Raw genomic sequence first — 142,576 nt, 5'->3', positions numbered from 1 at the left:
ATATGACAATGGTGGTGCAGATGGATCACCATCAATTGTGTTTTCCTATGACGGGGAGGAGTATGCAGTTACTCCAGCAACAGTTCGTCAGGCACTCAACTTGCCGGAACATCCTGCATACATTACAAATGGAGATGCAAATCTCAGAACGATGATGCTTGATTTGGGGTACTACGAATCTCTGGATAAACTGGGTCAGTTGAAGCGTCCATGGCTCAATAAGGAATGGAGCTTTTTCTTTGATTGCATTACCAGAGCTTTCCAGAAGAAATCTACCAACTGGGATGCTATTCCTATGGACATGCTACAGATCGGGTATTCTCTGATCTATTCTACTGCTTTTGATTTTGGTAGATTAGTTCTTAGAAATATTGGTGAAAGAATGCTTGAGAATAGGAAAGTCATATATTTCTCAAGATTTTGTCAATTGTTGTTTAATGCCACTGTTGGAGAAGTGGATTTTGATGCTGCAGATGAGATCAAGCCTTTTAAACTTCATAAAAGGGCTTTTAAGGATCTCATATCTAAAGACGAGAAGAGACCAGTTCTCAGGCCTCTGCAAATTCCAGCTCCATTCAGAGCAAGGCTGAATCTTCCCCAGGAACCACAACCACAGCCTCAACAACCTCAACCACAACATCCAACCTCTCCCACAGTCACCAGAAAACCCAGATCATCAACTACAAAACCATCCAAATCAACAAAGTCTGATGACCAACCCTCTACAACAAAACCCAGAACCTCTGTTGATACACAAGTTCTACAGACAAAGTCTGATACACCAACAAACTCTGAAGCTCCAAACTCTGATGTCCCAGTAAACTCTGAAGCTGCTTCTACTCTAAAGCAGAAAAGGAGGAGGAGGCTTGTTGCAGCATATGACTTTGATGATCTTGAACCTGCACAAGATGTAAACTCTGAACCTACACCTACAACAACCAATGAACCTGCTCAGCCTAGTCCTCAACAAAAACCAGCTAGATTCAAAAGAAGGGCACACAAGCCAAAGAGAACCAAGATTCCAGAATCTGAAATTACTGATTTCACTATCCAAGAAGAGCAAACACCATCAAGCCCAATTCCTGTTGATCCTTCTCAAGCTCTGATGGTGAAACCTCTTCAAGCTGTTCCTATCACTGATGCCACACCATTATCTCCTACAACATCTCCTAAAGCATCTCCTACAGCATCTGCAGTAGATGAAGAGATCAGGTGTGATGAACCAGTTACTGCTGAAGCTGGAGCAACTCAGTCTGATTGTCAAACTCCATTATCTGATCATGGTCAAATTCCTCAATCTCCAATGAAAATTCCAGAGGATGCCATTGTTCATGATACAGCTCCAGAGAACTACAGGTCTGATGCAGTTGAGGAAACTGACAAAGTAGCTGTGGAAGCTTTACAATCTCTTGCTCAGACTGGTGAAGAGCCCATCAAGTCACAGTCTGAAGATAAAGGAAAATCTGCTCAGGATAATGTGGAGAAAGTTGCTGATCCTGTTCCTGAAGATGAAAAAGCAAACTCTGATACTGAGGATGATACCAGTTCAGATACTGACAAGGATGACAATGCTGAAGTCCCTTTGACACAACAGAAATGGGAGTCTACTAGCCAGTTCAATGCAAGGCTACAAACTCTGAATACAGCCTCTGAGCCACTCCCAAGGGATCTTCAGGTTGATCCACCAAATGAAGTCTGGGATAAACTCTGGTTGAGTCACCAGCACTCCTTGGAAACACCTAAAGCTGAAGAGTTCTTAGCTATGGCAGAGAAGAAAATTACAAACTCTGATGTTATGTCAAGCCTCAAGGGCACAATTCTATATCTGAAGACATTTCATCCTGCTCATGCCCAGACATCTAAATCCATTGATAGTCTAAGAACTGAGGTGGCAAAGGTCAAGGAGACAAATGAACTGGAAAAGAAGAGGACCATCAATCCTATGAAAGAAAGTGTACAGAAGCTGGTCACTGCAAATGAATCTCTTAACCAAAGGATGACCTTGATTGAATCAAATCAAGAAAAGATGTCCAAACAGCTTGAAGCTATCCAAACTTCACTTTCTCTGATCACATCCATTCTGATTCCTGATGAGGATGATGTCAAAAAGGGGGAGAGAGTAGCTCAAGTCAAATGCAAGTCTACTACTCAACCTCTGAAAAGGAAGAAAAAGGATGATGATGATGATGCTGATGATTTTACAAAGCACAAAAGATTTCAAGCAGGGACTAGTGGAAGAGTTTCAAATTCTGACAGTCAGAAACAATCTAAGCAAAGCACAAAGTCTGGTCCAACTCACAACATCACATCTGGATCTAAGCAAAGACCAGTGACTGGATCAGACAAACCTATGACTGATGAAGAGCTTGCTAGATTGATTTTTGAACAAGAAAATCCAGAAGCAAATTTGGATTTGGAGTTGATTGCTGCAGAAGAAGAAGAACTAAAGAAAGAACATGCTGAAGCAATAAAGTCAGGAAAAATCCAAAAGCCTGCAAAGTCAACTACCAAGCCAAAAGAAAAGGGAATACTGATCAAAGAAGCTACTGTTGCTGATCAGAGTTTACCAATCAAGAAGGTATACTCTGAAGATGAATACACCTCCAAGGGTAAAAGCAAAGTAGATGAACATCTGGAGAAAGGATGGGAAAAGAAGAAGTCTACAACCTCTGACAAGGATCAAGTTGTGAAGGAAAAGAAAACAGAAGCTGCAATCTCTGACAAAGCTCATGTTGCAGAACCTCAAAAAGAAAGATTGACCTCTGACACAGCTCAAGTCAATAAAGAAGCAAAGAAAGACACAGTCTCTGACAAAGCTCAAGCTGTGTTCAAACCAACAACTACACCACTGGCTGGATTTGCAAAGCCTACTCTGATGACTGAGATAAGTTTTGAAAAAGGCTCAATTCAACCATTTTCTCATCAAAAGGCAGGAAGAGATAAAGGAGGGCTGGGATCAAAATATGAAAAATTTGATCAGAGTATAGGATCAAGACCAGATGACCCCTCATCTCTCTGTGCTCCCAAGACTGGAGTATTGCAAGACAAAATGGACAAACTTGATTCAGTCCAGTTGGTGAAGAATGACAGGGGAGATAATATTCTTATCTACTTCATGTCTGATGGAACAGTGTTTAGAGTACTTGAAGCAGATCTCTATGCTAAACACTGGGAGGAATTGAGATATGTATCTCACATATTTCAAGTGAAGAACAAGTCAGGACAACACATCTCCAACCTGCTAAAAGATCAAATCAGAAGGAAGATGGGGATTACAGGAAACAAAAATGCTGGACCTTTCATTCCCAAATATCTCAATCATAAAGGACAGTTGGTGGAGATGAAGAAAAATTCAGCAAAGATAGTGACAATAGCTGGAATCAGAACTCTTGCATTCAATGAAGAGTCTGATAAAGCTTACAATATAAGGCTGGATAGAGACTTGAAGAAGAACAAGATCTATGATCTCAGAGCTGCAATTTATCAAACTGGAGTTTCAGATCCAGAATTGAGGGAGATCAAGAGACAAATGATTACAGTGCTTGAAGAAGCTGAAAAAGAACTTCTCAGAGAGTATCTAAAGACAGCAAATGGTGTCTATGCAGCTAAGGAGTAAAGTATCTGTAAGTGTTAAAAGTTTTCTGTTATAATTAGTTAAACTCTGTTGCATTTGACTTAAATGTTTTGACATCATCAATTATCTGTTAACTTGCACATAATTAATGTATGCACAAGTTGGGGGAGATTGTTAGATATAATTGATGATTACTAATGTTCTTAAAGTTTGTTTTAGAACAGGAATCATCAGAGTTTAAGCTAGAAGCTGATCAGAGTTTAGTAAAGTCTGACAGAGTTTGATAAAGTCTGATCAGAGTTTACATAGTCAAGACTCGACAGAGTTTACACGTGGAAAGAGCTCAGAAGCGGATATACTTCAAGGAAGGATAGAAGCTGAGGAGTGATTTGCTGACTATGGAAACTAAACAGAAAACTGGAGCAATCTTTGATTGATAGATTTATTAGCTGATTTATAGGATATCAAATCAGAGATTGATTTTGTAACTGTGTCTATATAAACACAGATTAGGGTTACTCTATATGAGTTGAGTTATCGAGTACATTGTTAAGAACCCTAGCAGCTCTTTGTGATACAATATAAATCACTGAGAGAGTTTTTGTAACTATAAAAGCTTTGTGAATATAAGAGTTTATTGCTTTCGATCTCTTATATTTTCTTACTGTGTTACAGATTGTGATCACTATATCATTCTATATAGTGAAAATATAGGACCTAACATAATGATACTGTCAAAGACTTGGAAACGTGTGCCAAAAAGTCAAACGACATATATTTCAAAACAGAGGAAGTAAAATAAGGTGAAAAGTATACCTGTAAAATGGTTTCCGCTCAGATTAATGAAAGTAAGATTCAGATTAGCATCAAATCCCTGAATGCTTCCTGACAAATTGTTGTTCCTGGAGTCGATGTATAATAACGATTTATATTTTTTCCAGAAGTCACTAGGAATACTTCCAGAAAATCTGTTATTAGGTAGACCAAGAAACTCTAGATTACTGAGATTAGAAATGGAGTCTGCAACCGATCCAGTCAAATGATTAGACCCGAGGAGAAGCCGAGTCAGTAGCTTCAGGTTTCCGATTTCAGATGGAATATCTCCGGTCAAATTATTGGAAAAAAGAATTATATAGTTGAGCTTAGTCAAGAGGCCGAGCTCAGAAGGAATTTTGCCAGTAAGACTATTGACATTGAGATATAATTCGCTGAGATTAGTCAAAAGCCCGATTTCACGAGGAATACTGGAATTTAAATAATTATATCCGATATCTAGTAATTGAAGCTTCCTAAGTAGACCAATAGATGAAGGTATACTGCCCTCGAATGAATTAAAAAACAAGCTGAGATATTCAAGATGACGAAGCAATCCTATATTCCGGGGAATAGAACCTGAAAAGTTATTTCTTGATAGGTCAAGAAATCGTAATTTGGAAAGAGAAAATATACTTGGTGGAAACGGCCCCTCAATAGAATTATTACGAATAGAGAAGGACTCAAGATTTATCAATTTGTTGAAAACTGATTCTTGCGCGAGATCGCCTGTTATAAAGTTATGTGAAAGATCAAGATAAGTCAGGCTCTGACAACTGGATATAAATCCTGGAAATTTGGAGGCAAGATTATTTGATCTGAGATAAAGTTTAGTCAAGGAAGGGATGGGCGAAAACTCGGACCAATTTGGAGCTTCCAGGAGATTATATGACAGGTCTAAGACGCGCAACCTCTGAAGATGACTAACCTGATATGGTATAGAACCATTGAGAAAATTAAAGCTAAAATCGAGGTCTTGAAGCTTTGTTAAATTTCCAATATCTGATGGAATTGGACCAGTGAAGTTGTTACTACTGATCGTAAAAGTTTTTAGACTTGGTAGCAAATTGAAACGGAACTCAGCAAGCGTTCCTTGGAGTTGTTTTTGTGAAAGGTTGATTTCAGATACTGAGGCCTCGGAGTTGCAGGTAATGCCAGTCCAGTTACAAAGATTGTTGAGATTGGTTGAGGACCAAGATTCGAGGAACGAGGACGGGGACAGGCTGTTCTTCCAGGTCACTAGAGCTTCTCCTTCTTCTCTTGTTGCAAGGCTGGATGGAAGTAAGAGTAGAGAAAATACTACAAATAAAAGGTGATAAGAAGGCTTTTCAAAGTGTACCATGCTTGCACTTAACATGAAACTTGATGCTAGATACTGCATTTAAACTACAATGCACACTTCTATTTATAGGAGAATTATTTAAGAATATTAAAAAGTTTAAGAATATGACGTAAATGAAAATCTTGGGTCAGCATGGCCAGAATTCTTGTAGGAACTCCAGAGTCTATCTATACAAACTCAAAGCCAGATTTGGTCTTAAGGATTAGACAAGTTATTGACAGGAAATGATGTTTAATCATTTGGATTAGTTGACCTTAATCATACAGCTCCCCTTTGATCTTCTTTCCTAGCAAATCTGGATATTAAATCAACCGACTGTATGAAACAACTTAACATAAGATTATAAGTAGGTTGACTGAATTATATAGTTATTCCAGTTAGTTGGTCAATTGACAATCAAATATTTTAGAATTTAGATGGGGATTTGTACAACATGTCCTAGAATAATAAATTTGTTTGATTGTTGTATTCTATTTTTTGTGTAATTTAGAACTGTGACCATTGACTTACTGTTACATTCAAAATCTAAAATTTAAAAATGTAATCTTAATCCATTTTTTTATTTGTTTATAAATAATTTGTTCAATACCGATTATATTATAATAATGAATATTTAAATATATATTGTTATTATGTATTTTGATGATATTATATTACAATATTTAAATATATATATTTAAATATTTTAACACTCCACCATGATAAAAGTTCAAAGTCACATGGGTGTGAGTGAATATCATATTACAAAAAACAAGTTAAGAGCCGTGTAGTGGCTCTTAAAAGAAAGGAGAGAGAAGGGGCTCCTAGTGTTTTTACTGCAGTGTTCTAGCGATTAATCGGGAAATCGGGGATTAATCGGAGCATTAATCGGACATATATTATTTTTAAATTATTATAATTAATGTAATTTAATAATTTTATCTATTTTTCACTACTAGTAGAGTCAAACTGGTAAATAATATAATATCATATATAAAATAAATACTTGATACATGTAATACAAAATCGTTAATTAAATAAATACATACCAATCAGTCTCTTACAAATAATGTAAGAAATATTAAATAAAAATATTAGTCATTTTACTTTTTTTATAAGATATTAAGTTAAGTACAAGTGAATACTTAATTTCTTATAATATAATCATAATTTTAAATTTTATTTATTAAAAATATTATTTTTTTTGTTATTGGCCGCCTAGACCGCCTAGGCGGGATGTTGACCGCCTAGGACCGATTTTTGTAAAAAAACGCCTAATTCACCGCCTAGGACCGAATCAGGGCGTTTCGGGGCCGCCTAGGCGGCTGCCTAGACCAATTTTTAGAACACTCGTTTTTAGGAGCCACTAGGAGTCTATTGGAGCTCTATTTTTTCTTATCCTCTTTATTTTTGGTTTTAAGAGCCACTTTAAGAGACTATTGAAGATGCTCTAAGAGCATCTCCAAGAGACTCTTAAATGAGCTCTTAAATTTTAATTTGATGAAAGAGAAAGAAATTTTTGCTCCAAGAGACTCTTAGTAGCTCTTCATTTGAGCTTCTTGTTTCTCTATCCTCTCTCCTCAAAGTTAAGAGTCAACTACATAGCTCTTAACTTATTTTTTATAATAAAATATCCATTCCCTCCAATTACATTTGAGTTTGTGTCATACACAAATCCAAACAAGAATAAAATATTAACTTAAGAGCAAGTATAAAAAATATTGTTGGAGTTGAGACTCTTAAATCTGTATCAACTTACTAGGAGTCTAATATTTTATATTATATTTAAAAATCAAGTAAGAGGCTGTTGGAGATGCTCCAAGGGATTAAACTTTAAATAAGGTTATTCACGGGCATAGTCAAGCAATTAAAATCAATTATTATATAATTATGATGTTCTTTGAAGAAAAATTGAAACAAATATTCTTGTTGGAAAGTTATTGTCATCATCGAGTAAGCGGGTCGGGAATTGGGATTATTTTTCATCTTCGTCCATATTTACTTGTAACTTTTACTTTAAAAAAATTTATTTGGTCTATTATATATTTGATTCGACTTTTTTACACGTATTTTGGAGATAATATTTAAAATTGATTCTTTTAAACAATATATGTGATATTTTTATTTAAAAAATTAAAAAATATATATATTAATATTTTGATATATGATCAATATATATATATTTGATTTTATGACCTATTATAATTATAATATTTTTTATTAGTCTATTAGATTACCTTTTTTTTATACTTATTCATTATTATTATTTAAATTTTAATGTTCAATTTATGTGATATTTGTAATCTATTTGTATAGTGTTTAGTTAAAATGTTTTAAAAATCTAATATATTAATATTTTAGAATAATTTGTTTTATTCTTTAATAAAACAAATACTTCGAAACCCGCCTAAGTATTTTACTACGAAGAACATAAAGGTATTACAACTGGGCTTCGTTAAGGCCTGGTTACGGTTATTGCGTTGGGCCTTTAAAATGACAAGATTCCTCCCACTTATAGCATCACCCAAACTATTATAATATTATAATAGGAAATATTACGCACAAACAGAGTCTTAATACTTTTTTAAAAATTAGAATTAGAATGCCAACTTCATTTCTATCTCTAAAAATTATGGAACCATTCCTCATACTATTTTCAACATTAAAATAATCACTTCTTTTTTTTTTATTCCCACTCTTTCCCTACTTTCTCTCTCCTATTACAAGTTGAATATAATGTTATAAATAAGGAATGTTGTTGGAGTTCCCATTCAATAAAAATATTAATAATCCCTTAAAAAACACATATCCTATTATATATTTAGAGAACCACTTTAGAACTCCGGAGATTGGAGATGCTGTTATAAGTCTTTTTCTCAATAGTTAAACTTTGTGTTTAAGATTCAATAAATAAATCTATTTTCTTGTAAATTATTATATGTTCTAATAAATTTTAGATTAAGTGAAATGAAATTCAAAGGGGCCGTTTGGGTGAGTTAAAATAAGTGTTTTTACTTAAAGTAAAAAAGTGAAGTAGACTTCAGAAGCAACTTAAGACTTATAAGTGATTAAACTGTTTGGGAAATAAGTAGATTTCTTGAAACAAAAACTAGTAATCCTAACTTCGTTTAAGTATTTCTTGACTTTTTATACAAACGGTACAAATAAATATTTCTAAATTATAAACTCAGAAACCGGGCTTAAAAGTTATTGCCAAACACCCCAAAATATCGAGATATATTCGGGTTGTAACCGTACTTTTGAGCGGAGCTTTTAATCCAAGATTTTACCAAATATCTTGAGAATGAAAATAAATAATCTTGATACATTAGCTTTAAAAATTATTATATATTAAAATTGAATCAATAGGTATCGAAATTTATAAATTTTATTTATTTTTAAAGTTTTATTTTATTAAGTGACTAAACCATTTTGGCCCCATAATTTTAACATATTTACGATTTAAACAAACAAACTTTTTATCTTAAATTTCTTTAAATATGCACTTATTCCATGAAAAACATGTAATAATAAATTTTCAAAAAATCAAATTTGGACCACTTTGCAGTACGGTTGTCCTGGCGCTAATAAGTAGGTGCGCATTTGTTTTTATATTTATTTGTGAAAAATAAATTAAATTATTTGCAGACCCATCAGGACCAGAAGAATGCCGACAAGTGATTCGAAATGAAATTGCCTTTAATTCTTTTCTTCTTTTGATGCGACTTGTACCAATATACTGTGTTATTCCTGTCAAATACAAACAATTAAATTTTTGTCTATTTCCGAATAATTTTACTGAATATATGATAAGAATTATGGTCACCAGAAGTTTGGCAAGTAGGGCTGTAAATGAGTTGATACGCTCGATAACCGCTCGGTGTTCGGTTCGAAAAAAGCTTGATTCGAGCTCGGTTCGATTCATAAACGAGTCGATCTTGAGCACAATTTTAAGATTCGTTTTATAAACGAGCTGAACTTGAGCACAACAGAGTTCGACTCGATAGTTCACAAACAAGTTCGAATTATGAGTCTGTGAACATGGTTTGTGAACTTGGCTCGTGAGCGTAGTTCTTGTACTAACTCGTGAAATAGTTTATTATGAATTTATGATTCCTTAGAGCATAAATTAAAATATTATTAATATTTTAATATAATTTTTTAATTAAATTAAATAACAAACAAGCTCGTAAATAAATTTATGAGCATAAACTAGCTCGTGAACAAAATTAATGAGCGGTTGGTGAGAAAAAATTCGTGAGACATGTTCGTGAGCGTAAGTTAATGAGCGGTTTGTGAGCAAAAGCTCGTGAGACATGTTCGTGAGCGGTTCGCGAGCTGTTCGTGAACAGAGTTATTACTTAATGAGTCGATCCTCAAACAATGTTTTTGGCTCGATCCAAGCTCGAGCTCGAGTTCGAGTTCGCTAATTTTTTAACAAACGATACACGAGCCCTCTAGAATTCGGCTCGGCTCGACTCATTTACACCCCTATTGGCAAGTGCCTGTCTGATTAGTCGTTTTCATAAAAAAAATTTCTAAAAACAGGAGTACAATAAAACATAACTGATAAAAAAATTATCAAAAATGTCAACAAAATTTAAGGGTTAATTATTAAGTTGATCACTGAAGTGGGTTTAATGTATCAAGTTGGTCACTGAACTGAAAACGGTATGAAATCACTGTAAATATCAAACAGGTCGAAATACGAGTTCAAGTATTAAAAATATGATTTATAGAGTTTTACAGATTATTTTTAAATGTTACCACAACCAACTAAAAAATTATGAATTCTAGTATTTATGATAATATATTCATATTTTATCAAGTATATTTATTATTTATTTTTATTATATTGTTATTTTCTTTGTTTTAATTAAAAATAAATTTGATAAAATTTAAATATATTATCATAAATACTAGAAGTCAATATCAAATAACCACGTGTATTTACTTAGAAAAGGGAATATTCAGCAGAAATGATGTTCTGTGTGTTTCATCATATATGTAACTATGTTTGACTATTTTTGTGTAAAGATGAATTTATACGGACTTTGGGATGAGGAAAAGACTAGTGCCGGACGTTTTGGTGGACCGAACTTTACTCCATGCTTTGCAAAATGGGATAAAGGGACTTTACGAGTCAAAAAGATGGTGGAGCATGTATTTTTGTCGAGTTGGTCGTTCTTCTGATATTTTAACTTATCAGAAATATCTTAAATTATCGGGAAAAGTTCGTTAAAATTTTAGTATATTGATTATTCTCATATATAAAACGTAATTTCTGATAATAAAACAATTAGGTTCTATAAATTTCATTCACAATAATGAAATAAATTTCATTTGGTGTGACTCTTTGTTTGGTGGGTGTCAACTTAAATTCCATGACATAAAAATAAAAAAAATATATCTAGAATATAGGTAGTTAAAAAATTATATTAATATGAGGTCTTTTGGAAGGAGTCCAAAATAAATACATACAGGTTTAACCACAGTCGATAGAGGACAATGGTGGTGTTTGGCCGGGCTTAGAAGCCCGGCTTCTGAATTTATAAGTTAAAAACACTTATTTGTACTGTTTGTGTAAAAAGTCAAGAAGCACTTATAAAAAGTTAGGAATGCTGGCTTTTGTTTCACGTTTCCACTTATCTCTCAAACACTTTGATCACTTATAAGTCTTAACTTGCTTCTCACTTCTACTTAACTTCTTTACTTTAAACAAAAAGCATTTATTTTAACCACATGCAAACGGTCCCATTATCATACAAATGTAGATTTGATGATATCAGAGCTGATGGTCAAGAAATTGATCTTGGAATTGTGGTTGGCTCTTCAGAATTACGATGGACGTGTTAAACGGATTATTGTCGAAAGTTATACAGTTTTAGGTGGTCTTGGAACTGTGGTTGGCTCTCCAGAATTATGATGGACGTGTTAAACGGATTATTGTCGAAAGTTATAGCAGTTTTAGGTAGTTTTAGGTGGTCAAGCGACTCTACATGATCATAGGTGTTGGATGTCTTAGGTCGAAAGTCACGACACGTCTCGCAGATAGATTGTTCAGTGAGTGTCAATACAAGTCTCTTATTTTTAAAGATTAAAAAATTTTGTTTTTAATATGAATATTCAAATAATTTGTAAATGAGTTAATGTGGAGTTAACGAGTATAACACGAGCCAAACAAGTGATATCCTTGCAACCAAAGCACAATGCTCAGTTATCAAATTAAATTATTATTATTTTAAAACTTGTATTTATTTGTAATTTGAAGATACAGATTTAGTATTATATCATAACTAACAAAATTTGTTTATTTCTAAAAAAATCAGTTGCCTTTGAATATTACAATCACTGTAATTAGTATTTTTACTAACTTCAGTTAGTTGTTTACATACAAGTATCAGATTTTAAACTAAATATTTATTTTATATATGAGTATGAAAGTTAAAATACAATATAAATTTAATATTTTAATATAAATTATAAATGTCGACACACTCTTGTTCAGAGTCATCTTTGAAAATCTATATTATACTATAATAAACCAACATGGGTATATATTTTTTGGTTTGGTACTCTCCTTTTGGTACTACAAGTCTACAAATGTGGAGTCTATTAGTATTATATTGTTAAACAGTTTCAAATCACTAAAAACACTCATAACAATTCATTATCATATAATATTTCATTAAAAAATTATAATAATGTTATAAATAAAATTATAAATATACAATTTTGAATATCTTTTTTTAACAAGACCGTTCATATAACTCTTTTTTAACTTTAACGTGTTATATTTCAATATAAACACGAATCATTACATAACTCTTTCGAATTCTAATCTAAAAGTTATTGTTGTCAAACAAACCAAGATTACAAAAGTACGTTGAAATTCGATTGATTAGATCACCGAATCTTTCAAAGGTATTACACAATCGGCTATGTTTGGAAAAGATTTAATTTTTTTGATTTTTTTTATTTTTAAATCTACTTGTTCTAAATTCGGATTAAATGTACTAAAATCCTGACACACACACACATATTTATTAGGGTTTGTCCATTTTCAAATAATCGGGAGAAAATATAGTCAGTTGAATAATATGATTTAATTAAAATTTAATCCATTAATACTAAAATACTAATAAAATGATGTTAAAATTTAAATTATAAATAATAAATTACGAACTATATACCCGCCCGTGCTTCGAACGGGTTAAAGACTAGTAATAATTTAAAGTATTTTGAGTTATGAAAACGACACCAAGTAATATACAATATCTTGTCATAGTTGTAAAGTGTCAAAAATCGATACATAACGCACACTACAACATATAATATGCAATATGCTTTTTGCAATCCACGCAAGTGTGTTCTTCCTTAACACCTTAATTAACGTCTAATTACTAAGCATAATTAATAGATTAACTAAGTTTGTTATTGATAATTAAGTACACGGAGACATTTACACTTGCGTTACATACTCGTGTGTCTTTCCTAACCTCATATTATTGTATGTGTTGTCGAAAGTGAAAGTACAATCAGATCTAACAAAATAGTGACGTTCATTTTGCTTTTTGTTTTTTATTTCAAGCTAATAGGAACAAAATAAGCAGGTGGCACGCACATGTAAAGGTCCAAATTTATCCTCAGATGATATGATAAATTATAATAATTTATTTTAACTCAATAATTGTATTCAGATTGTTCTCGATAGAAATCAGACTCGACTAAAACCCGTTTTTTGATTTATGTTCATGTAAGATTTTTGTCGGGATTAGTCCATCTGAAATTATAAAGTTTTTAGGGAAAAGATTTTAAATAATCTAATTTCAGAAAATTAAAAAAATAAAATGAAGCTATCTGAGAAGCGCCACCTACACGCTCTCGCTTCTCTTTTATATAAGTAAATTGATTGATTAGACAAAAACTTGTTTCAAATATAGGTGTTGCATAGAGTAAAATTGAGAAAAAACAGATTGCATAAGAAATATTTTAATCTCAACTAATCGATTATGATAAATTGGATCAGATTTTGCAGTTTTTTTTATCCATTACCTCGACGGAGTCTAAATTATTAAATTTTATGATTTCAGTTAGATCCGAATCCTGAAATGAAGTATTCACTCATTTCAAAACATAGGTTATTTCAATTTTTAACATACATTCATAAATTTCTTGATCCTCTAGTTTAAATCATTATGTTATTAAAAATCTTGAATTATAATATTAATCATATATTTTATTTATTTCTTTTATAAAAATTTAAAATAATTTTAACTATACGGTTAAAAACTTAAAATATCCGTGTAAAACACTCAAACGACATATATTTGAATACGGATGAATAATAATTATCCAAAGTGACCACCTGCCATGTCAAATGGACCACCACTGGTAACCTACATGCACTGTGCAGGTATAATGAGCACAGCTGGTATGATCTTGATTCTTGAATGTGCATTACACTCATCAATGCATGAAATTTCAGAATCCCCCTCCACTGAAAAAGAACATAAACAATCATACAATCAAACCATTATGTTCTTTCTCTGTAAAGAACATGGACAATGTGCACATCCCACAGCCACATGAAATCACACTGTACTACATATGTTTAGTCCTGTCCAAGATATCCTTTCCTTATTCTTTGCAAGTTATGATAATGTTGCAATAAAAGTAGAAATAGTCTCTCCTCATTGGTCACTGCCTCACATTTAGCATGTTTGGTAGTGATATACTCTCATCAAGGATGTTCAATGTATCATAATGTAGACATGTACAATCTAGATCTAAGAGAGATCATAGTAATCTAATAAAATAAAGTACAAGAGGGTGAATTGATTTTCCTACTATTTTATATAAGATTTTAAAAATAAATTATCAGATTTCTAAAATTATATAAAACATAATCAAAAGTATTACAATGTTCCGGGGTGTTCTTGATTTGTATCATCTTAACTTGATTTTGCTTTCCAATATTTTAATAATACAGGGGTCTAACCTATAAAATATGCGGTTTAAGTTGAGGGAAACCCGATAATTTTATGAAATGATCGGATTCATGTTCAATTTATGTTAGAAGAATCATGTATTTTAATAAAATTATGTGCTATAACTCGAATTCGTAATCAATTAATTGATAAAATATACTCTAATCTATCACATTTTACAACTCAAATTTGTAATCAATCCCATTCTAATTGGTATCAACTTAATTCAGATTTTATCATAATTTGATCTCTCATAATTTTTTGTTATACATATATCATATATGTGCATTCAATATCTTAAAGGACAAAAATTTATTGAGGGACAAATATAGGAGTACTATCATATCTTATACATACGATAGTATTTGTGATATTCTTCTTTGTAGTGCGAGAATGAGTATGAATCTCATGAACCCAAAAAAGAACCCATATGGAAAATTTGTCCATTTACAGCTGCAATCAACCAGTACCATCTGAAAAAGCCCCCCTTTCTGGATAAAATTTTTTGAGGTACAATATTAGGGCAATCCCATTATAATCAAACACTCCTAATTTTCCTGACAAAAAAAAACACTCCTAATTTTCTTTCGAATTATTATAGTAAGATAATTTTTAATCACTTTCATTCGATAAATAATAATCACCCAGTTAAAATCAGTAACTCTTTATCTAAAATATATCTTATAATTATTTTGAAAATATTACTCAAATTTTAATGTCAAAAAATAATTATAACTAACAAATAATTTTGAAAAATATACACATAATTGTGTTTTAACTCATTTCCGACTTATATCAAGCAAGTAATGTATATATTTACGTATATATTATCACATGTATCATACATGAACCTCTTAGATTCATATCGACACTTGAAAAATTCTGCAGGTTCATTTCCACTTTCTCCCACTTGTATGGTAGTACTAGTGCAGCAGTTTCTACACTGTATACACACGTATAGTTTTTCTCTTTTGGCTATTCTATTTACACTCTATTATTTCTATCTAAATCTTTATCTCATACTCTGCCTCGGCATTCTACACCGGCTCTCCAATCGATTTTCCAGCAAAAGTGAGATAAACCCAGGTCAGGTTTTTGGATTCTCTCTCATGGGTTTCTCTTAGATTTCAATTTCATGCCATCATTTTTTGTCTCTTTGTGTTGCAGAGATAAGAGAGAGAGAGAGAGGAGAGAGATTGGGTTGGAGTATTTCAATTTGGTTTTGTATTCTCTGTGAGGTTGTTGATAAAGTTTTGTTTTTGTTTTCTTATGTTTTTTGCAGATTGTTATCTTTACACTACTGTGCCTTTCTGTTTGTTAAGCTTATAAATAAGGGTATACAGATGTTGAAATGTTCTAACAAGAGTAGATCTTTATTGCCTATACAAAAGACTATATATTTAGTGAGCCAAGTTACCAGTTCTGTTCAATTAAAGATTGATATCTATAATGGGTATCAGTCTTTTGTTGGAAATTAATCAAGCAATCTCTGATTTATCAGCCAAAAGAAGGAGATTTTCGGCGACAAATAGTCCCTCTGAGGCTCTTCATGGCTTGCCTATATTGGAATTGTCATCAATTTGCATCAACTTGACATTGTTGCTCGTGTTTCTGTTCATTGTGTCGGCGAAACAGGTATATTTGTGCCTTGGTCGAATTCGAGTTGATAAAGAGGGTTCTAATGGGAATTCAGTCCCGATTAGGCGTCGTGATAGTGAGATTCAGAGTATTGTGATTGGTAATTGGTATAAAGCTACAGCCTTTTGTTGCTTTTATGTGCTGTTTGTGCAAGTATTGGTATTAGGTTATGATGGTATTGGTTTGATAAGGGAGTCCACAGAAAAGAGGAGTAGAAATTGGACGTTGGTGCTTTCTCCTGCAGCTCAGAGTTTAGCTTGGCTCGCTTTGAGTTTTTCAACACTTTATTGTAAATTTAGGCCCTCGGAGAAATTTCCGTTGCTGTTAAGGGTTTGGTGGGGTGCATCATTTGTGATCTGTCTGTGTACTTTGTATGCTGATGGAAACAAATTTTTGACCAAAGGCTCAAAACTTTTCAACTCTCATGTCCTGGCAAATTTTGCGTTAACCCCTGCCCTTGCTTTTTTAAGTTTAGCCGCATCCAGGGGTGACACTGGTATTCAGGTATGCAGAAACTCTGATCTTCAGGAGCCTTTGCTAGTCGAAGAAGAAGCAGGGTGCCTTAGGGTTACTCCTTACAATGAAGCTGGTATCTTTAGTTTGGCCACACTTTCGTGGCTAAACCCAGTTCTTTCTTTAGGTGCAAAGAGACCACTTGAACTGAAAGACATTCCGCTTCTTGCCCCAAAAGACCGTTCTAAGACAAATTATAAAGTTTTAAATTCCAACTGGGAGAAGTTGAAGGCTGAAGATCCTACCGGGCAACCTTATTTAGCTTGGGCAATCCTCAAATCATTCTGGAAAGAGGCAGCAGTTAATGCCATTTTTGCAGGCTTGAATACTCTTGTTTCATATGTAGGTCCATACTTGATTAGTTACTTTGTGGATTACTTGGGAGGAATTGAGACTTTCCCCCACGAAGGGTATATCCTTGCCGGAGTCTTTTTTGCAGCTAAGCTAGTGGAGACCTTAACAACACGTCAATGGTATCTTGGAGTAGACATATTAGGGATGCATGTCAGATCGGCTCTCACAGCAATGGTGTACAAAAAGGGGCTCAGGCTCTCAAGTGCTGCAAAGCAAGGTCATTCCAGTGGAGAGATCGTCAATTACATGGCCGTTGATGTTCAAAGAGTAGGGGACTATTCCTGGTATCTCCATGACATATGGATGCTTCCTATGCAGATAGTACTTGCCCTTGCCATCCTTTACAAAAATGTTGGTATTGCTACAGTTGCAACATTGATTGCCACCATAATCTCCATTGTGGCCACTATTCCCTTGGCAAGGTTTCAGGAAAATTACCAAGACAACTTAATGTCTGCAAAAGATGAAAGAATGAGGAAGACTTCGGAGTGTCTTAGAAACATGAGGATTCTCAAGCTACAAGCCTGGGAGGAGAGATACCGTCTGAAACTGGAGGAGATGCGGGGCGTGGAATTCAAATGGTTACGTAAAGCTCTTTACTCACAGGCATTTATTACTTTTATATTCTGGAGCTCCCCTATATTTGTTTCAGCTGTCACTTTTGGAACTGCAATATTGTTAGGGGACAAGCTTACAGCAGGGGCCGTCCTTTCTGCCCTGGCCACTTTCAGAATTCTACAAGAGCCTTTGAGGAATTTTCCAGACTTAGTTGCGATGATGGCTCAGACAAAAGTTTCTCTTGATCGAATCACTGGATTCCTACAGGATGAAGAGTTGCAGGATGATGCAATCACAGTGTTACCCCGAGGAAGCACAAATGTGGCAATAGAAATAAAAGATGGTGAATTTTGCTGGGATGGTTCTTCTTCAAGCATCACATTATCAGGCATACAAATGAAGGTGGAAAAGGGTATGTGTGTAGCTGTATGCGGCATGGTTGGCTCTGGGAAATCAAGCTTTCTTTCCTGCATTCTTGGTGAGATTCCCAAAATCTCTGGCGAAGTAAGTAAAATATTTGAACTAGAGTTTCATGCCTCTAGTTTGCTGTCTTGTTGCTATTGTGTTGCTTGTGGTTCTCTTTTTTAAATTTTTTCAAATTATTAGTTATTTGTTCTTTTTTGCATTTATAGTACATTTATTGTGGGTTTTTAATGATCAGGTTAGAGTATGCGGATCCTCTGCTTATGTCTCACAGTCAGCTTGGATACAATCAGGAAATATAGAAGAAAATATACTTTTTGGTAGCCCAATGGACAAGGCAAAATATAAGAGTGTAATTCATGCTTGTTCGCTAGAAAAAGATTTGGAGCTTTTTTCACATGGTGATCAGACAATTATTGGTGACAGAGGCATAAATCTGAGTGGTGGCCAGAAGCAACGTGTGCAGCTTGCCAGAGCACTCTATCAAGATGCGGACATCTATTTACTTGATGATCCCTTCAGTGCTGTTGACGCACACACAGGTTCTGAACTATTCAAGGTTAGGGTTGCTTATTTTTAACTATTTTTTCTGTTCAGCTAGATAGTTTTGAGTTGTTTATTTTCAACTAGTTTGTTCAGTGAAATTGTTTTGGCCTAATATCTGAGGTGGGCTTGCAGGAATACATCATGACAGCATTAGCTACTAAGACTGTAGTTTATGTGACCCATCAAGTTGAATTTCTGCCAGCAGCTGATTTAATACTGGTACAGAATTTTCTTGTTGCTCTATTCTTGATATTGACAAAAATGAATGCCTAAAAACTCTATTGAGGTGTCTGTCTCTAGTCAACTCTTAAATGTAGTGATGAAAAAATTTCTATGACAGAACCGCTGCTTTTGTTAATTGATGCTGTTTATTTTTCTTTGTGGAATTTATCACGAGTTATTGACTTAAGGTATGCAGTTTCAGTCAGCATGGTGAGAAGAAGCCACGGAGTATATAGATAAAAGATATGTCATGCACTTTCTTATAATGTATATGTCATGCACTTTCTTATATGTAAATTTAAGTTAGGGACTGTCATACATGGAAATTTGTTTAACATTGCTAGTCCAAATTTGTTAGAGAGAAAAGTTGGACCCTCAAGATGAATTAGGAAACAAGTAGAAGTATCTAGAAGGAAAACAGTTTACAAAAGAAGAGAGAATGAACTGTTATTCAGATTCACTTAGATTCCTGGAGTGCTTTGTTAAACTATAAAGTGTGTCCTTCGTTGCTACTTATAACATTTCTTTTCTTTCTGTACATTAGTTTTGATTAAATGCTCAATGTAGCCACCATCCATATCACATTTAAAGTTATGATATTTTACAAAGAGGAATGCATTCCGAAATAGATGGTCATTTTTTATATTCACATTCCAAACTGCAGGTTATTAAAGAAGGTCGTATTATTCAAGCTGGGAAATATGATGAACTTCTGCAAGCAGGCACTGATTTTGATGCTCTGGTGTCTGCTCATCATGAAGCTATAGAAGCTATGGATATTCCCAATCAATCCTCTGAAGACTCAGATGACCATCATCCACTTGAAGGTTCTATTCTTCTGAGTAAAAAATGCGAATCGATAGGAGGTAACTTGGAGAGTTTGGGAAAGGAAGTGCAAGAGGTTGGATCTACTTCAGATCTGAAACCGATTAAAGAGAAAAAGAAAGCGAAACGGTCAAGGAAAAAACAGCTTGTTCAGGAAGAGGAGAGAGAACGCGGGAAAATTAGCATGAAGGTGTACTTATCATATATGGCTGCGGCATATAAGGGCCTATTGATTCCTCTTATTATCCTAGCCCAGACATTATTCCAAGTTCTTCAGATAGCTAGTAATTGGTGGATGGCTTGGGCAAACCCCCAAACCAAAGGGGACCAAGCAAAAGCAAGTAATATGGTTCTTATTGTTGTTTATATGGCCCTTGCTTTTGGGAGTTCCTGGTTTATCTTTGTCAGGGCTGTACTAGTAGCAACATTTGGTCTTGCAGCTGCGCAGAAATTGTTCTTGAAAATGCTCAGAAATGTGTTTAGAGCACCGATGTCTTTCTTTGACTCTACTCCAGCTGGTCGGATCTTGAATCGTGTAAGTATTAAGCAGTTACTATAATCAACTAATGCTATGTTTTTTTCAGAGTGAATCTCATATTTGTTTAATAATTGTTTATGTTTCACTCTCTCACTTTTCCAAAACATTAATACAATTATTACTGTTTTATAGCATTTAGATTAATTCTTTGTTTTTTTAAATTGTCAGGTGTCAGTTGATCAAAGTGTAGTTGACCTAGACATACCCTTTAGACTTGGCGGGTTTGCATCAACCACAATTCAACTTATTGGTATAGTTGGTGTTATGACTCAAGTTACCTGGCAAATTCTGCTTCTTGTTATACCCATGGCCATTGCTTGTTTGTGGATGCAGGTAAAATATGGTCTTTGTGAAGTTTAATTATCAGGCTTCTGATCCTCTCCATTCCTGTTCATCTTTTCTTACATATATATAATTTAATGCAGTGTCCAAGCCTATATATTCTTTTAATTTTTTAAAAGCTTTTGTTTATTAATATAGGACAGGATATTAATTAAGATAACTATGCCATAGCCTACTTTTTCATATTTTTTCTGTTTGTATAGTCAAGCTCAAGCATTAAAAATCGTCATAAATATGATCAATTCATTGCCTTTTTTTAGCACCTTAAGGTTTTGCGAGAGTTGGTCATCTGACAAAAAAGAATAACGAAAAGTCATGAATATATGTTTGACAGTCATATGCTTTACGCTGTAATAAATATTGATTTCCAGTTCCAAATGCACTTCTTTTTTTTATTTCCGACGTTTCAAGAGTTTGACTTACAACAGCAATCCAAGATATTTTGAGGTGAAGTAGGTGTGCAACTGTGCATACGTTTACCCACCACTGTTCTGGTGTACCCTGCACACTATAGAAACAAAGATCTGCTATGTACAAGTCCTCTTTATTTAGCATATGCTTGTATCTGTTATGGATCATTTGCAGTACCTCCTCCTTAAAAGAATTTTTCGCAGTCATCTCTACATATATTTGTGAATATTTTACTCATTTGATAGACCAACTGATATTATATATATTGCATCTATGCAGAAATACTATATGGCGTCATCTAGAGAACTGGTCCGTATTGTCAGCATCCAAAAATCGCCAGTAATCCATCTCTTTTCTGAGTCAATTGCTGGAGCAGCAACAATAAGAGGATTTGGGCAAGAAAAGAGATTTATGAAGAGGAACATCTATCTTCTTGATTGTTTTGCCCGTCCGTTCTTCTGCAGTCTATCAGCTATTGAGTGGCTCTGCCTACGTATGGAGTTATTGTCAACATTCGTATTTGCGTTTTGTATGTTTTTGCTAGTGACTATTCCACATGGGAGTATTGATCCAAGTACGTTCATCATTTTTAGCTAATTTTTTACTTTTCATCAAAATCCTACTTGTCTTATAGTGATACGAAGGCTAGAGGTTGTATAGATGCACAATACGTACACTTGATGGTAATTCTAATAGTAGTTGTTTGCTATATAGGTATGGCAGGCCTTGCAGTGACATATGGCCTCAATCTGAATGCCCGTTTATCTCGATGGATACTTAGCTTCTGTAAACTTGAAAATAAAATTATTTCCATCGAAAGGATTCATCAATATTGCAATATTCCTAGTGAGGCTCCACCAGTTATTGAGGATAATCGTCCCCCAACCTTGTGGCCAGAAGAAGGAACTATAGAATTGATAGATTTAAAGGTATTTATTTTTTACTGATTTTATATAGAACAAACTTCAAAGTGTAAGATATGTTCACTCAGGCTTCTGCCACCATTATAATGCGCTCATTATTTTTCTAGATTTAGGAGTCATGATCTGCTTCATTTTGATTATTCCCTACCTAAAAGACATCTGTTCCTGTCTTGAGATACCCTATAGGGTAGTCTAGAAACAATTCTATGGCCGAGTCGATATATACTGTTGCTATTAAATTTACGAGTAGGAGAAGAGTCACAGAGCTTAATAAATATCAGTCCAGCTAGATGATTCTTAAATTTCGTGTATACCAAGAATTTGCAAAACTTACGTGCATGCAAAAGAATCTGCATCGACTTCAAGTTGTCTTGTACCATGTGCTTCATAGTACACGGTTTTGGACAGAGAGACGCGTGATTAAAGTAAATTTATTATCAGTTGGTCTGATCAATACATGTAAATGTAGGTTCGTTACAAGGAGAATCTTCCTGTGGTGCTTCATGGTGTGAGTTGCAGATTTCCTGGTGGGATGAAGATTGGAATTGTTGGGCGTACTGGAAGTGGTAAATCAACTTTGATTCAGGCACTGTTCCGCATGATTGAACCCGAAGGCGGCAGTATAGTTATAGACAATATTGACATTTCAACAATTGGTCTCCATGATCTTCGTAGTCGACTAAGCATAATACCCCAGGATCCAACACTATTTGAAGGGACCATTAGGGCAAATCTCGATCCTCTGAGTGAGCACTCAGATGCTGAAATTTGGGAGGTAGTATCATTATCCATTTATTTTGTTTCATATTTCAGTTTTGTCATGTGTTGTCATTGGATATCGGAGTAATAGGATCAGATCACATATTTGATATTACCTGATCAAAACAATCATCTTCAGTCTAAACATGTGTCTTATTAATCAGAATGACCCATTTAATATGAAGGAACTAGGGTAGAGGATAAAGGGCGGTGTATCATTAACTATTCCTTCACATATTAAAGTTATCTATTATATTTTCTTTTGGCTTCTCAGCAAGTACAATATGAACCCCTGAAAATTTACAAGTGCACCCCCCCCCCCCCCCCCCCCCCCCCACCCCCACAACAAACTTGAAATTTACAAGTGTATTTAACTCACTCTAAAAGTCTAAATAAAATATAATCGGGATAGGCCGGTGTATATGGAGGTACTGTACTTCTGTGGTGTTTATACCTACTAAGCCTGTAGCTGGTTGTGACAGCCCCTATTAAGCATCTTAATTTATTTTCGTATAGGCACTTGATAAGTCCCAGCTTGGTGAGATAGTTAGGCACAAGGAGCAGAAGCTTGATGCACCAGGTATCCGAGCTGCATACACAGTGCTATTTTTAGCCTAGAGTAGAACTCTTAATGATCCATGTTGGACTTTCCAATCTTCTTGGACTAACATGTCTTCTATTCCAATTTAAAATCGACAGTCCTCGAAAACGGAGATAATTGGAGCGTAGGGCAGCGCCAGCTGGTTTCTCTTGGCCGAGCCTTACTGAAGCAGGCAAGAATTCTGGTGCTTGATGAAGCAACTGCCTCCGTTGATTCAGCCACAGATAATCTTATCCAGAAGATTATTAGGACTGAATTTAAGGACTGTACAGTGTGTACTATTGCTCACCGTATCCCAACCGTTATCGATAGTGATTTGGTTCTGGTGCTCAGTGACGGTACGCTTTGTAATTTTTTTCTATCTGGTAGATGTAAGACAATATACATGATATGCTTGCAAAAATTACTTGAGGATTTTGACTCGTAAATGCGTTTTGAAATTGCAGTTCTATTTCTTTCAGTATTATTTCAATGAACCTTACCAAATTTTCCATTTCATATATTTTGCAGGACGTGTCGCAGAATTTGATGCTCCAGCTCGACTATTAGAGGATAAATCTTCCATGTTTCTTAAGTTGGTCTCTGAATATTCGACAAGATCTTCTGGAATCCCCGATTTATGATCGAAACAGCATGCAACCATCGATATGAATATACACCAAGAGCTGCTTCTGATACCGGAAACTACAGCTCGGGAAGCTGCTTCATTCGGTTTACTGAGAAACATGGAAGGGCAAGAGGTAAAAGGCGTATCGACATTGTGCATCAAAACCCTTAAAAGCGGAATGTAGTTTCAGTCTCACATTACAACAAGATTTCCCTATATCAACTTCACTGCTGGGGAATTCTTGCAATGCTGCATGAAATGTAACATAAATAAGTAGGAGGTTGATATAGGGTTGGTAATAAATACAGAATAGAAGATCTAGGAAAATGAAATTCTGTATGCGGAACTGTGCAGCATCATGTATTTATACTAGGATAAACCATCAGTTCTCGTAAATTTTGTGATAGTTTTAGACATGTTAATTTGTTTGTATCAAGTGTTTCCGTTTGCAATGTTCTTCCCCTCTGTCATATTAATAGGAATTTTTTTGTCATATTAATAGGATTTTTTTGGTCTTCGTAAATAGTTATCTGAAGTTGCTAGAAGAATTTGGTTTTTAGTTTCCCATATATGTTCTATATCAGTACATCTCCCGTGTTCTGTTGATTCGAGAGTCTTGTGCAATCTTAAACCGTTTTACTTTTTTGATGTATAGAGATACTCACACACTGCCTTGTAATGGACAATGATCGAATCTTCGACATCCTGTAACGGGAGCGAGGAAGATATCGTTGGACCAAGAGGCCAGTTTTGACGTTTCTTGTGGTTGCAGTATGGAACTAATTTTCTTGTTTTTCAAGCAAAGAAACATCAAACAGATTCAACACAAAGTATTCCATCTGCAATCAATTGAAAAGAAGCTTGTCTTTCATTAGTACCGAATCATCATCGAACAAACTTCATCTAACAGACTAATCATGACCCTGGAAACAAGCCATGGCGAGCTCGCGGGCATAGGCATGGAATCAAGAAACAGCGGAGCTACAATGGTCGCTCGACGCAGCTCCTCTTCCGACGACTCTGGTGATTATCAATGTATCAACATCAATGTGAACAACAATGTTCAAGGGATCAACAATTCGATATTTGTTGGTAGTAAGGTGAACATCGGAGACTCTGGAGTCTGGTTGGCTCTGAAAGATGTCAAAGTTGGTACCAGAGAAACTTCTGAACTCGGATATTTCTGTATCGCGATCATCGTGGTTGCAATGATCGCGTTTTTATGGTCTTTCTAGCATTCGAAACATGGAGATGAATGCGAGTAATTGCATTATATCGTTTCCTGATTCTTTGTTCATGTAACAGATCATGAGTTTGAGATATTAACACAATACGATAAGATTTCATGCTCAATTTTATTTTTCATGATATATCGAGTGTCCGGGCCAACTTCCACGCAAAGCATAAACGTGGACAAATGTAGTATCACTTGTGTTGTCATACATAAACACTTATAATTCATGAATACTCCATTTTTCATCGAAATCAGTTTCTCTTGAAAATAACCCCTCTACATTTATGAAGAACAATACTCCCCTTGTTTTACAATATAAGTTGTTTGACTTTTTGGCATGCACTTCTAAGTCTTTTGACCGCTTAGTTAAAATTATTATTTTCAAAATTTTCGTTTTTTGAATAAAAATATAATATTAATATTATAATTCAGAAAAAGAAAATTTTTAAAAATAACAATTTTAAGTAAGCGGTTAAAGAACTTAGAAGGGTGTGCCAAAAAATCAAGCGACCTATATTTCAAAATAGAGGAAGTATAATAATCGTGTCCGTCTCGATATACCATTTAATAATTGATTTTTCATTTTTGACTAAAAAAACAAAATATGTGCAGTTTCTCTCGAAAACAACCTCTCAAGTCTGTGTCCGTCTCGATCGACTAATTAATAATTGACATCTGACATAACAAAACAGAACATGACAACTGACCCATCATCTAATTAAGCCGGCCATGTTTGTATCTGAGAAAATAAATGAATCTTTTAAGTTTGTGGTAAGGGGAGGCAAGAGCCATAGCTGGGACATGAACAACACTTGGTGCCTTGGTGGCTAGTCACTTATTTTTCTGTACTTAACTTCTCAAGAAACATGATCCCCAACTCCTGGACACTTCTTTTATTGAAGTACTTAAACTGATCTAGACACATTCCGCATCCATAGCAAGATTTCATTCGTTTCCAAATAAATCGATTGAATGGTTAACTAACTTTCTCGTACAATTATTGTTTATATTTTTTTAAAATAAACATAAATACTCAAAAATTCAATTCATAAAAGTTAGATAAAAAAAACACGTAAAGATGTGCTAGTCGGTAGAAGATGAAACAAATAAATGCTGATCAGTCATGCTGCAAGTCTGCAAACCTTAATCTAATTAGTAGAATGAGTTCGCAATTAAAATAGTGGATTAAAATAAATAAATTGAAAAAGGTCCTGTTTGTGGACGGCTGTAACATAATTAAATAATAATAAATTCTATTAAAGCCCAGTTTACTTTAACTTTATTCGTAAGCTTGTCTGTGATCCACATTATGAGGCTTAATGTTTGTGCACTGTACTTACAGCATCTCCACCTTCACAAACCCTGAGCTAAAAGTACACGTGTTTTTTCAAAATTAAATTTTATAACCAATGTTCACAAAAAATAGAACTCCAACCACAACAACCCCTTATGTATAATTATAGCGATCTCCTATGAATGGCTATGTTTATCGATCCGTTACAGATATGTAGCGAATTCCACGTCATCTCCCGCAATTTATTTTCCACCATCCTACTGATTACATACTCCTTCCGTTTCTTTTTTCTTTTCCTGTTTGTGATGTCGGTATTGTTCATAACATGAGACAAATTACTAATTTACATCTAATCTATAAAACTAAATATAGTCATGAGTGATCTTGTTAGATTCGTATTCACGAGTACTTTAATACGGTGAAATTTTTATATTTAATGCTATTACGAAATGAAATATATTAACGATCAAAAGTGTGTGTTGGCAAACGTGAAAAGTACAAACTGATATTATTTATTACCATATTAAACTGATATATTCTATTTATAGCAATCTAAATATTAATAACATATTATTTTTAAATTATAGCCAACCAATATAGCCAATACCATTGAAGCACAATGTCTTACGGATTTGGCAAATTTGACAAGTTAGCCAACGATTATAATCAACGCCATTGGAGATGCTCTTATATGCTTCGGATATTTTGTTTTGATAAGCAAATTTACGGTAGAACATGTTTGGTTCATTATTAATGAGTTTGGTTGATGAGAATTGAAATACTACTCCCTCTGTTTTTTAATATATGACGTTTGACTTTTTGGCACACATTTTTAAGTGCTTTGACCGGGTAGTTAAAAGTATTATTTTTGAAATTTTCTTTTTCTGAATAAAAATATGTAATCAAAATTTTAATTTACAAAAAAAACCAGTTAAAAATAATAAGTTTTACTACCCGGTCAATCCACCCAAAGATACGTGCACAAGTCAAAAGTGTCATATAAAAAAAAACAGAGGGAGTATCAATTTTAACTAAGCGGTCAAAAAACTTAGAATTGTGTTAAAAATCAAGCGATTTATATTTTAAAAAGGAGAAAGTATTTAGATTCTACTCTTATTTTTTTAAGGGTTTGTCTAGCATGTGCTCATGGTCACATACTAAGCACTAAAATTTACAGAATTAGAAAGTTTTAATTGGTGTGGTTGTTATAAATGCATGGATCTATCATTATTAAGGAGGCTAAGCCAATAGAAACCATCTAAATTGCAAATTAGTTTTTGATCGATAAACGAAATTGCAAACATATTTCCACCCAAACATAAAAAACAAAAAGCTCATAGATTTTAGAACTTGCACACATGATTAGCAGAAAAAGGCTTAAATACATTTTTACCATCGAAGTTTCACTCGATATACACACGAACCATCAAAGTTTCAAAATGTACGGTTCAGCCACTGATGTTTCTAGTTATGTATACTTCGACCATAACCAAGTTGCAGAACTGAAAACCGGAGGGAGTGCAAGTCACTTGCGGTCGAGCGCACGTGTGGAAATACAGATATTGTGCCATCATGCGGTGGACCCAGGCTTGGCTAGGGTGAACCTGCCTGGTTTGTTCTCCTTATCTTTCTCAATTTTGAATTTCCTGCGAGTATAACCCGGGATAAAAACTTCTTTTGATTCTCATTTCTCTATATCCGCGCATGACCTTCTGCATTGTGGACGAGGATGTGTATTTTTATTTATTTTTGTCATATTTTTCATTTATCTAATTTTTCTATTTATAAAAAGCATATAACTTTCACTTTAACGGTTATTGGTAGCTCGTTTTTGTGCAAAAAAAAATTTATAATTAAAAAAATAATAAATAGTTTAATACAAAATACATAATAAATATTTTTATGTACTTTTATCTAGTTAATTTGAATGATTAATCGGTTTATAATTGAAATATATTTAAATAATATGATAATATTCGTATAATAGTATTTAATTTATTATACTAGTATTTAATAATATGATAATATATATATAGTTGGGAATTAATTAGAATGATTAATCGGGTATTAAACGAAATATATCAATATATTATAATGATATTTAATTTATTATACTAGTCTTTACAAAAATATGTGATTAATCGAAATAAATAAATGATTTAGAATCTATCCAAGAATTAGGCTAAATAATAAATCGGGTTACCAATCGTAATATATTAAAATAATATAATAATATTTAATTTATTATAATACTCTATATAAAAGTATGTGATTAATCAAAATAAATAAATGATACAAAATATATTTAGGAATTAGGTGGAATGATTAATTGAGTTACCAATTGGAATATATTAAAATAATATAATAGTATTTAATTTATTATACTAGTCTTTGAAAAAAATATGTTGTGATTAATCAAAATAAATAAATAACATAAAATATATTCACAAACTAGTCAAATGATTAACCGGTAGTAATCGGAATATATTAAAATAATATAATAATATTTAATTCATTACAATATTCTTAAAAAAATATATTGTTATTAATCAAAATAAATAAATAATATAAAAATATATTCAAAAATTAGAGGTTCGGATAATAATATAAAAGTTAGTTACAGTTCAAATCTTCTAACTGGAAAGGAAAAAAGTGAGCGCTTGTACAGTAAACACCCACCACTCGCATATCAAATGTTTGGTATGCAACGTCAACCGGTTTTTCTGATTTTGCTCGATTGTGGCGAGGATATACAAAAGAGTAAAGTTGGATGGTTGGACCGGATTTTTTCAAACATGCATGGTTGGTGTGTACAACGAGCCAAATTTCAATGGCTAGAAGGTATTTAAGCCGCAGAAAAATTGCAGAACACAAACCTACGTGGCACGATTACATATGCTACCGACACCTAAATAAAAGTCAAAATATTGACCATTTCTAACATACGCCTCCTTATAATACGCCGTTCCATTACACGCATCCGGCATCCCTCTGCCTCTCCTCCTTCATCACTGCCTGCTCATACACAGCTTTACAGCAAAATCTCTCTCTCTCTCTCTCTCTCTCTCTCTCTCTCTCTCTCCCCCGCGTAAGTATATACATTGATTAAGTATATACATCGATTATTTACGCCCACTAATTATCATCAATATTATAAGTAGGAAAAAAATAATTTCTTATTATTTTTTTTGTATGATCTGTTTGATTTTCTTTCCGAAAAATCAGCAGCAGATTGATTTCAGTTTGTTTATTCAGATTCTTGCAAAGTTGAGTTTTTTATACATGCCCTTTTCATAAAAATCTCATCTTTGCCCTAAAACAATGGGGTTTTAGTTCATTCATGAGTAGATACACACAATATGCTTAATTCTGTATCTATCCATATGGGTTTTGTTCATACTTAATTGATGAATTTGTGCTGATTTATGATCTGGGCTAGTGTTAGATTTCGGGTTTGTGATAAAGTTAGGATCTTTACTTCATTTTAGTGTTTTCTTGATTGTGTTATTGAATTGATTCAATTAGGTTGAATCGTGTTGTGTATGGTTTGGTGATTATGAATTGATTGATTAGAGTTTGATGAGGAGGAGGTTGGCGGGTAATTTTTCTTTAGAAAGTATGGAGAAGGGTAGTGGAAAGAATCAACCTTCTCGAATTTTTTTATTAGCTGCATTGGCTGTGTGTTTCTGGATTTTGCTATTGTACTTTCATTTTGTGTTTTTAGGAGGTAGTACTGTTAACCAGTCTGCAGAAATGATTCCTGCGTCTTCTGTTAAAGAATCTCGACAAATTGTTGTTGGTCGTCCAATGACTACTAGTCGGTCCTCTATTGATATTAGGAATAAACCAAAGGATATTGGCGGTACTGATTCAGATGTTAATTGGTCTGTGCCTATAAGTCAGTCTGTTGATACTCGTAGTGAACCTAAGATTTCTGATGAGTCTGGTTCGGTTACACGATCAGATAGTGAAACTAATTATTCTGATGAGTTTAGTTCAGTTGTTACTCAATCAGATACCGAAATTAAGAATTCTGCTCAGTCTAGTCCGGTTGGTACTAAATCGGCTAGTGAACCTAAGATTTCTGATAAGTCTAGCTCAGTTGTCACTCAATCAACTGATTCACAAGAATTGCCTGTTAGGAACCCACCAACTAATGTTAATGGAAAACCAAAAGATTTCCTGTTTATGAAGGCATTGAGGACTGCAGAGAATAAGAGTGATCCATGTGGTGGGAGATATATCTATGTCCACGACCTTCCTCCAAGGTTTAATGAGGATATGCTCAAGGAATGTAGAAGTCTTAGCCTTTGGACCAACATGTGTAAATTTACCACAAATGCCGGCCTTGGCCCTCCACTTGAAAATAAGGAAGGAGTGTTCTCAAATACAGGATGGTATGCCACAAATCAGTTTGCTGTTGATGTGATCTTCAGTAATCGGATGAAGCAATATGAATGTTTGACCAAGGATTCTTCACTTGCAGCAGCTGTTTTCGTTCCCTTTTATGCAGGGTTTGATATTGCACGTTACCTCTGGGGGTACAATATATCGACAAGAGATGCGGCTTCTCTTGATTTGGTTAATTGGCTTGCAAAGAGACCAGAGTGGAAAGTAATGGGCGGGAAAGATCATTTCCTTGTTGCTGGTAGGATAACTTGGGATTTTAGGAGGCTGAGTGATACAGAAACTGACTGGGGTAACAAGCTCCTGTTTTTACCTGCTGCGAAAAATATGTCCATGCTTGTGGTGGAGTCAAGCCCGTGGAATGCAAATGATTTTGCTATCCCTTATCCGACTTACTTTCATCCAGCAAACGATGCTGAAGTGTTCATGTGGCAAGACCGTGTGAGGAAAATAGAACGAAACTGGCTCTTTTGTTTTGCTGGTGCACCTCGTCCAGATAACCCCAAATCAATAAGGGGTAAGATCATTGAAGAGTGCAAACAATCAAAGGTAGGAAAATTGTTAGAATGTGATTTTGGGGAGAGCAAGTGTCATTCTCCAAGTAGCATAATGCAGATGTTTCACAATTCTGTATTTTGCCTACAACCACAAGGTGATTCATATACAAGGAGATCAGCTTTTGATGCCATGTTAGCCGGTTGCATTCCAGTATTCTTTCATCCCGGCTCTGCATATATACAATACACCTGGCATCTTCCGAAGAATTACTCTACATACTCTGTGTTTATTCCGGAGGATGATATACGCACAAAAAATATCAGCATAATGGATAGACTTGGTGCTATTCCTCCAGAGCAGGTTATAAAGATGAGGGAGGAGGTTATAAATCTTATTCCGAGACTGGTATATGCAGATCCTCGCTCAAAATTGGAGACTTTCAAGGATGCCTTTGACGTAGCTGTGCAGGCAGTTATCAACAAAGTAACCAAGTTGAGGAAAGACATTACTGAAGGCCGTACTAATGATAATTTTATTGAGGAGATCAGCTGGAAATATGACTTGTTAGAAGAAGGGCAAGAGATTGGATATCATGAATGGGATCCCTTTTTCTCAAAACCAAAAAACAATGGTAATGCTGACTCTGATGCTTCATCAACCGAAGCATCTAAAAATTCGTGGAAAAATGAGCAAAGGCAACATTCATAAGCTGGATTACTTTTATCATAAAGTTGTTAATTGTCGAATTGGATTCATAGACTTGGTCACTGGAGTGCCAAGGCTACAGTGGAAAAGAAGCCGACAACATTTGAACCTGGCTAAAGATATCAGATGAAAGTTGCTGCTTTCTCCTTGTCCACTAAGAAGTTTTGAATGCACAAATACAGAAAGTACGTATTCCCTCTATAGTTTATCTAATATTCATAAATGATGTGATTTTTGTTAAGGTTTTTGAGTAGAATAGGTATACAGAATGTTCTATAGCTAAAGTTGGTACTGAATTTATAAATTTATCATTTTGTGTTCCTTATATAAAAGATTACAGAAATATTTACGTTCTTGTGCTTTTCTAGTAGCGAGTATATTTGGATATTTGAACATTCTTGCCCTGTGTTTTTATAATTTTTGGGACTGATGGGTTAAAGGCTCATATGTAGTGTGATATTGCTGCTTCTCTCTATGATCTAGATGAGAGATTCGAGTTTTCACTCATAACATACTTGAAAAAGTACTGTAATGAAGAATATAAAAGGAAAATTTGAAAAAACTATATCCAGTTATCAGAATCATCGAAAAAATAAAGAGAAATTCTCCAGGCACTGAGCAACACCATTCACTATCCATCACTATGATATCTATTGCGTTTGATGTGTGAAATGCATGTTAAAGATGGAGTGGTTCTGTTTACAAGTCATGTTCTATAGGCCAGAGTTCAAATTCAGTTGTTTCTATATGGATTCCCAGTAGGCAGTAGAATGCTCAGTTGCTTTCCAATGTATCAGAATTAAACTGTTGTTTCACATATCACCTCTAATCAAGTTCGCATTGCTGAGAAAAGGACCTGAATATCACAAATTGGAGTTGAAATGTCCTGAATATCGCATTCTGAAACTATGGCCCCGGACACTATGCTAAAACACTACATCATGTGACGTAGAGTTAGGTATTACACGATATAACATTTAACAGATATGTTAAATGAGTTGAGCTCCATATGTTAGATAAAGTAACATCTGGTGTTAGAGGTTCCAGGGTATATAAGTGTTTTCCTATAGTCTTGAGCTAAAGAAAAGGGTAAATGCACATAATGCAGTGTTTATGTGTTTTCGAAAAAATTACAAACGCTGAATAATGTAACATTATAAAATGATATTTGGGGTCATATTTTTCGGATAATATATTTGAGACATTGATTGAAATTATGATAAAAGGGACACGTCTCCTGGGAGGATTTAGTAAGACACTGAGGGGTTCATTTTCTCTCTAAAATAAATTTTTAAATTTATCTTAGATTCGCTTATACTCATTTTGCAACTGATTCTCAACGAACCAAAACTATATACTTCTAATCAACATACTGTGTCCCAAACTGCTGCGAACAACGTTACAACAGTAGAGCAAATCTGAAAATAACAGCATGTGAACTTACTGTAAAAATAAGGAGGTTGTTTTGTAAAATCTTGCTATTTTCCGACTTAAAATTTGCTATTTATCGTTGTAAAAATATTCGACATAAGTTATTATTATTCTGCTATTTATCAAAAAAAAAAAAGGTATTATTATTCTGCTGTAACGATATTATCAAGGATTGGATAATTTTATTTGATATGAAAGTAATATGATTTTAGCAGTGTTTTGGGAATCTCTGGTTTATTAAAATTTTCCGATCAATTTTTAAAAAATATTTCACCGATATTATATACTGATTTAATTAAAAAAAAATTATCTGAAAAATCTCTCGTTATACTTGATAAATTCTGAATCATAGATTAATTTATTAATTATTAATTATTAATTATGTCCCACAAACTGATGCATGTGCTAAATACATCTACATGTGCAATCAATCACCACAACTATTCTTGCATAATCTCCATGTGAGCACGTCCTCGTTTATGCCCTATGCCTCCCACCAATTCTCCCATTTCGATTTACTTCGCATCGCCGAATAAATTTCAAAAATCGAATTCAAATTAATCAATTTTATAGCACCGACTATTTCATGATAAATTTTGTTCTATTTTAAATTTTCGGCTTCTGATTTGTTAATAAAATAGGAATTACGAAAAATTATTTATCTACAAATCATCGATCACAACACTACAAAATCTCGATGACATAGCAAGAAAGAGAGGGGATCTTCCCTTCCCTATGATTCTATGAAGCTGCAGAGACTAACATGGTCTCCATCTATCACACAGCACACAAACAATTTTTTTATTTGTATTCACATGTTTCCATGTGATAAAAGTGCAGCCTATTATCTGTATTCACAGAGACTCTCTTGCGACTATAGTTCTTCGAAATTGGAAAAATATTAGCATCTTCAATTCATTCTCTTAATCACTCGTTGAAAGAAAAAGGGAGAGAAATTGTTTTGGAATCATGAGTAGAGCTGTTATTCGGTCCGGGCGAGTCGAGTTTCGAGCTGGGTATAATTTGAGCCGAGTTTTATTTAGTCGAGCCGGCTCGTTTAAGAAAACGAGTCTAAATATTTGCCTGAACTCGACTAGTTTATTTTCACAAGTCGAGTCTAGCTGGCTCGTTTAGCTAAACAAGCCGATTTTAACGAGTCGAGCGAGCCGACTCGTTTAATTTAACACTAAATCGAGCCTAAAACGCTATCCAAATTCGACTCGTTAATTTTCACGAGTCGAGTCGAGCCAGCTCGTTTAACAAAACGAGCCAAAACCTCTGCCCGGACTCGAGCTCGTTTATCTAAACGAGTCGAGCCCATCAAAACGAATTCGAGTCGGGTGAGCTCACGAGCTGTCCGGATCGAATTACATCACTAATCATATGCCTCGAAAGAACATGCAATCCTCTTCTAAATTCTTACGATGAAAAGAGATTTTGTCTCGCAAAATGAGAAATCAATCTCGATCCTTATCAACTGTCCTTAAACATTGGAGGAACCGATTTTTCTTAATATTTTCCTGAACCTCATGTACTAAAATCTTGAAGGTGTACCTAAAAAAATGGAGTAGTCTTAACTCATAAAACCGATATTTTGAAGTTTATCGATTTATTTAAAAATCTCTAATTAACTCGATTAATCTATATAAAAATATTTTATCGATTATACTCTGATCTGACTAAAAAATTTTAATTTATTCAAAAAATATTAATCGAATCTCCAATATATCATGAGTCGGTAGGTAAACTAAATTATTTCGATTCTCGATAACAATGCTTAAAACATACGGAGTAATCTTTGTCATATCTTGGAAGTTACTCCAGAAGTAAAAAGAAATCTAGGAATGTTTTAACATTAAAGTTCAGATCATGCAGCTTTTCGAAACCACAAAAAGTGTACTATACTGGACCTTTTAGGAATAGATTTACAAATCAGTAATGTTTCAAACTTATTCTTTCCGAAATAGAGAATCTTCGAGTTGAAGTCGATATAAGTTCTGCGTACATCTTATTCTCGAAATCCCGCACCAGAACTGGTATTTGTTTCAAAACTATAAGCTGCATCAGATGCATTGACACAACTGAAGTAAACTAATGACAGTTATTCTCACAAACACAGATAAGAAACTGTAACTAACAGCTCAATGGCCAAGATCCAGAATTAAATAAACAAGAATAAACTGCATTTTAATCATTATTGCCTAATCAAGTTGACTATTACAGTAAAGAAGAAGTAGAAGAAACAATGTACCAGGATGTAAGAACATATTCTCCCCATGTTTCATGTCGGAAGTCATCGCAGTAAGTCCAAACCTTCCTGCATTATCTGCACATTAACAGCTAATCCGAAAGCCAAGAACTCAGAGAGCTTCTATCCGATAAAATAATCTCAATTAGTACTAGTTAAATCAGAGATACTCACTTATATTAACAGCAACTTTGTTATCATTATTCTCTGCAGTACTTCTTTTTCGACTGAGTACCACACACAAACACACCCTCCTAGCCCTTCCGCGAAATGGTGGATAGCTGATAAGTGTAAATAAGGTGAGAATTGAGGGAATTGCAGATATGAAGTGGCAGGTGTACTGTTTCTTGATGTTCTTCTGTTACATTGGGAAGGCTGAGGTTGATAATGAAGTGTCGATTTTGTTGGCAATAAAAGAGAAGCTGATTGATCCACTGGATCAGCTCAAAGATTGGGAAGCACCAAACAGAAGCAGAGAGAATGGTTCAGTTCACTGTAAATGGACTGGAGTGAGCTGCAATTCTGATGGTTTTGTCGAAAAGCTTGATCTTTCCTACAAGAATCTCAGTGGCATTGTATCAACTGAGATTCAGAATCTAAAAAGTCTCAGTTCTCTGAACTTATGCTGCAATGGTTTCTCATCACCATTGCCTAAATCTCTATCCAACTTCAATGCACTCAAGAGCATTGATCTCAGCCAGAACAGTTTTGTCGACAGCTTTCCAATGGGGTTTGGAAATGTTGTTGGCCTAACTGCTCTCAATGCTTCTGGCAATAATTTCTCAGGTTACCTTCCTGAGGATCTTGGAAATGCAACTTTACTCGAGAGCCTTGATCTGAGAGGAAACTTTTTTGAAGGTTCCATACCGAAGTCTTTCAAGAACTTGGGTAAATTGAAGTTTCTTGGTCTTTCAGGTAATAATATCTCTGGGATTATACCACCTGAGCTTGGCCAACTTTCTTCACTAGAGAGTATTGTTATTGGATATAATGATCTTGAAGGCGAAATCCCAGCAGAGTTTGGCAATCTTGCGAACCTCAAGTACCTTGACTTGGCTGTTGGAAATCTTAAAGGTCCAATTCCACCAGAATTGGGGAGGCTAAAGTTACTTGATACAGTTTACTTGTACAACAATAATCTTGAAGGAAAGATTCCACCTGAAATAGGCAACATGTCAGCGCTGGCGTTCTTGGATCTGTCTGACAACCTGTTGTCCGGAGAAATTCCAGCAGAGATAGGTGCTTTGAAGAAGCTGCAGCTCTTAAATCTGATGTGCAACCACTTATCTGGCTCAGTCCCTTCTGGACTAGGAGGCTTGCCTGCATTGGAGGTTCTCGAGTTATGGAACAACTCCCTTTCAGGTCCGTTGCCAAGCAATCTTGGCTGGAATTCGCCACTGCAGTGGTTAGACATATCGTCTAATTCATTTTCTGGTCCAATTCCAGCAAGTTTGTGCAATAAAGGTAATCTTACAAAGCTAATTCTTTTCAACAACGCTTTCTCAGGTCCAATTCCTGCAGGCTTATCAAATTGTATGTCCTTGGTTCGTGTTCGGATGCAAAACAATAATCTCTCTGGGACAATACCAGTGGGATTTGGGAAACTGCCTAAGTTTCAAAGGCTAGATTTAGCAAATAATAGTCTCACTGGACAAATCCCAAATGACATTGCTTCTTCAACATCAATCTCTTCCATTGACTTGTCACATAACCATCTTCAAAGCTCTCTTCCTTCCTCCATTCTCTCACTACCCAATCTTCAAAATTTACTAGTCTCTCACAATGACTTAGTTGGTGATATCCCAGATCAGTTTCAGGACTGCCCTTCACTGACCATACTTGATCTTTCATCAAATCACTTCACTGGAAACATTCCAGCTAGTATTGCGTCGTGTGAGAAACTTGTCAATCTGGATCTTGGAAACAATCAATTTACTGGTCCAATTCCAAAAGCACTTGCAATGATGCACACACTGGCCATTCTTGATCTATCCAACAATTCACTGACTGGTGGAATACCCGAAAATTTTGGGAATTCTCCAGCTTTGGAAGTGCTGAATGTGTCCTACAATAAGCTAGAGGGTCCAGTTCCAGTAAATGGAATGCTCAGAACTGTCAATCCAAATGATCTTGTGGGCAATGCTGGCCTCTGTGGCGGCATACTACCTCCATGCTCGCAGAACATGGCCTTTACATCCGGGCAAGGAAGATTGCACGCGAGGCACATAATTGCAGGATGGGTCATTGGAATTACTGCGTTACTAGCTCTGGCCTTAGCAGCTTTTGGGGCAAAAATTCTATACCAAAAATGGTACACAAATGGAATTTTCTTTGAAAAGAGATATGAAATGGGTAAAGGAGCATGGCCCTGGAGATTAATGGCATTCCAGAGGCTTGGTTTCACAAGCAATGACATTTTAGCATCCATAAAGGAGTCGAATGTGGTTGGAATGGGGGCGACAGGGATAGTATATAAGGCCGAAATACAGAGGCTTAACACTGTTGTGGCAGTCAAGAAACTTTGGAGAACTACAGAAGATATTGAAATGGGGAGCAGTAATGATCTTGTGGGAGAGGTGAATTTGCTAGGCAGGCTAAGGCATCGAAACATTGTCAGGTTATTAGGATTCCTTCATAACGACGCCAGTGCCATGATTATTTACGAGTACATGCAGAATGGAAGCCTTGGAGAAGCTTTACATGGTAAGGAAGCAGGGAGAATGCTGGTGGACTGGGTTCTGCGCTACAATATAGCTGTCGGGGTGGCTCAAGGACTTGCTTACCTTCACCATGACTGTCACCCCTTGGTGATCCACCGCGATGTCAAGTCAAATAACATATTACTGGATGCCAATCTGGAAGCAAGAATTGCTGATTTTGGATTGGCAAAGATGATGCCTAAGAAGAATGAGACAGTGTCAATGGTTGCAGGATCTTATGGATACATAGCCCCTGGTGAGTTCACTTAAAGCACTTTACTATCTAAAATAACTTCATTTCTTTACAGAAACATAGTATCTTAGAACAGATTTAGGTATAATTATGTTACAGAACAAACAATAACGCGTTCTTTGTATGATCTGATAAACTGCAGAATATGGATACACACTGAAGGTGGATGAGAAGAGCGATATCTACAGCTATGGGGTGGTCTTGATGGAACTTCTAACAGGAAAGCGGCCACTAGATCCAGCATTTGGAGAATCTGTTGACATTGTTGAATGGATACGGAGAAAAAGGCTAGACAACAAAGCTCTAGAGGAAGCCCTGGATCCCGACGTTGGAAGCTGCCAACTAGTTCAAGAAGAAATGCTTCTGGTGCTCAGAATAGCTATCCTCTGTACAGCAAAGCTTCCCAGGGACAGGCCTTCCATGCGAGATGTTATAACAATGCTTGAAGAGGCGAAACCTCGAAGGAAAAGTAGCAGCAGTAGTGCTGGAAATGTAGCTAACAAAGATAAACCAGTCTTTAGCACCTCACCTGTAAATGGCCTTCTGTAAAACCAAAGACAGTGCCACAAGATGTTATGTTAATACTTAATAGTCATTCATTTGTTTGTATGTAGATCTTTTTCCTTTCTCTTTGTTTAAATGCTGAAGTTGGGGAGTATATGAATAGTGAATACTTTCCGCATATAAATGTTGTATATTTTCTTGGTTCCGAGTTCCTGACAAGTGACTGATACAACTCTCTGAACAGTTTCTTTCCGCATGAAACTCGAAACTAATTTTTTTGTGAACAATTTTGAAGTAATTCATCTTCTGATACGAATCAGTTGATGGTGATGAGAAAACACAGCTCATATGCTCATGTTACACAGATCACATATGCAAGCCCTGCTGATATTACAAAGACACATAAATTTACGCAAAATCTGCAGTATCTAAGGATGCAAATTGCAAAATGCCGATATTATCATGGAAAAGTTGAAGACATCTCAGAAATTTTACTTGCAACACAAACCATATATGCTGTTCAACATACAGAAACCAGACATGTTTCTTTTTCCTTAGCTAATATAGATGGAACCGATCCAGCTTACGAGGGCAGCAAACACAAAACCACATTTTCGTCTAGCACTTCTATAATTACAATATTAGATATTTAGCTTTCGACTTGCATACGTGTATGACACAGTAAGTAGGATGCTTGTGGCCTCCGAACAAAAGAGCTCTTTCCCGAGAGCTAGTTAATGACAAGACTCTGGTAAATATAACAAACCAATTGCGAAAATCATCTCTTCGATGAAGATCAGTGACCATAATCAGTATCTGTATTAAGATTTCTGCAACTCTCGATCCAAGCACGACTTCATTTCATTCAGTAAAAACAAGGGTGAAAACATGCTAGATGGCTCTAGCTCTCTGTCTCCCATGCCTCTCTTGAATCTTGGGAGCTGTGATAAATTGAAGTACATTTTACAAGTAAGATCTACATGAAAGGAAAGTTTTAAGAGTTCAATTCATTCTAAACCGCGTACCAAGTCCATTTGCGTCAGATGTCCTCATAATTCTAAGCCTCTTGACAGATGAAACAAACATCCTGAAAAAAATAAAATAAATAAGCATAAGTCTACAGAGACCGACACTCTTTGGATTAAAATTGCGTCTTGTAGTCTCTTGTAAGGACATCTTTTTCATCCTACATTAATTATCGATTTATTTTATTGGTCCTTCATACTTGTATAGTTGTATGCAACTAGTTATATAATCAAGAGTTATAAAATAAGTTTTTGTCATGTTTTGGCATAATGATGTCCACAAGTTTCGAAAAGCTTCAAAAGGAGATGACATTATCCACTCTTCTCTAGTTAAAGGGCCTCTCAAGGGAAAAGATAGATATAGAAGATATTCATTATGCTCAGCTGATAAAGAGAAGACTCTGTTTTAAGCAAATGGGCAAGTAAATGTTAGAGCAGAGTACTTTCACAAGACAAATATATACACCAAAACCATACACATTATCATTTATCATGTATATCAAAACTATTTGCCAGCGGCTAATAATTTTCCTAGAATGATGTGTTATTACACTAGATAAAAGAAATGTTTGACGTTCCAACAAACAGTATCCATGCAGCTTACATTCATCTCTTTATTCAGGAAAATAGAAGGGAAAAGGGCTTATTAAACACTTTCTGAAAAAATAAAATGTACCTCCAAGGAACATCTCCAACAAGCATCCAGTCGCCTTCTTTGTCTTCATAGGTAAGTACATATTCTGAAGATCCAACCAAGAGTTTAGAGGACCCCCCTGCTTCTACCAGTATGTTGTGCCCCTCCATGCTTGATTCTGATAAAGATAATTTCAGCATTGATCACCAAATAGATAAGAAAGAAATGAAGAACCTTACATGAGCTCAAGTATTTGAATGTATGTTTTCACAAAACACCATGCAGCCACGTAAATTCTGGCTCAAGTTAGGAGAAAATCCTGAACCATGTTATTTATCTTTGTATGATATGAATGGATTACACTCAAGACAGAAGGCATAAAGTTTATTTTGGCCCTCCTACATGTTTTTCATTGTTCAGATGAAGATGTTACACCCCTTGTTGTGCTGCTTGCTGAATGAACTCCGGTCCCCTCAATGACCCAAATATTGCAGACATTACTACTACAACATTCATTAAGCTCGTTCTAGGGGTACATGACAAGACATTTGGCATGTTATACTTACTGCAGGTACAAAAAATAGGGTCCAGCTGTAGAAGCTGCTAACCTACAAAATATCGGCTGCAAGTGGAACCCGTGAACTTAGAATTGAACTTTAGATCAGGATCATTCATTTGAGATATTTAATAGTGAACTTAGCATTGAACTTTAGATCAGGATCATTCATTTGAGATATTTAATATGTTACAGAGTCAAACATGAACGAAAGATAATTAACTGAATTTCTTACTCTTTTTTGTAACAAGAAACAAAACCTTATACATTCCAGTCAAAAAGAAGATACATGGGGCATCAACTACAAGTTTAAACAAGACACATATTTTTATAGCGAAGTTGGTGCCCACAAAAATGATATTATTCACAGGCAGAAAACAAGTATTAACTGCTACGAATTAGTAAAAGAAAGAGCAACTCACTTGTGTTAGCAGTCTTAGATCGACAAAACATATCCTCTAAAGTCCGTGCCAATGTCTCATAGCAGTTATGAGCGCTCAGATCCACCTTTCGTCCAATTGCAGTTCCATCCATGTTGACCTTAACAAATAGAGAAGTCTTGGAAGGTCCTTTATCCATCGTGTCATTTCCCTGCTTGTTGCAGCTATTTTTATCCTTGTTTACCACAGCATTCTCACTCTTGTCCACAATAGAGCTGAAATCTTCAGTTATTGACAATTTAGCTTGGTTAAGGCTGTTCATTCGGTAAGCTCTGACAGGAGGCCATCCCACAACTTGGCTGCTTCAAATAGATCATAATGAAAAACAATTACAGGGTGGAAACATTAATAATAACAACATATTACATCAAGTATAAAGGAATCTTTAAATTCCTTGGACGATTTTATCTTGAATCAGATATAAAAACATAAGCTTTATGCAATATATTATATGCAATCAGAAGTGCATTTTTGTGTTGTTGACCATATTTGCACATCAATTTCAGTACCATGAATTTAGTTTGCATTGTCCTGGCTTTTGATAATACAGTAGCGCAAGGCAAGACGAAAAAACAAGAATCTTGCCTCGGTCTATATTGAAGATACTTGTGTGACACAGCTTAGCATATGCTATCAATGTGTAGCACGACACTAAAGAAGATGTGTACATTACTTGTATTATTGAAGATGTGGCCTCATCACATACAATTATACCTGCTTTACAAAAGAATTTTCTTGTATATCTCTTATTGCTGATTCACTAGTAGAGAGCCAAAAGAAGATTATTTAGAATCAGCATATATAAAAAGCAAAGCAAAAACAAAAAAGGCGAGGCAAAACAGAAAAAAATAAAATGGGAATCAGATCCTAAAAAACCCAACCACACAAAATCAAAAGACCAAATAAAGGTATACACCAGAAAAACAGATCATCTAAATACTTGAAAAAACACACATAAAGAAATAGTAGTACTACATAACACTATAAGAGCAAGTCCAATAGGTTACTTATATGAGCTCCTAAACTCACATTTAGGTAACGAAACAAAAAAACCCACTCCAACACTCTCCTAGTGAGCTCCTAAATCACTAGCACATGCTCCAATATGCTAGCCATTACCTATTTATAAGTAACCCCTAGCCATTACCTATATATTATTTATGAATAAAAAAATCATCTATCTCATTCTTTCTTTGTCTTTTCCCTTCCTTTCTCATTCTCTCTCCCAAATTTATTATTAAAATAATCTTAGGAGAACAAATATAAGGATTGCTATTGGAGTTGACACTAAAAGTAGATTACCTATATCACTAAGACTCACTAGAATTCATTATTTTATATTATTAATAAGTAATGAGATAGGTAACCTATTGGACTTGCTCTAACAGGTCCAGAAATTAGCACACATAACCTAGAAATTTCTTCTAAAGAACAAGGACATAAGTAGTACATAGCAAGAAGATGATTTCATCACAAAAAGTAAGGCAAAATATATGCCAAGCATCTATCAAATTCACATATTTGTATGTAGATATGTATGTATATACCTAGAAGCAGCACCATTAGGAGGTGAGACAGAATCAGCAGCAATTCTCTTATGATTAGCCTTAGGAATAGTACTAGGAGAAGATGAAGAAGAGGACTTTGACACCAAACAAGGAAGATCTTTAGCAGTCAAGATTCTAGCATATTGACCATTACCACACCAAGAAGGAGCCTTTAAAGACTTGTTCAAAGGGGCAGCAGCTCCCCCACCACCAAGACTCAACCCAAGACCCAACTCAAGCTCATCAGAATCATTATTCTCATCTGGGTAACAAGAAGAAACCTCAGATGAAAACACCAGATTATCCACAGTTGACATTGACCCAGTTGTTGAACCCCCAGAAGGCACTTCTCTACCTATCCCACCACCACTATTATCAAGCAAACCAAGTATATTTTCCATCAAGACTCAAACTTTACTCCACAAACACCACCAAAAACAAAAATCTTGAAGAGGGTATGCAAAAGATTCAAACTTTCCTTCAACAAACACAAATTCACACAAAATCTTGAAGTGGGTATGCAAAAGATACAAACTTTACTCCACCAAACACAAATTCACACTAAATCTTGAAGAGGGTTGTGAAAAAGATTCAAACTTTACACCAAGAAACTGAAATTTAGAGCACAATCAGTAATGAGGATAGAGAGAAATATGAATGAATGAAGGGGTGACAATAATAAAAGAAAGGTAGGTGTGGTGGTAGTAGTGGAGGCTAAGGAAGTGGGGCCTACATGTCGGCTTTGTGCGGCACAATCTCATCATCGATTTCTCCTACCTTTGTCCCCACTACAACATCTAACATTACTTCTACTCTTTGCTTAGAACTTTGTGTTTGAGAAGAGTAAAGTCTTTTACTAACAGTCAAATTTCACTTCCTTTCGTTTGTCTTTTCATGTGACTAGTTTTTTAACCTTTTGTTTTCTTACATTTCTTGAGTCTCATCACTCATGCAATTCTTTTTTTTCCCAGGGCCACAACAACAAAAAAATAGTTTAATTTGATAACCAAAACAAAATAATGTTAATATTTCATTATTTTTATATATCCAAACCTTCTTTTTCTAAAATCATTATGATTTAAAAAATTAACATGTAAAAATATATTCACTCCTGCTCTCTCAATTGTTTACATTGGACGATGGAGGCGACACGCATTCTAATGCTATCATGAAAAATGGTTTAATAAATTATTTTATTTTATTTTCTTAATAAATATTTATTATCTAAATTTTTATAAAAGAAAATGTTTAAAAAAATTATGAAAATATGTTTTATATGCATTTGAAAATACGTGTCGAATAATGAAAAAAAATGTAAGGAAGAGGGGTTTAAAGATTGATAAATGTTAATCGGTGCTGGACACAATATTTTGTTTACATGGCATTCGTTGAAATTTTAATTTTGGTCTATACATTGTGTTAAGAATTTTAATTTCATTTCCTCAAAAAGAAAAATTAATTTCACTAACAAAATCTTGATCTAATATTATACTTCTTTCTGTCGATAATTTTAAAAATGTTAAAATCTGACACCGGTCAAAATAAATGAATGCTACTTTCATTATATAAATAATTAATTGTAATTTCAAAATTAAACATTTTCCCTCAAAAAAATTAAATTCTTTATTTATGTTGAAAATATTACTGGGAATCCTATGTCACATTTTCCAAAGTGCATGTTGAATACTCCCTCCGTCCCTCCCATTTCTTATCGAATGGGTTGGGCACGGAGGTTAAGAAATATGTATAAAATAATAGAAAAGAGAAGAAAAAGTGGGTGAAGTGGTGGGACCCATTGATTTTTAATGTATAAAGAGAAGAGAGTGGAGTAAAAATAGTGTGAAAAGGAAAGAAAAGTGGAGAAGTGATGGGACCATTGACTATTTCCGGTAAGTTTTGAAATGTAAAAAATTGGGTGGAACACCCAAAAAAGAAAATGTAAAGAAATGAGTGGGACGGAGGGAATAGAAAATAAAACTAAATAAAATTGAAATAAAAATAGAAAAACCTCTCTCTCATGAAACAGCTAAGCATACCCTAGGTTATGAGCAAAGGAGGTGGAGCGTACACCTACATAGGAGAAGAGGACCACAAAAGTTGGGTTAGCCTGTGTTTTTGACTATTTCAAGTCAAATAGTTGTAACTGTAGTATCATCCACGATTTACGTGCTCAATAATACACAAATTGCATTTAACTGGTGTGTGTGCTGTGTACAATTGCTCACAATAAAATTTTGATAAAATTGTTTCATATAAAATTATGAACTGTTTGAATAAGATTAAAAAGTGATTTCTTGTTTAAAATAAATAAATGAAGTTGGAGTGGAAAGTATGTTAAAATTTATAGCACAAGTCATGAAATAAAAAATTATTATTCTCCATTATAAATTTCTTATAGATGCTTTTAGCTTTTTTACATAAACGGTACAATAAACAGTTTCTGACTTATAGTTGAAAAACTCGGCTTTTAAACCGAAACAAACACCCCATATATATCATATTTTGATTTTTAATGTAAATTGCTCAAAGTTTAACTATAATTTATATATTATATAATTAGTATTATTAGAAAATATGCATAATTTACTTTTAAAGGTAAATATCAAATTTCAAAGTTATTAAAAGTAATTGTAAAATTCAATTAAAATTGTAAATGTGAGACGGCGAGAATATTTTCGTTCGAATGTTGCTAATAACATCATTTATGTTATTCATTTAACTTTTAAGATATTGTTATTATATTACAAGTTTAAATAATTTTAATTTAGAGTTTTTTTACTCATCAAAGTTTTATTATTATTATATAGAAGTACGACATGTGGAGTGCCACTCGAATTATACCCAATTGTGATCTCAAATTCCGATTTGTAACAAACATTTTATTGTTAAATAATAATATTAACTAAATATCGGCCAGATATAAAAGGGAATGAAGTAAATACTAAAAAACGAGAAATGAAGGTGAGACAGAGTGGGAATGGGGACAACATTAGACTCGTCTCCAAACGACAACCCGACAAGAAGTGGGACCCACGACACCCCCTCTCCCTTTCACAGAATACACTAAATGTCCGTTGAAAGCAGGTGACACGTGGGATGCGAGAAACTTGTGATATTACCTAAAATATGTGGGTCCCACTTTAGGTCCCCTTGTCCCCACTAACATTTATAAGCACTACCACTCTCCGTGAACAAGTATTGAAACCACTTGCATGTCATCTGGTTGGAGTTTCGGTTCCGACAATTAATTCAAGTCCCTCACGTCCGGCAAGGATCCCGTACTCGAATCGACTTCAACACTAAAAATCTTCGATTTTTAACTTTTATATTTAGGTGTTGGTTGGCTACTTGGCTGGCTTAAATATCCTATTTTTGTTCTTAATACTGTAATTCATAAGTAACTTGTTCATAGCAAGTAGCAATGTTTATGTTGTGTCCATGTAGACATGCTAAACGCTAAAATTTATGAATCCGATATATTTTGATCGGGTTTTCTAGTGTGCGGTTTTTCTAACGTGTGCTCATGGTACCACTAAGCACTAAAATTCATAAGTTTGGATGATTTTGATTGGCTCCTCTTTATAATGGCGGACCCTCTGCAAATTCACTAATCACACCAATTAAATTTCACCAAATTTATAAAATTTGGTGCTTAGCATGTGCCCATAGGCACACACTAGACAAACCTTATTTTGATTGATGGTATATTCTGATTGTTGTGAATGCAGGGGTCTATCGTTATTAAAGAGTGTTTAGTCAATCAAAATAAAATAATTTTATCAAATTTTGTGTTTATTGTGTGTCATGGACACATCATAAAAAAACCGTTCACACTATTATTTATTTATTTATGTAAAGAATTTCAGTAACTTCCAACTCAAAAATCCGAATATGAAAAATGCTACTCTCTCCGTCCCATTTTATATGATCTGATCAATTTTTACACTCTTTTTAGGTATATAAAAGAGGTACGTGTATATAATATTTTTGCATATATAATTTTAGTACATAGTAATGAGTATTTACACTCATATATACACAAATAAATGAGACAAGATTGATGAGTAAAGATACACAAATAAGTAGCATATACAACATCTGAGAAGATACATTTCATAATAATGCATTACCACGCTTTGTCTATGCTTTCTTGTGTTGAATCAGTAAAGTAGCAAGAAGGAAGAAGAAGAGGAAAGAAAAGGAGAGAAAGAAGCTGTAAAAACTGATGAGTTTTGAGTGGTGCTATTGATTGTGACCAACTTGCTTTTATTACTGCAAGACACTTCTTTGGAGTCAGCTGTGTAGCTTGCTGTTTAAAATTGATTGTTCTTTCACTCTACTGCTACTCTATACAGAGTGACAGCAAGCTCTCAGTTAAAGTGTATGTACACATTGTTTCAAAGTTCCAGAGTTATTAAAAAAAAAAAATCTAATTAGTGTTTAGAGGAAATTTCGCTTGCTTACCGGTTATACTCCGAGTTGACTAAGTGGGTATTTGGCAAACTGAGTTTATTACTTATTTGGAAGAGAAGTGGTTTCAACTTATTTATGTACCGTTTGGCAAGTCAAGAGAAGCACTTAAAATGAGGCTTAAAAGCCTCCCAAAAAAAGTTAGGAAACCCTAGTTTTTTTTTGAGTTTGGAGCTTATTATAACAAAATAAGTCACGCGTAACCAAACACTTTCAAGAACTTATAAGTTCAAACCAACTTTTCACTTATAGTCAACTTCTTTACTTTAAGAAATAAGTCATTTCTTTTAGACTCAGCTATATGGCCCCTAAAATTCATCGACTTATTCAAAAATCTCTGATAAATTTTTCATTAATTCTGAATCGGTAGGTCAACCGATTAATTTTGATTTTCAATTTCAACAATTATATATATTCATATTATATTATTAGAGTTAAGTTACATGTAGTCCACATATTTCCTGTAGTACCGTAGACCACGTATATTCTGCAACTATAGAATGTTTTTATGTCATTCCACAGTTGCGAACATACGTGGTCGTCTACAGTACTACAATAAATATGTGGGGTACATGGAACTTTGTTCTATATTATTATCATATATTTTTTGCTGATAATAAATATGATCAAGTCATATTTAATTGATTATAAACATGATAAAGTCATTTGTGTTTAAAGTACGATAAAATAGATATGAATTTGTAATATAGTTTTTGTCACGGTTAATAAAAATGATAAAATATGTCATAATAATTATGACAATATATTTATTTTGTTAATAAGATATTTATTTTGATAACAAGTGCAGATGAATAAAAAATTCAATTGATGATTTTTTTTTCAAAACTTATACAAAATAAAAGGATGAGATTTAGTTTTTATTATTGATTAAAACTTCGGAAAAATATGTTGCAACAATCGTGTACCAATAATCCCGGGAATTGGCGTGTAATAACCACAGCCCACAAAATCATAACAACCAAAATCAGTCACATTTACTCTCACTTCACTTTTACCAAAAACAGACTGACTGGAAAAGAAGAATCAAAAGGCAAAGCCTGTAGTTGGCTTTTTAATACTTTTGGTCTTACTGTTGTGTTTTACAGTTTCACACAATCATGACTGTTGTCTATACTCACCTTCTGTTTTGTACATTAGTGTTGCCTCTGGTATGTGAAAGAAAAGAGAGCTGAGGGACAAGCAAGAACATAAAGGTCAGAACATAACAGCTGGTTTAAAGAAAATCATGTTTAGAATGGAAAGACAGGGAGTAATACAGGGGTTAAAGTTGAACACCTTGTTTAGCATGCTGTGTTCTTATCCCTTCATTTGCCTAACCTTTTAGGTTGGAGTTTAGCTAAAAAAGACCAGAGTCTGGATGGAATCATGGTGGTCTTAGAAATCACGAATCGGAATTAAATTGATTGACTACCTATAAAGGATTTATCGAATATTTTTAATCAAATTGGAGTGCAATTGATAAAATATTTTTTAAGAATTTATTGAGAATTTTTCAATAAATCAGGGATGTTTAAAAGGCTACAGAACCAGAAATTGAAGTAGGTGTTTGGCAAGACTTATGGCTTATTTACAAAAGAAGGGGGTTTCAGTTTTTTTATCATTTGACTAGTTAATCGAAGTACTTAAAACCGTGTTTGAGAAGCCAAAAACAAAAAAAAGCCTAGGAAATCTAGCTTTTTTTTTTTTGGTTTGGAGATTCTTGGTAAGTTATAAGTTACGGATATTTAAATACTTTTGACAATTTATAAGTCCAAATCAATTTTTCACTTTTACTCCATTTCTTTACTTTATACATGAAGTCATTTCTTAAGCCCAACCAAACGGCTCCTTAAATAACTTGAACTGAAATCTAAATAATAATTTTTTACTGATTATTAGAATCAGCAGGTAGTCCGGGAGTTATACCAGTGATTCCGCCCCGGCACAGAGTTACTGGAAAATTATAGGAAATTTGACAGTGAGCAAAGGAACCAGATTTTGCATGATTTAAATTCTAAGCTTTTAATTCTCAAATGCTTCCTTTCTATCCGGCTAGACACATATTTGAACTCACAAACACTTTTAAATACAGATTAAGCATAAGTTTGGGCACTCTTCATACTCTTTTGATGCGGGAATGTTGTGAACTTTACATACGCTTCTAAGCAGCAAAACGAGATTTAGTGAACGACTGAATAACCCAAGTGATGGATTTATCCTCTGTAGTCTCGGAAAATCCATGAAAGCAGATATATAATTTATATACTTTTTCGCAATATCCTGAAGGACCTGAACCTTATTCTTTTTTCAAATGGAAATCAAATTTTATACAGCATCAGAAGCCAATACATACGATGAAAACGAAGGTAGAACAAACCACACTTCACGACGAATCAGAATGAACCAAGATAACAAACGGTCAGCTTAGCTCCATTCGCTGAACGTCTTACAAACCAAAATGTAACAAACCTGAAGGCCAATGTGATTTTTACACTGAAATAATGTCAGAAAATAAGAGGTCCCCAAAACATCTTCCTGAACTTAAATACTCCAGGGACAACAAGGAAAAGATCTCTGAACGAACATCTACATGTATTCATATGGTTCTAACAAAATTTATTCAATGCCATTAATGGTCATTAGAGCATCTCGTATCAAGTCCCTGATGGGTTATGCTGCATGAAGTATATTTAAAAGCCATCAAAAAAATAATTGAACAAAAAAAAGACTCTCATTTAGTAACTAGCTTGCTAATTTGTTTTCTGCTACACTTGATCCTTCAGGCTTGCAATCCATACACGGTTTACAAGCTGGAGGTACCAATTTGTCTGTTATACTAACACGGAATGTTTGATCCTTCCCTTCATTTGCAGGAACGTGAAGTAGGGCTTCCATAATAAGAATTTCCCAGTCACGAGGTCGGAAAAATGTAAGCCACTTGTCATCTGTTCAACATAGCATTACATTTTATGCAACTTATATAGAGGTGTGATCTGAAGTGACAATAAAGAAAAATTACACACAATAAAATGATGAATCAAACCTTTATCACGAACTGCCCTTAACTGAAAGACTCCTGTGCCTTGAGGCCCAGAAACAGGAAAAGTGCATGACACCGAATGCCTCTTGTGAGTTACTGCAAGTGATGCATTATACCAGGGACCTCTCACAATTGGCTCTCCTATAGCATTTATAACTGCCTCATTTGTGCTAGCTTTCTCCAGGGCCTTACTATAAGCATTTCAACAAGATAAGGGAGTATATATTAGTCCACTAGGAGGTATCAGAAATAATACTAATAACATAATGAATAGATCGAACTTCTTCGAATCAGTGCAAAAGTTAGCTATTATACACCATTAAAAAAATAGTAAAAAAGAGGCATTTCTAATACTGGTTAAGACATTCTCTTCTCTACATATGATGTAAGAAATTAAACCTCCGTTGCTTTCATTATCATACAATTCCACACTGCAACTATAAGCAATACACATTTAATTTTGATAGGGCGCCAATAATATGATAAAAATAACTGTTATTTTTCCAGCGAGTACAGACTATTATGCATTCACAATATGCCAGAAAGGCTTTCTGTCTGAGTCACTTGTCGATCTAACTGAAAGCCATGATAAACTAAAACTCCCTCCTAACAATTTTTATTGTTGATTTCAGACCTACTTTAATTAAAATATCTGGAGAATCACAGAAACATCACAAATGAAACAATAAGAAATATATATTACCAAAGAAAAATCACTAGAAAGTACTCTACATATTAGTGTAATTGTCCTTTCCTGTTAATGCTTGAAAAAGTAGAACAGGAAGAAATATCTCTCAGGTATGAAAATAAAGGATAGACGTGCACAGCTGAATAAAGGCAAAAAGGGGCCACCGGTCCTGCCTGCGAAGGAAGACTGGAAATCGATGTTGCTTTTAATACCATATTCCAATCATGCCTCGTTCTTATTACAGTTGAGCGCATAGGTACATAGAAAGTGAAGCGTCAGTCCTAGTAAAAATCCCTAATCATATGCAGACAAAGTAAAGGGAAAGACGACATATTAACATTTACAGGATCACAGTGTTGTGAAAAGTGTGCATAGGCGCAAAGCGCACCCTTAGTGCCTCACCTATGCTGAGCAAAGCAAGTTCATTTCAGGCGCGCGGTTGTGGCCTTGAGCACAAAGCGCGCTTTGCAATAGAAAAGCACGTTTTAAAGCTAAGCTCACAATGATATAAATAATGTTATTGGTTCAATTCTAAGGTCCAAAAGTACGAACCCAAAAAAAAAATAAAAAAAATCTATAAGCCCAAATAAAGGCTATTTCAGCTTGCAATGTTGTCAAAGAGGGAAACAAACAAGAAGAGGAGTTTACAGAGTGAAAGAATATTAGTTGGATGTCGAAGAAATACCAAGGGCTGTTTAAAAGTTCCACCAGAGGTGAAAAAAGAGATTGAAGAGTACATGGCTGGCAGGAAGCAGGCTAGAAAGGATCAGAAAATACCATTTGAAAATCTGAGATCAGATTCAGAAGATTTAAAAGAGATTGAGGTTCTGCTGCAAAAGAGCGTCAAAAAGACATCTTATACCTCAACTTCAATACAGCATATAAAGGGGCCACTTAATTTATGGTTGCCTTGTTGGGGCCTCATCCTGAAAAATATTGTGCAAAAGCTTAAGAAACAGAAAAGGTCGGATGAAAACTACACTGTTAGGATCGAGGATTAAGCGCCAGAACTTGTACAGCTTTTGCAAGATGGGTTTATGATGTTAGTATTACATTAAATGCAGTGAACTATGATAGTTTTGATACGGCAATAGAGGCTATCGGACAATATGGTTCAGTAATGAAGCCACCAGCTTACGAGGTGAAAGTTGGAACCTGGAAGCCTTAACCGCTAATAATGTTGGAAGCTGGAAGCCTAAAATTCAGCTTATAAAACTCAAAATTTGAATTTAAATGTTCAATTTTAGGATTGTTTTTCTCTCCAGAAGTATGATTTAATATATTATAAAGTATAAAACATTATTTTTTCCCTGAAAGTGTGAATTAATATATTATGAAGTATAAATTATGTTAAAAACCTATGGAAATTTATAGAAAACCTAATAATATTAGTTTTAAAAAAATTGCAAAATGTGCGCCTAGCTTAAAGAAGCGTGCGCCTAGCTTCAAATCAAGAGGAGATAGTTTGGTCCAGCATCATAATCCATACAAGAGTCTAAAAAAGGGACATAGTATTTATTTGATTATCTTAAAATCTACGTGAACTTTTATAGTCTTAGAGCATCTCCAACCATGAAGAGCCATTATCTAAAAACTGAGTTGGCATACCAAAAATAAAAAATATAACCAATCTCTTCAAAAATCACACTCCAGCCATATCCACCCCTTGTCTATAATTTTAGCCAACCTCCTATGAATGACTATATTTGTCGAACCTCTACAGGCTTGTAAGAAATCTGTATGAAGATTACACATCATTTATTATCATATTAAACTGATATATTCTATTTATAACAATCTAAATATTAATAACATATTATATTTAAATTATAGCTAGCCAATATCATCGAAGCACAATGTCTTACAGGTTCAACATATTTTACATAACGTCTTACAAGTCCAATTTAGCTAACGATTATAGCCAATCCCATTGGAGATGCTCTTAGAATCCTCATCCAGTCATCCCACAAAATGTGATTTTTGGTAACTATCGTTCACATACTGAACTCATGTAGAAGGATTAATACCTTTACAATACTGATAATTAACTTAATCAATACTTAACCAAAGGACCTAGTTAGTAATCAGGGACATGAGTTACTTCAGAATTATATATAATATTAAATACTCCCTCCGTCCCGGTGGGTTGTATACGCTCACTGTTTGCACGCATTTCGAAGCTCCAATAAAGTATAGTTATATAATGTTTTTTCAAAATTTTCTTTTTTTGAATAAAAGTTTAAACATCAAATTTTTATTCAGAAAAAGAAAATTTTAAAAAAAAATTGTGGAACTATACTTTAAAAGAGCATTAAAAAGCGTGCCAAAAAGTAGCGTATACAATTCATTGGGACAGAGGGAGTACATGTAATCATAAATACTTGGTGTATGAGTTGTGTTGAACTGTTTAAACTTTTAACCATTATAAAAGCAGACTGCTACGTCTAGTAACAAGGAGATAACGTATAAGTAGGCCCCTACACCGCACGATATGTAGCTATTTGGGCCACACTTTAACACATAATGTGACTTTCACATGCAACACGCCCTTTGGATTCTTTTGCATGGCACCACCAGCGAGGTTCCCCACTTTTTCGCCATTTGTCCACATATTCCCGTGGTAATTAATCACTATGCTTTTTTAATACATATCCGCAAGAGCCGCTGTTTATTGGGTTTATCAGGTAACCTGTTTTGCTTAAGGTGGGCTGTCAATTACTAGTTTTGTACCTACCAATAGAGATAATATACCGAGCATAATGATTGGGCCGTGTATCCACGCGCTGATGTTTTGGTGGTTTTACATTCCATTTTTACAAATATAACGTAGTATTACAGTGCAGCTACCAATCCGTATCCGATTAAAATGGAAACACGGTTTTTTTAATACCTCTCTCTACCTTTCTTTTGGAAACAGCTGCGGCCACTAGTATTAACGTTTAAACCCATGGGCCCTACTCTATATATAAGGAAACCACCATGTAGACATCAACTATCCCATCACAAAACATTCGAAAATGAGAATGAGTTGTAATGGATGCAGAGTACTCCGCAAGGGCTGTACTGAAGACTGTAGCATCAGGCCTTGCTTACAATGGATCGATAATCCCGAGTCCCAAGCACATGCCACCACTTTTCTTGCCAAGTTCTATGGCCGCGCAGGTCTTATGAACCTAATCAATGGTGGTCCTAACCACCTCCGTCCCGGTCAGTTATTCTAATACATAAAAGCTGATATCAAAATTTGTTATGTTATTAACTGTTTGTATGTATTTAATTGCAGAAATATTTAGGTCGCTTTTGTATGATGCCTGCGGTCGATTAGTGAACCCGGTCTATGGATCAGCCGGATTACTATGGTCTGGGAACTGGCACCTTTGCCAGAATGCTGTGGAGGCGGTTTTAAGAGGAGATCCAATTACACAGACTGTCGCAATTGATGCTGCTGAGGTTAATAATGGGCCTCCTCACAAGGCTTATGACATTCGACATGTTCCCAAAAACGAGAACTCGAACAATCATCATGGAGTCAAGAATCGTTTGAGGTTCAAGAGGTCTGCTGGGAAAGAGTTGAATGGGCCAATCAGCCATGACTCAACACTCAGTCATCAATCGGAGGCGGCGATGAATGGGGAAGGGGGTAGTGGAGAGATGGCTGAAGGGTCAGCTTTGTTTAGAGCTCCGCAGGATTGGTTTGTTCCAGAAAAGGATAATAATGTTGTTGAAGCTGAGAGTGAAGAGGATGAGCTAGAGCTGACACTTGGTGTTAAGAAAGGAAAGAGCATCCAAGGTGGATCTGGAATTTAGATATGTGTGGCTGTGCGCCCCTAGTTAGTATAATAACTTTAGCTTTTAAGTAATGATATTTGTGCTTATACTTTTTTGGCCCGAAATGAAATGTACACAACTGGTGCCTACGCATCAGTAGAAAGAGAGAGTACTATGTTCTATGATTGTAGAGGGCCAAAAAAGAGAAATATGTATTTTTATTATGAACTTATGCATTTAAGTCTTTAAGCCATGTATGATACTAAAATATAGCCCCATTTATGGGAACTAGAAACTATCAAGTAACTTTTTAAGGCTACTGCACTTTTCCATCTCTTGGCGCTTGCAGTTCTATCTAATCTCCAAGCGTAAGCAAAAAGAAAAATCTTTTTCCAAAAATGAGTTAATAATTACCAAACAAGGTCCACACAATTTCACCTAAAATATCCAATAATAACTGCATGATTCTCAAATATTAAGAATAGTAGATGAAAGTAAGAAACCACAACCCCAGGCCGGTGCAAAATGCCCAACTGCCACACACCTGGAAGGGTCCCCTAATTTTAGGTCCATTATATAGCTAATCAGTTTATTAGTTTGGAGTTGTTTTAAAAAGCAATTACCAGAATTAATTAAATATTTGGAGTTGGTTTTGTGATTCTTTTGGAAAATATTTTTGGCATATATAACGTCCAAATATATATTTAGCACATGGCATATAAATTGAGACGGGCATGTATAACCCTCCTTCCAAGAGACAGGAAAGGTGAAGGTAATATTGTTTTCTTAGTGCTTTATACAAGCTTTGAATTTAAATAGTTAGCGACTAGAAAGCTTAAGCAAATAAATATTTAAGAAGCTAATAAACAGCAACATAGTATCAATGCAGCATCTTGACAACAAATTTTCTTCTGTTTTTTCTCTCTAACAAATTATGTTTTGTAAAAGCTTCCATTTATGGGTTTTTATAATATCATATCGCTAAATTATTCCATAAACACGAAACTAAGGGGAAAATCCGGACAGAAATCATATAACACTTGCAATATATTGATAAGTAATGCTCTAACGGCTTTACAGCCCAAATAAAAGCATTTAAAGCTGGTAACCATTAATCTAGAGAGAAAGACTATAATCATACAATATTACATCTTGCAGCAATCGAACCATAAAAATTCTTCTTCTCTCCCTTCTTTTAATTTTTTGGAAAATGGTCAATTGCACAAATTCAATACTAGCACACAAGTCTCCACTCAGACTCGAACACTCACCAATCTCAGTAAAGAGAGACATGTGTGACTTGAGATAACCATATCAAATTATGAAACTATCTAAAACTAAAACCATAAAATCAGTTATTTACTATGTTAAAGATAAACAAAGAAAAGTAGATACCTGCTACAAGCATAAAAAATGGCAAGATCATCAAGAGCACTAAGAGCAATACCACCAGTCACAGAAATCAATGCCCCGGAAACCAATCTTCTTCCCCATTTCCTCCCCTTGTTTTCCTCCACCAACCTCTCACTTGAACTATCATCATACACATATGCACACAAAAGATTCAAAATTTATTAAAAATCACTAACAAAACACATACAAAGTACATAGAACACACATAAAGATTGAAACTTTAATTGAAAATCACTAACAATATACATACACACATAAAGATTGAAACTTTCTTGGAAATTCACTAACAATATACATAGAAAACACATATACAGACATAAAGATTGAAACTTTAGCTGTAAAATCCACAATTCTTGGAGAACAAATTAGTGGGTATTCAAATATCTATAAATTATATGTAAAGAACAGATAATAACCCATTATCTATGTTGAAAATGGTACCTTGGAAATTGTGATGATGGGCTTTTCCTGAAGAAGGAGATGAATCTTCTTCCTAACATTTTTTCACTTCTTGGTTGTGAATCTCGTTGATCTTTGTTTGTCAAATGAAAGAGGGTTTTGGGTTTTGCTCAAGTTTATTTACATTTTTTAGCATACAGGTCATATAGATGTGTTTTAATTTGCACCTCTATATTAGTTGGTGCGACATAAATTACATGTGTAATACCCTCCAAATATTTGTTGAAAGTCTTTGAACTTAAATTTGGCCCAAAATCGGGTGATCGTATATAACTATAAAGTCTTTTAGCGATATATTATTTTGTTGGTAAATTATTTTTGAAATTTATTTTGTATGAGTTAAAACTGTATTTCTTCTGTTTTATTATATTGATGTTGCTTTTGTGAAACATATTTTAAATTTTTTGATTATAATTTTTAAAAATATTGGTTTTAAAAATATTATTTCGTGAGCAGAAGTATAAAACAATATAGAAAGAATATCATACTTAAGATTTTATTTATTAAAATATTTCAAGAACGCAAATTTGTGGAGAGAAATTTCTAGAGGATGAAGATGTGTAACATGTGTGTGTATAAAATTTAAAATTAATTATCAAAATAAAAAATACATATTGTGTAGATGCATATATTTTATATGTGTATTGATGGCTGAATCGTCAAAAATTGTACTTTGGTGGTTTATGTACAGTTCGCGCAAACATGAATGATCAGAGTGGTATAAAGCCTTGATGCAAATTCTTACTCCAGCAAACCTTTTAATTAAAGTAAATACGAGGATAGCATCACAACAGCACCAGCATGATTGATCGAAGAAATTGAGAATCGAAACTAATCGGATCATATATCTGTTCAAGATTTATTGAGAATTTATCAAATATTTTTTGATAAATCAGAAATTTATAATCAAATTAAAATGTAATCGGTAAATTGGCAAGCTCACAATCCGAAGACAAACTCTTACAAACGCAGTTCTTAATGAAACACAACAGGACTAGTGCTGGGATGGCAGGATCAATATGCCACCACAGACCACTGCAAAAGGAGCACTTGCAACTCGCAAGCACCGAAAGCCAAGATCTCTATAAGCAAGCTAGAAAGATTAGCCGAAGAAATCTATATAAATCCGCACCAAGCCGATGAGAGACTGGGCGGCTTTTATAACTGTCAGCTAAAATTTTTACATGGGGAGGATATAAAATTTAAGGGATGTCAAGAATAACTTTGGTAGCATTATATTTTATAAATCAATGAAAAAACTACAATCTATCTTTCACAGCCTACTGTATTCTTGGTAAGTTTGCGATCAGAAGGCCATCACACACATCAAACGACTTTCTACTGCAATATTCCTTAATTGTACCTGTAGAGAAGAATATTTACTGTGCCTGTAGTGATCATATCCAAATGCTTTCACAAACTTCTTCTCTTCCCTGTGTTCTCATATCCCGAATCCAGAATAGCTTGGTCCTTCAACCCGAGTGACAATGGTAAGCCTTAACTATCTCACGCATATATACAATATTTACTTAAATTTCCAACATAGCTACCTCAGTTTAGGATCTCCTGTATGTGTTAACGATACAATTTCTTACTTATAGACAAACCTACCATCGTTCATCTCCAAACCAATTGTTCTTTTCCTTTGGTCCTGTTGGACCTTCCTCCCCAGAAAGCTCGTTAGGAAACTTGGCAAAAACATTTTTCACAGAATTTCTGAACATCGGAGGTAAACGCCTGATAATTTTATCAAGCTCGGTTCTTGAATCATATGTTATCTTTGGACCCCACTCTCTCATATATTGCAACCAGCAAGGCTCAGTAACAACTCCATCACCAAGATACTCCGCTGCTATAATTTCATACTGGCTACTTGATTCGACAAAATTATTACTTTTAGCTGCGTCGTTTCTTATTCCAATTCCTATCTTAGAGGATCCCTGAAGGTAAGTTCCAGGATGAGCAAAGCTTGCGTGCCCATATTTTGAGGAGTAGATACAAGCTTTATTTCCCTCTATGAACTCTAGATCAGTGACTTCCACCCAGTGGCCACCACTGTGCTGTGAAAGATATATACCCCAAAGCTCACCTGTAAAGTTGCTTATTCTGAGAGTAAAATGCTCCCAATCACCTACATGCTGCCCGATCTTGCCAAGACTAACATTCATAAACTCGAGTTTCAATATACCAGGCCCATTGAAGGGGCAAAAGACCCACATCACGATATCGGTGTATGTACCACCAAAAGCCGGCTTTACATGGAGATAAAGTTTTGCACTTGCTATATTTCCATGCTTGACGGTTTCTCTACGGGCATCATTGGGCAAATCTATCCAATACTCCCCATCATTTGTTCCACCAGCAGGCAAATTAGAACCTTCGGAATTGATGCTCTCACCCTGTGAAACGTTCTTTCTGTACAATAGCGCTCCATTTTCGAAAAACCAAGAAACAGATGAAGGCAGGTAAACTTCAGCAGGGTGAAAGAAAACAGTAGGTCCATAATGATTAATTAACGCATGAAGCTGACTGAGATTTGGCATAGCATGCAGATTAGAATTCAGGTTTTTCAAGCATGCAATATTTAGTTCTCCACAACTCCAATGACTGCTGCAGAAAAATGTACCCACAGTTACACCTTTCCCATGCATTCCACGATCACAGGGTCTTGTGCTCCAGACTCCTAGTGTTAATTGCAAGTATCTTGAATTGATTTTTAGTATTTGACGATAAGCTTCACAGTTGTCTGTCAAGTCGGCTCGGACACATCTGATTTCCTGTGTCTCAGGCTTTTCAGGTGTGTTAGTGACCAAAAATCCTAGAGCTTTATAACCATCAGGTGCTTGAGGAAACCAGAAGTAAGCACACCCATTAACACCATCCTTACTCCTTTCATCTATACACCAAACTAATGAATAATCAAGGGGCTTAATAAGAGCTGGTGCGTAATCAGGGTTGTTACTACCAGAATCCTCTTTTTCAGATGTACCAACTTCCCGAGCCACAAGAACGAACCCTCGTATGGGCTTCCTGTTAGACTGACAGTAATAACCAAGAATAAAGTACCCGTTTGGAACTCCATATGGCTTATAAAAGCTAATTCCTCTCTTACTATCTTGTGTCAAGTTGCAACCCCATATAAATTCAAAATTTGTAATTTCACAAACTTCAATTTCTCCCAAATTAATTTTCCCCGTACCAAATCCTTCACCTGATCATTCAAGGAGAAAAATCGAAATATGAGAACCTAACTGTATGAATGTGTTTTCAATATGCAAAGAACAGAATCTTAAAACTTAAGACTCAACCTCAAACTGCTAACACATATAAAGAAGAGAAAAGTAGTACCCTAAAAATTTAAAGATTCAAATTCCCAAAACAAATAAAAATCGAAAACACCTTAAATTTCAAATTCACACATCCACAGACCAAAACACAAAAACCCCAGAAGCCCAATCATTCAAAACAACCATCAAGAACATGATCAAACAAGATAATTAATCAAACCCATGCCTTGTAACTCAGAATTATACTAAACGCATGTGTAAATATACATGTTCATGTATAAAATCAAACCTTTGGCCCAGTAATCCCAAGCAGACACTCAAACTAAAAGCACCCAACAAGAACATAATCAAACAAGAGATTTAATTAAACCCTTGTATTATAACTCAAAATTACACTAAACACATGTTGAAATACACATGTAATTACATAAAAATAACCTTGCGCCCAAATTCCAACCAGCCAATCAAACTAAAAAACATCAGAACATATAAAAAAAAACATAATCAAACAAGAAAACTGAAAAAAACCCATGTATCAAAAATCAAAATTACTCTAAACCCATATGCATATACAACATATATGTGCATAAAAATCAAACCTTGAGGCCATTGTGGAAGAGGGGCAGGAAGAGAGAAAGATTGAGGGTGTGAATGCAAAAAGTGGATCACTTTTTTCCAGTAACAACATTTGGATCCAAGCCTCTTCATCCTATTCATACAATATATTGCAAAATCAATCAAAACCCACAACAATTTTATAATCAAATTGGCTAAAAGCATAAGCTTTTTCAGAAGATATTTATCAGGGGTTGTCACTGACATGAATTAAAGAAAGAATAGAATAATAAAGTGAATATAGATATAGATAGATGGATACAAGTGTGTGGATTTATGTATATACAGCTAAGTTTTACATGTACTTGTTCATTGTGATTGAAGCAGAATCTACAGTTTGGGACATTGAGACGGTGAATTTGGTAAAGGAAAGTATATATACTCCCTCCTTTGCATAGTATTCATCCACTTTATTAAAATTCTACAATTATTTATTTAATATTTTTCTAAATTTGTATTAGTGAAAATTAATATTTAAATTAATTATAAAATTGTATTGAACTAAGAAGATAATAAATATTAATGAACTTTTATTGATTAAAAACAAATAAAATATATTATAAACGAAAGTTACGAATATTTTGTAGAAAAATCCTAATTCTAACGGAACAATACAACCAATCATAATTTTAGTCAAGTCACGGTTATCAATATTATCTATCTTATGGATATTTGTTATAAACTTCACACATATATATTTATGTTAAATAATATATTTTATATATAATTATTTGCTTGTGTCCGGTCTTGATATAAAATAAAATTTTCCCGTTTAATAAATATTATATAATCGATATTTTATATTATTTTAATCAATCATTTTCTTCTAATTATCTAAAAAAAATACGTGAACGAAAAAATGTATATTATATATATATAATCATTCAAAATATAATAAATTATTTATGAGAGACTTGTACAAATACAATAACCATTAATAATCGCATGAATTTTTAATATGATATGTTAAATGGTCAATATCACATGATAGTTTGAAAGTTAAAAAAAAAGAAAAGAGAGGAGCTTTTAAGCATTGACTATTAATATTGCGTAATCCGATCACATCATGATTTATAATTTCAAGCAAGGAAGAAATAACTTGAATAATTTAAAATAAATTTGAACTATTTCCACTCTTATTAAAGATAAAAAACAACTAACTCTTCACTTTTTGGTGCCCATGTTATTTTTGTGGTGATCGGTCTATTCCTGGTTCCCACCAAACAAATTGACTCAACAGTCGACACAAAACACGTACCTCTCTGTCTTTTAAATACCAATCATTCTTGAATAAATTATTTTCAATATAATATTTGAGTTACACATTTTTATATTTTTTACTGTATGATAAAAGAACTATATTTTGCTTAATATTTGTCTAATAAATATTTTGAATATATATGATTTCGATCCTTAATATGTGTCAAAAATTATAATATTAAACAAAAACTCGAGAAAATATATAATTTTATTTTGACCCTCGATTACTTTTGAGAAATAGTCCCATATGATAATTACACTCTGGCTTGCATGTGAATTTCAGCCTATCAAAGTTAATCCAGCAGACTGAAATAGCTGTATCTCCAAATTTTGATATCTGTTCTAATAATAATTTTGGAATACTTTTGATATCTGTTCTAATAACAGTTTCCGAATGCAAGAATCGAGCATAGAATCTGGAACAACAGAAGATAAAATCTTAACACTTGAGATATCGGATTGCCCTCGTATGTAACACACACACACACACACTCTGTTCCAGCACAGCCATATATATTTTTCCTTGTTACACATTGCAAAAAGATTTATGGAAGGAGAAATGACATACCAACACCTGAACCTTTCAACAGATATATATTTGCCAAGAACCAATATTGCTACTGAAATGCACCCCAAGTTGATTTTACAAAGGTATTAATGTGTATACATTGTGTGCACACGATACCATGGTGTCGAAATTGATCAAACGTATATACTATGCCATGTTTCCTTTTTGAAATATAATATATTTGTAAAAAACGATCTTACTGGAACGTAACCAGAACTGCACACTGGAAAAATGGACAGAATTGTCTCTCGACCCTGGTAAAAAGCAAAACTCATATTCAACAATTCTTTCCCTGAAAACATGACGGGTAAGTGTTCGGAGTTTAAAGCAATTAACAAAAATTACTCTGCCAGAACCAAAAAAGCAAAACTTTGGGTCTTGTTTAGATGGCTGCAGCGCTTGTACATGATGGTATATGGCCATTTGTTTTCGGTTTTCCATGGCTGTTCATATCAATATGAACCACGACCACTATTGCCTCTTCCAAAAGACCGTCCACCAAAACGCCCATCAGTTTGATAACTTCCTCTACCCCTTCCTCTTCCTGATCAAGACAATTTCAAATGCCTGGTTAGTTAAATACATGCAAATTTATGGTGTACATGGCTAACTAATGGATCACTAAAATTTATGTCAAATAGATAACGTTTATAATGTAATAAAGTTTAAGAACATACTCCCACCACCACGTGACATGCTCATCATGCTACTTGGTCTCCTCTCCTCGATGTAAACTTGTCTACCAACCAAGTGTATTGGAGATGCCTATAAAAAAGATGAGATTAAAAATACAAACATTAAAAGTAAGTTCAGCACCTAGGCTCCCAATGATAATTGCTCAGTTATATACGTAAATCAATACCCACAATATCATAACTAGATGGGAAACCAATCAAACACAGGCCAAGTTAAAAACTAAATAGCGTATCCTGCAACTAGGCAACTCAAGCCAACTACAATTAAGAATCTGAAAGATTATTTAATTTTGTTAAAGATCATAAAGAAGGTGAATTAGATACAGGCAACTACATACTAATGTAACATAAAGTAGGCATTGGCATGGTTCAACGTTATAACTAGGGATCAACATATTAAATCAAATAACCAATAACTGATATATAATTTTGGGAAAAGTAAAATAAACGAAATAACAAGTAATAATACATAGCGGTGATAGAAGTCCAAACCTTAATTGCGTTTTGAACACTTTCAACATCTTCGAACTCGACAAATGCAAAGCACACTCCAAGTTCCTGCAAGTAATTTTTGCTTTGGAATTAAGACTGGAGGAAGTTACACATATATGCAAGATAAGGGATCTGGATGCTTCCCACCTTTCGATTCTTAATAAAAACACCATCAGGTTTGATTCGCCCAAAGTTTTCAAACTCTTGCTGAATATCAGAAGTAGAGACAGTCGGAGGCAAATTTTTGACATACACCGACTTAGATTCCACTGGAAAGAAGAGAAAAGGTAGAAAGATTATAGACGAATTCCTTGAAGAAAGATATCATATATTAATTGATACAAGAAACAAGTAGCAACAGTATCTGCTACTGGATGCATATATTAATTAAAAAATATGAAAAACTACCCAACTAAAAGATCTGTTTACAAACATAGGCAATCAAAGAAAGATTCTTAGTCTGTTTACTAAAAAATGTGTAAAGGAGCAAGTTTATGTGTCACCAATTAGTTGGCTCTGCCACGGTCACCATTCAGTTAGCTCTGCCACAAGATTCATAATGAGAATAACATGCCACAACCGAACTACATCAATTTAAAAAAAAAAAAAAATTATCCTAAACTAATAGAGGTTAAGTCCAATCCCATGTAATAATAATCAATTTCAGTCTTTCAGATTTCAATTTGGTCATTTGTCAGGAAAAAGTAAAAACTGATATCCTTTATTACTACAATGTGCATTATAAAACTATTAGGTTCCAGCAGACAAGTTCAGCTTCGTAAATTAAATTCTCGCACAAAATACTATTAGTTGTGAGAAAATAGATCATATCATGTCAGTTGCCGCTAGAAACAAACAGTAAAACCATGTAAACAATAGTTCTTGATAAAAATCCATGATAACATCCACTCAAGCAAATAAAACTCAAATGCCATATTAAATAGATCATCAGGAGGATATACTAAATAAAAAAGTAGCATGAAGTAGTGGCGCACCTTGAGAGAATGCTTCTTCAACTACTTCTGCATTAGAATCAGGCAAAAAGGATGACACAGAGTTTGATGGCTGACTGTTAGTATGCGGCGGCGACTCCCACTCAGAAACAGGAGCTGGTGCACTCTTAGGATATGTATTAACAACAACCAATGGTGCGGGTTTCCCCGTTGAAGCACGCAACTTCATGTACATAAAATTAAGAAAGAACAAAATCAAAAGCAAGTATTTGTATGATAACAAATTACCAAATCCATTAAAAATTCACTATTAACGATATGATAACAGAGACATTAAACTATTAAAGTAGCTCAGATGGTGGAGATACATACTATTGAAGCATACGAAAATTTTTGTGGTTCAGCAATGGGTTCATCAGCAGCAGGTGAAGACCCTTGCTGATAATGCACCACATTATGTGAAGTAGGGGACTCTTCCACGGAAGCTGCTTGAACATAGTCCGTGACTGGCTCCTGTTGTTGCTGGTCATGAAAACTGTACTCATTTACTGGGCCATCATCCTCAAAGTGCACCGAATTGAGATGTTCGCTAACTTCCACCTCATAGTTGGTAACATCTAAAGTAGAAATCATGCTTTTCAATAATCAAATTTATTGTCAAGCATATTCTTTGCATTAAGCAAATAGAATGGCTTCTTTGTAAAATGTATGGATAACTTAATTGCATATTAATGCATGCTAATCAAATTTATCATCAAGCATACTCTCTACATAAAGAATATGGGACAGCTTCGATGTAAAATATATTGGTAATTTAATTGCATTTTGAAACACACTAATCGCTCAGCTTTCATCACTATATACTATGTAAAGAAAGAAAACACACATGTGATGTGTATATGCAGAAATCATCATATAGATTTTTCACCAATTTTTTCTATTCCGTAAGAATTGCACTAAACTTGTAGATCGATTTAACTCAGATTCACATGACAGAACTAATAAACAATTTGTCTACCATTATGAAAAGCCTGCTACATGCTACCTAGAATGAAACAAGTCCTGTTTATGATGCTTAAGCACTCTGCACTCCATTACATTGTGTATCATACTTAACTACAGATGAACAGGGCCAAAATAAACAAGATGTACCCACATTACCTGGGGACTCTGACAGAGGAATATGATTAGTCTGCTGGGAATCAACTCCATTGTCAAAATAGACGGGTGCCTGATGCTGATAATCAATGTCATCATGTAAAGTTTGTCCTGGATGATGCTGGTAATCAACTATGTTTTCTGAATATGGGGGTGTTGAATGTTGGTAATCAACATTGTTGTCCGAATAAACGGGTGCTGAATGCTGGTAATCAACACTGTTATCCAGATATCCAGGTGTCGGTTGCTGATAGTCTACTCTGTTCTCTTGTAGCTTGGGTGCTGACTGCTGATGAGCAGCCTCCTCATCAAGAAGGTGGAAGATATCATTCAATACAAAGAAACCCTTCTCTTGAGGAGCAAGGAGAAAGGTCTGCACAAACTTCTTTCGTCCAATAAATTCCTTGGACTTCACAGATCCAGAAACAACTACAAGTATACATCCATTCCAAGAATCAAGAGAATTTATTGTTTTGATCTCAATTCCGGTGAAGTTTGTTGACATCATAAGTGTATGGATATGCTGCATATAAAAAAAAGTACATGAATAAATACACAACAATTACGCCACCTTTTGACATAAAAGACCTAGCAGTCATGATGGCCAGACAGAAAGCTAAAAAGAAAAATTCAGCTATGATGTGAAACTTTAATTTGTTATCTCTGCAGAAAATATATCTTAAAATGACTAACCAACTTGTCAATACAAGCTAACTGAAACAAGATACAGAGCTTTATAACATTAATAACCAATCACAAAGTCATAATAATCGATTTTACTATCACTATCATTAGCCTTTCTTTACATTATATTACATCCTTACTCTTTAGTAATGCTATCGCAAACCATAAATGCCTTAATAGCTGAATATGTGTTTTATCTTGTTAGCTGTATTTGTATCATTCACACAAACCTCTAATTTAACAAGCAAAAATAAATACCATTATCATTTTTGGGCCCAAAATTTCACTCCTCTGAGCAGCAACTCTTACTAAAACTATCATATAAACACTATACTAGTACACAACAAGATAACAACAACCAAAAAAACTCCGATTTTTAAGCAGTAATTACCAAAATCTCGGAAGCTGTCTCAGTCGATTCGCCATCAACCCGAATAACAGTACTTGACCCAGTGTAATACTGATGAACACAATCAGGTTTCTGTTGAAGAATTTGATAGTACTGACTCACAAAGTAAGAACCCACCTGCAGAAATAAACCAATAATCTCAATCAGCAAACTTTACATACACAAATCAAAAAATCAACACATGAGCAATTAAAAGATTGAATCTTCTGAATAATTTTCTGCAAAAAGATTAACCAAGAATCTCAATCAGCTAAATACACATACACAAATCAAAAAACAACACATGGGCATCAAAAGATTGAATCTTTATAGTATAATTTCCTGCAAACAAATTAACCAAGAACTTCAATCAGCTAACACAAACCAAAAATTCAACACATGGGCATTAAAAAGATTGAATCTTTTGACTAACTTTCAGCAAAAAGATTGACCAAGAACTTCAATCAGCTAAACATAGTAATACACACACAATAATCATACAATTATCACATGGGCATCATAAAAACTGAATCTTTATGATTAATTTTCTGCAAAAAGATTAACCAAGACCTTCAATCAGCTAAATACACATAGACAAATCAAAATCCAACACATGGTCATAAAAAAGATTCAATCTTTAGATTAAATTTCTTCAAAAAGAATAACCAAGAACTTTAATCAGTTAACTACACACACAACCCAAAAATCCAACACATGGGCATGAAAAATATTGAATCTTTAGATCAAATTTCACAAAAAGATTAAATCTTTACAATAAATTTCACAGAAAGATTGAAACTTTAATCACCTGAGAAGCCGCTGGGTAACCACTAGCCATGATTGCACCGTAAAATCTCCAAAATGCTCAAAGCCCTTGAGAAATAAGATAAAAGAAAAAGGGTAGTCAAGCTTTGAGTTTGTGTAGAAGGGTATAAGAAAAAGATTGGAATAGATCTGAATCTATATATCTGTACGTATGTATAGATAAAATTAGGAGATAAAATAGATGATTACTGATTAGTCAATCTTTCACTCTAAAGTCCATCACTTCATCATGCTAATTGCTAGCTCATATTTTTTACGTCACATTCTTTTCTTAAATCCTCTTTTTGACATCATATGGATTAAGGTCTCTTTTTAAGTTTACTCAAAAAAAAAATGTCTCTTTTTAAGTTTATCTTGAGTAAATATTATTATTTGATTAATTTGTTTTGTTATTAATGATAGTCTGAAAACATATTTATTTTTAAAAGTATTTCACTTTTTTTACCAAACAAATAATTAATTTTATTTTTCAAAGATGATAGAATTGAATCTTGATGCATGATCTTGACGTAAAATATAATATTTAATGATATTTTTCAGAATGAGGTTAATTTCTTATTAATTAGTAATATTTAAAATCCACTCTTAACTATATATATAAAGTAAATTTATTTTTATTTATGACACAAATTATGTATGATGTATATATATATATATATATATATATATATATATATATCAAATTACGTAAACTATTAGTATATATATTTTAATTTTTATTCAAATGTGAAATTGAACTGAAATTAATTAAAATTATAAAAACTATCAATTTGAGTCCGATTATCCTTATCCTTAAACGCAATGAGAGTTTTTTGATTTTTGATTGCTCCCCGTCACAATTGAACGAGAATCAAAAAAATGCTTGTCATTGACATGATAAGGTAGGGATGGTTATATTTTTGAGAGCTGATTTCAAGCTAATATAGAGCACATAAGTACAAGTGAAGTCTTGAAATGATTTTAATTTCGAATTCGCTTTTTTTATAAATAAAAAAACTATAAATAATATAATTATGAATCTCATAAAGAATTCAATCCTAACTCAAGATAAATGCTAATGACATGTTTAACACATGAAGTCAGATGATAACTTGTTTAGTAGGATCTTAGAAGAATTTATGATGAAATGCGCTCATACATCATATTTTTGGCCTATGTAAAGTTTAAGACTGCTATCGCCGAACTAGTTTCCTTCGCGCTAAGGGCAACTCCAACCCAACACCAAAACACCATTTTGGTGTCAAATTCACTCCAACCCAACACTAAATTGGTGTAAAGTTGACACCAAATGAATTGGTTGACACCAAATTTGGTGTCAAGTATTGATTTGGTGCAACTTTTACACCAAATTTGGAGTTTTCCAAAATACCTACTATACCCTCACATATGTTAATGAAAACAAAATTATTACATCTATGTCCCATTAAAGTTGTTTTATGTTATATTGTTTATTCTTTAATCATAATTGTTTTAAATTTTCTTTCTTTATTATTTTACTCAAGTTTTTTATTTATTTCCAAATATCAATAAATTTATATTCTTATATAGAAGATATGTTTTTAAAATAGATTTGATTAAAAATAAAATACACAATGATTAAAATTACCTCACATATGTATACCCTCACATATGTATTATCATGCACAACTTGATAGTTGAGGATGAACGAGACTTGAATTTGCATGTACATGATTAAGTGGAAACATCTTCTGCTGCTGTCGAAATGGAAAGAAATGGAGATGACGAATTTCAAGATTTTCTTAGTAGATATCGACAAATTAAAGATAAGGAAGCTCATTTTGAACTTCGCAACGCCTTGATCGAGCACATATGGGAAGAGCATGGGAATTCATATAATTAAGTTGTCCTCTTGAATTTATTAATGAATTTATAATTATTTTAGGTCCTTGTTTATTGAACATGTTAAAATTTAAGTACAAATTCAATAATGATATAAATAACTTAAAAAGAGAGAATATTCCATTTAATGTGCAAAAGATTCTTTTTGGTGTAGGATATGGTGTTGATGGGTTGGAGTGAAATTTTGATTTGGTGTAGTTTTCACACCAAATTGGCGTATTTTTCACACCATAATGGTGTTATGGGTTGGAGATGGTCTAAGCAAGACCGCCATTGTCCCTTTCCTCACTGTAGATTCCTCTTCCTTTACTTGTGTTCCGATAAAAAATAAGATCAAAGCAAAAATAGTCGTATATAAAAAATATAAAATAATACATATTATTCAAAATATATACATATATTAAATATTATTTACATATAATTTATATTTTTATATTATTAATATTATATGAATTAAATTATTATAATAAGATGTCATGTGTTTCGGATTTGTAAACCAGTTGATGATTTACGAATTTGTCGATCCCACTAAAATAATTTGAAAATACATTTTTTTTTGAAACGCTAATTTGAAAATACATGAATCTGAAAATATTTACAAATGTTAAATAAACACAGAATAATTAGGAAAATTTATTATCACAAGTGTTTTTTGAAATTATATAAAACTTAAGATAAGACAATCTTAAAAACAAAATTAGATAATTGATACATAATATAATTTTACATAAAATATTTATTATGCTATTTTAAGAAAATGTTTGATATTTAACTATTTTTTTAAAAATCCCAAGATAATTAATTATAAAAAATAATATGATCAAAGTCGAGTGTTCTTCGAATCACTGACAAAAGATAACATCTATTAAAGTAATTCGTTACTATGCTAACACATTTATATTTAATAATTATTTTATGAAAATATCTATAATTTTGTTTATAATATCATTTGATCAGATACGAGACTATATGGTTCAAGATGATCTAAGTTTTGACTTATATATCTTATAAGACTTATTTGTTCTAATACTTTAAAGATGAGCCAAATTCGAACAGTTTTTTAAAATAACAGAAGATAAACTCGCAATTTGAGCTGTCTAATTGTGCTGCAGCCATTTCTTAATATTACATTCTTTCAAACACATAACAGAGTTCATAAAAGAGTACACGAATATGAAACCAGAGTACAAGTACTTGGCTCTCTCAGTAATGCGCCACAGTACAGACTGAACACAAATGAGAATGAAATTTCACATAGAGAGAGTTCGGAAATATATAAATACGTCTCATAAATTACTTAATTAAGACAGGCTTGCAAGCACTCGAACAAGCATTTAACAACCTTTGCACAATCACTAAGACCATCTCTGGATTGAGTTTCTACTGGACCAGATGCCGCGGGAGCTGCATCGCCATCTTTTGTGGGATAACCAACAGGTGCCGGAGCTACATGTGAGTCTGCAGCTGCAAATTACGCGTAATTCCAGCTAATTAGCATTATAAGATTGAATTAAGAAGTTGAAACTAGCTAGAAATAGTAACACAAACCTGGTAGCTGGTTCTGATCACCATCAATTACAGTCCTCATGTTGCAGTAGCTTTAATTTTATTTCGAAGAGAGATATGAATGTAGCTAGCTATGAATTAACTAAGTTGTAGTAGCAGCCCAATATATAGAGAGCCTAAAAGGTTTCTAATTTTAAATTGAAAAATGTCTGTTTGTGTAATAAGTCAGAAACTTAAAGTCACAAGTAGTTTGAAGTACTTTTTTTAATGACTTAATTTTTTTAAATGTTTTTTTGATAAAAATTAAGCAAAAGTCATTGTGGGTGTTTGGCGGGGCTTTTAAGCCCCGCTTCTGGACTTTTAAGTTGGAAGCACTTATTCGTACCGTTTGTGTAAAAAGTCGAGGAGCACTTAAAAAAAGCTACGATTCCTAGCTTTTGTTTCATGACTTCTACTTTTTTGCCAAACACTTTAATCACTTATAAGTCTTAACTAACTTCTAACTTCTACTTCACTTTTTTATTTTAAGCAAGAAGCACTTATTTTAAGCTCAGCCAAACGGCCCCATTATTATCCATAAATCACTTTTATTTTTATTATTATATTTTTAATAACTCACCGGTCATTAATAAGTCAAAATTATCCAAACAGCTATTATAACCTCTCAATTTATTAAATAAGTCACGTTAACTTATAAGTAATAAGTTCAGCCAAACCTGTTCTAATATGCGTGTTGATAAGTTCCTAGAAATTCTGGCCAACTTGCTGGCGGCTCATGCATGTTTCTTTTTTGTGTATTATCAGTGGCTAGTGTCCAAGAGACCAAGACTCTACCAAATGATATGACAAAGATCTTGAATAATCAAACTGATAGGCTTGTGTCTTATGCCGGACCGTTAAATAAGGGTTTATTTGAGAAATATATATATAAAATCTTATCTTTTTCTAAAATAAATTCTTATGCATCAGCCACTGCCCACTGGACTTTACGTGATTGCGGTTTCATTTTCGATCATGGCTCTGTCGGGGTCAGAAGTATACATTTAAAGGATTCTGCATATATTTAAAAAAACTTACAGAAATAAATTTTATAAAAGTTATTAAATAAATATGAAATAATATAATATAAGTGTATACAAATGAATGAAACGGAGAGTAGACGTTTATTGCGGTCAGCTACAATATGACAGAGAATCATCACTAGCTAAAAGTATCCGTTGCTTATGTGCGTTTGGATGAAATTGTTTCTCCTACTAATTTCAGTCGTTACCTTTCGTGCCATTCGCTATGTTATGAGGCGAGCTAAGTGTGTGTTAAAGCCAGAAATTAGTTTGAGATATTTTTTTCAATGACTTAATTTTTTAAAACGTTTTTTGATAAAAATTAACCATAATTTATAAATAATCCATAAATCACTTTTAAATTGAGTTGATGAAATAAGAAAGGAGGAGGTTTGGTAGCGAGAGAGAGGATTGGTTTTTTTTCTTTCTTGGACAGTTTTTTTCTTGGACAGTTCTTTGATGATGTGTAGGGAGGGGCGGGTTGATGAGATGAGATGAGAAGCAACTCCTGTAATTCGGATATAGTTCTCTTCAATATCTGTATTGATTCCTTTAGCAAGGTCGGTAAAGTGGATATGGCTAGATTGGACGAAGCTGTGAATATATGTTTGAGCAAATGGAGCTGAACAGGAAAGTCCCATCTGCATATGTAGTTAAGCATAGGCATAAAAATGCACCAAGTATATACACAGGTTCAGGGAAAGTCCCATCTGCATAAAGATCCGTCGTAAGTTATCCGTCGTAAATGACCCATATTCTTGTAGTGGAACTAGAATAGAGCCGGTTTGTGTTGGAATAATCTTAAATTTATTTATTATTATTATTTGTTTAGTTATTTATTTTGAGGATTAATTTTAGATTGTAGTAGTTGGATGATTGTTGGAGTTATAGAGAGTTTGTAGGAGGTATTGAGTCTATCTTATTTTAGCAGATTTATTAGAAGTAGCAGAGTATTGTTAGGAGTCAAGTACGTTTGTTATAAATATGGATGTAATCTCTTTTTTAGAAGAATAAGAATTAATAAAAATCAGTTTTATATTCTACAGTTTGTCCCATCTTAAAGCCTTAAAATCGGGATTTAAAATTGTTTCTTATTTTAAACTGAAATCATAAATCAGAAATCGATTTAAAGTTAGAAATACCTGAAACCGATTTTAAACCAGAAGTTAGTAGATTCTTGCTCCCACTCAAGATATCTTGCTTTGTCAAGCTCTTGCGATATTTCTTTAACGATGTATCTCTTAGGAACTGCACCTTTGGCCAGATCCAGAGCCTCCATCCAAATCAGATTCAACAAGTTCCCTATACTTCTCGGCAAATTAGCAATATATCTTCAATTATAAGCCTTTCTCTCCATTTCTCTTCGATTCAAGATTTTGATTTACTTGAGTTTTTGTAATTAGGTTTTTACGAAGGGTTAGGATTTTCAGTTAATTAAGTGGAGATAACGAGATGTGATTTTTCACAGATTTTAGCTTTTTAGGATATAAATGTATAATGATTTGCCTGATATTAGCCTTCATTTTATTTATTTATGATTAATTAGCGGCACTCAACTAAGGGCTCTTGATGGACACTACCTTGCTAAAAAGAGGAGGTAAAGGCCGACCACGCATTTACTATTTTTGAAGTCCAGTCACTTTCATGTAACATTCTGAAAACTCCAACCCTAACAAAAGTGATTCATAGATATTTTATATATTATGAGTAATTTTTATAAAAGAAAAATAATTAAAAAAAATTAATTTATTAAAAAAAGTACCTCAAACTAATTTGTAACTTTAAGTTAGTTTCAGTTTGTGGATTATTTCTAACTTTAAGCCGACTCCTGACTTATTACGTGAAAAGATAATTTTTAATTTAAAGTCGAAAATGGCTAAAAGCCCGGGATTAACCGAGACAAACATACTCTCAGTCGAGATGTATTAACTCACTATTTTCAACTCAGACAAACAAAAGCATAAGTATTTATTAAAAACGTTTTCATTAAGATTAAGAAGGGTAATCTATGTATTTTTAATGAATTGTATTTGATTTTGATTTTATACGGATTTTTGATAAAATGTCGTAGAGTTGATATAATTCTTAGGGATTTTAAAAAACTTATAATACACTAACAAATCTCATAAAATCCATCATTTTATAAAATCCAAAAAAATCAATCAACATTTGAATACCGTCAGATTTTAATGAATTTTAAACAATCCCAATTGAATACATCAAATTTTAAGCATAATTTAAAATCTTGATTAAATACCACCAGATTTTGTAGCATCATTTAAAATACCAATTGAATACCAAAGATTTTAATGGATTTGAAACAATCCCAATTGAATATCCTCAAAAAAATTCTTTAAAATCCCAATCGAATACGCCAAAGTATAACAAATTGGGAATCTAAAGCCAGCTGATCCAGCCTTTTGAATTCAGATGATATATTAGCTCTTGAAAGATCTTCACCATCTATTTTGTGCAATAATATATGAATAAATCAACCGTTCCGGTGAATATCTGTTCCCTCAAAACGTATTAATTAAAAAAATACTATAATCAAAGACGAAGCTAGAACCAGATGATCCAGCTGCTTTATGAATACAACTGAACATAGATTACAAATGAAGACCCTTGATTTGAGCCTGGGGTAGAGACTAGAGACCATGCATATGCATTACATTAATTCAGATATAACTACATTAATTCAGATATAACGCAGAAGCAGCATATAATCAGACGGGTAAGCTTGCCAAGACATCGGAACAAGTCCGAACATTCATAGTCATCTGTTGAGGCTGCCCCCGGTGGAGGAGCTGCTTGGGCGTCTTTTTTGGGGAAATCGACATGTGGGGGAGCTGTACATGGGTCGAAAGACCAATCTGCCGTCGCAAAACCTAATGTGATAATAATAATTAGTTTAATTAAAAATTTGAAAATGAATAATTAAGTTGAATAAGAATTTTGTAACACTAACCCTGCTGGTTCTTCTGATCATTATTCATGGCAGCTTTTGTGGTTGCATCTTCATCTTTTGTGGAGCAACCGACAACCGGTGGGGCACCTGCATTGACGACATCTTTTGTGGGGGAATCGACAGGTGGGGGAGCTACACATGGGTCTAAATACACATCTGCTGTCACAAAATTTTACGTAATTAGGGTTAGTAACAATGAAAATTCATAAATAACTTAAAATGAAAAACTTAGTAACACAGACCTTGCTGCTGGTTCTTCTGATCATTATCCATCATAAATGAATATTCTCTGATCAATTTAAAGGTTTAAATCGATAAAAGGTAAATGTAGGTAGAGATCAGTGGTAGTCGCAGCTAATTAAATACACTGATTCACTAAAGAATGTTCGAAGGTTAGAAAGAAATGAATGAAGAAATGAAGATATGGAATTATAGCAGCAGCTGATCTCAATATATATTGCGAGTTTCTGTAGTCGAACAAGCGGGCAACTTGCTGCTGGCCACTGAAATTCCTTTAATGTTAATAATCATTCAATATACAAAGTCGTCTTTGAAAAGTTCCTGAAAGATACTGTGCGAGACCAGCTTCTTTTGGTCGGTGGGACACAAGACTTGTGTCTTTGCATTGATAAGGTTTCCATTAGTATACTGTGTTTGAGGCTCTAGGATCATACGAGGTTGTGGAACGAATCGGTGACCTGCTTTATTCAAAACTCACGTCCCCCTTCCCCACACATCTCTGGTGACTCATTGCCGCGCAAGTAGTGAGGGATTTCGATGATACAAAACTAATAGTATTTAAACGGGTTAAATATCAAAGTGGTCACTGGAGGTCATATATATGTCACTTCGTTCACCGATGTTAGTGGAATATTATTTGAATCATGAAAATCATAATAAATATCAATCAAGTACCTCTAAATATAAGTTCAAGGAGCAAAAATATTATTTATAGAATTCTAAGCATTATTCTTGCATGTGTTACTACAAAGTACAACCAAATAAAAGGTATGACTTCTTGTATTTATGATTATATATTCAGATTTTATCAAGTTTATTTGCTATTTATTTTTTATTATATAGTTATTTTCTTTATTTTAATTAAAAATAAATAGTAAATACACTTGATAAAATCTTAATATATTATCATAAACACTAGAAGTCATAACCTTTTACTTGATTGTGGTAGCATTCGAAATAATGTGCAGAACTCTATAAATAATATATTTATTGTTTGAATTCATATTTAGAGTTAATTATTTGATATTTATTGTGATTTTAGTAATTCAAATTATACCTGTTAAGATCGATGAATGAAGTGATACATAACCTCCACTTCGGTGACCATTTCGATATTTAACCCCTATTTGAACAAGAAGTCATGCCTCGGTCAGTTAGTAGATGTTTCTCTTTAGGCTTGATATAAAAAACCACTCAAACAACATAAACCTTCTGCACGACACCAAATCGCACCAGAAAACGCGATTTTTAATTTTCGTGATTCGATTGCGGTCTGAATTTTTCATAAACCGCATTTGAAATTTTGTGTATCCCCACTAAATTTCAAATATGTCATATATTGAATTTGATTCACTTTTTTTTGTAAAGATGAATATTATAATAAATGAAATCCGGGATCTCAAAAAATATAATATATATACATGCATACACACATATATGTTATTTCATGTTTTCATTTTTATATCATACTATATGTTTCAAATTTTGAGCGGGCTCCGTGAGATCCTACTCGTTCCATGTTCTTGCTGCATTTACTAGAGTAATTTATTACATCGATAAAGTCACGGTGGTGTAATTTTACTTGATAACGGTGTTTTGACTTCATATTTCATACTCCCTCTGTCCCATTTTAACTGATGTTTGACTTTCTGACACGTATATTGAGGTGTGAAAAAACAATATCTATACTCACTTAAAAAATTCAATTCTTATATCAAATAAAAGTTTAGATTCTAAACTTTTATTTGATATAAATTTTATAAAGAATAATTATGTCAAGATGTGATTTTTTTAACATCTTAAAATACGTGTAAAAAAGTCAAAAGCAGTTAAAATGGGACGGAGGGAGTAAACTCTTGAAGAGATTGCTATATTTTGTTAAAAATTAAATATTAATAATTCAATCTATCCTTAGGGCTTCCCCTTGATTAGAAAAGAATAAAATGAATACGAAGCTAAATTAGGCAGATCTTCCAGCTTAGTTATACATACTAAACATAGATTACAAATGAAAATGAAGACCATCGTTTGAGCCTGAAGATACATACGCTTTAGAATAATTCAGAAAAAACACAGCATATAACCAGACGAGTTAGCTGGGCGAGGCACTGGAGTAAGTCGGAACATTCATCGTCATCTTTCAAAGTTACCGGAGGACCTATTGCTTCGGGAGCTGCATTATGGTCAGATTTTGAGGGGCAGCAGACTGGTGGCGGAGCTGCACGGGGGTCTCTGGACACATCAGCTGTTCCAAGATTAAAGGAAAATAACAGTTAGTTCAAGAGTAGTGCTACATTCACCAAATTGGATACAAAATTTTGCACAAAATGAGATGATAATTAAGGTGAAACGGTTTAATTGGTGCTATTAAATAATGCATATACAGAGGTAGGCCCATTCCAATTTCCAATTAAAACTTACCACGTCCTCATTTTGTAAATATTTTTGTACCTAATTTTGTGTATGAAGCATTTTCTCTAGTTTAATGAAACTAAATAAGTTAAACCAAGCAAGTTCGTAACACAAACCTTGCGGCTGGTTCTTCTGATCATTAGCTGGGCAATCAACCAGCAGGGAAGCTGCGCTGACATCTTTTATTAGGGAATCGACTGATGGCGGAGCTACACATGGGTCTAAATACGCATCTGCTGTCACAAAATTTTACGTAATTAGGATTAGTAACAATGAAAATGGATAAATAACTTATAATAAAAATTAAAACTTAGTAAGACAAACCTTGCGGCTGGTTCTTCTGATCATTATCCATGACAGACGATGAAAGATTCTTTGTAAAATATAAAGGTTTGGATCAATATAACGCAAATGTAGGTAGTGATCAGTTATTGTAGCAGCTGAATATATTGAAGTTCGAAGATTATAGAGAAATGAATGGATCTCAAGGATATTCGAGGGTTATAAAGATATGAATGAAGAAATGAAGATATAGAATTATAGCAGCAACAAACCTGAATATATATAATTTGAGTTTCTATAAGTTTACTTGAGAGTCAAACAAGCGGGCAACTTGCTGCTGGCCACTGAAATTCCTGTAGTGTTAATAATCATTCAACATACAAAGTCGTCTTTGAAAAATTCCTGTAAGAAATTGTACGATACCAGCTTGTGTTGTGTCTTGAGCAGAGAGTCTTTATGGTCTCCCAGTCCCTAATTACATTTTTCTCCAATTTTTTTTAATTAAGAATGAATAGTAAATAAACTTGATAAAATCTTAATATATTATCATAAATACCAGAATTCGTAACCTTTTACTTGATTATGCTAACATTCAAAAATAATGTGCAGAATTCTCTAAATAATACATTTATTGCTTGATTTCATATTTGGAGTTACTTATTTGATATTTATTGTAACTTAAGTAATTCAAATTATACATTGTTAAGATCGGTGAACGGAATGATATATGACCGATCCATTTCAGTGACCATTTCAATATTTAACCCCTATTTGAACAAGAATTCATGCCGTGGTCAGTGAGCAAATGTTTCTCTCTAGACTTGATCAAAAAACCACTCAAAGTCTCAAACAGCATAAAATTCCCGTCCGACATCAAACCGCACCACAAAACGCGAATTTTAATTTTCGTGATGCAACCTAATTCACCATCGGAACACTCAAGTGTGTCTTGTTGATAAGTTCCCAGAGGCCAACTTGCTGCTGGCCATGGCGTGTTTAAGGTATTCTTTAATGATAATAACTCGTACCAGCTGACCAAGTTAAACCTTGATAATTTCTTTAAAGTTATGACTTATGAGCAGGTTGCTAGCGGTAGGGCTTGTAATTCAATATTGTAATTCACACATGCATGCAGCAAGATATAGTAATTTAGTCTTGCAGTATATTAATAAGTTCTGCTATAAAGAATCTGCATCTTGGTTCTCATATGTTCTGGATGCTAACTCAAGTGGATGCATGTACACGTAAGAGATGAGCTACGAATTCCCAACTCAATTAAACAAGTTGTTACCGAATACTAATACTATAACTACAGAATGATGTGGCACTTGAGCTTATGGATCCTTAAATGTTTGAAGGAAGCTGCAGCTTCCAGGAGCTAGGGTGTGAAGACTGACCTGTTCTCAGAATCCGGACCTGACAGTCTTGTGTTGATAGGTTGTTGACGTATCACTGCATACACTCATATAAACTAATATGTTAATTCAGGATCGATAAATATTACTCTCTCCGTCCCAACCATTTCTCTACACTTTACTTTTTAGGATGTCCAATCCAATTCTTTACATTTATAAATCTTGGTTTTGATATGTTCTGCAATTCTGGATGTAACTCAAGTGGATGCATGTACGTAAGAGATGGGGAACACAGACAACAATGTTATTCTTATTGTAACTCAAACAAGTTGCTACATAAAAAAGTAACTGAATATATATGTACCATTTTATTTTTTAACACCTGCGTGGACTATGTACATGCAAGAAAGATTCAAACAGATATAACTACTAGAGAATGATGTAATTATAGGGTGGCTCAAGGAGCCTGTGGATCTTTAAAAAAATTTCAGGTTTCACTCTCAGGAGCAGAAGCTGCTTCTAGGAGCAAGGTCAAGTACGACTGAAACTTAATTATCACAGACGACTTTGATTATCTTACTGAAACTAATTAAGTTTAGACGATTTCGAAACCTTATATATATGTGCTTCCAGGAGGTTAACGAGAGACACATAAAAATTTTTAGCTTCTTATTTAATTTGCTCTCATTACATTACTCAGCTAAACTCGTCTCTAAACTAATATATAGCAGGCCGTACCATTCTGTACAAAACTTTGTAACTGTATTTTCTTCTATATTTGAGTTGTAGGCATAAGGTATGAATAACGAGGTGATGGAGAAGAAGCTGTACGATGCATGTTATGAAGGAGATGTAGATGCGTTGGAGGCATTGATACAAGGAGATAAATTTACTCTTGCTAGGGTTTCGTTGTCTTCTACCTTTAACCAAACACCCTTGCATCTAGCTTCTATGTTAGGTCATCTTGAATTTGTTAAGTCTTTCCTTTCTTATAAGCCTGATTTTGAAAAAAATCTAGATCTACAAGGTCGTTCTGCTCTTCATTTGGCATCTGCAAATGGATACCCGAGTATCGTTAAACTGTTGATAGAGTATGATGAGAACATGTGCCGACTTTGTGATGAGGATGGAAGGACTCCTCTTCATTTGGCTGTGTTTAAAGGTCAAGATGAGTGTGTTAGTGAGTTGCTTAAAGTCGACTCTGAGTCTGATCAAGAAAGGACCATGTTGCAGTTGTGTGTCAAGTATAACCGTTTGGATGTTCTCATTCTTATTCTAGAATCAAATGATCAGGATTTGTCAAACATCAAACATGACGACGGCAATACTATACTACACTCGGCCACAGCTTTGGGACGAATCCAGGTAAAATAGTGACATGTTTGGGAACTTAAATTTCATCTGAAATCCTGGATTTGATCAAATGACATGTTTGGATACACAAAGAAAGTTGGATTTGAATTTCATTTGAAATTCAACACATTCAAATATTATTATAAAGCTGAGAATTTAAAATGACACCTTAAATCATGTCATTTGAAATGAAATATATGTTCCCAACCACAATCTTATAGCTATTTATAATTACCTAGGTAAAACATGCATGAATGTATTTATAATCTGATATATGATACCATAGATTACTACTAATCTTATTCTCTCTACTTCACTTCAGATAATAAAATACCTAGTTAAGTGTAGAAGTGAAGTTGATGTCAATGCTGTAAATAAAGGTGGTCTCACAGCTTTGGACATAATCGAGGAGATGCCCAAAGATGTGAAAAATAAGGAAATTAGGGAGTTCCTTATCTCAGCTGGTACTACGAGGGCTAAATCAGCCACAGCAGCAACGCCAACTAGCCTACTGATTCCCGGGGAAGACGGAGTAGAATCGGGCCATCATAGTAAGCTGTTAAACCTGTGGAAGGAGGTGAAAAACTCTGCCATCTTTCACGAGGAAGTGGAACGTAGAGACGATACCTTACTGGTAGGAGCATCCGTGATAGCTGCTATGGCATACACAGCAGCTATTAGCCCACCCGGTGGTGTTACTGGATTCGATGCTGATGCATTTAGTGATGCATTTATTAACTCCCTGGATAGTAATTCCACGGAGAGTGTTCTGTTTCTTCCACCTGGGGGTTCCCTACTAGCCTACTTCTGGCCGGGATTGAGTGATGCATTCTGGATATCTAACACCATCTCCTTCATGGCTGCTCTAAGTGTGATATTTCTGTATGTAAGTGGTTATGCTCTGAAAAAGAAGATCTTTGTTCTTTTTATTAGGGGGGCTATGTGGTTAACACTCACATCAATGACTACTGCCTATGTATGTGCAGTTGTGGCCACAAGCCCAGGTTACAGTAAAGGCTTGGAGGCTTCTTACAAGTACAACAAAACGGATTTGGTACTTGTAATAGGATTTCTCGCGTGGATAGGGATGATTGTGGTTGCCCTTCTGGTTGCTGCTTATCCTTACGTCCGTTCCATAGTGATGAAAATAATTAGGAGGATAGGTGCAAGGAACAAGGTCAATACGTATGAAGACGCTAACACTGTCATCAGCACACCAGATACTCATATTGTGTGATGGAAATATATGTAAGAATGTTATCAAAGTCTTTTAGTTTACAAGCCTTAGCTAGCTGCATTCAGTTCCTTTGTTTTTGCCTTCTTGTGATTGAGCAAGTAATTTTTCGTGCCAAGTCTTTTTGTGTTAAATACTCCTTGGAGAGCACGATTGGATAGTTCAAGTGGTATTCTCTAATCTTGCATTATAAGCAAGGGACATAGAAAAACAATGACAAAACAATCCTTCCCTTGTTTCCCTTATCTCAAACTAATTTTTGGATTTTAGTCAGTTTGTGGATTATTTTTGACTTTAAATCAGAATCTAACTTATTATACAAATAATATTTGTTAGAAACAAACGGGGGCTTGAAGCCGGGACAAACATCATCTGTATCGATTGTGCTTTGGCAAGAGCATGAATGAATGTTGGTTATTTAATTAACAAGTCAACAGAAATGTATAATAATACAGTTTGCGAAGTATAATATATAGTCTATATAAGCATGTGCATATATTTAAACAAGATAATCATTGTTTTATATTTTTTAAAGAGTTTGTTACGCCACCAAGTCTATCCAAAAAATTGCATGCGTGCAATCACACAACAATCAATAAAATTGAACGAATATTAGGTGGGAGGCAGACAAATCAATCCTTCACGCTGACACTAAATTACTAATTTTAAATTAAAATATGTTTCAAATACAAAGTTGAGTATATAATCTTGAATAAAATGACATAGTTTTGACTTGTATTAATCCCTCTGTTCACATGAATAATATCAATTAAAATATTCGGTCTCAAATTTTCAAATTTCAAAGACACACCTAATTAACCAAACTAAAAAGTATAGCATACATATTCATATATCATTCTATATAAAATTTTGAATATTACGGTTTTTCTATGGTGTGCCCATGGGCACATGCTAAGCACGGAAAATTTTGTGCTTGGATCATTTTGATTGGCTCCTATTTCATGATAATGGTGGACCCCCTGCAAATGCACCAACCACACCAATCAAAATCTCCCAAATACAAAAATTTTCGCGCTTAGCATGTGTCCATGGGCACACACTAGCCAAACCGTAATTCATATATCATTTTATATAAAATTTCATATATCACTACTCCAAATTTCAACACACATAAGCAAACTTATAAAAAGTATAGCGTACAAATTCAAGCCAGCTTTATACACACTGAACATAGATGTGATCACCTGAAGTCCCACGATTTATATATACATGTCTTATCATTTATTTTCAGCGAGTTGGCAAAGACAACACAAGATTGCACAACAACATTCCCAGAAATCCTCACCACAGCAACCCGATGCCGCGGCGGGTGCTGGATTGCCATCTCTTGTGGGGTGTCCTTCTGATGACGGAGCTGCAAGGGGGTCTGAAGATGCATCTGCTGCTGCCAATTTATTATAATTCGAATTAGTATAATAGAAATGAGCATACGCCAGAAGTCGAACACCTGATCTCCCGCAAGCCGCAAGGGAGTCAAGAGCTCAACCACAGCACCGACCTTTGTTGGGGGCCAGTTTTTCTAAAAGAACGGTGAGGAACACAAACCTGAAGGTAGATTCTGATCACTGCTCATAACTAATATTCGTTGATCAATTTAAATGGTGAATGTAGCTATAGAGTTGGAGGAGCAGATGATTTTATACTAGGGTGGTTGTTGGTCACCGTATATTATATTAAACTGAAACTACCAACTTGCTTGTATGACGCTAGCTAGTTCATTTGCTCATCATCTTTACAAAGTGTTTATTGAATAATTGAACTTCATTTGTTTTCAACTTGAGATTACAATATTGCTCATTCATCTATCTCAATCATTTGTTTCTACCCTTTACACGTATTTTGATATATGACTTTTGACTTTTTACACGTATTTTGATATATGAGAAGAAATGAATTTTTATATATCATTTTTCAATTTTTTCCTAAATAAAAATATAAATGTTAAACTCTATTAAAAAAAAACATATCTAAACATGATACATAAAATTATATTTTTATTATATTTTAAAATATGTATAAAAATCAAAATGACTATTATTTTGATAAAAATATATTTTCTAGTAACATAAAATAACACTCGACTATTTTAACCTTATATACTTCTACATACCAAAAGACCGGCCTGTTTTTTTAAATCTTATATATAGCCGCCAGTCAAACTAACTGCAGTACGCTATTTACCTGTTTTTCTAATAGTCTAGCATGGTAAAAACCGGAAATGGGACTCAGTCGGTGAATTAATGGAAGAAGGATTAATTGAATTGATCGGGGTTAATCGGAGTTGTCGGTAATTAATCGAAAATTTAATCAGTTCAGTGAGCTATATGAAACCGGGATTAATCGGTGATTAATCATGATTAATCACCGATTTTTAAAACAGAGGGTCTAGCACAAATATTTTGATAGTTAATTTAGGAAATTCTTGCTGTATATAGTTAACACTAGGCCTGTCAATGGATCGGGTTCGGATCGGATCAGCCTAAATCCATATCCATTTATTTTATCAGATTCGGATTCAGATCGGATCGGGACCGGATTTTTTACAGGCCGATCCATATCCGGATCCATTAGGATTTAGGATCACGGATCGGATATCCGGAACACATCCCAGTTAAGCTCACAGTAAGTAATTTGTCGTGTACTATGACCAATACATATGTTTCTCTGTAGCCACTTAACCTTCATTCTCTGCAATTGTGTTAATTAACCTATGCTTGCAAAATATTAAATATAACCTGATTTTAGAGTAACGTTATATGCACAAAATTGGATACAAAAATTTTGCACAAAATGACAAGTGAATTGAAACGAAATGAGGACATTCCAATCAAAACTTAACCCATGTCAAAGATTTTATACCCATTTTGTGCATGAAACATTTTACTTGATTTAATTAGGGAAGTGGGTTTTAAGCATTACTCCTTTCTGTCAGCACATTACAAAAGGGAAAAAAATTGCATACAGATCCACACACAAACTTAATTTATTTAGTATTAATACACAATGCGGGCATTACATATAAGAAGTTGTAACAAAAAACACAATTAACATATAAACAAAACAAAGGACTGCAGCTAGCTAGGTCTGAGATCAGCTGAAAGAGACGATATGAGTATTCTGGGGACTGATGGAGGCCTTGTCTTTCCTCGCATCTCTTTTCTTTCTTATTCGACTCACAACATAGCGAACGACACGATAAGTAACAAATAAAACGGACAGAAAAATCAGTACAATCCAAATACACAGTCCGTAAAAGAGAGCCTTATATGTTTTCTGATTCGAAGTGTAGTCTGGGGTGGTAGCCCAAACTGCACAGGCATAGGCCAGACTCATTGCCGTGAGAGTTATCCACATGGCTCCCCGAATGAGCCAGATGAAGAGCTTCTGTTTCAGGGTTGCGCCACTTACGTAGAGAAAGATGACACTTAGAGCCGCCATGAAGGAGATTGTATTCGATATCCAAAACAAGTTACTCAGTCCTGGAGAGAAGTAGGCTAGAAGTGAAGCTGCAGGTTGAAGCCAAAAATCCTGCACATAAGGGTCAGGAGATGAAACTTCTGTGGCGTTCACTCCCGCGATTCCACCAGGAGGGTTAATAGCTGCTTGGTTAGCCATGGCAGCTATTACAGTGGCTGCTAGCAGCACGTATTCGTCTGGTTTTGCAGATTTCTCTTGGAGAAAGGCGTACTTTTTCACTTTATACCACCGCGTCTTTATCTGATTGATTATGCTGTCGTCTTCAGCTCCTCCTTTGATGCTAGACTTTGTGGCTGGTACAACCTCATTAGCCCTCGAAGGATTAGCGGAGATAAGAAGCTCCTTAATTTCCAGGGTTTTCAGATCTTTCGGCATCTGTTCTACTATGTCCAAAGCTGTGAGACCATTTTTATTCCGGACGTTCACATCCACTTTATTTCTACTTTGGACCAGGTATTTAATCATCTGAGGAAGTATAAAAAGTATAACATGGTTTATCAAATTAGGTTTTTGAATTATTTCCATCAATATCATCTACTCCATCTGTCCCAATTCTTTTGTCTTTTTGACTTTTTGTAGTTAAATTGGCTAAATTTTGACTTAAATTTACATATATTAAAAAAATTATAAAAAATATATTACTAAAAACTACATTTTTTCTACTTTAAGATGTTCCTTCTGTTTTTTAGAGATAGTGTGAAAATAATTACTCATTGCCGGTCAAAGTTTGGTCAATTTGACTAAAAAGTCAAACAAAGTAAGACGGAGAGAGTTATATTTATCGACGTGCCTAGCTACGATATACAAATCATGTTCAAAGAAAGCAGACATGTGATCCTTATTTGCCACAACTAGTTTGGAGAGGAGAAGCTACCTGAATTCGTTTCAAGGCTGTTGCAGTGTGTAAAATAGTATCGCCATTGGAATCTTTGATGTTCGACAAATCCCGGTCATTCACTTCTAGTAAACGAATCAGAAGATTGAGACGTTCATACATAAACACTGTAGCTTCTTCATCAAACAACTCAGAGTTAACTTTCATCAACTCAATAACAGCCTCATATTGACCATTCCTTACAGCCAAGTGAAGAGGGGTCCTTCCCTCCTTATCATGAACTCGGCACATTCCCTGATCATACTCCAACAACAGTTTAACGATATTCGCGTATCCATTAGCAGATGCCACATGAAGAGGAGAACGATCTTGCGAATCTAACCTACTTGCAAAGTCAGGCTTATGAGAAAGAAGAGACTTAGCAAATTCAAAGTGACCTAGCATGGAAGCTAAGTGCAGGGGTGTTTGGCTAAAGCAAGAAGATATCGAAAGTTGAGCAAGAATGAGTCTATCTTCTCTCATCAACTCCTTCAACATCTCCACGTCTCCCTCCAAACATGCATGGTACAGCTTCTTCTCCATTACCTCAATATTCATGCTTTATATCCGTAAACAGATAAACATCAAGCCAACAAAAGTTGGTGCAGTGGTTGAACTCTTGTCCCCTTGCTCGAGATCAGGGTTCGACTCCTGGCCAAAAAAAAAACATTTAAACATCAATAATACAGAAAAATAGAAAAAGTTTACTTCAAATTCTTGACCAAATCCCCAAATCTCTACCTGGTTTAGAGACTGCGTAATTTATATGATTGCCTTGTGTGTTGAAGTTAAATTCCTGGCCGCTTATTTATAGGGGTTTAAGGATGTCGGGGATGAGGAATATGGACAACAATTGTTGGGCAGAGATATTTAATTATTATTTCAAGAAGACTCGCTACAGAAGTCCAACGAAATATTTTTTTTAGAACTGGTTGCCATGTACTTCCGAAAAATGGTAACATAATTTACCTATTTATGATTAATGGTTTAATATTGTAATAATTTATAAAAATAAATTTAATCGAAATATTTAAAAAATTTACAAGTCCGTATAAATTTATTATTTATAATCAATTTCTCTTAAAAAATAAGTAATAATTTCAAAGTTCACTGAAATACTGAAATACCCCTTGTATCCCTGTATTGGGCGTGTTTGGCAAACTCTGCTTTAACCAAAAAAGCCCTTATTTGTTTTTTCCAATTTTTTTAAATTTTTTGGATATAAATGTTAAAGAGACGTTTCATAGCCGTTAAGTGACAGAAAAACAAGATCTTATTTAAGAAAAATATAGAGTTTTGTATATTTTTTCAATAAGCCCTTACTTCTGAAAAGTAAGGTCGGACAAACAGCCATATTGTGTTAATATGATTGTCATCCGCGCCGACCCTTAGGGTATACTGTATAATTAAGGTGTCCAAGGTAATGTATAAGACACCACTGCCACATTCTAAAGTACCAAAAAAATCTATCCATATAATATATAATGATAAATTTATACATTTATATATTTATATGTATTTGAATTGACTGTGTTATTAATTTTAAAATAATGATTTTTTTATGTTATTATACATTTATATATTTATATATGTTTTTATGCAAGGTCGGTCACCGATCCGATTTTTGAAATCCGATTAATCCTTATATATATTTAATAATCGAAGTATATGTGATAAATTATTAAAATTAAAATACTATATTACTTTAAATATGATTAATTATAGATTTTATGAATATAGTAAATATATTAGTTACTAAATAGCTAATATAATAATAGCTAAATATTAAATAATATTCTAATATTAAAATAAACCCGATTTTAACTCCGATTAATCATTCCGATTAATCCCCGATTTCCGATTAATCCTTGAATCGGTAGCTCAACCGATTAGGTCCGATTCCCGATTTCTGTAACACTGATCGTATGTAAATTTTTTCTTTACAATATTGGAATTTAGTGCTCAACACATGATGAAAACTCTCGCCCTTGAGCTAGCTAGTTAAACAATCATGTATTCTTATGCTCTAGCATTTTGAGTTTAAAGATACACTCTGACCCTTTGGGAGATACGTGCGAGCCAGGTAACACCTCATTTTATAGGTTGCAAGAATCCAGACAAATAAGTGCGAGTGTTTCCTCACGATGTTGAGGGAAGGAGATCAAGTAGAAATTTACTAAAAAGTTGCATTCAGCAAAGAAAATTATTCATAGAAATAACCGACATAAAAATATAACTATATTATAACATTCTGCTAATATAATTTTTTTATATATGTTGAAATTTTATATGAAGAAAAAGATCGGAGACCTTTTATAATTTATTATATGCTGACAAAACTCGATACAAGCAAGACAAAGACTAATAGCGATAGATTCAGTACAGACTTTCACAAGCGTTCAAACAGAAAGATTAAGAAGACCAAGTCCAATACAAATCCACAACATTGTACTATTGATATACTCTTAAAATTAACTAAATTAACTAGTTGAGAATCCGCGAGAAGTTTCGTAATAATTCATCCTGCTATCAGTACTATGAATATTCATTACACATCACTCATCATATCTAAATTGGATATACTAATCTGAAATACGGAAAAGTTAGCAGGCCTTCATAAATTAAATCGAATGTTTTAACGTATATCTCCTCTCCATATCAGCTACGCATGTTGGACTTACAAATATAATATTTTACACAATTGATGACATCATCAGTCTTCACATATATAAAATTATTATGATAATATGATTTTTAAAATAATTTTAAATATTAAATGTTGTGTGTTACAAGAAATCTTGTCATATTTAATGACGATTATTTTTATTTGATTACATTTGATAGCGGTCGTATATGTTGTTTTTAAGAGACGGTCACTTCTAATGTAGGAGTTTGAAAGAATTTTTTTATTACAAATTTTCCATCTTTCGCTAAATACTTTCGTAATAATAATTAATAATGACAATAATAACAACTGTTATTATTATTATTATTATTTTATTAGTTTATATTAGTCATACAAACCTCTCTTATAAAAAATAATAAATTGAAAATTGATGATGTAATCATTTCACACATACACACACATATATATTTATTAATTAATATAATATAATAAAATAATTATTATAATTGTCTAGTTATTTATGAGAATTGTTATTATAATTATTATCTTTATTGTTGAGATATATGTTATATAGACCTCTTTAATATTATTGTGATTGGAAATTTTTTAATAGAATTATATTTTATATTTTTTCTTGTTCCGCAAGTGGCTATTATAACTCCCAACAAAATCCACACATAAATATATCATTTGATATTAACAAGTCGATGAAATGTTTTGATCGGTGATCGGTGGAGTTTTTGTATACGTAGGTCCATCATTATTAATAAGTAGTAGTCAATTTAAATGAGTTAAATTTATTAAATTTGATGTTTAACATATGCTCATGAGTGCATCATAGAAAAACCGTTAAAAGCATTACAAAAGATTTTTTATTAGAAATCAGTGTTCATGTCAGAGTTTCATGGAAAAGGTGTTTATCCAAAAATATTGTTGTCTAAATACATAGCGTTTCTTTATTAGAAGAGGAAGTGGGTGTTTGGCTGGCACTTATAAGTCCAACTTCTGGATTATAAGTTAAGAGCACTTATTCGTACCGTTTGTGTAATAAGTCAAGAAGCACTTATAAAAAGCTAGGAATGCTAGCTTTTGTTTCAGGGCTTCTACTTATTTCCCAAACACTTTAATCACTTATAAGTCTTATCTTGCTTCTAACTTCTACTCCACTTATTTATTTTAAGCAAGAAGCGCTTATTTTAAGCTCACCCAAACGGCCCCGAAATGTTGTCCAAGTGTCATTTAAATATTATCTTGTCAACTTCAACTTGCCATATAGATTCAGCTCAGTTGCTGCGAAAATCTCAAAACTAATTACTACATTCGTTTCTTTATAATTAACTTTAGGTTGATCAAATTAAGATTAATAATCACGGAGAATGGTCAGAATCCTGCACTAGGTTTGTGTTGCCAAGTTTTTAGTTTGATTATAAATCTATAATTTTGTTGATTTGATTCGAACTACAAAAAATTTCTGCAGCTAATGTTTCTTTAAACCTTTGTCCAGCTCCGCCACCAGTCGAGCCCCCCTGAAAGACGTCGATGCAGCTCCCAAGGCAGTCGGTCCGGTAGCAACCACCGAAGATGCATGTCTTGCCGAGCTAGGCGTCAGTATATTGTATGGTCTGTAAATGAATCAAGGGTATTCAGTTGTAATCAGTGTTTAGAATACATATCTTTGATTGTTGTTAAATGCTTTTCGTGTGGAAAAAAACCTTGTAAGAAGGGGAAAGAAGGAAGGATTGTTTTGTCATTGCTTATAATGCAAGAGATCAGAGTATCTAACACAAAAAGATTTGGCACACAAAATTACTTAATCACTATAAAGCAAAAACAGAGGAACTGCATGCAGCTAACTAAGGCTCGTAAACTAAAAAACTTGATAACATTATTACATATATTTCAATCACACAATATGAGTATCTGGGGTGCTGACACTGGTAGCATCTTCATATGTATTGACCTTGTTCCTTGCAGCCATCCTCCTTACAATTGCAGTCACTATGCAACGGACCGAAGGATAAGCAGCAACCAGAAGGGCAACCACAATCATCCCCATCCACGCGAGAAATCCCATTACAAGTGCCAAATTCTTCTTGGCCTCATAACCTGCGCTTGTGGCTTCAACTGCACATACGTAGGCAGTAGTCATTGATGTGAGTGTTAACCACATGGCCCCCCTAATAAACCGAACAAAAATCTTCTTCTTCAGAGCATAACCACTTACATACAGAAATATCACACTTAGAGAAGCCATGAAGGAGATGGTGTTAGATATCCAGAATGCATCACTCAATCCTGGCCAGAAGTAGGCCAGTAGGGAACCCCCAGGTGGAGGAAACATATTAACACTCTGCGTGGAGTTACTATCCGTGGAATTACTATCCAGGGAGTTAATAAATGCATCAGCATCGAATCCAGTAACACCACCGGGTGGGCTAATAGCTGCTGCGAATGCCATAGCAGCTATCACCGATGCTCCTACCAGTAAGGTATCGTCTCTACGTTCCACTTCCTCGTGAAAGATGGCAGAGTTTTTCACCTCCTTCCACAGGTTTACCAACTTACTATAATGGCCCTTTTCTTCTCCGTATTCCCCAGGAATCAGGAGGCTAGTTGGCGTTGCTGCTGTGGCTGCTTTAGCCCTTGTAGTACCAGCTGAGATAAGGAACTCCCTAATTTCCTTATTTTTCACATCTTGGGGCATCTCCTCGATCATGTCCAAAGCTGTGAGACCATCTTTATTTACAGCATTGACATCAACTTCACTTCTACACTTCACTAGGTATTTTATTATCTGAGGTGAAGGAGAAAGTAAAAATTAGTAGTAATCTATGTATCATATATCAAATTGTAAATACATGTATGCCAATTATCTACCTGCAACTTAAATTTCAAAGTAATTTGGTTAACGGTATTAGTGTTGCCATATGCCATCATCAGGCATGCTTTACCCTCCGTCCCCGAATGTCATACATGGGGACGGGGAGTCGTTTCTCTGAAGTATAGGTAATCTATAACTTATTTTTAATATAATTTTTTTGAATAAAAATTTAAGATTTAAATTTCTATTCAGAAAAATAAGTTATACATATATTTTATAAAAATATTAAAGTACATGCTGAATAATAAAAAAAAGTATAGAAATGAGTGATACGGAAGAAGTATAAACAATTTTACCTGGATTCGTCCCAAAGCTGTGGCAGTTTGTAATATAGTATTGCCATCGTCATGTTTGATGTTTGACAAATCCTGATCATTTGATTCTAAAATAAGAATGAGAACATTCAAACGGTTATACTTGACACACAACTGCAACATGGTTCTTTCTTGACCAGACTCAGAGTCGACTTTAAGCAACTCACTAACACATTCATCTTGACCTTTAAACACATCCAAATGAAGAGGAGTCCTTCCATCCTCATCACAAAGTCGGCACATGTTCTGATCATACTCTATCAACAGTTTAACGATACTCGGGTATCCATTTGCAGATGCCAAATGAAGAGCAGAACGACCTTGTAGATCTAGATTTTTTGCAAAATCAGGCTTATAAGAAAGGAGAGACTTAACAAATTCAAGATGACCTAACATAGAAGCTAGATGCAAGGGTGTTTGGTTAAAGCAAGAAGACAATGAAACCCGAGCAAGAGTGAGTTTATCTCCTTTGATTAACATCTCAAACGTCTCCACATCTCCTTCCAAACATGCATCGTACAGCTTCTTCTCCATCGCCTCGTTATTCATACCTTATGCCTACAACTCAAATAGAAGAAGATACAGTTACAAAGTTTTGTAGATGGTACTAGTTTAGAGACAAGTTTAGCTGAGTAATGTACTGAAAGCAAATTAAATATGGAGCTAATTAAGCTTTTTGATGTTTCTAGTTAACCTCCTGGCAGCACATATATATATAAGGTTTCGAATTCGTCTAAACTTAATTAGTTTCAGTAAAATAATTAAAGTCATCTGTGGTAAGTTTCAGTCGTACTTGACCTTGCTCCTAGAAGCAGCTTCTGTTCTCGAGAGTGAAACCTTAACTTTTTTAAGGATCCACAGGCTCCTTGAGCCACCCTAATTACATCATTCTCTAGTAGTTATATCTGTTTGAATCTTTCTTGCATGTACGTAGTCCACGCAGGTACTAAAAAATCAAATGTTATATATATATATATTCTCTACTAGTAATATTTACATATAGTAGTTTATATGAGTTTATCTATTCAGTGATACGTCTAAAATGAATGTCAAAAACTTTCAACAACCTATCAACTTATGCAAGACTGCCAGGTCCGGATTCTGAGAACAGGTCAGTCTTCACACCCTAGCTCCTGGAAGCTGAAGTGCTACATCATTCTGTAGTTATAGTATTAGTATCTGGTAACAGCTTGTTTAATTGAGTTGAGAATTCCTAGCTCATCTCTTACGTGTACATGCATCCACTTGAGTTAGCATCCAGAACATATGATGAGAGCCAAGATGCAGTTTCTTTATAGCCGAACTTATAAATTACTATATTTTGATGCATGCATGTGTTACAATATGGAATTACAAGCCCTACCAGGCTAGCAACCTACTCATAACTTGAAAGAAATTATCAAAGTTTAACTTGGTCAGGTACGAGTTATTATCATTAAAGAATACCTTAAACACGCCATGGCCAGCAGCAAGTTGCCCTCTGGGAACTTCTCAACAAGACACACTTGAGTGTTCCGATGGTCGATTAGCTTGCAGTGCAGTTAAGTATTACAATGTGTGAATTACAGTATGGAATTACAATATGCAGCTTGCCTATAACTTGAAAGAAATTAACCATTTGTGAAAAGAATATACTAATTTTGAAGATTAGTATTTTTATGTAATATTTTAATGTTTTAATTTATCTTCATGTACTGTTTTATTTTTTTCAAATTATTTTGTAACATTTTATCTTTGTTTAGTTGTTGATTTGATTATTAATTAATGAAATAATTAGTTAACTTTTTTCAAAATATCTAAAATCAAAATATAAAGATATAATAATGATGAATGAATTTGGAGATCAAAATTTGAATCTATGATTAGAGTTGGCCTAAGTATACAATATCTAATAAAGAAATTTCATCTTGATTTTAATATGTTGCGAGTATAACTCAAGTGGGATATTGCACATATAATGTACGGACGGAAGAGTTGAGGAATACAGACGATAAATAATATTATTTTTGTATTATTCAAAGTTAAAACCGTACAGGCAAGAAATATTCAAAAGATTCTTAAAATAGAGGCTCAAAGTAACTCAAGCTGCTTCCAGAATAAAAGCAACATGTAAATCATTACCAAAGTATTGTTCAAAATTTTAGTTATGACATAACTCAAGGGTTGATTTTTTTGTTTACTGCTTCATTTGATTCATTTGTATTACAATAATAATTTGAGATTATAATCATACAGAAATAGAGCCTCGGCAGTCCTGCATATATGCTATCACAGTCAAGTGTTAGCATTGGACAAATGTTAGCATTGGATTAATTAAAATTACATCTGTAAGACATTATATAAAATTTATTCAATGGGTAAGATATTGTGTTTTGATAATATTGATTGATCATAATTTAAAAATAATATATTATTAATATTTAGATTATTATAGATAAATGATATGTAATCTTTTCACAGATTTTTTACGGCTCGTAAAGTTCGACAAATATAACATAGACAAGGGATAAGGATGGTTGAAATGTGAGATTTTCAGAATGTAGACTATAATTTTTACTTTTATATACAAATTTTTTTCATCATTGGAGTTGCTCTTAATATGATATGGTATTAATGAAAGTATTTGTTAATTTGTCAAACTATTGGTATGCCAAGAACATATATACTTCCTCCGTCCCGTTTAATTACATGTCCACTTCAGTTTTCAAAATCACATGAACCAATTTTTAATTAAATATTATAAATTATTTGTTAATTATTTTTTTTAATTCTGAAAGTTATTTATATATATATATATATATATTTTTTTGAATAAAATAGATTTTATTATTCTTTTCAATTATATGATAGATGTATAATTTAAACTAAATATAATTAATTTGGTTGATCAAAAGTCAAAATATACATGTAAAAGGAGACATGGGAATATAATTTTTGATAAAAGGCGCAAAGCAGAGTCAATCCCTCATCAAGATATATGAATCAGTCAATACGATAGATTGTGAACAAGATAAATCCATAATCTGTTGAAATTAATCTTAAACTCTACTCTTCTATTATTTGTTAGTCTTTGATAATTTCTTCAAGTCATGAGCAGGTTGCTAGCTCGGCAACCAGGACTTCCTGTGTCGTTTGAATATTGTTATTCTCAAAACACATGCAAAAGATAATTAACGATCTTAATTATTTTTATATAAACATTGGTCTCGATATGTCCTGCAGTTCTAGATGTTAACTCAAGTTGTCGTCGTTATTTCACACATGTCTCATCACCTCAAACAACTTGCTACATATGAAAGTCTCCAAGTCTTTGAAGTTTACATATATATTATTAGGGCTGTTTAACGAACCGAGCTGTTCGCGAACAAGCTCGAGCTCGGCTCGTTAAGAGCTCGTTCGGCTCGGCTCGTTAAGTTAACGAGCTCGAGCTCGAACACAAAAAATTGTTCGTTAAGTAAACGAGCTCGAGCCGAGCTTTTAGTATGTTCGGCTCGAGCTCGGCTCGAGCTCGGCTCGAGCTCGTTCGGCTCGAGTTCGGCTCGTTAAAGCTCGAAAAAATGTAATATTTTCGGGGTTTTTTTTATAATTTATATATGTTATTGGACTGAGAATTCAACATAATATATATATATATATATATATATATATATATATATATATATATATATATATATATTTTAGTGATGTAAACAAAATTTTAGGAAATAATAATTTTATTTGGTTTTTAACAGGCAAGTAGAAGTTTGACTAGTACCGCTAACTAGTGTTTAATCCTAATTTAGGGGCCGTTTGGCTGAGCTTAAAAGAAGTGACTTATTGCTTAAAGTAAAGAAGTGAATTAAAAGTGAGAAGTTGATTTGAACTTTTAAGCTATCATAAGTGTTTGGATATTGGGACTTATAAGTTTTTAAGTGTTTGGATAGCTTAAATTATAAGTTGGTATATTTTCGTAATTTTGTAATATAATTATTTGATTTTTACGAAATAAATTGAAAAAGTTGATGAAAATATTAGATTATAGTAATATTTATATTATATAAAAAATGGTTTTTGGTTTACTTTGTCTCACATTTAAGTCATCTATAAGTGTGTTTAAAAATTTATATAAATATTAATATATGATATTAATACTCCCTCCATCCCAAATTAGATGAGTTAGTTGACTTTGGGCACGTAATTTAAGGTGCATTAACCGTATAGTTCCGAAATTTATTTTTTTAAATTTTCTTTTGTAAATGAAAATTTCATATTTAAAATTTTATTTGCAAAATTAAAATTTCAAAAATAAATAATGTAGCTATGCGGTCAATGGATTTTAAATTGCGTGCCCAAAATCAACGAGCTCATCTAATTTGGGATGGAGGGAGTATATAATATTAATATACTTGAGTATTTTATAAAATTGAAGACAAAAATTTAAATTAAAAAATCTTTATAAAAAATAAACAAAAACAGTAGTAAATGAAGAGAAGGAAAGGACAAGCGAAAGAAGTTTAAGTTAAGTCTCCAAAAAAGCTCCGATTCATAGCTTTTTTTATCAGCTTCTTTTACTCTTTTTAATGGCTTCAGATCGCTTGCCAAACGCATGACAAAAGTGAGGAAGTGGGCTTCTGGGCTTTTAAGCCCAGAAGTTCCATTCCCAAACGCACACTTAGTGTTTCAATATTTTAAAAAATATTTTTTACCGATCCAACTGTATGGATGTTAACATATATACATTTTAGTGATATAAACAAAGTTTCAAAAAAAATTGAAATTATTAGGTTAGCTATTTTAAGAGTCAACTAGCGGTTTGTCCTTATTTTTTTCTGGCTCGGCTCGACTCGACTCGACTCGGCTCGGCTCGTATTTGTTCGCGAACAAGCTCGTGTTCGGCTCGTTAGTTAACGAGCCGAGCTTGAACACAATTTTTGTTCGATTAAAAAGCTCGGCTCGGCTCGGCTCGTCAGAAAAAAAATTAAAGCTCGGCTCGGTTCGGTCAAAACTCGGCTCGGCTCGGTTCGTGAACAGCTCTATATATTATACACCAAATTTTAGCACCTGCGGGGACACGTACATGTAAGAATGATTCAAACAGATATATGTATGAATTTTACAACTCAAGTGGATGCATGTACGTCAGAAACAACGATTGTTGTATTGTTTTATCCACTTGAGTTATATAAATAAAATACACGGTTTTGTTCATAATTGAGCATCGTATAAGCTACTATGGCTAAGAACGCGGGCGTGTTTAAGTTATTTTCGATTTTAGATTAAAAAATAGGGGAATTATCTTGTATATTGTTTTTTCGATCTTATTTTCAAAAATACTACCTTATCTAATCTTATTTTCAAATCTCTAAAATATTTTCAAAAATACTACCTTTTTGAAAATATTTTCCAAAAATACGGTGGTTGCATATGCAACCATATATGCAACTACAAATCATGATTTCAAATTTCAGTTTTCAAATGTCATTTTCGACCTCATTATTGGAGTCGATATATATATATATATATATATATATATATATATATATATATATATATGGATTCCAAATATGAGGTCGAAAATGACATTTGAAAACTGGAACTCGAAATCAGTAATTCAGTTGCATATATAGTTGCATATGGTTGTATTCAGTTGCATTCAGTTGATTCTATTGCAATCTAATGGCCCCGCCAGGGGCACACCATACATCCGTTGCAACTTACAGTTTTCAGTTGCATTTAGTTGCATATGAGGTTGCATTCAGTTGATTCTATTGCAATCTAATGGCCCCGCCAGGGGCACCCATACTTCAGTTGGAACTTACAGTTTTCAGTTGCATTTAGTTGCATATGAGGTTGCATTAGTTGCATATGAGGTTGCATTCAGTTGATTTTATTGCAATCTAATGGCCCCGCCAGGGGCACCCATACTTCAGTTGGAACTTACAGTTTTCAGTTGCATTTAGTTGCATATGAGGTTGCGTGCAACCTCATATGCAACCTCATATGCAACGGAAAACTGTAAGTTGCAACTGATGTATGGGTGCCCCTGGCGGGGCCATTAGATTACAATAGAATCAACTGAATACAACCTCATATGCAACCATATATGCAACTGAATTCCTGATTTCAAGTTCCAGTTTTCAAATGTCATTTTCGACCTCATATTTGGAATCGATATATATGAGGTCGAAAATGACATTTGAAAACTGGAACTTGAAATCAGGATTTGTAGTTGCATATATGGTTGCATATGCAACCACAGTATTTTTGAAAATATTTTAGAGAAGGTAGTATTTTTGAAAATAAGATTGGATAAGGTAGTATTTTTGGAAATAAGATTGAAAACGTAGTTATGAATAAAAAAAGCCCTAAAAAATATCTATTTGTTTAAACATAAGTCGATTAGAATTAAAAATAAGTTCGAAATTGATTTTAAATCATAAGTAATTTTGAGATATCTTTTTTATTGGCTTAATTTTTTAAAAATTTTTTATGACAAAAATTACTCATAAATCATAACGCCCAATCACTTTTTTCATTATTACATTTTTAATAATTCATAAATTATTAATAAGTCAAATTATTTAAACAAATATTTTACACTTCCAACTTAATATATTAAGTGTTAAATGATAAATCACAATCTTAAATTTAATCAAACAGGCTCTAACTGATTAAAAGTTAGAGTAACTTTTGCAGTTTGGTTGCAGTAAAATATTATCCTAATTTTTGTGTCTATTTTCTAGCTAGCAAATTTTTCCTGGATATAATTACTACCGGCCTGCACAGAGTCCCACAAGCCAAGCGGGTCATATCTAATAGGAACTACTGGAAGAAGACTAATTAAACTAATTAGTAAAATTGCTTGTTCTATTTGTGGTCTTCGTTTTTATTCATGAGTAATAAAACCTAAGAATAACTTCAAGTTGGCCGCATACAGTCAGCAAAAAAGTAACATCTCTATAAAAAAGGAATATAATTTTAAAATTCTAATCAATTTTATATTTTTTTATAATTGTTAATTGATCAAAAATCTTGTTTTTCAAAAAATTAGTTTTTGAATAAATATCTTTCAAAAAAGCATTTTCAGAAAAACAAGTTTCGCATTTTTTCTAAAAATGAAGTCGAGTCGCTGAAACAAACGGAATGAATACTTTCTCTCTCCCTCTCATTTCTTTATAGTTTTTTCACACTGTCTTGACACGCATTTTAAGAAATATATAAAATATAATTTTATTACTTATTTTTAAAATTTATTTTTTCATATAAAAATTTAAACATGAAGCTGGTCATGTACGGATGAACGAAGACACAGTCCTCGCAAGTCGCAACCAAGCTGGTCATATCTTATATAGGAGCTAGAAGACTTTACTTGTTAAAAATGCTTGGTCTACCTTTGGTCTTCGCTTCTTGTACGAAAGTAAACAACATGTAGAACCTCAAGTTGGCCATATGTAGCCGGGATAAAAAAATAATAACAAGTTGACATAATTCACACTGCTCAAAATTACTCCTAAGTTTTTTTTATATTATTTTTTAACACGTATTTTTATATTTTTAAAATGTATAGTTTCATAATATTTTTAAAAAAAAAAATTTCTCGATAAAAATTTGACATCTAAACCTTTATAAAGAAAAGAATTATAAAGAATTTATGAATCTTTATTTTGCAGGAGTCTTAAAATAGATGATAAATCTAAACAATCTGCTGGGACGGGGAGAGTAACTGAGTTGCACATTCTTTATAGTGCCACATGCATATCATCCGCATCAGCTACCCATTATAAATACAGCTGCTACTATAACTCTATAGTTACATTCAAATTTCTATCAGTCTAAAACCTTTCAAGTGATCAAAGTTTAATAGTCATGGATAATGTACCAAGCCAGCCACAAGGTTCGAGTTATTAAATTTTTCGTTCATTTAATTTATTTATTTGTACATAACTGATATTCGAATCATGTTAAATTTGCAGAAGCAAAAGCATCTTCAGACCCGTGTGCAGCTCCGACGAATCATGTTAAATTTGCAGAAGCACACGCATCTTCGGACCTGTGTGCAGCTCCGACGCCCGTAGGAAAAGCATCTTCGGACCCGTGTGCAGCTCCGACGAATCATGTTAAATTTGCAGAAGCAAACGCATCTTCGAACCCATGTGCAGCTCCGACGCCCATAGCAAAAGCATCTTCAGACCCGTGTGCAGCTCCGACGAATCATGTTAAATTTGCAGAAGCAAGCGCATCTTCGGACCCGTGTGCAGCTCCGACGCCTGTAGTTACACCCACAAAAGATGGAGCTGCAACTCCGGAGGTAAAAACTCAGCCCAGAAGTGATTCAGATGATGAGGACTGGGCGCATCACTGTTTCTTTAACATTGGTAAAAAATTAGGTGATTTGGCGTTCACTGTTATTTACTCTGTGTGCGAGTAGAGCTGAAGAAGAAGAAATGTTTATATATATTTACCTAATAAGCTGGCTGATCTAGCTGCGTTGTGGTTTCTTTCTAGGGTTTGTTTTCATTTTTGTTAGGTGTGAAACTACTAGTAATTAAGTAGGAAAGATTGGTTTTCATTGTATTTACTTTTAATGCAAGTTTCTGTCTTTATTTTAGTTTTATATATTTCCAGTTTAATAATTTACAGTTCGATTTCATTTAATTTACATAGCTTTGGACGATGAGAATGGATCCTTGAGCCTTGTCAGGTTCGGCCCTCACATATCTAAAATCTCATTAAAAAAACTGTTTCTTATAAATTCATGGACTTGTGATGAATCAGTTCCATCATAATAAGTGACAACAATTGGATCCTAACGTACTTCGGCTCTTGGAAAACTAATAAAATTACCGATCAGTGATGGACCTATGGGACTAATCTGCAGCCATCCTTTCACAATCACATTCTCTGTTGGCCATTTACAGAAGGATGGATCTTACAATTCTGGTTCAAGATGGTCACCATCAATGAATTCCAGTTTGTCTTAGCCCAAGATTGATGTCCCGACTACTATTTGGGACTGTGCCCAGTGCATAGTTGGCGCCTCTGTCGAGTTTAATCCCAATTTGTGCAGTCGGTTTATTTCACCATTCCAGATTAATTTTAGAGGAGGTTTGTAAATATGCATTTCATTCCAAACGATGAACTTGAAAATGACAGAATTTGAGTTGTCATATCAAATTCAAAGATTTATACTATAATATTTGAATGTCTAGATTTCAAATGAAATCCGGTAAAATTCCCAAACAAGTTATTTGATCAAATTTAGGATTTCAAATAGTGTGATTTCATCACACACATTACATAAATTAAGCTCGCACAAATTACATTGGTTATAAACCGGTACAAAGTAGAATACATCAGGAAGTAAAAAATACAGAATATAGAGCAAGGAAAATCAAAGATACTACATATTTCCATCACACAATATGAGTAGTACTTGGGGACGCGATGGCGGGAGCGTCGTCATTATTAATCTTGTTCCTCTTAGCTTTTAGCTTCGTAATCTTGATCACTAAAGAGCGGATGGAAGGATAAGCAGCAATTGCAATAGAAGTAATAATCATTCCCATCCATGCGAAAAGTCCCAGAACAATTGCCAAAATTGTTTTGTTATACGTGTAAGGATTCTTCACGCTTTTCTCACTCTCTGGGCTTGTCGCTACAACTGCACATACATAGGCCGTGGTCATTGCTGTGAGAGTCACCCACATTCCCCCTCGAATGAGAAGAACAATAATCCTCTTTTTCAGAGTTGCGCCACTGACAAACAAAAATATGACTGTTAGCGCAGCCATGAAGGCGATCGTGTTAGATATCCAGAATGCTCTGTTCAATCCAGGCCAGAAGTAGGCTAGTAGGGAGCCCCCGGGTGGAAGATAATAGGATGAGTAATAGGGGTCATCCGAAAACTCAGCAACACCGTCAAGAGGGCTAATAGGCTGTGACGGTGAAGGTGAGAATTCTGCAGCATCCATTGAAGCAACACCGCCAGGAGGGCTAATAGCAGCTGTGTAAGCCATTGCAGCTATAACAGATGCGGCTACCAGTACAGTCTTGTCTTTCTTTTCCACTTCCTCATGAAAGATGGGAGCGTATTTCACCGCCTTCCACATCCTTGTCAGCTTACTAGAATGGTCTGTTGCTGCTGCCCCAGGAACCAGTTGGCCAGTTGCTATTGCTGCTTCGATTTCTTTAGCCCTTAAAATACCAGCTGAGATGAGGAACTCCCTGATTTCCTTACTTTTCACATCTCTGGGCATCTCCTCTATTATGTCCAAAGCTGTGAGACCCTTTTCATTTAATGAATTCACCTCCACTTGGCTTCTACACTTGACTAGGTATTGTATTATCTGAGAGAGTATATTTTATTTTTTAGATGAATTTCATGTAAAATATGAGATTAGGGTGCACAGTATAATATGTTTTGAAACATATAAAATGTAAGATGCAATATGAAGCGAATTCAAAACATATATAGAAGTATAATATTTAAAGGCTTAATACCCTTTTAACCCTCAATGTTTGGGGGTATATACCAATGCGGCCTCGATGTTTTAACTCGGTCGATTCAACCCTTCAAGTTTCACAAATGTTCCTTGCAGCCCTCATACTGGTATGAAGTCAAAAACCGGTATATAACGGAGTGTAAACTTGACATTTACTATTTAAGATAAAATTTGTTCGTTCCTTTTATTAATGTATACATCTCGTTCCTTTTAACCCCCCAAAAATATATAATTAATTGTTCCTTTTAACATTGAGGGTTTTAATGTCGTTTTAACTCTCACGTGTGAAATGTCATAATTTTCAATCCATATATACCGTTTTTTCATTTATACCGGTATGAGGGTTAATAAGAACATTTGTGAAACTTGGAGAGTTGAATCGGCCGAACCAAAATATCGAGGCCGCATGGGTACAACCCCAAACTTTGAGGGTTAAAGGGTCATTAAGCCAATATGTAAACAAACATAATTTGTCATCAAATCTAAAATGCGTTCAAAGATTAGGGTGCACAGTGTTAATCACTCTTACAAAAATATAAACAAATGTAGAAATTTTTACCTGCATCCGTTGCAAAGCTGTTGCACAATGTAAAGTAGTGTTGCCATTGTCATCTAATTTGATGTTTGACAAATCCCGGTCACCCGATTCTAATACAAGAATAAGAACATCCAGACGATTATGTTTAACACACAAGTGCAACATTGTCCTTTCTTGATTTGGCTCCTTACTAACTTTTATCAACTCCCTAACAGACTCATGCTGGCCTTTTATTATCGCCAAATGGAGAGGGGTCCTTCCATCCTCGTCACAAAATTGGCACATTTTCTGATCATACTTCAGCAATAACTCGATGATATTAGCATATCCGTTTGCAGATGCCAAATGTAGAGCCGAACGGCCTTGTGAATCTACACAGCCTGCGAAGTCAGGCTTATACGACAGAAGAGATTTAGCGAATTCGAAGTGACCTAACATGGAAGCTATATGTAAGGGTGTCTGGTTAAAGGACGAAGATAATGTGACTCGAGCAAGACTGAGTTTATCTTCTTTCATCAGTGCCTGCAAAGTCTCTGCGTCTCCTTCCAAACATGCATCGTACAGCCTCTTCTCCTTCACCTCAATATTCATTGTTTCTACAAAAGAGATTTAGAAGTTGAAACTTAAAAGTTGAAACCTAAAATGAATATTGAATAGATTTCTGATGCCTCTCGGCAGCATATTTGTAGGGTTTCCAAAAAAGGAGTTCACAGTTTTATATTTCAATGTCAACTTACACTCCATAATGCAAGGATCTGGGGTCATTGACAATTTACTTTTAAATGTGTCGAATACAGACAAAGAGGTTTTAGGTACGGATATTTAATATATTTACTTCACCAAATCACGCACGGGGAAGAGAAATATGATATTCAGAAGTCAGGATTACGATATATATTCGATCATAAACCCTAAAATTTACTATTTATACTTGAAGTAGCTGTCTATTATCAGAGAGGTTTTCATCAGCTAAAAGTCTCAATCCTATCTTCTTTTTTATCACGTCTCTTAATTTATTTCTTAATTTCTTCACTAAATTCCCATTTTATATAAGTTTTGTTTCATTTCTCCTCGTGAAAGTTTGGTTTTTGTTTAAATTTTTTTTTGTTCTATATCATGTCCGCATTACAAATCTGCTATTTTTGTTCTATATCATGTCCAACATTACAAATCTGGGAGATTTTCATGATGTTGATTATAATCTATTGCTTAAACTGATAGCAGGAATATTACAGTATATATATATCTAATCAGAAAATTCTTTAGTTGCCTACACAATAACGAAGGATTAAGAATGATATGATTATACATTTGTTCAATTTCGAATATATTTATTGATGCTATATGGCTTTTCACAATTAATTAAGTAGTTTTGAGACGAAAGATATATATCATTTATGTTCTATAAAAATATTCGTTTACTTATCTTAAGAATGCACTGTATATTCATAGTCTAATGTCCAAGCAAATGATTATTACTATATGATCATTGATAATTGGGTATACATGAAGCTTAGTATCTCCTCTATTTATTTTATTTGACGTTTTGATTTTTGAGACATATACTTTTAGATGAGTTGACTCAATTGTAAAAATTATAATTTTTGTTTGAATTTTCTTATGACTTTAAATTATAATTATTTATTTTTATTTTGAAAAGAGTTAAAATAATATTTTTAACTCCAACTTGCCACATGCCAGAAAGGTTGGGATCGGCAATTTAGTTTTACTGATAAGGCTGAGGTATAGGCTGACGTTACTGCAAAACTCACATGTAGTGATGTAATCCCAAAGTCAACTGCTTTATTGAAATTAAAATACTTTTAACATGTGACGCGGATGATGAGAAGAGTATAGAAATACTCCTTTCGTCCCCCTCAATTGTTTAGTAACAGTAAAGAAATTAGAGGGACAGAGGGAGTATATCTTAATTTTATTAACCAACTGAATTTGACGGCTTTGCTACCCTTTTAACATGTGACGCGGATGATGCGAAGAGTATAGAAAAATATCTAAAACAACTTGAATCTGACGGCTTTGCTATCTTTTTTTTTTTGGGATGTTCCAAATTTGAACACTATTTTTTATTATGACATTAACTATTTTTCTATTTTATACTCTTTTTTTATTAAAAAATTTGTCTAATGTGTGCTCATCGGCACATGCTAATCGCAGAATTTATTACATGTGCATAATTAATTATGTACTCCTGTTTACGTCAGCGAAGCAACACACAAACACAAATTGGGTAAAATCTCCGCTTCACATTTCTAACTTTGCATTCAACAACTCCATCCTCTGGTATCTAGAGAGTAAGGGTTACCTGACTTCAAGACACATCACAGGTGTGATATTTCACAAACTTCCAATAGCAGTTGCATTTCATATATATATATTTCCTTGTAGTTCATTTCAGCAATTAAGATATCAGTTTCTACGTATACTTTGTTTAAGCGTTTACATTTAAACACTTATAGTTATATTACTCTATACATACTCAAACATAAGTCTGGGAGTTGAAGATCAGGTCTGCACTTTTATAAAGAGCCCACTACCCTATCTTCTGTCATTACTTCAGTAGTTACAGTTGCGCCATCAGTTTCAAAGGGTGAGGACTTACATTCATGAAAAAAAATAATTCAAAATACTCATGGAAAAAATTAAAATTGTGGGCTGCAAAGTGAGAACCCCAAATCTGTTAATTTTAACCGTCAATTAAACGGAAAGTGGTCAAAGGGGTGTAAAGCGAAGCGCTTTTCAAACCTTAGGATACATACTATCAAAAAAAATTATTTGAGACCAAATTGAAAAAGCTCGTAAACATAAAGGGTGAAAAGTGTCAAAGTTTCTGCGGAAACCCGATTAGGTCTATTTGGGCGTCTGCGAGGGTCCCTAAAATAATGGACAGTTTGTGTTATTTTTTTCAAGAAAATTGCTTATTGTCCGTTAAAAATGTTGATTTTGAATAATAAGTAGGTGTGCTAAATTGTAAAATGTACTCATCGTTTAGTTGCGTTCATCGTTTACACGTATTTTGGAACTGTTATAAAATATAATTTTATAACGTTTTTTTTAAATTATTTTTTCTGAATAAAAGTTTAAATATCAAACTTTTATTTAAGGAAAAAAAATTTAAAAAAATATTATAAAATTATAATTTATAGAATTCTCAAAATGCGTCTCAAAATGCTTGTCAAAAGTAATGCAAACAACATACTGGGATGGGAGGGAGAGAGTATGAACAATCTTCATTAGTTATAAGGGAATTGAGGGTTATGAGATAAAAAAGCTAGACATTTTTAATTTTAGCTTGTGTCTCGAAAGCCGGAAAAGAGTTGATAGAACTTAATATTCAAATACAAGGAGGAGAGGTTTAAAGAAGCTAGCTTCTCACTCCACCGAACATCTACTACTATATTTAAAAGCGAATCGATTCAACTTGAATAATATACTCTTTTGCTCCCACGTAGACAGTGAAAAAAAAAAATTGCACTTCGTCAAGAATTTCCCAACATTACATAGCACCAGGTATCGAGCGCAAATTAAGCCTCAAAATCCCTTTCTTAACATCATCGGTGGAAGATTGATATTTAAATGCTAGGTTTTAATTATCTGATAACTGAAATAGTTCACTACACGAATTTTATAGTTGACATCAGATCATTCTAAATATATAATAATAATATCTAGAGTCTAGATTAGCTGAACTTAACATATCACTTAGTTAAATTTCTATACTAATACAGTCTTGACATTTCCTCAAATTTAGGTCTGCAGCTAGGTTTGAGAGTTGAAAGACACGATATGAGCATTCTGGGATGCGATGGGGGTGAAAGAGTTGCTTGTATTAATCTTCTTCCTCATATCACGTTTTGTTCTAATTCGCCTCACAACATAGCGAATGGCACGATAAGTAACTGCTGAAATGGATAGGAGAATCAATCCCATCCAAACACACATTGCGTACACGAGAGCACGAAGTGTTTTGGTAGTAAAATCTAAAGATGGGGTGGTGGCACGAACTGCACAGGCATAGGCCACAATCATTGCGGTGAGAGTTATCCACATGGCTCCCCGTATGAGCCAGATGAAGAGCTTCTGTTTCAGAGTGGCTCCAGTTACATAAAGAAAGATGACACTTAGAGCAGCCATGAATGAGATGGTATTCGATATCCAAAACACATTGCTCAGTGATGAGTAGAAGTAGGCTAGAAGTGAATCTGCGGGTTGAAGATGAAAACCTTGACCGTAAGGGTCAGGAGCTGAAGCTTCTGTGGCATCCACTCCCGCGATTCCACCAGGAGGGCTAGTAGCTGCTTGGTAAGCCATGGCAGCTATTACAGTTGCTGCCATTAGTACGTACTCGTCTCGTGTTGCAGATTTCTCTTGAAGGATGGTGAAATTTTTCATCTTATTCCACCACATCTTTACCAGATTGATTATACTGTCGTGAAATTTTTCGTCATTAGCTGCTCCACCTCCTTCTTCTATGTTATCATCAGCTACTGTGCTAATCTTGGTGGGTGCTACAACCTCATTAACCCTGGAATGGTTGGCGGAGATAAGAAGCTCCTTAATTTCCATGGTTTTTAAATCTTTGGGCATCTGCTCTACTATGTCCAAAGCTGTGAGGCCATTTTTGTTCACTGCATTCACATCCACTTTATTTCTACTCTTGACCAGGTACTTAATCATCTGAGTAAGCAGAAGAAGTTTAAAATAGTTAGTTTCTAATTATAGGCTTAATGACCTTTTAACCCTCGAAGTATGGGTGGATGTTCCGATGCGGCCTCGAAGTTTAAAAACGTACCTTTCGACCCTCAAAGTATCTTTGTCGTACCTTTTAGCCCTTTTTAAAAATACCGGTATAAATCGGGGGATAAACTTGACAATTAATATTCGGGGTAAAGTTTGGGCGTACCTTTTAACCCTCACAGTATACATTTCGTTCTTTTTAACTCCTAAAGAATACATTAAAATACATTAGATGTTCCTTTCAACCCTTAATGTTAAATGTTTCTTTTAACCCTCACGTGTGAAATGTCAAATTTGTCCACCCCGTTATATACCGGTATTTTTAAAAAGGGTTAAAAGGTACGACAAAGATACTTTCAGGGTCGAAAGGTACGTTTTTAAATTTGGAGGCCGCATCGGAACTTCCACCCATACTTCGAGGGCTAAAAGGTCATTAAGCCCTAATTATATTTCAATGAAGTAGCCTGACATGATGCAGGTTTATATGTGATATATCCTCTGGGAGAAAAGCGGTTAATTTTGACGGCAAATTTCAACCGGCGATAATTTCGACTGTTTATGGTCGAAAATAAGTACGGTCGAACAAATCCGGTCGAAAATAATAAAGTGACCGGATGTGGTCAAAAATAAATCCGGTTGAAAAAATTCATTTTCGACTAGTTAAATTCGACCACTCACTCCAGCTTCTTCCCACCATGGTTTTAGTCGAAATATAAATTCGGGTTGAAATATTTACGTGGAGGGAAATTTGCCTCACTTTCGAATTTAAATTTTTTAAATGATTTTGGTACCTTTGGAATGTTTCTGGTAAAATACATAATTTCGATGATTTCTGGTCAAAACTATAATTTTGGTCAAAAATATAATTTCAACCGATTTTTTAAATTCGACCAGAATTTAACAGCTGTAATTAGCGGCTTTTCTTATAGTGATCCTACCTGCATTCGCTTCAAGGCTGCTGCAGTGTGTAAAACAGTGTTGCCATTGCCATCTTTGATATTTGACAAATCCTGAAAATTCAGCTCTAATAAACGAATCAGAAGATTTAAACGATTATAAGTAACACACAAGTGAAATACTGTCTCTTCATCATCAAACGAGTTGAGTTTCATCAACTCAATAACAGACTCAAGTTGACCATTCATCACAGCCAAATGGAGAGGGGTCCTTCCATCCTCATCATGAACTCGGCACATTTCCTGATCATACTCCAACAACAGTTTAACGATAGTCGCATATCCATTAGCAGATGCCACATGAAGAGGAGAACGGTCTTGTGAATCCAACCTACTTGCAAAGTCAGGCTTATAAGAAAGAAGAGATTTAGCAAATTCGAAGTGACCTAACATGGAAGCTAAGTGCAAGGGTGTTTGGTTATAGCAAGAAGATATCGAAAGTTGAGCAAGAGTGAGGCCATCTTCTCTCATCAACTCCTTCAACATCTCCACGTCTCCTTCCAAACATGCATCGTACAGCTTCTGCTCCATTACCTTAATATCCATGCTTTCTATCTGTAAATATACAAAAATATATGTAAAATGTTACTCAAATTTTTAGGTTGAAGATGAAGAGAACTCAAACCTAACTAGCAATAAGTTAAAATAAATAAATAGGAAACTATATAATTTCAGATTGGGGCCTAATTGCTACCTGCAGTAAATTTCTGATGCCTTCAATTATCATGCTCTCGGCAGCATATTTATAGGGGTTTGAGGATGAGAAATAAGTAAACAGGCATTATTATGTTGCAAGAGACTGGGAAAAAGACAACAATTCTCTAGGTAGGGATATTGAATTATTGCAGCAAGTCGTCTCTCAAGTAAATGTTGAATGTTGCTCTTGGTAAAGGTGGGGAAATGTTACTTTCTCCGTCCGTCCGAAATTAGATAAGGCTAGTTGATTTTAAATTGATAATTATAATAGTTATGATACAAATATGTAAATTTTGTGAGGCCTCACTAAGAAAAGTGAAGTGTGCTGAGTCAAAATATATCACTTGACCCACACATCTCAACGGGAACTGATTTAAGCCACTATGAACCAAATACATATCATTTTACCCACATCACTATTTATACCCTTTTACTTAATTATTTATAAAAAATTAACTGTTTGTTTTTTTACTACGAAACCACTTCGAGTACTTTCATAATTCTCTCTAGTATTTATCAAAATAATTTGGAAATATTTATAGCTACATATATTTTTTTAATTACATAGTTATGTTGCTTTAAAAATTCTCAAATTATTTTGATAAATACTAGAGACAATTATGAAAGTACTCGAAGTGGTTTCGTTGTAAGAAAAAAACAAACGGTTAATTTTTGAGAAATGATTAAATAAAGAGGTTTGAATAGTGATGTGGGTAAAATGATATATATTTGGTTTACAGTGGCTTAAATGAGCGCCGTTGACATGTGTGGGTCAAGAGATATTTTGACGCTGGCCAGTTTGATATAAAACCCCCTTTTTTTTGTTAAGAATAAGAATCTTAGCAAAAGAATTCGCATAATAAATTTTAATATGTATTCAAAATTTCTTATTTGAAGTAAAATATCACTTATTTTTAGAAGTAAAATAAGATAAAACTTTATGTTCAGGAGCTCAGGGTGTTACAGCTTCATCTCCGCCACACAAATTTTCTCCAGAAAATATAAAAAGTAAGGATAATGATGTTAGAATAGAAACGCTGAGAAATTACTAGACGCTGCCAGATGGGTCCGAACTAAAATGTTTCTTTAAAGCAGAGCAGAACTTTATTTAAGACGGCCATCCTTTCCTGTACTCCTAGAGGATTTAAAGCAGAGCAGAACTTTATTTAAGACGTCCATCCTTTCCAACTACTTAAAGCTGAGGATTTTCTGTGTCTAACAACCTTATCATCGTCAATATTTTGGCAGCAACCTTGCCAACTACTTTCTGGGTCCTTGCTGTTTCTTATTATTGATTGCCATGTTTAATTGTTAGTTGTATGGTCATTTCAAATAATGTAATTACCTGTTTTTAAAATCGGATGTCATTTGAAATTTTGTGTTTAATCGAATGACATATTTGGATAAAAAAAATTGAATTTGAAAATCAGGATATTCAAATATTAATATAATTTATGAAGTTAATAATTTGAAATGACAACTCAAACCATATTATTCGAAATTCAAAACTTGAAATGAAATACATATATATTCTCAAATGCAATCTTAGTTAATGATTGTCAGTTAAATTTGATTGGCAAAATATGTAGTAAAATTTGCTCAGGATAATCAATTCTAAGGGGCAGAAAAACAGGAGGAAATTATACATCTATAATAATGTTCTCACAATTATCACATGCATGAAATGCTATCACAATTATGATCCAACTACCGACTGATGCAACTATCATGGACGTCATAGAGTGATGTAACTGCGCATGTCAAGTTTTTGAGTGATTACGAAGAACTAAACCTAACACAGAACTGTATTACAAATATACAACAGCATGTACCACTAACTTTGTGAAAACGTGTTGGTGAAATTACATTATTTCCCTCGGTCATTTCCTGATATTCCTGATAGGAAAATGCTTGGTGTACGTACGTACATATATATATATAATTATGTACAAAAATTTGTATAGTAGTCGGTTTTAATTGAAATGAGACTCCTGTATTTACATCAACAACTCCAATTAAAATTTACCACATCACTTGCCACCTCATTATGTAAAAATTTTATGAACACAATTTTGTGCACCTAGCTGATATGCCCTAAACCTTTGTACTCTCATGAGAATCAGTATCAGAGAAGTAAATTAATGCAGAGACTATGGGGCCGTTTGGACAAGTTTAAAAGAAGTGACTTCTTGCTTATATTCAAGAAGTGGAGTAGAAGTGAGAAGTAGAATTAAAATTTTTAAGTTGTTAAAGTGTTTGGTAACTTTAACTTATAAATTTTTCCTTAGTGTTTGGATAATTTGACTTATAAGTTCGTGCCGTGTTTGGTATTATAAGATATTTTTTTAATTTTTTTTTATTGATAATAGATAAAATTTGGTAAAAAAATATAAAATATAAAATATAAAATAATAAAGACGGATATTTGTTTTAAATTTTTTTTGAAGTGAGTCGATATAGTGAAAAAGTAATTATTTTTTCCGTTTATTTTTAGCATTGAAAATACTGAAAAGCGAAACTAGGTGCAAGGGAGTGTGAGCTCATTAGATTTTTCCATCAGTGACAATAAGAAATGAGAAGCAGAAAAAGAAGTAACAAAACTGAGCTTCTCATATCCTACTAATTTTAGGCGTGAGCCGTCTACAAATTATTATTAGAAAAGATTAGTATAGTAATTGAATTTTTTTTCAATCGTACTAATAAAGGTTAGAAATTATAGAAAAGAATGTCGTTAGAAAAACTTAATTAGATAATCTTGTGTTCTTTACACTAATTTTTGGCATGTATATTGAGACTCGTATAAAGTATAGTTCCGTATTTGTTTTTAAAATCTTTTCCCCATAAATTTTTATAGAAAAGATTAGTATATTACTTTTTGACACTTATTTTGAGGCGTGAGGATTCCGTCTACAAATTTTTTATTAAAAAAAAATTAGTATAGTGTATTGAAAATTGTTTTCAATCGTACTAATAAAGTTTAGAAATTATAGAAAAGAACGTCGTTAGAAAAACTTAATTAGATAATCCTGTGTTCTTTACACTAATCTTTATTTTAAATTTTAAAAAAATATAAAATATAAAATATAAAATAATAAAGACGGATATTTGTTTTAAATTTTTTTTGAAGTGAGTCGATATAGTGAAAAAGTAATTATTTTTTCCGTTTATTTTTAGCATTGAAAATACTGAAAAGCGAAACTAGGTGCAAGGGAGTGTGAGCTCATTAGATTTTTCCATCAGTGACAATAAGAAATGAGAAGCAGAAAAAGAAGTAACAAAACTGAGCTTCTCATATCCTGCTTTTTTCTCCAGAAAAAGCGCTCCAGCTTTTTTGTCCAAACAAGTCTTTGGCTTTTGAAGTGGGCTTCTCCTTAAAAGAAGCTAGCGCTTCTTCGATCCAAACACCCCCTATGCTTTCTCTCATTTTGGGCGTCCTTTCCTATTTTATTCTAACTAAAGATATTGGACTATAAAAGCATGGATTTTAACGATCACATTTTCGGTCAATAAAGACTGAAAATCGTCTGTAATTAGCTAAATGGTCGGACTAATCCTAAAAATAATTTGTTTAAACCAACTCGACCCTTGTTCTAGTGTTGGGTATGACGATGATGATATCACAGGACTCATTTTAGTCGAATCATGTCATGAGCATATTCATGTCACCCAGATCAGGCCACTCGAAAATAATCAAATTACGATCACTTGACACATGTTTCTTGTAGTGCTTTATAACATATTTACTATGAATTAGATAATTTTTTGGTTTCTTTCTTTAAAAATGCAACCTCTGATAAAAGAGAATAAACCCTTATAACCACTAAGCTCTCCAATTATACTGAATACAGTCTGATTTAATTAAGCAGATATCAGTATTACTAGTTTTCTTTGGCAACGCAACAAGATTATATATTATTGTCTGCAGAAAGACCATATACAATATATATACAATTATATATGCTTTTGTTATGCTTCAGAAAAAAAACAAAGGCCTGCAACTAGGTTTAAAAATTGAAAGAGACGATATGAGTACTTTGGTCTTGGCTTGTATATATCTTCTTCCCAGCATCACTTTTCTTTCTAATTCGCCTCACTACATAGCGAATGGCACGATAAGTAACAGCAAAAATGGATAGCACAATCAATCCCATCCAAGTACAGTACAGTCCGTAAAAGATAGCATTAAAAGTGTTGTCGGTGGAATAGAAAGACGGGGTGGTGGCCAGAACTGCACAGAAGTAGGCCACACTCATTGCTGTGAGAGTTATCCACATGGCTCCTCGTATAAGCCAAATAAAGAGCTTACGTTTCAGGGTTGCACCACTTACGTAGAGAAAGATGACACTTAGAGCAGCCATGAAGGAGATCGTGTTCGATGTCCAAAACATATTACTCAGTGATGAGGAGAAGTAGGCTAGAATTGAATTTCCGGGTTGAAGATAAAAAGCTTGACGGTGAGGGTCAGGACCTGAAACTTCTGTGGCATCCAGTCCCGCGACTCCACCAGGAGGGTTAATAGCTGCTTGGTAAGACATGGCAGCTATTACAGTTGCTGCTAGAAGTACGTGCTCGTTGTTAGGATCAACAGAAGACCTCTGGGCTTGGGCTTTACTTAATTAGCACTGGTGTAAATGAAACATAAACAAACAGATATGAGCAAAGCTAGCGCTCTGATTTTTGTATTACTCAAATGAAAGAACTGAATTACAAGGCCATACATTCAGTGTATATCCTGAACGTATATATAAGCAAAACTACTAACAGAGGGAAAGATAGTGGCTATAAAATAGGTGCCACTCCTATTCATGCTCCACTACTTCTAACCAACTGCATCACCTCCTAACAACTCGCTACTGGGCTAGACCTAGTCTTTGCTGACAATAACAAACGTACAAAACATTATCTAAATAAATCTAAATAAATCTAAATAAATAACTAAAACATATGAATATAGAATTAAACTCCAACAATCTCCCTCTTAATTCTATATTATCTATCAATTCTTCAGCTACCCGTATGACATGCCTTGAACTGAAACAGCTTCTTCATGCCCGTATGGCAAATACATTGATCCAGCCCGTGTGGCCTTTCTGTGCCCATATGGCACCACTGATCACAGCTCCTTTTGGCTTCCTTGTTTGCCCCTTTGGCAATTTATTTCCTGCCCATATGGCATCCCTTTCACAGCCCTTATGGCTATTATTCACAAGCCCGTATGGCTTGTCTTTGTTGGCCCATATGGCCTCTATAGCAATGCTGGTTCGTCGTCATGAAGCTGTGCTAGATTTGCTTCTTGACAGTGGTCTTTCTTTCGTCGAGGTTTGTCACACTCTGAGGCGAAGTGACCATAAATGTTGCAATTGAAACATTTTATCTTGCTCTTGTCTAGTCTGCCCTTCCATTTCTTAGCTAAGAGAAGTTGTTGTTGCTCACTTTGCTCACTCCTACCTTTCATTCTTTCTTCATGGGCCTTGAGACGTCCTACCAGTTCCTCAACTGACATGGCTTTAACATCTCCAAATTGTTCAATGTTTGAAGCTATTTGGAGGAACTTATCAGGCACAGCACGTAGAATCTTCCTTACAACACTGGATTCTTCCATAGCCTCTCCAAGAACTCGAATGTTAGTTACAATACCACTCAGTTTCAAGCAGAAATCTTCTATCTTCTCTGAGTCTTTCATCATGAGAGACTCGAATTCTCCCTTTAATGTATGCACCCTAGCCTCCTGTACTCGTTCCACCCCCATACACATTGTCTTGATTGCCTCCCACGCCACCTTAGCCGTCTTCTTACCGGCCAGAGTTAACATAAACTCCTCTGGAATGCCTTGATAAATTGCTGCCAGCGCCATTTTATCCATCCGTTTTTCAATGTTCACCTCCGGGTCACTAGGCTCCACAGCCTCCCAAACTCCCTGAGCTTCCATGAAGACCTGCATCTTCATTGACCACGCCGTGTAGTTGGATTTTGACAACATCGGATAGTTTATACTCACTGTTCCCTCCTTGATTTTTGATGTCTCCATAGTTATCAACCTCGGCATATATTTTGGCATAAAGAACCTGGCTCTGATACCAAGTGTTAGGATCAACAGAAGACCTCTGGGCTTGGGCTTTACTTAATTAGCACTGGTGTAAATGAAACATAAACAAACAGATATGAGCAAAGCTAGCGCTCTGATTTTTGTATTACTCAAATGAAAGAACTGAATTACAAGGCCATACATTCAGTGTATATCCTGAACGTATATATAAGCAAAACTACTAACAGAGGGAAAGATAGTGGCTATAAAATAGGTGCCACTCCTATTCATGCTCCACTACTTCTAACCAACTGCATCACCTCCTAACAACTCGCTACTGGGCTAGACCTAGTCTTTGCTGACAATAACAAACGTACAAAACATTATCTAAATAAATCTAAATAAATCTAAATAAATAACTAAAACATATGAATATAGAATTAAACTCCAACACTCGTCTCTTGTTGCGGATTTCTCTTGAAGGATGGTGAAATTTTTCATATTATTCCACCACAGCTTTACCATTTTGATTATGCTTTCGCCATTGGCCGCTGCTCCTTGTCCTATGTTATCATCAGATTCAAGCTCATTAACTTTTGAAGGATTGGCTGAGATAAGAAGCTCCTTGATTTCCATGGTGTTCGAATCTTTGGGCATCTGCTCTACCATGTCCAAAGCTGTGAGACCATTTTTATTAACCGCATTCACATGCACTTTATATCTTCTCTTGACCAGGTGTTTTATCATCTGAGTAGGCATAAAAAGTATATAGATTAGGCACGTTAATCCGCCAATCATAGACAATTAATTACTTTCAAAGTAAAATTGTATTAATGCATGTATATTCTACCTGCTTCCTTCTTAAAGCCACTGCAGTGTGTAAAATAGTGTTGCCATTCGCATCTCTGATGTTCGATAAATCCTGGTCATTCATTGCTAATAATCGAGTAAGAAGATACGAACGATTATACCTAACACACAAGTGAAATACCGTCTCTTCTTCTTCATCAAACGACTCATGGTTAACTTTCATCAACTCAATAACAGACTCATATTGACCATTCCTTACAGCCAAGTGAAGAGGAGTCCTTCCATCCTCATCATGAACTCGGCACATTACCTGATCATACTGTAACAGCAGTTTAACGATATTCACATATCCATTAGCAGCTGCCACATGAAGAGGAGAACGGTCTTGAGAATCTAACCGGCTTGCAAAGTCAGGCTTATAGGAAAGAAGAGACTTTGCGAATTCAAAGTGACCCAACATGGAAGCTAAATGCAAGGGTGTTTCATTAAAGCAAGAAGAAATTGAAAGTCGAGCAAGAGTGAGGCCATCTTCTCTCATCAACTCCTTCAACATCTCCACGTCTCCCTCCAAACATGCATGGTACAGCTTCTTTTGTGTTACCTCAGTAGTCATACTTTATAGAGTATCTGTTAATATTATGTAAGATGTTATGAGTATTTGGGATTGGCTTATGTGTAGAAGGTAAATTTCTGAAACATTTCTTATCATAGTCTTGTTTATGTGACCTTGATTGGTTTAAGAAAAAAAAAATATGTTTGGGTTTAATAAGGACAACCATGCTTTGGCTGGGGATATTGAATTAGTTATTCCAACAAGAAGCAATCTATGTTTCTCAAGAGATATTAAGACAATTATATATGGTTCAATTAGAGAGTAACTTTCCTTTCAAACAAATATAGAATAATTAGAGAGTAACTTCAACCTATTCTCACTTTTATATGAAAATTTATATAAATAGGTATACATATGTGTTTATAATAAAGTAATCTTTAAATCTAAAGTAAAATTTAATTATTATATAAAAAAATTGGCATGGTTTAGAATTTTAATATAAAATAAAGATATTATGTCATAAAAAACTTTAAATTACAAAAATAAATATACTTCAATTTGATTATTCTTTGTTACTAATTTTTCTCACTAATCATCAGACAAAATCACACATTATTCTGCAGCTAGCCACTATAGTATATATCCTCGTAAACTTCAATGAGGCCTGCTGCAGCTAGCTACTGTCTTATCGTCGATCGTTTAACGGGATCGCTTTGGACAACCCTTTCTAATTCGTCCGGAGAATTCTAGTGACTTCTAAAATTTAGTACTCAGAATTTTCATTACATCCACTTATATCTGCTGGGAATGAGTTGAAATAATGTAATACTAAGTGAAACAAAATTGAAAAGAGAAATAGCATTATTAGTACCGAGCGGAATTTTAAACACTACAAGAAAACAGGACAAAACCGACCGCCCAAACCGGTCGGTTATGAAGGAAAACGGTCGGTTATAAGGCTAAAACCGACCGATAAGAGTGGTTGGTTAAACTCTGGTCGGTTACGTCAATTGGTCGTGTTTATCACTTAAAACCGACCGTCCTGGTGGTCGGTTATGTGCTGTTGTATTCTCAGAAAAATGGTCCCACTTGATGCCACCTGTCACCACGTGGCAACAGGTGTCACGCCACGTCAGAACCGAAAGATAAAACCGACCACCGCAGTTGGTCGGTTTTACGCTCTTTTTCGTTGTTGACCAGATATAAAACCGACTGCGGTCAAACCTTCTCACACGGTCGGTTATGTGTGGTCGGTTATGACACGGTCGGTTTTAAACCAGAAGGTTTTCCTGATCCATATAACCGACCGGCACATAACCGACTGTCTTTTAAAGAATGCGGTCAGTTTTATATGAAGACGGTCGGTTTTCTGGAATTTGTTAAAGTCTGTACGGTCGGTTTTATATGAATGCGGTTGGTTTTATGACAAAGATATGGTAAAATACAGTCGGTTATGTGTACAATCGGTTGATTTTCTGGCTATTTTTGAAAAAAATTGCAGATTCTTTTGCAATTTCACTTTCCAATCCTGTACCAACAACCAACATTCCAAACATCTATAACCAACATCAAATACTAATACCAACAACCAAACATCAACTACTCTAAATTTAGCAATACAAACACAAACACAAAGCTATTCTAAATAATTAAGCAATAATATACATTCATTCCAAACATTCCAAACTACATTAAGTCCAACATAATCGGACATTCCAAAGTATCAAAGTATCAAAGTTTCCAACGTAAACAAAGTTCGGGAATTGGAAAATAGGAACTAGTTAGATAAAGAAAGATCTGATGATCCACCATTGTCTTCATCACCGGCTTCACCACCGCCTTCGCGGTTTTAGATGCGACGGTCGGTTTTGTGCGGTCGGTTTTGACCTGTTTTCTTATAGTGAAAGACGTGATTAAATTATAAAGAATTGATGATGGTATCATTATATGTTAGCACATGTAAAAATGAATATATTAAAATTAGTTTCAGAGTTTTTAATTTTTTTTTTATCCCCCTAGTTTTATGAAAGAGCAAGAATCAAGATATATACTATCACTTTCATTGTGAGAAACCAGTATCATCCCACACTAAAAAAAACAGGACAAAACCGATCGCAAAAAACGGTCGGTTTAGAAGGAAAATGGTCGGTTTTACCACTAAAACCGACCGAAATGGGTGGTCGGTTGTAACCTGGTCGGTTATGAAAGATTGGTCGGGTTTAAGGACGAAAACCGACCAGCCTTTCGGTCGGTTTTGCCCTGTTTTTTGTAGTGCCATAAACATTTCTACTTGTGAAGAGATCTGTTAAACATATGAATTGCGCAGAATATGTAAATTAGAATAGAAAACTGATTTCAGTCCGGATTGGACTCTGCGGATCCTTATATATGTTTCTAATCCCAGGTCATGGGTTCGACTATGGCTCACCCGAGAATTTATTAGAACAGATATTCACTTGTAAGGCTATAAGTCATATTTGTAAAAAAAAAAAATGTTTTCACAGGCCACTTGGGTAGTTTAATGGGTACTACTTCTTATTATTTTTTAAATTATATAAAATATATAAAAACTTTATAGTATTCTGGAGGAATTAGTGTGAAAAGCATGGAAACTTTTTTTTTCTGCGAATGTTTTAAACTAACGGACGTGTATTCGATTGAGATTTTAACGGATTGTTTTTAGTCCATGGATTTTAATGGATTGTATGTGATTTTGATTTTGTGCGGATTCTTGATAAAATGTCGCAGAGTTGATGGGATTTAAGTCCCATTGATTTTGGTGGGATTTCAAAAAACTTAAAATACACTGAAGAATGCCACAAAATCCATCATTTTATTAAATCCAAAAAAATCCATCAGCATTTGAATACTATCAGATTTTAATAGATTTTAAACAATCTCAATTGAATACCATCAGATTTTAAAGTATAATTTAAAATCCCAATTGAATACCATCAGATTTTATAGCATAATTTAAAATCCCAATTGAATACCTCAAGATTTTAAAGAATTTCAAACAATCCTAATCGAATACCCTCGGATTTCATGAATGAAAAAAAATACTTTCAAGTCTCAATCGAATACACCCCTCTAAGAGCAGCAGCAAGTGCCAGTTTGTGCGGGAAAAGATATAATGGGATTTCTTCAAAGTATTGGATGACTTTGATGAAGAAGAAATATAAGCGACTTATAGTACCTTGTTTGTTTAATCAGCCTGCTTGCAGGCGAGTTCATACGGTTTATATCTGCAAGATTTATTGAAATTATTAAATATTTGATAATTGCACATTACATGAATTAATATAGCTTGCAAACATTACAATATTATCAAGATACCAGTGTGACAAATTACAGAAGCTAGGGCAATGCAAAACAAAGAACTGCAACATAAAACACTACAATTATCACACGATATGATTACTTGGGGTTGTGGAAGTGGCAGTGTCTTCAATTGTATAGATCTTGTTGCTCGCAGCTTCGTTCTCTTTAATTGTCGTTTTCACGTAGTGCAAGGAAGCACGAACAGCTTTACGTATGGTCACCAAAATTATTAGGTTCCATGCAACCAGTACAATGGAAACTACCAGAGTTATTTTGTTATGCTTGTACGATTTGCTTAAGTCTTTCGAACCATATGTTGGGCTGGTGGCTACCACTGCACAAAGATAGGCAGCAGTCATTGCGGTGAGTGTTAGCTGCATTATGATCTGTGTAGCAAAGACTACAATCCTCGTTTTCATTGCACCGCTTACATACAGAAGTATCACAGTTAGAGCACCGAGGAACGAGATTGTGTTAAATATCCAAAATGAATTACTCAAACCTGGCCAGAAGTAGGCTAGAAGCGAACCTCCTGGTGGAAGGTAATATAAATGAAACCAAGGGTTATCTTCTGTATTAGGAACGGCATCCAATGCAGCAACACCACCGGGAGGGCTAATAGCTGCCGTGTAAGCCATAGCAGCTATGACAGATGCTCCTATCAGTAAGGTATCGTCTTTCTCTGTTACTGTTTTCTGAAAGAGGCTAGACCTTTTCAACACCTCCAATCCCTTTACCAGCTTGCTATAACGGGAGGTTTCCCTGTTACTGTAAGCTATTGCAGGATTCAGGAGGCTAGTCGCAGTTGCTGCTTCAATTTCTTGAGCCCTCAAAGCACCAGCTGAGATAAGAAACTCCCTAATGTCCTTGCTTTTCACATCTTTGGGCATCTGCTCTACCATGTCCAAGGCGGTGAGACCATTTTCATTTACAGAATTCACGTCCACTTCACTTCTACACTTGACTAGGTATTTTATTATCTGAGTTCAATTTTGGGAACTGATGTTAGTTTAACAGATCCATTGTACTCCCTTTGTCCCATGTAGTATACATATGAGGTCGGGAACGGAGATCAAGAAAAAGTGTAATTTAGTTGAGAAATATAAGAAAAGGGGTAAATGATGGGATCAACTAATATTTAATGTATAAAGTGATGAGTGCAGTGGAAGAAAGTAGTTGATGTTGTTAACGTTTTACTTTACAAAACTTTACTATTTTGAGAACGTATACAGTGGGACGTCCAAAAAGGAAAATGTATAAAAATGAATGGGACAGAGGGAGTATCAAATATCAAAAACATGCCAATAATTAATATTACCTGCAATCTTCCCAAAACTGTTGCAGAGTGTATCAAAGTATTCCCATCATCCTGTTTGATGCTTGAAAAGTCCTGATCATTCGATTCTAAAATAGAAACGAGAACATTCAAACGATTGTACTTGATACACAGGTGCAACACGGTCCTTTCCTGATCAGACTCGGAGTTCACTTTTAGCAACTCACTAACACACTCATCTTGGCCTTTAATAAACACTGCCAAATGAAGAGGGGTCCTTCCATCCTCGTCACAAAGTCGACACATGTTCTCATCATATTCTATCAACAATTTAACAATATCCGGATATCCATTGGCAGATGCCAAATGAAGGGCACAACGACCTTGCAGATCTAGATTTTTTGTAACGTCAGGCTTATACGAAAGGAGAGACTTAACAAATTCAACGTGACCTAACATAGAAGCTAGATGCAAGGGTGTTTGGTTAAAGGTAGAAGACAGCGAAACTCGAGCAAGAGTAAATTTATCTCCTTGTATCAGTGCCTCCAATGCTTCTACATCTCCTTCATAACATGCATCATACAGCTTCTTCTCCATAACCTCAGTATTCATACTATCTACAAAAGAGAAGTTTACAATTCAGTAAGCTTAATTTCTAATCTATCACTGTACTATATCAAAACATTTACAAACTTAATATCTAAATTTTTAAATTTTTTCTAAAAGATTGTAACTGAGATTGGAAGTAGTTGTTTACCTGCAACAATTACAATTAAAATTGGACCATATTTTTAAAAAAACATTTACAATACATATATTTTGAAAAAAGTTCAAAACAAATTTACAGATTTCGGGACTCATACCTGCTGTTGGCTTATAAGAGAAGACCAGAGGGGTATATATGTGGAAAGATTAATTGTATGGAGCTAAATTTTTTATGCCTCCCATCAGATCTTGGCAGCATATATTTATAATGAAAAAGTTTAAGGTTCACCTTCCACAATGTCAAATTAAAATTTACTTTGTCGAATACAGATTTGTCGAATACAGACAAAGAAGGTTTAGGTAAGAAAGTTTATATATATATTTCGTTTTTCCCTTCTGCATGTGCCCTTCAATGTCAACTCGCGCGATCCCGATGACCTAGCTTATTAGGTAGGATTATTTATTTACAAGGAGCAAATTCGCTCCGTTCAAAAACATGAGTTTAAAACAATTGTCTTTTTTACTCAAAAAAAAAAACAATTGTCTTTTAGCAATTTTTTGTTATAAACAATTTAATTAAATATTATGTGGTTTTTTTGACGAAAAAAATATTAATAAGCTTTAGTTATCAAGAAGTTTTGATTTTAACAATAAAAAACAGTTTAGCAAAAACAATATATTAAAATAAATATTACCAACAATCACTCTTGAGAGCAACAAATATTTGATAAGAACTACTTCTTATGTATCATTTATTTTTATGTGTATTTTCACTGTTCGATACGTATTTTTAATGCTTCTTTGAAATATAATTTTATAAATTTTTTCTTAGATTATTTTCCTGAATAAAATTTTAAATATTAAACTTTATCCATTAAAAATTTTAAAATATAATATATATTACACTATATTTACAGAAACATTACAATGCCCCATGACATTATCATGTGACGGAGGGAGTACTTACCTCAAGCTATCAAGATTTCGATATAATCGAAACCTAAGTCATTTGTATGGCAGCAGTTCTGAGAGTAGACTCTCAAAATTAGAGTTCCAGTCTCCATTTTTCCCTTCTTTAATTCCCTCTTTTCTCAAATTTACTATATTTTTAATAAAATCAAGATCGGATAGGTCGTGTCCTTTTCTTGGATGGTGTTTTTTATTATGTTATGTGCTTGGTGTGCTTTGTTATGAATTTCACTAATTTTTTTTAAGAAGAATTTATATCACATTTTGGATGATTCGCAGGACTGACATCAAATATGATATTATGATTAAATTGCAACAGATCACCTTTCACGATAAACAATTAACACGGATTATCCTAAAAGATATATAACATCCATATGTTTCGATAGAAAATGCAAAAAATTTATCATACATGATCATTTTTATAAGGGTCTCGGCTAAAGAGTTCGCAGTTTGACTGCACCATGTTCTCGAGGTCAACTTATGGTTAGCTTAGAGACGACCGGAGGGGTGTATTTATAAGGTTTGTACCGAAGAGTGTTTACTGTTCACCTTCACAATCTTAAATTTTACTAATTTGTCGAATACAGAGAAAGACGTTTTAGGTAGTAATGCACCCTTGAATGTCAACTCAATCATGCTGATTTAGCTTATTAGGTAGGATTTTTTGTTTATTTTAAATTGCTCCGTTCAGAAACATGAGTTTAAATACAGTTATCTTTTAGCAATTTTGTGTTATATTCGATTTTAATCTAAATATTATGTGCTTTAATTATCAAGAATTTTGAATTTTAACAAAAAAAAATAGTTTAGCAAGAACTATCAAGATATACTTTTATGTTTTTAAAAATTAAGCTGATGTCACTCCAAAAGTCATGTAGTGATTTACCATATAGTCATCGACTAAATAGTTTAACTTATACTCCCTCCGTCACTCGGAATTGTATACATATGGATTGGGCACGGAGACTAAGAAAAGTGTATAAAGTAATATAAAGTAGGAAGAAAGAGAAAAAAAAGTGGGTAAAGTAGTGGGACCCATCAATATATAATTGATAGATTTGGAAAAGTAGTTGAAAGTAATGGGTGGGTGGAGTTTTTATATTATAAAACTTGACTATTTTGGAAAAGTTTTGAAATGTATAGAATTGAGTGGGACATTCAAAAAAGGAAAGTGTATAGAATTAAATGAGACGGAGTACAAGCTTTTCCTGGCCACATGCAAGAATTCAAGGTCAGATCCATTTTTAAATATTGAGACTGACGCGACTACAAATGTCATGAAGTGATGTAATACTACTACTAAGCAGTAGATTAGTTTAACTTGTGAAATAAAATTATCATACGATGGTTTTAGGTTCGGTACGAGTGGTTTACATATAAATACTTCTACAATACTTGGACAATTAACAATTAAATATATAATAATAATAGAATATCCAATAACTTATTCCGTCCACCCTGAAACAAGGACAAAGAAAGAGTTTTCAGTTTTGGATGTGGTTCTGCCCTAGGAGGCTAAAAGATAGGAAGTCCACAAAAAGTTAATATAATTCATATTAGTTCATAAAATGCTCGAACAATTCAATTTTACAAACTTACTAGCACAGACCTTATGTCTGCTGGTTTTGATCATTGTCCATGTCTAGTACATGCACAGGTACTTTGATAAATTCAAAAATTTTATATACGAGAAACGAATGTGCATATAGAGTTGAAGTTGCAGCTGAATATGATACGGGAGGTTGATGTCGACCATATATTCTAAACTGAAAAATATGTCAAAGATTAAAAATATAAGGGTCAGGAGCTGAAGCTTCTATGGCATGCATCCGCTGAAGCGAATCCACCAGGAGGGCTAATAGCTTCTATGGCATCCGCTGAAACTCCTAGGATACTAGCTTTGCAAGGTCTTTTTCACAACTCCTGGAGTTTGCAAGTGATGGAGAAGGAAGACGTGCTCTAACTAGTTGTATATGGAGAAGTTGAGAATACTAGCTAAGCGCTGGTATTCTCAACTTCTTAAAAAGTGCTTCTACTTATTTACACAAAGGGTAAAAAAAAGCAGAAGTAAGAAGCAGTTTCGGCTTCTCCTAACCAAACAGGCGCAACATTACTAGTTTTCTTAAGGAACGTAACAAGAGAGTAAAAAATTGCAAAGAAATATAGCAGATCAAGGACTGATAGACATATTAATATATTATACTATTGTCTGCGGAAAGACCATATATATATACATGCTTGTGTTATTCTTCAGAAGCTAGAGAAGACCATAAATTGCAGAAACATCCCCTACATTTACCACCTCTTGATTAAGTTTCCCTTATGGCCTTAGGTTTTCATAACTCGCTGGGAGGAATCTTTCTTTTATACAGTTTACTCTACAAGTTGCCTCCAAAAGTTTCGAATAAAAGATGCACCAACCATGCATATTGAACAAACAAAGTCGTCTCCATGCATTTCTACTGAATATTTCGAACTTCAACCTCTACATATATATTACAGTATCACCATAGAATTTATTTAGTACATATGGATTGCGAGTTTGTACATATGATACATAGCAAGGAAAAACAAAGGCCTGCAACTAGCTAGGTTTGAAAGTTGAAAGAGACGATATGTGTTTTCTGGTTTGTGATGGGGGGCAGGTCTTCTCTTGTATATATCTTCTTCCTGGCATCACTTTTCTTTTTGATTCGCCTCAACACACAGCTCTTCTTCCTGGCATCACTTCCCTTTTTGATTCGCCTCAATACATAGCGAATGGCACGATAAGTAACAGCAAAACTGGATAGCACAATCAAACCTATCCAAGTACACAGGCCATAAAAGATAGCATTAAAAGTGTAGTCAGTGGAATAGAAAGATGGGGTGGTGGCTAGAACTGCACAGAAATAGGCCACACTCATTGCGGTGAGAGTTATCCACATGGCTCCTCGTATAAGCCAAATAAAGAGCTTACGTTTCAGGGTTGCACCACTTACGTAGAGAAATATGACACTTAGAGCAGCCATGAAGGAGATCGTGTTCGATGTCCAAAACGTATTACTCAGTGATGAGTAGAAGTAGGCTAGAATTGAATTTCCAGGTTGAAGATAAAAAGTTTGTTTTAAAGGGTCAGGAGCTGAAAATTCTGTGGCATCAAGTCCAGCGACTCCGCCAGGAGGGTTAATAGCTGCTTGGTAAGACATGGCAGCTATTACAGTGGCTGCTAGCAGTACGTGCTCGTCTCTTGTTGCAGATTTCTCTTGAAGCATGGTAAACGTTTTCATATTATTCCACCACATCTTTACCATTTTGATTATGCTGTAGTCAGCAGCTGCTGCTCTTCCTATCTTATCATCAACTACTGTCCCAGTCTTCGGGGCTGCTACAACCTCATTAACCGTGGAAGGGTTACCTGAGATAAGAAGCTCCTTAATTTCCATGGTATTCGAATCTTTGGGCATCTGCTTTACTATGTCCAAAGCTGTGAGACCAAGTTTATTAACTGCATTCACATGCACAAAATTGAGTACAAAATGACATGACAATTGAAGTGTGAGACCAAGTTTATGTGAATACAGGGGCTCATTCTAATCAAAATTTAACACAGGTTACTTTGTGAAGGTTTTGTACCCAATTTTGTGAACGAAGCATTTTCCTTATATCTTCTCTTGACAAGGTGTTTTATTATCTGAGTAGGCATAAAAAGTATAGATTAGGCACTTTAATCGGCCGCCAATGATAGACAAATTACTTTCAAAGTAAGGGAACTTTTGTATTAATGCATGTATATATTTTACCTGCTTCCTTTTTAAAGCCGCTGCAGTATGTAAAATAGTGTTTCCATTCGCATCTCTGATGTTAGATAAATCCTGGTCATTCATTGCTAATAATCGAGTAAGAAGATATGAACGATTATACCTAACACACAAGTGAAATACCGTCTCTTCTTCATCCAACGACTCATAGTTAACTTTCATCAACTCAATAACAGACTCATATCGACCATTCCTAACAGCCAAGTGAAGAGGAGTCCGTCCATCCTCATCATGAACTCGGCACATTTCTTGATCATACTTTAACAACAGTTTAACGATATTCGTATATCCATTGGCAGATGCCAAATGAAGAGGAGAACGTTCTTGTGAATCTAACCGGCTTGCAAAGTCAGGCTTGTAAGAAAGAAGAGACTTTGCTAATTCAAAGTGACCTAACATGGAAGCTAAATGCAAGGGTGTTTGGTTATAACAAGAAGATACTGAGACTCGAGCAAGAGTGAGGCCATCTTCTCTCATCAACGCCTTCAACATCTCCACGTCTCCCTCCAAACATGCATGGTACAGCTTCTTTTCTGTTACCTCAATAGTCATACTTTATATCTGTTAATGTAAGATGTTATGATCAGTAATTGGGATTGGCTTATCTGTGGAAGGTAAATTTCTAATGCATTTCTATCAGACTCTTGTTTATGTGATCTTGATTGGTTTAAGAAAGAAAAATATGTTTTTTTAGTGTCTGACTCTACTGGATGCCAATGTAAAATGTTATGAGTAACTGGGATTCCAGGCCGGCTACGCGGAGTTGCCTATTATTTCAAGCTAGCCAGTATAGTATCCTCGTAAACTTCAATGAAAGCTGGACTTTAACATTGCCACAGTCTTGCACGCCTCATGAGAACTACTGACTTGTGGTCGATCATCAACGGGGTCGCCAAGGACAACCATTTCTAATTGATTGGTCCGGAGAATTCAAGTGAATTCTAAAATTTAGTTTTTAGAATTTTCATTACATCCACTATCTGCAGGGAATGAGTTGAAATAATGTAATACTTATATTGAGAAGAGAAACATATGATCAAATTATAAAGATTCGATGATGTTATCTGTGTTAACATATATATAAAATGATGATATTAAAATTAATGCTCCATTTCGTTTTCTCAGCATGCTCCTCTGAGATGCTCACTTTCAGAGTCTTTAATTAATTTTTTCCATCAATTGATCGACTTGTAGTTCTGTTTTTTTAAATGATTCGCTTTGTTTGATGAAAGAGCAAGAAACAAGATATACTATCACTTTCATTGGGAGAAATTACCAAGTATCATCTCTCATAGTCTTTTCTACTTGTGAAGAGATCGTTTGCTTTTGTCTGTGATTTGAAAATTTTAATGTCAGCCATTTTTTATCCTACTGATCTGTTAAATATATGATATATGCCAAATTTATAAGTTAAGAGTAAAAAATTTGATATATCTTGGTCAGGACTCTACAAATTTTATGCATGTTGGCATGTCCTTTTATATTAGGTCATTTTGTAATCATCAATGTTTTTGCAGGCCATTTAGGGTATAATTGATCACTATATACAAATTAAAGGAGGTAGGGTTAAGCTAGTTCAAATTAGTTTACGAATTTTTAAATTCGACTAGTTTATATTCAACTTTTGTTTTTGGTTGAAAATATTGAGGGCAAAATATGGGGGTGGGGGGTTCCACCCAAAAAATTTCGACCATAAACGGTCGAATTTATAAAATCGACTGTTCCTGCTCGAACTTAGAAATTCAACCAATTTCGGTCGATTGAATATTTTTGGGTGCCAAATTTAAATTTGTCCATTTTTTTGAAATTTTGAAATTCGACTAGCTTATATTCGACCACCTCCGTTACGGTCGAAAATAGTTATTTTCAACGTTAAGAATATTCCCCATCGAATTTAGTTGGTCAAAAATAAAAATAAAATCGACCTTTTTTTGTTGGTCGGAAATTTTGAGGGCAAAATAGAGGTGGGGAAGTTCCCGCCCAAAAAATATCTAACTGATTCGACCATAAATTCGACGGGTCCGGGTCGAACTTATAAATTCAACTAATTTTGGTCGATTGAATATTTTTGGGCGCCAAATTTTAAATTTTTTTTTTTTGAAATTTTTGAATTTTTGAATTTCGGTCGAATTTATAATTTCGATCAAATTTGGTTGAAATTTATTTTGGACCGGTAACGGTCGAAATTAACTATTTTCAAGTTAATTTCGACAGGGTTTTTAAATTTGACAGGGTTTTCAAATTCAAATTAAGAGTAGCAGCAATTCACAGTTTGTGCAGGAAAAGATATTATGGGATTATTTCAAAGTATTGGATGACTTTGATGAATTATAGTACCTATTTTGTTTAATCAACCTGCTTGCAGGCTTGTTCATACGGTTTATATCTGCAAGTTGTATTAAAATTTACTGATCTGGTCTATATTCTTAACACATTAAATTTATGATAATTGCAATTGATACTATTACCTCCGCATAAACTTTCGTATGAATATATAAAACATAGCACAGACATTCATGAATTAATAATAGCTTGCTACATTGCAATATTATTAAGATACATCAAGATACCAGTGTGGCCAATTACAGAAGCTAGGGCAAGGCAAAACAAAGAACTGCAATATAGGGTATGAACATAAAAAGAGACTTGAAAACGCTATAGAAAAGATTTATCACACAATATGATTACTTTGGGTTGTGAAAGTGGCTCTTATAATTGTCCTCGACAACAAGTGGTAGGAAGCACGAAAAGCTTTAAACAAGATCACAAAAATCATTGCGTTCCAAATACACAGTATGACTACAAGTGCCAGAATTGTTTTGTTATGCTTGTACGATTTGCTTATGTTCTTTGAATTATATGCTGGGCTGGTGGCTACCAGTGCACAAACATAGGCGGTAGTCATCGTGGTGAGTGTTATCCACATGGCCATCCGTGTAGCAAAAACTACAATCTTCCTTCTCATTGAACCGTTTACATAGAGAAATATCACAGTCAGAGCACTGATGAACGAGAGTGTGTTAGCTATCCAAAAGACATTACTCAAACCTGGCCAGAAGTAGGCTAGAACCGAACCTCCTGGTGGAAGGTAATAAAATACTGACCAAGGGTCGTCGGTACCATCTGATAAAGGAGCGGCATCAATTGCAGCAACACCACCGGGAGGGCTGAGAGCTGCTGCGTAAGCCATAGCAGCAATAACAGATGCTCCTACAAGTAAGGAATCGTCTTTCTCTTTCACTTTTTCATGAAAGGCGCTAGACCTTTTGAACGCCTTGAATATCATTCCTAGCTGACTATGCCTGGAGGTTTCCCTGTTACTGTAAACTACTCTGTCTACTGCAGGATTCAGGCGGCTAGCCACGGTTTCTGCTTGATTTTCTTGAGCCCTCAAAGCACCAGCTGAGATAAGAAACTCCCTGATGTCCTTGCTTTTCACATCTTTGGGCATCTGCTCTATCATGTCCAAAGCGGTGAGACCATTTTCATTCACAGAATTCACGTCCACTTCACTTCTACACTTGACTAGGTATTTTATTATCTGAGTTCAATTTTGGAAACTGGTGTTAGTTCAACAGATCTACTGTATCAAATATAAAACATGCCAATAGAAGACCATTTTCATTCACATAATTCACATTCACTTCAGTACTTCTACACTTGACTAGGTACTTTAACAGATCTGTTGTACTCCCTCCGTCTCTCCCATTTTATTATCCAATGGGTTGAGTACAAAAGTTAAGAAATTTGTATAAAGTAGTGGAAAAGAGAAAGAAAAGTGGGTGAAGTGGTGGGACCATTGATTTTTGATGTATAAAAAAAGTTAATGGGGGTAAAAGTAGTGTGAAAAAGGAAGAAAAGTGGAGAAATGGTGGAACCCATTAACTATTTTTGATAAGTTTTAAAATGTAAATAATTAGATGAGACACCCAAAAAAGAAAAGTGTAAAGAAATGATTGGGACAGAGAGGTATCAAATATCAAGAACATGCCAATCATTAATATTACCTGCATTCGTCCCAAAACTGTTGCAGAGTGTAACAAAGTATTCCCATCGTCTTGTTTGATGTTTGACAAGTCCTGATCATTCGGTTCTAGAATAGAAATAAGAACATTCAAACGATTATACTTGATACACAAGTGCAACATGGTCCTTTCCTGATCAGACTCAGAGTTCACTTTTAGCAACTCACTAACACACTCATCTTGGCCTTTAAACACTGCCAAATGAAGAGGGGTCCTTCCATCCTCGTCACAAAGTCGGCACATGTTCTCATCATACTCTATCAGGAGCTTAACGATATCCGGATATCCGTTCGCAGATGCCAAATGAAGGGCACAACGACCTTGCAGATCTAGATTTTTTGTAACGTCAGGCTTATAAGAAAGGAGAGACTTAACAAATTCAACGTGACCTAACATAGAAGCTAGATGCAAGGGTGTTTGGTTAAAGGTAGAAGACAAGGAAACTCGAGCAAGAATAAATTTATCTCCTTGTATCAGTGCCTCCAACGCATCTACATCTAACATGCATCGTACAGCTTCTTCTCCATCACCTCAGTAGTCATACTAGCTATCTACATAAGAGAGGTATACAATTGAATTAATTGATCTCTAATACATCATTGTACTATATCAAAAGATGCATTAAATATTAATGTTGTGTTTGGTTGGGGAGGATGGAATGAAATGACTAAAAATAAATGAAAATAGTAGAGGTAGGAGGAAAGTTTGAAAAAATATTGAGTGAGTGCAAATTGTTATGATGAAATTTAGAAGAAAACGAGTATAAGAACGAATGGAGCATTCCTTCTTAGATTGGGGACAAGATCTCTAGTATAGGGCGTAAGGAATGGAATGTAGGAAGGAATGAAATTTATAAACATTTGCTCATAATATAGTTCAAAATTTCATTCTATTCCTTCCAAATTCATTCACCCCAAGCAAAGACATACCAAGAAAAACTTATATGGAATACTGAACAGAAGCATATATCTGCGTGGATATAGGCGCCTATGATCCAAATATAAGAACTTCAAAAAAGGAATTTTAAAAACACTCATTTTCACAAACTCTTTTTCAAAAGGTTGCAATTTATATTGAAAAAGGTTAATTTTCATGTTGAAACAGTTCAGGTAAATGATTGCACCATGTTTTTTGAAAACTTTTTGCAACATGAATTGTTTTAAAACTGCCAAAATAAAATCACAAATTTCAGGACTCATACCTGCAGCCTGCTGTTAGCTTAGAGACGACCGGAGTGGAGCTTGTAAGAAGCTAAATTTCTGATGCCTCCCTCCCAAAATCTTGGCAGCATATAAGGCTTGTACTAAAGAGTCTAGCTACAGTTCTCCTTTCACAATGTCAACTTACATTTTCTTTGTCGAATACAGACAAGATGTTTTAGGTTCGTATATTTATATATTTTTCGTTTTGTCTCTTGTGCATATGTACCTTGAATGTCAACTCCATCCAGATCATTTAGCATATATGAAGCATATTAGGTAGGATTAGGTAGAATATTTTTTAATAATCTAATAATACTGTGTAGGTATATAAATTATATCAATTTGTTATATTTAGTTTAATTATTAAGCTAATTAAATACTCTAAAATGAAGATTTCTTGAATTATCTTATTTCGTATGAGCGTTCTAGTGTGTAATATCCAATATTAAGGGCTGGTTTGGTTCTAAAAAGCAGAAGCTGCTTCTGCCTTCTACTTTTCTTGATCTTTTTGTATAAAGAACCAGAAGCATCTTTAATAAGTTGAGAATGTTAACTTGTTTCTCAGAATTTCTGTTTTTTTTCCAAACACTTTATTAACTTATTTACTTCTCACTTTTAATTCACTTCCTTACTTTAAGCAAGAAATCATATTTTCAAATTTGCCCAAACAGCCTCTAAATTTTCTTAGGATTAATGTGATGTGATAGCCCTACTATAAGATTTTAGTATCCAGAACCTTCCAACCTCTGCTCAAGGCGAATAAGTCAATGAAAAATCAAACTACAGTTAGGATTACTATTATTATGGAATGAAGTACGCTTTGACATACAGTTTATTGTAAATTGTAAATTTAATAATATGAAATAAGATGATCCTTCATACATATTCAGGTTTAACAAGTGATTTCAGAATTATCTTATTTGTATTATTATTTCGAGCGCCTGTACACCGGACATTATTATTACTAGTTTCTAATATATGGGTCTGTACCTTGCGCATGCTGGTTTTGAAATTTTGATCAGTGTCCATGTCTAGTATATCCACAAATATTTTGATCGAATCGAGAAATTTTAAATACTAGAAACGAATGTGCGCATAGAGTTGGAGTTGCAGTTGAATATATATATACCGCATAAACCTCCCGCACCGCACCACAAAACACGGTTTTTAATTTTTGTGGTGCGATTGCGGTTTGATTTTTTCACAAACCGCGCGGTGCGGTGTGGGTTGCAGTTTGACATATTACTAGTGCGGTTCAAACCGCAACGCACCACGATATTATAATATATATAAATATATTAGTGATTGTCAAATAAAATTATATTATATACATATATATTATTTATAATTATGTCAAATAAAATTATATTATGTTAAATTATATTATATATTTTAAATCTCGTTAAATAAAAGTTAATTATTATTTATCAATCTCGCACTACTATTATACCAAATTTGTATGGAATGATTATATTATTATAATATGTCTTTTAGTACTCATACTTATTATTATATTTACATTTTAATAGTTGTTGTAGTTCTGAGATAATAAATATCATATAAATTCATTACAAGAAAAGATTTTAGTTATTTTATATTTCGTAAGGAGGTTCAGTAAAGTATAGTATAGTGCGGCTTATGTAAATTTTATGACTAACTTCAATTAAAAATATTTATTCTTAAACATACACAAATCCACAAACCGCACCGCACCACACCGCATTTTTGTGGTGCGGTTTACGCGGTTTTTATCCTAGCGCGATGCTGTTGCGGTTTGAGTTTTCAACCAACGCGCGTATGCGGTTTGGTTTGCGATTATGAAGAAAAACTGCACCAACCGCACCACGATCATCTCTATGTACAAGGGGGATTGATGTTAACCATCTGTTCTGACCTAAAAAATATGTCCAACTTGTTGGTGAGGAATCTTTCTTCTATTGTCTACTCTCGAGGTATTCTCGATAAGTTTCGAATAAAAGATGCCCCAACCGTATAGAACAAATGAACAATCAAAGTCGTATACATTGTAGATCGGAACAAAGTTGCATTTACACTCTCAGTTCTCGAAATAATAGTCGCTTCTCATTTTTCAAGGGTCAAATTGACTAATTTTTGTTTCTAAATAATAAAATTATTTTTTTATAAATTTTAAAAAATAAAAATATATTTAAAAAATCAAATATTTTTTTTAATGATATAATATTTTAGAATTATCTTAAATATATATTATGTTTAATTATTGGTCAAAATTTGGTTAATCTGACCGAGTCAAATTAAAACAGCATTATTTTGAGACCAAGGAATATCATCTGATTCCATCATTTACTCTTTGGAATTTCAATCTCTACCGGGAAATAGTAGAAAAATCAAAACATTTGCAGATTTGCTTGTATCACACACAACTTTATTGAGCATATACAGCTAACAATGCGAGCATTACATGGACTGTGAGTTTGTACATAGAAGAAATTATATGAATTATTCTTCAGAAGAAGAACATGAATTGCAGAAACAACAGAAGATATCCCAACAACATCCACAACATCCCCAACATTTACCACCTCTTGATTCAGTTGCTACTTGACCCGATGCCTCTGGACCTGCAGCACCATCTTTCGTCGGGTAACCGGCTGGTGGCGGAGCTGCATATGGGTCTGAAAACGCACCTGTTACAGAAAAATTAATATTATTCATATTAGTATGATACAATGACCATATAAGTACTCAAATCACAATAGCATACCAACACAAACCTTGTGCCTGCAGGCTTTGATCATTGTCCATGGCTAGTATATCAGTATACGTACAATTATTTCAATAAATTCAAAGATTCAAGATATGATATGAATGTGGATATGGAGTTGAAGTAGTAGCTGAATATATATAGGGTTCGTTGATGTTGACCCAATGATTTCTAATTGAGGAATATGTGCAACTCGCTGGTATATATAGGGAATCTTCTTATATATATTGTTAACTCTCCAAGTCGTCTTAGACAAGTTTGAACAAAAGATGCACCAACCATATTGAAAAATTGAAGTCGTCTCCATATGTCCAACTTGGTGATCGTGTTTTGCATTGTTAATCTTAAACACCAAGGTTCCGTTCACTTGGATAAAATGGAATGAGGGTAGAATGGAATGAAAAATCATAAAAAGGTTTAATGGTAAAAATAGAATTAATATATGAGAAAACAGTGACTAAATATGAGTGAGTATAATTTTTTTATGATGAAGATTGTAAAGAAACATGATGATCAAGAAGTGGAATGAGCATTTCTTTCAAAACATGTGGGTTAGATTCTTTTCCTAAATTGTAAAAAAAAATAATTATACACATTTTCTTCAACCAATCCCAATTTAGGTAAGCCCTCCTCCAACAAGTAACCTAAATAGCCAAGTTTTTGTTGATCTCAATTGGAACTCCAATCTCTACAAGAAAATAATAATACCTCAAAATTGTTAGAATATAATAGGATCCTGCACATAAGCCCTCCTCTTAACACGAGTGAGGAGGAATGTTAGAATACGCTATGATCCTGCTAAACCCTCCTCCTAACACGAGTGAGGAGGAATGTTAGAATACAATATGATCCTGATAAACCCTACTCCTAACACGGGTGAGGGGAAGGGGAATGTTAGAATACAATATGAACCCTTCTCCGAATATCTTGAGGTTTTAGGAGAATTGATCACTTAACAAAAACATTTTCTTGTATTAAACACAACTTTATTAATCATTTATAGTTAACAATGCGAGCATTGCATGGATCGTGAGTTTGTACATAACTATGATACATAGTAAAGGAAAAGAAAAGGACTGCAGCAGCTAGGCTGGAGAATTGAAAGATACGACATGAGTATTTTGTGGTGTGATGGAGGCAGGCTCTCTGCTTGTATATCTTTTCTTCCTCGCATCATTTTTCTTTATAATTTTTCTCACAACATATCGAATTGCACGATAAATAACAGCAAAAATCGATAGGAAAATCAATCCCATCCAAATAACCAGTCCGATAACGACAGCATGATGTGTTGTCTCATTGAAATATTGAGATGGGGTGGTGGCCCAAACTGCAGACACATAAAGAGCTTCTGTTTCAGAGTCACGCCACTTACGTACAGAAAGATGACACTTAGAGCAGCCATAAAAGAGATGGTGTTCGCTGTCCAAAACACATCACTCTGTGAGGGGTAAAAGTAGGCTAGAATTGAATCTCCGGGGTAAAGATTAAAAATATAAGGGTCAGGAGCTGAAGCTTCAATGGCATCCGCTGAAGCGACTCCACCAGGAGGGCTCGTAGCTGCTTGGTAAGGCATGGCAGCTATTACAGTTGCTGCTCATAGTCCGTACTCGTCTCTTGTTGCAGCTTTATCTTAAAGGATATATGCTATACTTTTTGATCTAATACCATCAATATACCTTTACCGGATTAATGATGCTGTTGTCTTCTCTCATCAACTCCTTCAACATCTCCACGTCTCCCTCCAAACATGCATTGTACAGCTTCTTCACACCTTGCACCCCATAAGTTTAAACGCTTTTTCGATTTGGTGTCAAATAAAATTTCTTGTTAATACGCATCCTAATGTTAAAAAAATGCTTCCATATGCACCGCTTTGACCAAATTCCGTCAAGTTGACTGTTAAAATTAACAGCTGTAGGTGGATGAAAAAGAGAGAGGAGAGTGAGTGAGATGATGGGATGTACCCAATTGCATGGGCACAAGTAGAAGCGGACAGTTAATTTTAATAGTCAACTTGACGGAATATGGTTAAAAGGGTGCATATCGAAGCGTTTTTTTAACATTAAGGTGCATATTGATAAAAATTTTATTTGAGACCAAAGCAAAAAAACGCTTAAACTTATGGGGGTGCAAAGTGTAAATTACTCTAATTTCAAAATAATTATAACGTGTTTGAAGAGAGGAGATGTTCTAAAATGATTATATTAATATGAATGCAACTTTTCTTGTTTTAAAGTATCTCCGAGACTCTCACTCAATCTGAGAGTCTTAGATTGATTTCTTCTAACTTATATTTTGAATTAAGTGTTTTACCGTGACGATGGCTGGAGACCCGGTGATCGTCAATTTTCTATCAAATTTTAAAATCCTTTCTGGTCATTTCTTAAATATATCAAAGATCAAGAAGTAAGGTGTAGTCGAGGGAATATGTGTGTGTGTAATATCACTAGCAAATTACCGAAAGATTATAATGAGTATCAAGCTTAAAAGTATAAGTAATTTAGTAATTTCTTGTCGGGATTCGAAATTAAATCCTACTTGACACTCAAAAATACCTTATGTCTTTTGTATGCAAATCAAAGAAACTATTTATATGTTCTGTCAAAAAAAAAAAAAAAAAAAAAGAAACTATTTATATGTAATTGAGTATGGACCTCCATTTTTTCATGAAGAGCGAAAGAGAGATGGCCAAATCTCCTCTGCGTTAGATTGTGTTTGATGCCACTATAAAGAAAGGAACTATTTTCAACTGTCATTTTTGACTGCAAGTAATTTCTACCGAAATTGATAGACTATAAAAGTGGTCGAAAATGCTAAGCTAAAATTCATACTGGCGACCAAATTCCATCGAATTTAACGACAATCGGAAAAAAACTAATTTTCGGTCGGAGGAACCGGTCGGAATTTTTTTTAAGTCAAATTTTCTTGAGGCTTATTTTTGACTATGTGTAGCCTCTATTCTAAAATAAGGTGATTATTCATGATTAATTCATGTTCCGTAACTCGACGAACTGATTAAATTTTCGATTATTCCGATTAATACCCGATCAATTCAATTAATCTCCAATTAATCCTTGTTCCGTAAGCTCACCGATTAATCCGATTCCCGCTTTTTACAACACTATATGCAACGGTCTCATATAATACATACCGGTCGAATATAACAGCAGATAAAAAGTCAAAGTTACGCAGTCGAAAATAATTTATTTTCGACCGAGTACATATATTCGACTAGTCTTTTTTCGACCGTTTGGTAGATGGTCGAAATATTCTATTGTAAACGGTCGAAAATAAGTAATTTCTACCAATTTTTTTTGGGATCAAACTTAGCCGCTTTATCCATATTGCGCTTTAATAGTAGCAACTATTGTGAACACACACCTATCGATACATAGAACACACTTATAGAGGAGGGAGGACATGGAGGAAAGAGGGGGAGAAACGGGAAGAGGGAGAGAAATGGAGAGAAAGCATCTGATGGCAGCCTCAAACTGAGGGAGAGAAACAACAGAGGATATCCCAACAGCATCCCCAAAATCCCCAACATTTACCACCTCTTGATTGCGGTGCTACTGTACCCAATGCCTCTCTGGAGCTGCAACGCCATCTTTCACCGGGGAACCGGCTGGTGGCGGAGCTGCATATGGGTCTCATGAAAACGCACCCGCTTCAACAAAGTTATTAAAATTCATATTAGTACGATACAATGATGGCATAAGTACTACACGAACCTTGTCCCTGCAGGTTTTAAGTGAGGAATATTTGCAACTCGATGATGAGGAATCTTTCTGCCATTGTTAAATCTCCAAGTCGTCTTGATAAGTTCGAATAAAAGATGCACCAACCATATTGTACAATCAAAGTCGTCTCCAGAAATTCAACTGTATATTTCCAACTTGGTGTTCGTGTTTTGCATTGTTAATCTTAAAAACGAAGTAAAAAAGTTTATTAATGATCTCAATTGGAACTTCAATTTCTACTAGAAAATAGCACAAACTCAAAACATTTGCTTGTATCACACACAACTTTATTATGCATTTATAGTTAACAATGCGAGCATTACATGAGGGATTGCGAGTTTTTACATAAAAGAAATTCTTAGAAAATGCAGTTCATATAAATATGTTACATAGTAAAGGAAAACAAAAGGACTGCAGCTAGGCTGGAGAAGTGAAAGTGTCGACAGGGGTATTTTGGGGCATGATGGAGGCATGGTCTCTTCTTGTATATCTCTCCCACCTCGCTTTATTTTTCCTTTTAATTATTCGCACAACATAGCGAATTGCACGATAAATAACAGCTAAAATTGATAGGAAAATCAATCCCATCCAAATACCTAGTCCGATAAGGACAGCACGAAGTGTTTTGTCATTTGAATCGTACGTTGGCGTGGTGGCCCAAACTGCACACACATAGGCCACAGTCATTGCTGTGAGAGTTATCCACATGGCAGCCCTTATGAGCCAAATGAAGAGCTTCTGTTTCAGGGTTGCGCCACTTACGTAGAGAAAGATGACACTTAGAGCAGCCATAAAAGAGATGGTGTTCGCGGTCCAAAACACATTGCTCAGTGAGGAGTACATGTAGGCTAGAAGGGAATCTCCAGGGTAAAGACTAAAATATTGAAAATAAGGGTCAGGAGCTGAAGCTTCTGTGGCATCCGCTGAAGCGACTCCACCAGGAGGGCTAATAGCTGCTTGGTAAGCCATGGCAGCTATTACAGTTGCTGCTAATATTACGTACTCGTCCTTTATTGCAGCTTTATTTTGATGGATGGTAAACTTTTTCATCTTAATCCACCACCCCTTCACCACATTGATTATGCTGTCGTCATCAGCTCCTCCTCCTCCTCCTCCTCCTCCTCCTCGTATGTTATCATCAGCTGCTGTGGTAGTCTTCGTGGTTGGTACAACGCCCTCATCAACCATAGAAGGATTAGCTGAGATAAGAAGCTCCTTAATTTCAAAGGTTTTCAGATCTTTCGGCATCTTCTCTACTATGTCCAAAGCTGTGAGACCATTTTTATTCACGGCATTCACATCCACTTTATTCTTGACCAGATATTTAATCATCTGAGTAAGCATTAATGCATTTATAAGGAGTATGATTAGATTAATGGTGTATAAGTCACGCTTGTTTAGCAAAAAAATTAAATATATTAGATCAAAGAAATTCTTCCGAAGAATACATTAGAGTGAAATTTACCTGCACCCGTTTCAAAGCTGCTGCAGTGTGTAAAACAGTGTCATCATTTCCATCTTTGATGCTTGACAGATCGTAATCATTCAACTTTAATAAACGAATAAGAAGATCCAAACGATTATAAGTAACACACAAGTGAAGCACTGTCTCTTCTTCATCAAACGACTCTGAGTTGACTTTCATCAACTCGATAACAGACTCATGTTGACCATTCATCACAGCCAAATGGAGAGGAGTCCTTCCATCCTCATCATGAACTCCGCACATCTCCTGATCGTACTCTAACAACAATTTGACAATATTCGCATATCCATTAGCCGATGCCACGTGAAGAGGAGAACGATGTTGTGAATCAAGACGTCTTGAAAAGTCAGGCTTAGGCTTATAAGAAAGAAGAAACTTAGCCAATTCAAAGTGACCTAACATGGAAGCTAAGTGCAGGGGTGTTTGGTTAAAGCAAGAAGAAATTGAAAGTTGAGCAAGAGTGAGTCCATCTTCTCTCATCAACTCCTTCAACATCTCCACGTCTCCTTCGAAGCATGCATCATACAGCTTCTTTTCCATAACCTTAATATCCATGCTTTATATCTGCATGATAATAAAAATACGTAACTGTGAGTAGTGCCTTACATACTGATCACTTGTTTTAATTTCCATGCAACAGTTATTCAAGAAAGAGAGAGCAGTTTAGGTTTCAGGCTAACAAATCTCAAACATAATTAGCAATAAATATACAAAAATAGGAAACTTAAATTTGAATTTGATTGGGACCAAATTGCTACCTGTTGGTGTAGAGACTACTGTATCCGATTAAGATCGAAGAGTAGATTTCTGATGCCTTCCTATCATTCTCTTGACACCATATTTATAGGGTTTAAGAATGTATTTAGGTTGTAATATGTTTTCAATGATGACTCCAGTGAATGTCAGAGATGGGGAATACGGACAACAATTGTTAGGTAGGAATATTTAATATTGCAACAAGCTGCTAAATTCGATTATTTAATCATGAGAACTGCTGGGTGTGGGGAGATTTGCAGAGCCCCAGGAATACAAGGCCTCATTGCATGTATAGGGTTTAAAATTAACATAAAATCACAATAAGCATCCCAGGCTCCATCTTCCTAACCTTCGGCTATGATATCCCTTGTTAGGTTTTTGACATATTAGTTCTTCAAAATTCTATTATTCAGTAAAATTACTATAGAATCTGTTTATAGTCATATCCGATGTTGCTGCGATTCACAACTTCATAAAATTGAAAAATAATGATAATCACAATTTTGTCATTAATTATGAAAATATTTGCACCCTTTATCTGATTAATAATTAATAGTGAAGCCTGATTGATTCAGAGAGTCTCAGCTACAAAGGGTTTTCTTTAAATTACTTCCTCCCTCACACGTATTTCGAGACTCTTATAAAATATAATTCTATAATGTTTTTTTAAAATATTTTTTATATAAAAGTTTAAAGATCAAAACACTGAAAACAAAATATTTTGAAACATATTATGAAATTATATTTTAAGAGAATTTTAAAAATCCTGTTAAAAAATAATGTATATATACAATTAAAATGAGACGGAGAAAGCGCATAAAACTATATCTCTTCAACGTCATGAATTGCAATGGATGTGAGTGATGATCGAAGAACACGGTCAACGAGGGTTAGGTATGCACACATTTTTATAATATGAACACGTTAATTGGTAAAAAGTCATAGGAATAAAAATATATGATTTTACTAATGGCCTTGTACTTGCCTGTTGCCTTCTACATATTAAAGGAAGCTAACCCTAGAATATATTCATTAAGTCGTATATATAACTGATCAGGCTGATCACGGCTTTT

The 142,576-nt window shown here is 34.3% G+C and overlaps 17 protein-coding genes and 2 long non-coding RNA genes across 23 annotated transcripts; 5 read left to right on the top strand and 14 right to left on the bottom strand.

Moving 5' to 3' along the window:
* Positions 1-4,337: 4,337 nt before the first annotated feature.
* LOC135151593 (LRR receptor-like serine/threonine-protein kinase ERL1) lies at positions 4,338-5,729 on the bottom strand. The gene has a single exon (XM_064090184.1). It carries the CDS (start codon positions 5,727-5,729, stop codon positions 4,338-4,340), a length of 1,392 nt encoding a protein of 463 aa, XP_063946254.1.
* A 9,810-nt stretch (positions 5,730-15,539) lies between these two features.
* On the top strand, positions 15,540-24,481 carry LOC108214126 (ABC transporter C family member 5). Its single transcript, XM_017385926.2, has 12 exons — positions 15,540-15,784; positions 15,981-18,265; positions 18,423-18,743; positions 18,863-18,949; positions 19,617-20,312; positions 20,484-20,648; positions 21,348-21,642; positions 21,783-21,997; positions 22,461-22,766; positions 23,267-23,330; positions 23,450-23,689; positions 23,862-24,481. Exons 2-12 carry the CDS (start codon positions 16,148-16,150, stop codon positions 23,972-23,974), a joined length of 4,620 nt encoding a protein of 1,539 aa, XP_017241415.1. The 5' UTR covers positions 15,540-15,784; positions 15,981-16,147; the 3' UTR covers positions 23,975-24,481.
* A 4,952-nt stretch (positions 24,482-29,433) lies between these two features.
* On the top strand, positions 29,434-32,451 carry LOC108215017 (xyloglucan galactosyltransferase MUR3). Its single transcript, XM_017387327.2, has one exon. It carries the CDS (start codon positions 30,066-30,068, stop codon positions 32,097-32,099), a length of 2,034 nt encoding a protein of 677 aa, XP_017242816.1. The 5' UTR covers positions 29,434-30,065; the 3' UTR covers positions 32,100-32,451.
* Positions 32,452-35,765: 3,314 nt separating this feature from the next.
* LOC108215035 (MDIS1-interacting receptor like kinase 1) lies at positions 35,766-39,431 on the top strand. The gene is made up of 2 exons (XM_064090246.1): positions 35,766-38,730; positions 38,870-39,431. Exons 1-2 carry the CDS (start codon positions 36,099-36,101, stop codon positions 39,274-39,276), a joined length of 3,039 nt encoding a protein of 1,012 aa, XP_063946316.1. The 5' UTR covers positions 35,766-36,098; the 3' UTR covers positions 39,277-39,431.
* A 257-nt stretch (positions 39,432-39,688) lies between these two features.
* Positions 39,689-44,148, bottom strand: LOC108215036 (auxin-responsive protein IAA13). Of its 2 annotated transcripts, none has more exons than XM_017387356.2 (5): positions 43,434-44,148; positions 41,869-42,188; positions 40,933-41,068; positions 40,257-40,318; positions 39,689-40,172 (listed from the first exon to the last, which is right to left on the bottom strand). In XM_017387356.2, exons 1-5 carry the CDS (start codon positions 43,832-43,834, stop codon positions 40,123-40,125), a joined length of 969 nt encoding a protein of 322 aa, XP_017242845.1. In that variant the 5' UTR covers positions 43,835-44,148; the 3' UTR covers positions 39,689-40,122. The 2 variants fall into 2 exon arrangements, with proteins under 2 accessions (XP_017242845.1, XP_017242846.1); XM_017387357.2 differs by having other exon boundaries at positions 41,869-42,185; positions 43,434-44,127.
* A 6,036-nt stretch (positions 44,149-50,184) lies between these two features.
* LOC108211408 (uncharacterized) lies at positions 50,185-57,422 on the bottom strand. Its single transcript, XM_017383003.2, has 4 exons — positions 57,254-57,422; positions 56,795-56,932; positions 50,947-51,134; positions 50,185-50,848 (listed from the first exon to the last, which is right to left on the bottom strand). Exons 1-4 carry the CDS (start codon positions 57,310-57,312, stop codon positions 50,646-50,648), a joined length of 588 nt encoding a protein of 195 aa, XP_017238492.1. The 5' UTR covers positions 57,313-57,422; the 3' UTR covers positions 50,185-50,645.
* Positions 54,511-55,582, top strand: LOC108211974 (LOB domain-containing protein 41). The gene is made up of 2 exons (XM_064090245.1): positions 54,511-54,838; positions 54,915-55,582. The coding sequence occupies exons 1-2, from the start codon at positions 54,649-54,651 to the stop codon at positions 55,436-55,438; spliced, it is 714 nt and encodes a 237-aa protein (XP_063946315.1). The 5' UTR covers positions 54,511-54,648; the 3' UTR covers positions 55,439-55,582.
* Positions 57,423-58,388: 966 nt separating the features above from the next.
* Positions 58,389-61,534, bottom strand: LOC108210551 (hypothetical protein At1g04090). 3 transcript variants are annotated; one of them, XM_017381884.2, is made up of 3 exons: positions 61,473-61,534; positions 61,158-61,267; positions 58,389-60,482 (listed from the first exon to the last, which is right to left on the bottom strand). In XM_017381884.2, exons 1-3 carry the CDS (start codon positions 61,517-61,519, stop codon positions 58,879-58,881), a joined length of 1,761 nt encoding a protein of 586 aa, XP_017237373.2. In that variant the 5' UTR covers positions 61,520-61,534; the 3' UTR covers positions 58,389-58,878. The 3 variants fall into 3 exon arrangements, with proteins under 3 accessions (XP_017237373.2, XP_017237372.1, XP_017237371.1); XM_017381883.2 differs by having other exon boundaries at positions 61,479-61,534; XM_017381882.2 differs by lacking the exon at positions 61,473-61,534 and having other exon boundaries at positions 61,158-61,458.
* A 1,663-nt stretch (positions 61,535-63,197) lies between these two features.
* On the bottom strand, positions 63,198-68,401 carry LOC108215204 (nuclear transport factor 2). The gene is made up of 9 exons (XM_017387592.2): positions 68,180-68,401; positions 67,375-67,509; positions 66,303-66,822; positions 65,514-65,758; positions 65,184-65,364; positions 64,336-64,457; positions 64,189-64,254; positions 63,679-63,766; positions 63,198-63,545 (listed from the first exon to the last, which is right to left on the bottom strand). Exons 1-9 carry the CDS (start codon positions 68,207-68,209, stop codon positions 63,454-63,456), a joined length of 1,479 nt encoding a protein of 492 aa, XP_017243081.1. The 5' UTR covers positions 68,210-68,401; the 3' UTR covers positions 63,198-63,453.
* A 2,726-nt stretch (positions 68,402-71,127) lies between these two features.
* Positions 71,128-71,739, bottom strand: LOC108213803 (uncharacterized). Its single transcript, XR_001805381.2, has 2 exons — positions 71,605-71,739; positions 71,128-71,520 (listed from the first exon to the last, which is right to left on the bottom strand). It is a non-coding gene; the product is annotated as an uncharacterized LOC108213803 (long non-coding RNA).
* Positions 71,740-80,620: 8,881 nt separating this feature from the next.
* LOC108212939 (ankyrin repeat-containing protein At5g02620-like) lies at positions 80,621-82,852 on the top strand. The gene is made up of 2 exons (XM_017384651.2): positions 80,621-81,245; positions 81,556-82,852. Exons 1-2 carry the CDS (start codon positions 80,679-80,681, stop codon positions 82,468-82,470), a joined length of 1,482 nt encoding a protein of 493 aa, XP_017240140.2. The 5' UTR covers positions 80,621-80,678; the 3' UTR covers positions 82,471-82,852.
* Positions 82,853-83,264: 412 nt separating this feature from the next.
* LOC108213945 (uncharacterized) lies at positions 83,265-84,234 on the bottom strand. The gene is made up of 2 exons (XR_001805419.2): positions 84,034-84,234; positions 83,265-83,872 (listed from the first exon to the last, which is right to left on the bottom strand). It is a non-coding gene; the product is annotated as an uncharacterized LOC108213945 (long non-coding RNA).
* A 1,317-nt stretch (positions 84,235-85,551) lies between these two features.
* LOC108213505 (uncharacterized) lies at positions 85,552-141,665 on the bottom strand. Of its 2 annotated transcripts, XM_064090244.1 has the most exons (4): positions 141,506-141,665; positions 140,727-141,311; positions 139,683-140,593; positions 85,552-85,570 (listed from the first exon to the last, which is right to left on the bottom strand). In XM_064090244.1, the coding sequence occupies exons 2-4, from the start codon at positions 141,300-141,302 to the stop codon at positions 85,567-85,569; spliced, it is 1,491 nt and encodes a 496-aa protein (XP_063946314.1). In that variant the 5' UTR covers positions 141,303-141,311; positions 141,506-141,665; the 3' UTR covers positions 85,552-85,566. The 2 variants fall into 2 exon arrangements, with proteins under 2 accessions (XP_063946314.1, XP_017240793.1); XM_017385304.2 differs by lacking the exon at positions 85,552-85,570 and having other exon boundaries at positions 139,516-140,593.
* Positions 91,313-93,194, bottom strand: LOC108212937 (ankyrin repeat-containing protein At5g02620). Its single transcript, XM_017384648.2, has 2 exons — positions 92,643-93,194; positions 91,313-92,259 (listed from the first exon to the last, which is right to left on the bottom strand). The coding sequence occupies exons 1-2, from the start codon at positions 93,192-93,194 to the stop codon at positions 91,369-91,371; spliced, it is 1,443 nt and encodes a 480-aa protein (XP_017240137.1). The 3' UTR covers positions 91,313-91,368.
* On the bottom strand, positions 101,906-104,399 carry LOC135151731 (ankyrin repeat-containing protein NPR4-like). Its single transcript, XM_064090897.1, has 2 exons — positions 103,701-104,399; positions 101,906-102,985 (listed from the first exon to the last, which is right to left on the bottom strand). Exons 1-2 carry the CDS (start codon positions 104,268-104,270, stop codon positions 102,053-102,055), a joined length of 1,503 nt encoding a protein of 500 aa, XP_063946967.1. The 5' UTR covers positions 104,271-104,399; the 3' UTR covers positions 101,906-102,052.
* On the bottom strand, positions 107,256-110,263 carry LOC108212936 (ankyrin repeat-containing protein At2g01680-like). Its single transcript, XM_017384647.2, has 3 exons — positions 110,085-110,263; positions 109,373-109,945; positions 107,256-108,374 (listed from the first exon to the last, which is right to left on the bottom strand). Exons 1-3 carry the CDS (start codon positions 110,115-110,117, stop codon positions 107,457-107,459), a joined length of 1,524 nt encoding a protein of 507 aa, XP_017240136.2. The 5' UTR covers positions 110,118-110,263; the 3' UTR covers positions 107,256-107,456.
* LOC135151730 (ankyrin repeat-containing protein BDA1-like) lies at positions 120,803-123,065 on the bottom strand. The gene is made up of 3 exons (XM_064090896.1): positions 122,935-123,065; positions 122,114-122,688; positions 120,803-121,775 (listed from the first exon to the last, which is right to left on the bottom strand). Exons 2-3 carry the CDS (start codon positions 122,681-122,683, stop codon positions 120,879-120,881), a joined length of 1,467 nt encoding a protein of 488 aa, XP_063946966.1. The 5' UTR covers positions 122,684-122,688; positions 122,935-123,065; the 3' UTR covers positions 120,803-120,878.
* On the bottom strand, positions 126,217-128,208 carry LOC135151729 (uncharacterized). The gene is made up of 3 exons (XM_064090895.1): positions 127,531-128,208; positions 127,364-127,421; positions 126,217-127,235 (listed from the first exon to the last, which is right to left on the bottom strand). Exons 1-3 carry the CDS (start codon positions 128,098-128,100, stop codon positions 126,337-126,339), a joined length of 1,527 nt encoding a protein of 508 aa, XP_063946965.1. The 5' UTR covers positions 128,101-128,208; the 3' UTR covers positions 126,217-126,336.
* LOC108212933 (ankyrin repeat-containing protein At2g01680-like) lies at positions 130,077-132,923 on the bottom strand. The gene is made up of 3 exons (XM_017384645.2): positions 132,775-132,923; positions 131,556-132,124; positions 130,077-131,089 (listed from the first exon to the last, which is right to left on the bottom strand). The coding sequence occupies exons 2-3, from the start codon at positions 132,075-132,077 to the stop codon at positions 130,220-130,222; spliced, it is 1,392 nt and encodes a 463-aa protein (XP_017240134.1). The 5' UTR covers positions 132,078-132,124; positions 132,775-132,923; the 3' UTR covers positions 130,077-130,219.
* Positions 141,666-142,576: the final 911 nt, after the last annotated feature.

This window comes from Daucus carota, chromosome 3 (genome assembly GCF_001625215.2).
Source record: "Daucus carota subsp. sativus chromosome 3, DH1 v3.0, whole genome shotgun sequence".
Classification (NCBI taxonomy): Eukaryota; Viridiplantae; Streptophyta; class Magnoliopsida; order Apiales; family Apiaceae; genus Daucus; species Daucus carota.
This window is presented reverse-complemented; position numbering and strand designations above follow the sequence as displayed.

What these genes read in the sequence shown, in the direction of transcription:
- LOC108211974 (XM_064090245.1), top strand. Translation starts at nt 54,649, where the DNA reads ATGAGAATGAGTTGTAATGGATGCAGAGTACTCCGCAAGGGCTGTACT. An exon ending in TCCTAACCACCTCCGTCCCG is followed by an intron (nt 54,839 to 54,914) that starts GTCAGTTATTCT and finishes ATTTAATTGCAG; the next exon opens with AAATATTTAGGTCGCTTTTG.
- LOC108215036 (XM_017387356.2), bottom strand. Translation starts at nt 43,834, where the DNA reads ATGGAAAATATACTTGGTTTGCTTGATAATAGTGGTGGTGGGATAGGT. An exon ending in GTTGGAGATGTTCCTTGGAG is followed by an intron (nt 40,319 to 40,932) that starts GTACATTTTATT and finishes TATTTTTTTCAG; the next exon opens with GATGTTTGTTTCATCTGTCA. An exon ending in ATCTGACGCAAATGGACTTG is followed by an intron (nt 40,173 to 40,256) that starts GTACGCGGTTTA and finishes AATTTATCACAG; the next exon opens with CTCCCAAGATTCAAGAGAGG.
- LOC108211408 (XM_017383003.2), bottom strand. Translation starts at nt 57,312, where the DNA reads ATGTTAGGAAGAAGATTCATCTCCTTCTTCAGGAAAAGCCCATCATCA. An exon ending in CCATCATCACAATTTCCAAG is followed by an intron (nt 56,933 to 57,253) that starts GTACCATTTTCA and finishes GTATGATGATAG; the next exon opens with TTCAAGTGAGAGGTTGGTGG. An exon ending in ATTTTTTATGCTTGTAGCAG is followed by an intron (nt 51,135 to 56,794) that starts GTATCTACTTTT and finishes AAATGCTTATAG; the next exon opens with TAAGGCCCTGGAGAAAGCTA.
- LOC108214126 (XM_017385926.2), top strand. Translation starts at nt 16,148, where the DNA reads ATGGGTATCAGTCTTTTGTTGGAAATTAATCAAGCAATCTCTGATTTA. An exon ending in TTCCCAAAATCTCTGGCGAA is followed by an intron (nt 18,266 to 18,422) that starts GTAAGTAAAATA and finishes TTTAATGATCAG; the next exon opens with GTTAGAGTATGCGGATCCTC. An exon ending in GGTTCTGGTGCTCAGTGACG is followed by an intron (nt 23,690 to 23,861) that starts GTACGCTTTGTA and finishes TATATTTTGCAG; the next exon opens with GACGTGTCGCAGAATTTGAT.
- LOC135151593 (XM_064090184.1), bottom strand. Translation starts at nt 5,729, where the DNA reads ATGGTACACTTTGAAAAGCCTTCTTATCACCTTTTATTTGTAGTATTT.
- LOC135151730 (XM_064090896.1), bottom strand. Translation starts at nt 122,683, where the DNA reads ATGAATACTGAGGTTATGGAGAAGAAGCTGTATGATGCATGTTATGAA. An exon ending in CAGTTTTGGGAAGATTGCAG is followed by an intron (nt 121,776 to 122,113) that starts GTAATATTAATT and finishes AATTGAACTCAG; the next exon opens with ATAATAAAATACCTAGTCAA.
- LOC108212933 (XM_017384645.2), bottom strand. Translation starts at nt 132,077, where the DNA reads ATGTTAGATGTAGATGCGTTGGAGGCACTGATACAAGGAGATAAATTT. An exon ending in CAGTTTTGGGACGAATGCAG is followed by an intron (nt 131,090 to 131,555) that starts GTAATATTAATG and finishes AATTGAACTCAG; the next exon opens with ATAATAAAATACCTAGTCAA.
- LOC108212939 (XM_017384651.2), top strand. Translation starts at nt 80,679, where the DNA reads ATGAATAACGAGGTGATGGAGAAGAAGCTGTACGATGCATGTTATGAA. An exon ending in CAGCTTTGGGACGAATCCAG is followed by an intron (nt 81,246 to 81,555) that starts GTAAAATAGTGA and finishes ACTTCACTTCAG; the next exon opens with ATAATAAAATACCTAGTTAA.
- LOC108212937 (XM_017384648.2), bottom strand. Translation starts at nt 93,194, where the DNA reads ATGGAGAAGAAGCTGTACGATGCATGTTTGGAAGGAGATGTGGAGACG. An exon ending in CAGCTTTGGGACGAATCCAG is followed by an intron (nt 92,260 to 92,642) that starts GTAAAATTGTTT and finishes CCTTCACCTCAG; the next exon opens with ATAATAAAATACCTAGTGAA.
- LOC108212936 (XM_017384647.2), bottom strand. Translation starts at nt 110,117, where the DNA reads ATGATAATTGAAGGCATCAGAAATTTACTGCAG. An exon ending in GCATCAGAAATTTACTGCAG is followed by an intron (nt 109,946 to 110,084) that starts GTAGCAATTAGG and finishes GTATATTTACAG; the next exon opens with ATAGAAAGCATGGATATTAA. An exon ending in CAGCCTTGAAGCGAATGCAG is followed by an intron (nt 108,375 to 109,372) that starts GTAGGATCACTA and finishes CTGCTTACTCAG; the next exon opens with ATGATTAAGTACCTGGTCAA.
- LOC108215017 (XM_017387327.2), top strand. Translation starts at nt 30,066, where the DNA reads ATGAGGAGGAGGTTGGCGGGTAATTTTTCTTTAGAAAGTATGGAGAAG.
- LOC108213505 (XM_064090244.1), bottom strand. Translation starts at nt 141,302, where the DNA reads ATGGATATTAAGGTTATGGAAAAGAAGCTGTATGATGCATGCTTCGAA. An exon ending in CAGCTTTGAAACGGGTGCAG is followed by an intron (nt 140,594 to 140,726) that starts GTAAATTTCACT and finishes ATGCTTACTCAG; the next exon opens with ATGATTAAATATCTGGTCAA.
- LOC135151731 (XM_064090897.1), bottom strand. Translation starts at nt 104,270, where the DNA reads ATGAATATTGAGGTGAAGGAGAAGAGGCTGTACGATGCATGTTTGGAA. An exon ending in CAGCTTTGCAACGGATGCAG is followed by an intron (nt 102,986 to 103,700) that starts GTAAAAATTTCT and finishes ATACTCTCTCAG; the next exon opens with ATAATACAATACCTAGTCAA.
- LOC108215035 (XM_064090246.1), top strand. Translation starts at nt 36,099, where the DNA reads ATGAAGTGGCAGGTGTACTGTTTCTTGATGTTCTTCTGTTACATTGGG. An exon ending in TTATGGATACATAGCCCCTG is followed by an intron (nt 38,731 to 38,869) that starts GTGAGTTCACTT and finishes GATAAACTGCAG; the next exon opens with AATATGGATACACACTGAAG.
- LOC108215204 (XM_017387592.2), bottom strand. Translation starts at nt 68,209, where the DNA reads ATGGCTAGTGGTTACCCAGCGGCTTCTCAG. An exon ending in GTTACCCAGCGGCTTCTCAG is followed by an intron (nt 67,510 to 68,179) that starts GTGATTAAAGTT and finishes TTATTTCTGCAG; the next exon opens with GTGGGTTCTTACTTTGTGAG. An exon ending in AGACAGCTTCCGAGATTTTG is followed by an intron (nt 66,823 to 67,374) that starts GTAATTACTGCT and finishes TTTTATATGCAG; the next exon opens with CATATCCATACACTTATGAT.
- LOC135151729 (XM_064090895.1), bottom strand. Translation starts at nt 128,100, where the DNA reads ATGACTATTGAGGTAACAGAAAAGAAGCTGTACCATGCATGTTTGGAG. An exon ending in CGGCTTTAAAAAGGAAGCAG is followed by an intron (nt 127,422 to 127,530) that starts GTAAAATATATA and finishes ATGCCTACTCAG; the next exon opens with ATAATAAAACACCTTGTCAA. An exon ending in TGCTTCGTTCACAAAATTGG is followed by an intron (nt 127,236 to 127,363) that starts GTACAAAACCTT and finishes ATGTGAATGCAG; the next exon opens with TTAATAAACTTGGTCTCACA.
- LOC108210551 (XM_017381882.2), bottom strand. Translation starts at nt 61,380, where the DNA reads ATGTCAGTGACAACCCCTGATAAATATCTTCTGAAAAAGCTTATGCTT. An exon ending in TCTTCCACAATGGCCTCAAG is followed by an intron (nt 60,483 to 61,157) that starts GTTTGATTTTTA and finishes TTGAATGATCAG; the next exon opens with GTGAAGGATTTGGTACGGGG.